The following is a 144,179-nucleotide window of genomic DNA, read 5'->3' as shown; positions in this document are numbered from 1 at the left end:
TTATAAATTTTAAGTATGCCTGTTCAGATGAAATATGGGTGTGAAAGATGAAGCGTTGATGATTGTGTAAAAATGAACTTGAATGCTTAGGATAGACTTGTTGAAGATGAGAGAAAAAGAAAATGTGCTGAATTGATGTATAGGCAGAAAACTACAAAAACTTGGGAGAAAATCAGAAAAACCTGAAGACATGCTACATTACATTGCTTAGCAACTGTCTGAAATTCCAGCTATCTTTGAAGAAGCTCAAGCTGAAATTCACACATTAGATTGTAGTTTATGCAAAGAAGACAGTTCAGAACTTTAAACATTCAAATAAAAGATTTGGGATCTACATGTAAAATAATTGGTGAATAGATGTGCATTTAATACTTTGTATTCAAATAAAATGCTTTAGGGATTTATAGGTTTTTAGAATCCCCCATTTTTTGTGGTGATTTACTCAAATTGACTCAAATGGCTAACTAAATAGCTATACTAATATTTTTGGCTATGAGATATCTACTGTGGTTAAATCAGTTTTACTAGCATCAAATATAAATTACTTCATCATTGTTCATCACATTCTTCACATTCTAACACTATTTTGGCCTTTGTGATTATTATATATAAGGATAGGAACCATTACTTTCCAATAAAATATTTGTGTCCAATTATGAGATAAGATTTTAGTTATGGGTTGCAGTAACTGGATCATTAGAGAAGAAGTGAGGCTTGAGTTGGAATGAGGAGAAATGAGGCAGCGGTGGTGGAGTGTGGGAAGCAGAGACCGACTCTGGTTAAGAGAAGATTAAGGAGTAAGAAAACCAAGAGGCTGTAATGAGCAAAGCGGGTCCAACCTATCGACTGGATCCAAAGAATCTTACTGAGGAGTAATAAAGTGATTCATCTGCAAAATAGAGACAGGTGGTGTCAGCTTTCAATGTCATGCCAAAGTATTTGTGATTTATTTCTTTGTGTGGAGTTATTAAATGTTTCTGAATAGCAGTAATCGCAAAGAGAGATAACATAATTAAAGCCATATTTTATGTGGAATCAATTCATTAGGTAGATAGAAGGGGCAGGAAGATGAAAGATGTGGCAACCATTGAGACTGTTATAAACAAACCTCTGAATTATTTGACCCCAAATCTCTAATAACTCTCCCTAATTACTTAATAATATAAAAGAATACTAAAATTTCTTCCTAATTTTAATAACTATCCTTTTACTGTTGCTATTTTTCAGTGACTCTGAATTTTCCCTTCTTTTAATTGAAATCATTTAAACTCGATTACATCATATATGGGTATAAACATCCTCACACATACAGAATTTATTATTTTTATAAGACAAATACAATGATATATTTTGAAAAGTTTGTTCTAACCTATCCCTGCAATAGTTTCTGGAATATTCTGACAGTTACAGATCAGTTGGATTGACTCACTCAATTCCACAATATGAGTTACTTGACCTTGATATATTTTGTAATGCTATTTCTATCTACTCCTCAATTTCTCTGACTTATATGTCTCCATGTAACCTCAGTTTTATCTCTCCTTAGCTGATTTCATAAATCCTTCTCTTCTAGTCACCTGTCTAATACTATCTCAATATACCATCTAATAGAGGATGCCCATTAATAGCAGTAGTAAACTCTAAACTGCAGTAAATTATATGACTGGGATTTTTATCTAGGCTTTTTTCCTCATAAAATATGTTTTTTTTTCCTATATCCCTCCTGAAAAGACTTTGTCAAAAATGAACAGCATATAAATATTTGATTTATTACATTTCTATCCACAGCACCAAAATTGAAATGCCATACCTAAAATACCATTTGTCATCAGGATGGTAAATGTTCAACCAGTCTGCTTGAATTCTTCTTCATGGGCATCACTAGAACTAGAATTTATATGGCCAAAAGGAAAACAAAAAAACAACAAGCAAACTTACAAACAATTATGAGGGTTAGTATTTTGGCTAAATGAATACATTTCAAGTCTTATTAAAAAAACAAATATCAAAAGGAATAAGAAAAGAAATTACATCTACTTATAAATCTCCAAACATCGGTTTGAGCAATAATGTCAGCTTTCTCACCCAGAAAAATTTAACAGAGCCAACCATAAATATCACCATTTGACAGAATGAATTTGATATATCCTCTCTTTCCTTGTCTCTCCTCTATGAATTTATGTATAATGCCCCCTCTTAACACCTAATTGATCTCTGTGAAGGGCTCCTATCTGTACTCTGTGTGTTTTAATGGTGGAGGAATGTATAGTAGAAGTTATGGATATCATCACTCTGTACTTTAATTGGATGAGAAAGTAGACTGTTCATAAGACATAAAGTAGCCAATGGGTAAAAAGCAATTTACTCATTTAATAATTATTGAGAACTTACGCTGGACTGTTTACCTTACTATGTCCTGAGGTTAAATGTGGCTTCAGGACACCAGCACTTTTGGTTTCCCTTTTACTTTACTGAACAATCCTTTGTAGATTTCTTTGCTGATATCTTCTCATCTCCTGAACTCTTAGTGTTGCTGTATCCAAGTACTCAGGCTTTGGTTTTCTTATCTATGTATACACTCTTGTTTCAAGAAAACAAGACAACTTAAAGACAGCTGCATCTTTTCATTTACTCAGGCCAAAATGCTTAAAATATCCCTTCACTTATTTATCTATCTATCTATCTATCTATCTATCTATTTATTTATTTATGACTCTGCATTCAGTCTGTTAGGAAACTCTGTTGACCTTACTCTCAAAATATATCCAGAATCAGATTCCTTCTCACCACCATTCACATCTGAACCACAAAACCTCCTTCTTTATTTGTGGCAAGAATTATCCTGTTAGAACATAAGTGAGATCATATTATTCAGCTCGAAACACTACACAAGATCTTCATTTTACTCAACGCACAAGCCTTAGTGATACTGATGGCCCATAAGTTTCCACATGATCCAACACACTCTTTTATCCCCCACCTCAATTCTGCTTTTCTCCTGCTCACACTTCAGTCACATTCCCTTTCCTGGTGTACTCCTATCTCAGGACATTTGCACTAGCTCTTCTTTTTGCCTGCAGTGAGCAATCACAAAACATCCAATAGAAAACTTACTCTCTTCTTTTAGTTGTTGATCAGATGTCATCATCTGAGGACAGGGAACTTAATCTGTTTTGTTTTCACTGATATATATTGGGCACCTAAAACAATCTTTTGTACACATCAAATTTAATCTGGTCTGAAATGCACATTTTTAAACGTTTAAAATATCTTTATATATAGGGTGCATTATACTATTGATAGCAGATCATAGATCAATTGAAAAAATTATCTTCCTTTCTTATTTGTATGTAAAATAATACGGTATATCTTACCATCAATGACATGATAGTTTTAATGAAATACAGAGAGAGACAGTCTATGAATATTTGTTGAATGAAAGAGTAAAAGACTGAATAAGAATAAAATGTGGTTTCTTCTTTAAGATATATATAAACTAGTTGAATAGAAAGACTTGTAAAGAGATATTTATAATAGCACACTATGCAAGCTATATAAAAGTAGTATTTGAAAACAAAAAAGGAATTTATTCTTACTTAATTTTATTATTGAATAAGAAGGAAGGTCAAGGGAAATTATTGTCACTGCCATTAGGAAAACAAGAAGTTTTGTTAATACTAGGGTAAAAAAATGATAGCTCAAGGAGATAAGAACATTGTCTAGAAAGCGGCCTGTAGGGCGCCTGGGTGGCTCAGTGGGTTAAGCCGCTGCCTTCGGCTCAGGTCATGATCACAGGGTCCTGGGATCAAGTCCCGCATCGGGCTCTCTGCTGAGCAGGGAGCCTGCTTCCTCCTCTCTCTCTCTGCCTGCATCTCTGCCTACTTGTGATCTGTCTCTGTCAAATAAATAAAAATAAAATCTTAAAAAAAAAAAAAAAAGAAAGTGGCCTGTAGTTATGATTAGGAAGAGTCATGTACAATTTCTAATTATTAAGTTGTAAGAATGTTCTTTATCTTTCTTCTTGAATATTGTTTAAGGTAATTATAGTAAGCCTTTGCCCTGATTGTGCTTATATATTTGAAATTCAAGTTTATGTAGATTTACATCTATGAACTTTTGAGAGTTTTATTCTAATATCTAGGAAATGTGATTTGACATCCTTTTGGGAATAATTAGAAAACAAGTGGTAAAATGTTTGCCTTTGTATTTCCATAGGATGTTTATGATTTCTTGAAACACAGTTAATATGTTTGAGAATTTTTATAATTGAAGAGGTCCTTGATAACATTATGTGTATTTTCCTATGTTTCCTGACTTCATAAACACCCTCTTGTTTACAAAGGAGTTTTTATTTATTTTTTATTTTTTCAAAGGAGATTTTAAAAGGCTAAGGTAGGGATGTTATGGTAAAGCCAGTGCACAGAATTGCAATCTATTATTTATTATGAGAGAAAGGGAGAGATGAGGTTAAAGGGACAGTATAGGTCTTCCTTGGCATAAAGCTGACCACAAATAGTTTACCTTGTTTGGTGTGCTGATGTGAGGTTCTTTTGTGTTTGTTTGGTTGGTTAGTTGATGTTTGTTTGTTTTTTTCTTTTGGTCACTTGGGAGTAAGTTTAAAAAAAAATAAATCTCTGTAGATAAGATTAGCCACATTCATTACAACAGAATATCAATTTTTAAGGCTTTTGGACCATAAGATGGTAACATTGTAGTGATTATCCATAGACATAATATCAGAAATATATTGAAATTTGAGCCAAAGAAACAAACACACATCAAATACACATTAACAGGTTTTGGTTTAGCATATTATCTATAGCAAAGAGAAATTACAGGCATCACAGGAAAATGAATAAGGGAAATTTTGGAAATATTTAAGGTGTAGGGATGAATATTTACATATAGTATCTATAAACTCAAATTCTATTTAGTTCTTATTAATTCATATAATAATGTGAAAAAAGAAATAATATGATTTCCAAAAATCTTTTCCCAAGAGGAGGATGAAGGTTCATCTAAGTTAGCCATAATGAAGTAATATAATTGTGCTGGAAAGTCTAGATACCTAGCAATGTAGCACCTTGACTGACTCATTTGTTCATCTCTCCCATTAAAATTTATGAAGCACTTCCTGCTTCAAAAACTGATACTACATGTCCATATACCCTCTAGTGAGAGCCTCCAGCAGCTTATTGTCTCATAGGAGCCATGTTATTTTTGCTTTTTTTTTTTTTTAATCATTTAAGCCTTATAGTCTAGCACAGTGTTTGAAACAGTTGAAGTAACCACTGAATATACATTTGACAGATGAATATTGAATAATAGTCAGCTATTAATGTAAGTTTTAATGAGGAACGATATATAAATCTTTGGGATCAAAGAATAAGTAGAAGGCATTTATCCTCACTTCTCTCCTTCTTTCACATCCCACCTCCAACCCTTCAGCACATCCTATCACATAAGCTCCACTTCCAACTGCTTCCTGCTACCACCTTATTGTCACTTTTTAAAAAAAGACTTTAAGCCACCCATGCGTCCCAAGATATTGTCATTTTTTTTAAAGATTTTATTTATTTATTTGACAGAGAGATCACAAGTAGGCAGAGAGGCAGGCAGAGAGAGAGGAGGAAGCAGGCTCCCCGCCGAGCAGAGAGCCCCATGCGGGCCTCGATCCCAGGACCCTGAGATCATGACCTGAGCCGAAGGCAGCGGCTTAACCCACTGAGCCACCCAGGCCCCCAAGGTATTGTCATTTTTAATGAAACTATCCTAGTGGACTTTTATGTTTTCCTGATCCCAGTCTGGTACACACCCCCCCAAATGTCTATATGTCTATTCTCCACACAGTAGTTGGTGTGATTATTTTAAATTTAAATCTAATTATATAATTATAATGGGCCAGAGCTAGGTCAGGAATTCAAGACTTTCATTTTTCTGAGAAACCAAGGTACTTTAATTACAATTTGCACTCACATTATATATTAGCCACGACCAAGTAACTTTTATTATTTAAACATATGCGTGCATGAAAGAAAATTATTTACCTTTATATTGTTAAATTTTAATGAAGTACATACTATGGGTACCAGTATGTTGTACTAGCTATTGTAGAAAAAAAATACATGGGCTGAGTTTAACTTCTCATTTTTCAAATATGGTCCATGTACGTCAACAGATCTTCTAAACCACCTAAAAGGACAGCTTATATAAATATCCACTGCTTCAAGATTTTTATTATTCCATCTCTACTTTCTTTGGTTTACATATATTCATTCTTTTCATTTCTCAAGCCATTACTTCGTTTATTAACTTAGAATGGCAACATTGTACATCAAACATCATTGAATCGTTAATCTGGAATTAATTTCTTCCATTTCATCCATCCTCTCACTGACCCCTGTGTAGACTTCAATAACGCTCTTCACAAAAATTACACCCATTGTCACATTCTTCTCCACTCCAAAGTACTTGAAGTGGTGCTTTAAATCAGTATCTGTTTGAAGTGAGTGTGCTTGGAATTTTTAGCACCATGTTGGCAAGTGGTTCTTTGCTTGATAAAGAAACCTGGAAATACAAAGCTTAGATGTGTTTATACCTCTCAAAATACCACAGAGATAATGTTAAAGTATCACTAATACTTAGGAGATTCAATCAGAGAGAATAACTCACTCTGTATTCTTATTTAATAGAAGACAATGGTATTTGTGAAACTATTTTACATTAACTCAACAAATGTTTGCTAATCTCCTATTACATGTACTATTATAAATATATTGAACAAAAACTGCTTTTGCTCATAGAGCTTTAAGTTTAGTTAATAGTAAAAAACAATTAAAAAATAAGTAAAATGTAAGATATTTAGTAGGCAATAAGTGTTTTGGGAAACATCAGAGAAGAAAAGTGTGATGGAGAGTTTTGGGGACAGTGTCTAAGTATAAATCAGGGATGACTCACTGAGAAAGAGATACTAAGCAAAGGCTTAGGGAAGAAAGTGAGTGAGCCATGGAACTCTCTTTGGGAAAGCAGAGGGAAGAGCCAGTGCAAAGAATGAAATAGTATTGGGCATGTTATATTTCATCAGTCATGAATTTGACTCTGCCTAACATCCTGACACAAAGTTTACAATTCTTGTCTCAGAAGTATGTTGTAAACATTTTATATGATAATTAACTATTATGGGGTGAATTTTGCCTTGCAAAATTCATATGTTGAAGTCCTAACTCCCAGTACATCAGAATGTGCCTGTTTGGAGACAGGGTCTTTAATGAGGTAATTAAGGTTAAATGAGGTCATGAGGGTGGACCCTACTCTAATATGAACTGTAGTCCTTACAAGAAGAGGAGAGTACGACACTCTCACACTCAGAGGGAAGACCATGTGAAGACCGAGAAGATGACCATCTGCAAGTCAAGGAGAGAGGTCTCAGAAGAAACAAGCTTGTGGATACTTTGATCTCTGATTTCTAGTCTCCCAAAGTGTTTTAAGTTTCTGTTGTTTAAGCCACCCAGTTTATGGCAACCCTTAAAAACTGGTACATTAATCTTTTAACCAGTCTAAGATATAAAATAAATAATTTTAAAAACCAAACATGCCTATTTTTAGGATACTATTGTAGGGAACCAAATAAGTTTTCCTGAAAATCTGTTGGTGCTACGGTATTGAGATAGGGTATCCAAATGCCACAAGAAAGACAAGGACAAGGACAAGGCCACAAGAAGGACAAGAAGGACAAATCATTGCAGTTATGTTGTATTGTATTTTCTTTTCTAAACATGTTAGTCTAGGTTAATAAGAATGAGAGGTATTTTGAAATCTTATCAAAGCAGACCTCCATTAGACAAAGCAGAGCTGTGGAAACATTAAATACTCTACAATATTAGATTGTATTTTGAAATCAAACTAGTAAAAAAATCAAGGTATTAGGAACATACTTCAGTCAAATCTTGTAAGAGAATCCAAATAGTTTTAAAATCCTTGCTTATAAAGGAACACTTGGCAGGCATCCTATGCAATGACGAATATGCTTACATCTTCAGGAGGACATGACAGCCAGCAGGGGTGTTAGATAACCTGCAGTTTGTGAGCAGGTAATTTTTTTTTTTTTTTTTTTTTACAAACCTTATAACCCATGGAGTAAACCATGCACAGATAATCCGCCTGTTCTCCAGGCTTCTTTTGATTAACTTCATAAGGGAGCAAAGATTTATGAGAGGAAGTAGTTTCTGCACTGACCTCTTGTGGTGCTCCTTTCAAAATATGAAAAATGACATCATTTGATTCCAGAAGGGGGTGACAGTAAAGTGTTCCAATCAAAACCATTGTAGGGGTACATTTCCAGATTCTGCCACTCTCTTCCAGGAGGCTTACACTGAGCAGATAGAGACTTATTCATGATTTCACTTACTCTTGTCATTATCATGTGTAATACTCTTTTCAAAAACTTAATGTATTAGCTACTAAGTCAAAGAACAGCCAAAAAAGTAATCTCATACAAAAAGAAGAGGAAAAATGCAAAAGTTCAGTAATATCACATCTAATTGAATCTCAGGACCACCTAACTAATATATTATGGTATTTTCCATTTAACATGCAGGAAAAGAATTAATGGATAATATTAAAAGAAATGTATTTTAATTTAAAATGTTATCAAAATTATAATTATCTTTTAAAAGACTTATTTATTTATTTTAGAGAGAGAGAGGAAGCATGAGTGAGAGGGGTATAGGGAGAAGGAGAGAGAATCTCAGGCAGACTCCGTGCCAAGCACAGAGCTCAGATGTGGGACTCCATCTCACCACCCTGAGATCACAACCTGAGCCAAAACCAAGAGTCAGATGCTTAATGGACTGTATCACCCAGGGACTCCTAAATTTATAATTATATATTAGCTGTGCTTTAGCTCTACTATTTAAAATCTTTGTCTAAATGTTGATGTCTAGGGACACCTGATCTTAGGGTCCTGAGGTCAAGTCCCACATTGAACTTCTTGCTCAGCAGGGAGCCTGCTTTCTCGTTCACCCTCTGGGCTCTGCCTGCTTGTGCTTGTTCCTCCCCACCCCCATCAAATAAGTAAATGAAATCTTAAAAATAAATAAGTAAATGGTGACATTTAAGGAAAAAAAAAAAAAAGAAACATGGTGTTTGTTTCAAATTATAAACTCTAAATTTAACCAGAGTAAAATTAATTTGTAAGTGCTATAATTTAACCTAATTTAGCCAACATAAAGAGGAGAAGAATAATATGAAAGGGAGGGTCAAATATCCAATGGCTAAAGTCCCTTCTCTAAATTCTCACTTCCTAACCTTGGCAGGGAGGGAAGACTGTCATATCATAGTTAATAGGACTACTCTGTCTTATTGAGAGATTATAAAATGGTTACTTTGATTGCTTTGGTTTGAAAAAGGGAGGAAAGTCATTGGACTGAGTAGAACAGGTCTGGCTCTTCTATTACATGGTTATACAGTCTTTATTAACATATAATGTATTATTTGCCCCTGGAGTACAAGCTATACATGAAGTACATGAAGAGGCTTACATATTTCACAGCACTCACCCTCCCCAATGCCTTTGTTTCCCTTGCCTTTAGAGACAAGTGTAGCAAGAAGTTGCTGTGGCCCAGGTGGAAGAGGTTGCTGCCTGTGTTCTTCTCTAGGATTTTGATGGATCCCTATCTCACTATATCCCTATTTCATCCATTTTGAGTCTATTTTTGTGTGTGGTATAAGGAAATGGCCCATTTCCATTTCTCTGCATGTGGCTGTCCAATTTTCCCAACGCTGTTGTTGAAGAGACCATCTTTTTTTCCACTGGACAGTCTTTCCTGCTTTGTCAAAGGTTAGATGACTATAGAGTTGAGGGTCCATTTCTGGGCTCTCTATTCTGTTCCATTGATCTATGTGTCTGCTTTTGTGCCAGTACTATACTTTCTTGGATGATTACAGCTTTGTAATAGAGCTTGAAGTCTGTAATTGTGATGCCACCAACTTTGGTTTTCCTTTTCAACATTCCTCTGGCTATCTGGGGTCTTTTCTGGTTCCATATAAATTTTAAGACTATATGTTCAATTTCTTTGAAAAAAAATGATGGTATTTTGATAGGGATTGTATTAAATATGTAGATTCCTTTAGGTAGCACAAGCATTTTCACAATATTTGTTCTCCCAATGCATGAGCATGGAAAGTTTTTCCATTTCTTTGTGTCTTCTTTAATTTCCTTGATGAGTACTCTATAGTTTTCTGAGTACAGATTCTTTGCCTCCTTGGTTAGGTTTATTCCTAGATATCTTATGTTTTTGTGTGCAATTCTATATGGTATTGACTCCTTAATTTCTCTTGCTTCTGTATCATTATTGGTGTACAGAAATGCAACTGATTCCTGTTTATTAATTTTATATCTTGACACTTTATTTAATCCCTGCATGAGTTCCAGGAGTTTGGGAGTGGAATCCTTTGGGTTTTCCACATAAAGTGTCATATCATCTGCAAAGAGTGAATGTTTGACTTCTTTGCCGATTCAGATGCCTTTAATTTCTTTTTGGTGTCTGATTGCCGAGGCTAGGGTTCCTAGGACTATGTTGAATAGCAGTGGTGATTGTGGACAGCCCTGCTGTGTTCCTGACCTTAGGAGAAAAGCTCTCAGTTTTTCTCCATTGAGAACGATATTCACTGTGGGTTTTTCATAGATAGCTTTGATGATATTGAGGTATGTACATTTAATCCCTACACTTCGAAGAGTTTTGGTCAAGAAAAGATGCTGTACTTTGTCAAATGCTTTTCCAGTATCTTTTGAGAGTATCATATGGTTCCTGTTCTTTCTTTTATTAATGCATTGTATCACATTGATTAATTTGCAGTTGTTGAACCAACCTTGCAGCCCAGGAATAGATCCCACTTGGTCATGGTGAATAATCCTTTTAATGTATTGGATCATATTGGTTAGTATTTCGGTGAGAATTTTTGCATCTATATTTACCAGGGATATTGGTCTGTAATTGTCCTTTTTGGTGGGGTCTTTGTCTGGTGTTGGGATCAAGGTAATGCTGGCCTCATAAAATGAGTTTGGAAGTTTTCCTCCCATTTCTATTTTTTGGCACAGTTTCAGGAAAATAGGTATTAATTCTTTAATTATTTGGTAGCATTCTCCTGGGAAGCTGTCTGGTCCTGTACTTTTGTTTTTTGGGAGATTTTTGATGACTGCTTCAATCTTCCGACTGGTATGGGTCTGTTTAGGTTTTCTATTTCTTCCTGGCTCAGTTTTGATAGTTTATATATCTCTAGGAATTTATGGTTGTATAGTCTTGAGAAATCATTTCGTCTCTCTGGATCTTATTTTCTTCAACCAGCAGTATCAAGTAATGATTAAGATTACTTGTTCTGGAAATGACTTGCTGAAGCAAAAATTGTAGTCCACTATTTATGTGTTATATTAGGCAAGTTTTCTAATGTTTCTGGAATTATTCCCTCACTTTCACAATGCAGATTATAATACCAGCTCATGGCTTTGTTGTGAAGATTGAGCATGTAAATACATTTAAACTGTTTAGAATAGTGTCTAATCCATTGTAATTTAAAAAAAATATTTAAACTCAATTTAGTTAACATATACTGTATTATTAGTTTCAAGGTAGACTTTAATGATTCATCAGTTGCATACAACACCCAGTACTCATTACATGAAGTGCCCTTCTTTGTGCCCATCATTAGTTATCCCTTCCCCCACCCATCTCCCCTTCTAGCAACCCTCAGTTTGTTTCCTAGAGTTCAGGATCTCTTAATTTAAATTCCTAATAAACATGAATTCATTGAATTTTAAAATTTCAGTTTGATTGAAATATTGTGTTTATTTCAGATCTGAATATAAAATGAGAACAGCAGTTTCTTAGACTCATCCCAGTTGCTTATGTGAAATTTTATATTGATGAGTGCTTTGCCAAAGGGTAAGGAAGAGAATTGGGCACTTACACAATAGCATTTGGCTTAATTCAGATGAAGAGAGTCGGGGTATCAGCACACTCATCCTCCTTTCAGACTTACCTGGCATCTGGTTCCTAGACTGACCCAGTAGCAGAAATTTGGTAAGAAGTTGAAATAAAGAGATTCCTGTGGTACCCAAAGCAAAGAGAATAAGAAGTCATTTATGGTGTTATTGATATGGTATGTTTTCCTCTCAGCTTTAGAGATTATGTCTAAATTATCTAAAAGGATTTCACATAAAAGCTGTTGAAGATGGTCTTTGAGAGATCCTGGACATGCAGATGGTAATGTGTAAACCACAGTTGTGGTGGATAACATTGTTCTCATTACAGAAAGAGATTCTATAAGGATCTAGAAACATAGCAGGGACTTGAAAAAAGTGAATTGTGGTAAAATAATACATAACCTAAAATTAACCATCTTAACTATTTTTAGTTCAGTAGTGTTGTGTACACTTACACTGTTGTGCAAATATGGTTTCAGAGAAAGCAAGAGAGAGAGTAACCTGTATCTACCGTTGCCTTACTTTATGGTAGGTTTTCTATTCCAGTGCAGTCTTCAGCATTACTGAAATCATCCCACTTTTTTTTTTTTTTTTTTTGAGATAACTTGAGTCTCTATTCCATCCTTTTGAAATCAGTCCAAGAAGAGAATTAAGTCATTTAGTTACACCTGATCCCAAACCCACGTTTACGTGCTGATAATGGTTTTGTGCTCTGCTAAACTTTAGTTTGTAAATTGATTAAATACAGTAGAAGGTCAGGCAGAAAAGTTCTACTCACTGTGTTATTATTTACTAGTTATTTATTGTAAGTCACCTACTTATGCTATGCTATAGAAGCTTAATCCCAGAATTAAGTACAGCTGCCATTTATTGGCTGCTTTTTATTCAGTAGGTAAGCTAGGCAATTAAAGATTTGGACTTCAAAATAACTCCATGAAATAGGTAATTATAGCACTACTTTATATATGAAGAAATTCAAGCCCAGAACACTTCAGGATTGTCTCAGAGGTCCCATTCAGGTAAGCAAAACTCCAAAAACAAAGGCTTGAAAGAGAGGATGATACCAGCTTCTGTGTCAAAAAGCCTAACTTGTCAAAGGAAAGTTCTGTCTTCAGTTCTTAAGCACTTCTAGCATGTAGACCTGCTAAAGACTAGCATAACAGTGGAAACTGCTTGGATAAATTTTTAAAGTCAAACCAGGAGTCAAAGATGAGATCTTCTGAATGGTTCTTGCATTCCTGTGACAGAGAAATGCTTGGTTTGCTTCCATGAAAAGCTGTCTCTCTTGAGGGTGATCCGGTGAATGTTACAAATTCTGATTTTGGTTGCTTTCCCTCTATTTGATTACAATTCCACAAAGACAAGATATTTTTACAAAATATTACATTCTGCCATAATGTTTGCTATTTTTACTGTTTTGCTTTTAATATCATTACTAGATTGCTGTCTCTCATCCTTACTCATCTCTTTTTGTTATGAGAGTCTTCACTGAAACTGTTTGGAAACTGCAACCAGGATGATGTTTTTAAAAACATTAACTGAAATAAAGTCATACCTCTGCTTAAATCTCTTCAGTGGCTATTCATTTTATTCAGAGTAACCTGGCAAAATTTCCAACATGGCCCAAAGACTGCAATGTGATCTTTCCTGACTTTTCTTTTTTGCGGGGGGGGGGGGGGCTAGGAATTTTGAAGGTTTTATTTTAATTTCTCAATTACAGAATTTTATTTATTTTTTTATTATGTTACATTAGTTACCATACAGTACATCATTAGTTTTTGATGTAGTGTTCCAAGATTCATTGTTTGCATATAATACCCAGTGCTCTGTGAAATATGCGCCTCCTTAATACCCAACATAGGCTAACCCATCCCGCGAGCCCCTTCCCCTCTAAAACCCTCAGTTTATTTCCTGGAGTCCATAGTCCCTCACGGTTCATCTGCCCCTCTGATCCCCCTTCCTTCTCCAATGTCCTCCATGCTATTCCTTATGTTCCACAAATAAGTGAAACCACATGATAATTGACTTTATATTTCACTTAGCATAATCTCCAGTTCTGTCCATGTTGATGCAAAAGTTGGGTATTCATCCTTTCTGATGGCTGAGTAATAGTCCCTTGTATATATGGACCACATCTTCTTTATCCATTCATCTGTTGGAGGGCATTTGGCTCTTTCCAGAGTTTGGTTATTGTGGACATTGCTGCTATGAACATTGGTGTGTATGTGGCCCTTCTTTTTACTACATCTGTATCTTTGGGTTAAGTACCCAGTATTGCAATTGCCAGGTCATAGGGTGGTTCTATTTTTAACTTTTGAGGAACCTCCACACTGTTTTTGAAAGTGGCTGTACCACCTTTCATTCCCACCAATAGTGTAAGAGGGCTCCCCTTTCTCTACAACCACTCCAACATTTGTTGTTTCTTGCCTTGATTTTTTTTTTTCATTTTAACTGGTGAAAGTGGTATCTCAATGTGGTTTGATTTGAATTTCCCTGATGGCTGATGATAATGAACATTTTTTCATGTGTCTGTTAGCCATTTGTATGTCTTCTATTGAGAAGTGTCTGTTTATATCTTCTGCCCATTTTTTTGACTTGAGTATTTGTTTTTTGGGTGTTGAGTTTGAGAAGTTCTTTATAGATCTTGGCCATCAGCCCTTTGTCTGCGTATCATTTGCAAATATTTTTTCCTGTTCTGTGGGATGCCTCTTTGTTTTGTCAACTGTTTCCTTTGATGTGCAGAAGCTTTTTTGTTGATGAAGTCCCCAAACATTCATTTTCACTTTTGTTTTGCTTGCCTTTGGAGACATATCTTGAAAAAAGTTGCTGTGGCCAATCTTGAAGAGGTTACTGCCTATGTTCTCCTCTAGGACTTGATTTAAATCTGTGTGTCTCCGGCTTTCCTGCTGCCTGGAACACTGGTTTGATTTCTTTTTATTTAAATTCAGTCTTCCTTGTGATTTCCCCTTTTTTCAGTGCTGGAGAAAATTTATCTGAAGTAGACATTCAGTATTTTGTCCCAGGTTAAACATACCTTCCCCACTTATACATACTTTCAAAGAGCAGTCAGCCAAATATTTTGGAGCCAAGATGGGCACTTAATAAATAAAAGTCCTTCCCTGGAACTTTGAAAGTGGAACCAAAATATTTAAGTCTTAGAATTAATTTTTCAGGATAAAATTAAAAGAGATTAAACCCAGAAATTGTGGGCAGCAGTCATTTTCTCTTAGGTGAATTAGAAGGCCCAAAAATTTCATTTGTGGCAGGATACATGTAATACTACTTTAATAGGACCTATACAGGGCCATTCCACTCTTTCCCTAGCAGAAGTGTTCTAGATTTCCTCTTATTGGATCGCATCTCAGGCCTCTGCCTGAGTCCCAGCTGCACCCTGAACCTGTGCTTCATTAGACACCACTGTATTTTAGTTATAAATATACTGGAAGCCTCTTAAGCCATTTCCACTTTACTGATTCACCAGAAGTGTGTGTGTGTGTGTGTGTTTGTGAGTGTGTGTGTGTGTGTGAGTGTGTGTGTTTGTATGTGTGGGTGTGTTTTAAATATTTTATTTATTTATTTGACAGAGAGAGAGAGAGAGAGAGAGAGCTTAAGCAGGAGGAACAGAAGAGGGAGAAGGAGGCTTCCCACTGAGCAGGGACCTTGATGTAGGACTCAATCCTAGGACTCAACCCTGAAATCATTACCTGAGCTGAAGGCAGACACTTAACTGACTGAGCCATCCAGGTGCCCCTCTGATTCACCAGATAACCAGCAGTTTTTTTCTGAAAAGAATCCTGACCTCTCACTACAGTCATGGTTGAGTGAGTGCACATGACAAATAGGTTCCTATCTAGCGTTCCACCCCCTCTGGATTCTGCCCTTTGAGTTCAAGCCTTAACCAGTCAATCTTGTCTGTTCCCCTACTATGTGAGTTCATTGATACGAAGTTGAATTACTCAACTCAATTACCTATTACATAAATCAGTGGAATCTGAGTGCAAAAATAAAAACAATTTCTGGCACCATGAAAATTAAATTGAATACTTTGGAAGGATTCAAGAAAGAAAGAAAAATGGTTTTTTGAAGTCCTGTAGAATTAGATGTGGGTAAGTCAACTCTGAAAGGTTGGGGTATAAATTTTTTTTTTTTAAAGCATTCTACTCATATTCTGATGCATCTGTGCTCTTGATACAATATGAGAAATGATAAACTGATGCTAAATATTGTATGTGGTTTACTTAAGATAGTGTTTGTTATTAGATTCTGTCCCCTGTCCTTTATTATACAACTTCTTATTGACTATTTGGAATTTTGCAGAGTTGGGGGGTCAAGGGGAGGCAGAAAACATTATATTGGAAAGAGTGTTCAGAGTCAGGTGCAGCTGGAACTCAATATTGTGTTAAAGTTAGGTAGGTAAGATTTCTTTGTTTTCCTTGCAAGGAGTGAATTCACTATTATTACTTTAAATAAGGAATATAAACCAGTATTATGGTGTTCCTGTTTATTTTATTTACTTCTCCATTTATATTTCACCTTTTGTTAAAAGAATTTGAAGTGGCTTACAGTAAAAACACAATTGTCTAAGACTGAACCATTAACTGAGAATTGTTCTTATCCAGCATTTATTGCACTACAATTCTATGTTATATTTGAAAATGTCCTTGCATTTTAAAATTAGAGCTTGTAAACAGTTTGAAAAAAAGCCAGCTCTACAAAATTCTGTATGTGTTTTCTTTCCTTTCTTCTCTGCTTATACTTCTCACATTTTAGTAATCTAACCTAATATGTGTTTTCCATCCTTTCCTCTCTGCCTGTCCTCCTCACATTTAGTAATCTAAAAGAAAAGAAGTTCTAAGGGATACATTTTGCAAACTTAAACAGAGTCATATAAAGAAGAATATGTCTATCATAATTTTTTTATCACACAGTATGATTTGATTTTATTTACATGTATGTATATCTTCTACATATATATGTGATTAAGAAGGTCCATTTTTGAAAATGACTGCATAATAGAGATTTTGGGTTTTTATGTGTGGCTAGCATATCTATGAAAATCAAATCCAGGACTTGCCTCTTTATAGATTTTATAATTTCAATCTGAAAACTTCATCAGTATTTTTTTTTGCCAGCCTACACCAGAGCCTCTGCCAGTCTAATAGCCATAAATCTTTTTGTTCCATTTTCTGCAGTAGTTTCCAGGTTATAAAAATTCTACCACATTGCTTATGGGTCTAATTTGCTGACTCTATAAATCTGCCCCATAATTTGATTGACACCAGGGAATTTACTAATTTCTAGCAGACATGTTAGACAGCTCAGGATCCTATTCTTGGATGAGGGCACAGTGTTGCCCCTATTTTTGTTTTGACCTGGGATCCACCAGGGCTAATGTCATCATGCCACTTGGTATTCAGTAGAACCAAAGAAAACTGATATAACATTTGTAGTAGTACACGTGTACCAGTGCTATAGTGGAAGAAAGAAAAATATTGGAATTTTTTAATTATTTGGCTCTGCATTCTATGTCTATTGGGTCCTCAAAAAATATACTTAGATTTGACTATCTCAAAAATCATTTGGATCTGGTTGATCAAAATGAAGAGAGCTTGTTTTGGTTTTTATTTTTTAATATCCAATATTAAAATGCTTTGGGATTTTATAAGAGGTTTAAACACAGAGAAGCAGATATCTATTTTAACTAATAAAATATCCATTAAAAAGTTGAAGAGGTTCATTACAGCTCTGATCTGCTCATTCCATGAAAGAAATTATTAAGGATTGCTTCGGGTTGTGGCCAAAGTAATGAAGTGCTCAGACTAATGTCTTGTAAATGTCATTCTTACAACTAATGGTTCTGAGTAGCCATTTTAAATATGAAACCTTAAACTTATTTTTTTTTAAATATTCATGATTTGGGGAAAGACGCTTTGTTTATTAAGTATGGGTGTCCCTTGCACATGTGTATGAATATGTGTTTGTATGTGTGTATGTATACAGGACACTTCAACTATAATCCAGGGATTCTGTTTGACTCATTCCACCAGAGTGCATCTGAATTTGGGACAAGCAGATGTCACGAAAACGTTCTCAGCTTTACACTTCTAGCAGCCTTCTTTCAGATACTTGAAAGGTCTTAGCAGAAAGACAATCACATCCAAACATAAGATTTATAAATTTCAGGAGCACAGGGACTCATAAATGCTTTGCCACGTTTTGTGCACCCTCAGTTCTAAGAAGGGTGTCTGGGATGTAAGTAAGAGTTAAAAGTGCAGGTGCCAGAGTAAAATGAGCAGGTAGCATTGCCAACTGCTGTGTAATGTTAGGTATTTATTTAACTTGTTCCTGCCTCAGTTTCCTGAAATGTAAAATGGGTCTGTTATCTGCTGCTCTGCTTCAAAGTAGGCTGTTCCTATTCCTGTTGCCTATGATCACTTTAGTTCCAGCAAGATCCTGCGTTCTTGTCTAATTGGATCATAAATTCAGTCTATTTTTAGTTTCCTCCTCCTCCCAATTCATAGCCCACTCGAAAATTTCACTTTGACATTTACCTCAAATCCCTTCTGTTGAATACTTAAATAACTGATCTGCTCATCTTACTTAGTTTGGTCTTTGTGTTACTCATATTCTTACATTGTTTTTTGTCTTTATGATAGTATAAAAACTGTTTGAACTTAAGGTGAAGTGTGTGTGTGTCGGGGGGTGGGTATGTGAGAGGAAAAAGACTAACTATCCTGGTTGTTGTGATGTGAGGATACCTCCCCTCTGCCTTTTCTTTCTTCCCCCTTTTTTTTTTTTTTTAAAGATTATCATGGACTCTTAACTGCTCAGATAATAGAATGTCTCCATGTCTTCAATTTACTTGATATTGCACTTGCTAACTATTATTATTCACATTTTTTTCTTGAAAAAAATTAAAGAAAGAAATCATGCTTTAATAAAGAAAGAACTATATATTGTTTTCCGGCTTAAAAAAGATAAGATTCTTTTTGATTCCCCTTTCAATATTACAACTTTCTCTATGTTCCTATGAGCGGAACATTTCTCAGAGGTGCTGAGTCTAAACTTAGTGTTAAAGGATGAAGAGATTAAACACGTTAAGGGATAAGAGAAAAGAAATAAGGAAATACATGACTATATGGTTTCATAGGGATAACATAAAATCTCCTAAATTGTAGTAAAACCGACTGGTCATGGTTTCATCAGCTGTTGTAGAGGCCTGGGGATGAGGTGGCATTTACCTCCTTAGGAGTAATTCTTATTATTCAAGCAGTGGTCTGTGACGCAATGGCATGAGCCTCTCTTAGGAACTTGTTATAAATGTGAATCTCGGGCAGCTCCTCACAGTCACTGCTTCAGAATCTGGATTTTAACAAGATATCCAGGTGATTGCCCAATATATGCAAGTTTAAGAATCATAGGTGAGACACTGGTTTCTAGAAATCTGGCTATGAAAGAAGGCACAAAAATAAGGCTGTAGGTAGAAGAAGACATTTAATTCATGAACTGAGCACATGAAAAATGACGCACAAGGTTTAAAATACGTGGATTACATATGATATCGAATCAAACATTAACAAAACAGATGTTATTTTCAGTGGATAGATTTGGAAAACAGGTCTCAGAGAGCTTAAGATACTTTGTCAAGGCTAGAAAATAAGATGTGGACATGTTTCAAATGTGATTCTGTCTGCAGAGCTCCTGCCCGTTATTACGGTTAAGGTTGATTCTTAATGAGAAGAAACATACTGAATTAAGTGAAGGATGGAAGCTATGATAATTGTGATTGTTAACTGTGGTATTGTCATTGACAGTACCAAACTGTATAGAAATTGCTTAATCTATTCATGTCCTAACTGTTTTATCTAAAAAATAAATCATTTGGCTAATAAAATAATCCATGGAAATTTTTGGAAAATATTTTGTGAAATGGTAGATTTATGACAGATACAATTGCCACTATATTTGCTACTCTTTTTGGAAGCTAAATATTGTGAAATATTTGAATAAAATATAATTTTACACAAACATACTCCTACTATCTGGGAGTCTTTGTGTAGTACGGTGTTCATTACAGACATTCTTCGTGGTTGAGGCACTCCCTCCTTGAGTTTCATAGCTAACTCGTCTCCGGGAATTGTTCTTAGCTAAAGGGAGATCTTTTGCCTTTTCCTGAGGCAGCTCACATTCAGTGACTGTAGTAATATAAAGATCTAGCTCTCTTGCTGCAATTTGATGTAACCGGAGAGAGTCTGAGCTCTAGACTCGAGGCTCTGCGGAGGCCTCTGTTCCAACCACACTCTAGTTCAATTCAATGGTGTGTTGGAACCAGCTCCAAATGGCTCCTAAGAGCCAGTCGTATGCATCATACCCAATTCTGCATTCAGTGAATTTATAATGGCAGCTTAAAAGGATTAGATACACCATGAAAATCAGCAAAGGCTACAGATCAGTGGGTTTTTTTCCCCTTTTATCAGCACACCATCAATTCGAGTTCTAATTTTGCTCAAGCTTGCATTCCTTACTTCTTCGTGTTTGTCATTCTACAGTGCCTTCCTCAGTAAACCCTCTGTAGGTTTCCCCTTCTTATCATCTGTTTCCAGGGAACCCAACTTATGACAATGGCATTTTTGCAAAACTTAGGTATTTCCAACAGTTTTTAATAGGGTTCAGTGAACAATGGCCAAAAGGCCCATTTTTAATAAATAAATTTTATTGGAACACAATCATACCCACTCATATACTTACCAGTAATGACTGCTTTCATGGTAGAATGGCAGAGGTATCTATGGCCCAAAAAGCCAAAAATACTTACTGTTTGTCCTTTATGGAAAACATTAGCTGACTTGTGGTCTACTGGATAACTTTTATATTTCTCTAAGACATTTCCAGCTTAAGCTGTTCCAAACTAATCTCACTATCCTTCCTCTCCCCCATTTTCTAAACTTCCTGTACTTGTATATTCCTTCTTCGTTTCCAAGGCCATACTCCATTCAGTTTCTTTCCCAACAGACAACTGAATCTGTGTTCTTCTTTGTCTTTATCGCTTTAATATTCAGGATCTTAAATACTCTTTGGGCCACGATTTATCTGCCTTCCTTGCAAGCCATCTCTTCTCGTGTCAGTTTTCTCTCTACAATATTTTGAGAATTTGTCAAAAACACAGATTTTTATCATATAATTTTTCTGTTTCAAACCTCCATTCAGTCACCATTAATCAAATAAACAGCAAACCTATTAATATATGTGTTTTCTCTTCATTTGTCTTGCTTTTTTGGGTTTCCTTCTCAACAGTTTCCTTCAAATATAGCTTCTACTTTATCATCACTGATGATCTTTTATAAACCCACAAAGCTTGTTCTTTATGTCTGTGTATATAGATCCAGCTGACGACGATGTTGTTCCTGATTCATAAAATCCTGTTATCTTCCAAGTTCCAGCTCAAATATTCTTCTAACTTTAGGGCCTCTATTACTCCAGCTAACAGAATTAACCACTCTTTTCTTGGCATTCACAAAGCATCTAGCACTTACCTCTACTTTGTACCACATAATGTTTCAATATTTGATTTTATATCCAGTAGGACCAGTGTTGTTTGCACATCTGTCTCTCTCCATCTAGTTACTGAGTTCTCAGAATCATGGACAATATATACCTTTTCATCTTTCCCAGAATATAGCACAAAGCTTCAGATTTTCTTGGTTCCTAATAAATGCTGCCTGTATAAGTGAATTAAAAAAATGACAAAAATACCCTGAGATTTGTTTTAGAGGGAATTTAAGCTTATCTAATAGAAACAGTATACAACATACTAGAGGCTATTATCAATTTTCAGAATATTGAGAAAAACCACTGCTTTCAGAGTAACATATATTTAATTTGAGCCTTTCAGTTTTAATAACGAAAGGCACTATGCAACTTCTGGGACTCACAAAAAATGTGGTTGGATTTCTTAAGAAAGTATTTCATCATTTTGGTTTATAGTCTTCACTGGGCTAGCGGCAGACAATAAACATTGAAATTTCTATTCTTGACATTTTTGCATGCCCTTGTCGCAGAATGGTTATGGGAGATCAAATAAATTACACAAATGGTCTTTTATCAACTCTTTCCTCTTAAAATCATATCCTGATACAGAGTTCCAAAGTTCATGTTTCCTGACACCTCTATTGCTGTAAGGTTCGACATAGCTCTTTAATTCAAAGGATTAAATTAGCTTTAGCAGAAAGAGTAAGACTTGGTTTTCTCACGGATTGCCATGGGAACGTGAGTGCTGCAAAGCTATTATACCTCTCATCTGAAGCATTTCAAATAATTTGGAATATCTCAAACAATGACATTCAAAACCTCCCAAGCATGATCATCCAGAATATTAAAGTTAGAGGACCAGGATATTTTATAATTTAACATAGTTTTGAGCATCTTGGTGCCACCAATTTAATAAATCGTAACATCATCTGGAATAGCATTTGAATCAGGAGCATTTTCTACAAGTCTAATTAGCACAAAAATATGTATCACTAAGATATAGCAGCCCACATATAAAACAACAAAACTCTGGGAAAAGGAAATAAATCGTTAGACATATAACAGATGAAATTGACCTTATGATCCTATGAACATTAAAAACACCTTTTGAAATAGAAGGGCATTGAAAATAAGATTTTTATAGCAATTTGAAATATGAAATTTTCATCTTTGACATATTATTAACTTGTAGTGCCATCTACATAACCAACAAGAGAACTGAAAAAAGATTGCCCTTTTTTTTCTTTCAGTATGAAACACAGATTTTACATTTTATTTAAGCTTATTGCTATTGCCAGGATGGTACAAAATTATATATGCAAGTTATTTTCTGAATTGAGATATGTTCGTGTTTAATCTTAATTTTGCTTCAGTGTTGCTGACAACACTTTCTTTAAGATAAATAGACAATTAAAAAAATACTTGGCTAATTGTCTTTCTTAATAAAAGGCTGTACCTTTGATTTCTTTCCACATTTAAAAGAAGTCTATCTGAATATAATCCAAACATAATATTCTTTCATGAATCTTGATTTTTCTTATCATTTACCAATTGGTTTTATTCTTTTTCTTTTGTTATTTTGTGAAAGTTCGAATGGTCCATGATGAGCTCTAGTTTAGGTTTTTAAATACACAGGGTACCTGTATTTTCCCATGCAACTATAACAAAAACACATATTTCTCTAGTGATTTTAACATATGCTCTGGTTCATCAGAAAAAAAAAAATGCCAGTTTTTCCTAAGATTATGTGTTAGGTATTTCTTAAATCTTTCACATTTTCTACCTAGCATAGGGAAGATTCATTACACCTTAAGTAAATACATCTTAGTGTTTGGTTATTTGTTCTTATCTCACTGCTCTCAAAGATTGTCTATTATGTTAACATCTTCCTAAGAGACAGTAACTAGAACTGTTTACACTACTGGAGAGAAACTGATGCAGGAAAATCAGCCGGAAGACACATGATGTCATATGTAGCGGTATGGATTTATTTCATTTTGTCCCCAAACAGAGAGTAAATGTGTGAAGGTAATTGCACTTTCAGCAATTAAAAAAGGTTACATAAAAATAATTTTCACTTAATGGGAAATACATCAGAATAGATTTACCATTTGATAGCACAACTTGTTTCTGAGCTTCTTATCACAATCTGATTATGTTAAAGACAAAGTTGAAAGCATTTTTAGTATTTTTCTTCCTGCAATACCTGGAACAAAGAAAAATTTATGACTGTACTTTAATTTTATTGCTACTGAGCCTTTCCTAAAATGAACTGGCAGATGCCATTAGTAAGTTAATTGATTTAATAATGTTCCTATGAATAAGCTAGCATTTCTGACTTGAATTTCTTTCTCAATTGATTGGTACTCTATAATAGAATTCTATAAAATGTATGGAAAGAGCAATAAGGAATTCAACTTTGGATTTTTCACTAATTCATTAGCATTTAGAAGTCTAAGAAATTATTGCACTTTCAATTTGCTAAATGCATAGCATTTGTTACTAATAATTAGGCACAGGCATTCCTTTACAAAGTCTCTTTAAAATGCAATCTTATAAAAATGATAGTAGCGAAAGGTGTGTTAATAGCTTAGTGGTGTGCTTATTTTTCAAGTGTCAGCAAGTAGCACCTTCCAGGGATTTACAAGATGGAAGGATCAGGATAACTTAAGGTAAAGGAGCATTTAAGGTAACCTGCAGGGAAGCTTTAGTTCAGGGATGAGAGTAAGAAAAGGGACTTTCACAGAAAAGCTGCAAGAATACCAGTGGTCCCAGAGGAATAAGAGGGCCACTCCCTTCTTGTTTTCCATGAAAAAAAAAAAAAAAAAAAAAGCCTATGTTTTGTGAAACTATGCCTTCATTTCCATAAGAAATTTCATTTGTGGTCAAATCATCTCACTTCCTTTCTTTAAAAATTTCAACATAACATAATTTAAAAAAAAAGTTTCCCTAAAAAAAAAAAAATTCAACAACTGTTCATTCCAATTAGAAAATACTTCATGTTCTTAGGACTCCTCTAGTCAACAAAAATTTATCCAATATGTTCCATGTATTAACCTTTATATTTGCCATCACAGATAAGGTGATATACAAAACATATGTGAAACTGTCTTTATTGAGCTTATATTCTAGTAGGTTGGATGTCTTTTGACTACTCCCTACCCTCTCACACATGCAAGACTAGGGCAAGGCAGATGATGTACTCACCAAAGGTACAAAATTTAAAGAAGCTCCAAATACCTCAGTAACAAAGACAGGTAATATTTTAATACAGTATTTTAAATAATCAGTATTATTATCAAAATAATCCCTAGTGACTAAAATAAAAAACTAAAGAATGAAGTGTTATGCAGAGACATGTTAGAGCATAAGGAGAATGGAAAAAATGAGTAACAGTGAAATAAATTCTATCTGTTGCTTAGACAGCGGCATGAACATAGAGGGAGAGGAGAAATATGGCAACCAGCTTTGGAGACTGCCTACCAACATCTGTACCCTGACAAAAATATTTCACATTCCTTGATTTTTATCAAAGGTTTTATCCCTTCCACATGCAAAAAGTTATCTCTTTTACTCCAAAGGTTATATCAAATTGCATCAAAGTCTGAAGATAATTTCATCCTCTAAAAAGAGACATTGTCTCCCTCATTCATGTTTAACATACAACTACAAAAATAGTCCGTTGCAGAGGGGAATGATGGAGACAGTATGTGCTAGTTACTATTTTTTTCAGTAAAGATAAGAAATAGAAGATTCGAAAAGGTTTATATTAAATGACTAGAATACTAAATAAAATAGAAAACAAAAATGTCCAAATGGAGCAGTAGTCTAAGATTCAGCTACTAAATGTTTTGATTAGAGCCATGTTGTTTATTGAAAGATGTCCACAGACATGGGGAAAATATTCTCTTTGTTTGTTTTGTTTAATAAATGACCTAATTCCGAAGGTAAAGGGTACTTGAATTAACTCATTATAGTTCTAAAAAGCAGAATACCCATAAGCTCACACAGCTACAGAGGTGTGTGAGTCTTTATGACCAATTACGATGGTCATCTCCAGGTTGGGACGGAGGCTCCCAAAAGCTATTAATTTTTGTCTTTTACCCTTTTACCAGGGTTTTTAAATTTTTTTTCCTGACCCTTCCCAATTTTTCAGGATTCTCTTAAGTGCCTACTCTCAGATCACAGATTAAGGACAGCATAGAGGTTATCATGATTATCACACTCATTTTCTATGAATTTCTTCTTTCTACTAGGCCCAAACTTAAGAGTACCCTGCATTGTAAAATACCTGTTATTTTAATTAAGAAAAATCCTCAGAAAATAAAGCAGTGATTTAATAATCTAATTACAAAAAAGCAATGTTTTGACAATCTAATCTTTCTGCAGGACTTTAAGTGTATCATTCCATTATCTTCTGAATTCTGGTGTTTCAGCTAAGAGAAGTCAAGCAAAATTCCTACTGGTGACTTCCTGTATGTGAAATATGCATTTTCTTCTGGATGCTTCTAAGACTTTCTTTCTTTCTTAAGTTTTTCAGCAGTTTGGCTATTATGTGCTTTGGTGTTTTCTTTGTATTTTCCTTTGTGTTTCACTGAATCTCTTAGGTTTTGGGATTTAAGTCTTTCATTAATTTTAGGAAATTTTTTGGTCATTATCCCTCCTTAAAATTTCTCTGCTCTATATTTCTCTCTTCCTTCTTGAAATCCAATTTCAAGCCAGATAAGCCACAGAATCTTTCATGTTAGGCCATTTAATACTATACCACATATCTCAGATGTGTTGCTTCAACTTCTTATGTATTTGTTTTTCTTTCTTTTCTTTTAAATTAAATTTATTTATCTTTAGCATAACAGTATTCATTATTTTTTCACCACACCCAGTGCTCCATTTGAAGACTTTTGGCTTGTTTCATCTCTGCATCTCTGCTCATTTTTTTTTTTTTTATCAAGTCAGCTTTAAGGTTAACATTATATACACTTTCTATTTTTTAGCATTTTAATTTCTTCCTTTTTTTTCGCTTTCCATTTTCTGCTGAAAAGTCACCCATTCTTTATATATGTAGTTTACTCTTTCTATTAGATTGTTTAACATATCTATTACAAAAAAAATAATGTCTTTGTCCAGTTTTATATATGGCTACTGTGAGCTTGATTTTTTTTTTCTTTTGGTTATGTGTCACATATATCTGCTCTTACAAATTTCTCATAACTTTTGGTTATGTGACCATCATTGTGTGCAAAAATAGAGACTCAAGTAAATAATACTTATCTCAAGAAAAGCACAAGTCTTACCTTCTATAAGGCCATTAGTGTTTTTTGTGAGTGCGGATTGAGTTACTATAGTCTGTGGTTCAGTTGCTATAAGGCCATTAATGTTTTTTATGAGTGCGGATTGAGTTACTATAGTCTGTGGTTCAGTTGTCTTTAGGCTTGGTTACAAATTTAGTTAGTTCACTATTATCTTGAGATATTTTGAGGACACAGTCTAGGCTGCTTCAGCAATGCCTGCACTCAGAGCACTAGAGAGATTCTAGCAATCCCTTTGTATTTACAAAACTACCTCCAGTTTTCCCAAATGTGAGTTGTCTCTCTTTGCTTTACAGCCTGGTTGCCAACCCTTTTTTTATCTGGGGATGTTTTTGTTTCATGGTTGGTTTGATTTTTCCTCTGCCCTGTCACTGGCTTCCCAGGCATTGGAAAATCATCCTCTGTCTTTCCACTCTGTCTGCATCCTTGGAGTGCTGCTCCAGTGTACACAGGGAAGGTCTGGAGTGGCTAAGGGGACTCTTATTAGCTTCCTTAGCTCAGGGGAAGCATTCATGGGCCACTGTTTCACACTCAGAGAGGACCTGATGTGCACCCAGAGAAAATCAATAACAGGGCATCATCAGTGACTACCTCAAAGGCTGCCTGCTACACATTAGTTTAGTTTTCTTAGTACGGTAAGGAAACAAAGAAAGAAGAGCAAACAAGCAAAAAGCACTGTTACCACCTCTACCAAAAACAAACCAAAACAACCTGAAGATTTTGTCCTTTGTCTGGCTTGTTCACATTTCTGGTGGGAGTGATGGTCTCTTAGAAATTTAATTTCTATATCCTAACTAGTAGTAGAAGTTTTTACAATTTATTCTTATTACAAGCCATGCACATTTTAGCAGGAAAAACTTCTTGCTTAGAAATGTAAAATTTACTCATATAGATATGTAAAATTATATATATTAATATATATGCATGTATAGTTTTCTTTTCTTTAATTTCCCATGGACAGGAATTTATTGGGGAGGCAGTGTCAGTGTGGATACAGATTGGAGGTTGGGAAAAGTATAACAGGGGACATGGGCAGCACTGCCGGCCTGAAGCCAGTAAGGTAGGAGGGAGGCCAAGGGCACCACAACTAGTAGAGTACTGGGTCAGCAGGCAAGCAGGCAGGCTGCTCCTCACCTGGCCAGTGTCAGCACCTTCGAGCATGGTGAAGGCTTTGAGAGGATGTCTAGGGTGTAGGTGCCTGGCTCCAGTTGCAGGTGTAGGGAGCAGTAGGATGAGGAAGCTCCTACCCCAGGGGACTTCAGGTAGTGAGAGACAAGTTTGGGAGGGAGGGAGGGAAATGCCATCCAGGGTTTGGGGAAAGGCATTTGGATAAGGCAGGCAAAGGGCAGGTATGGTAACATCAGTGGCTGCACCAAGGAGGTAAGCCACTGATGGACGTTTGAGGGTGGCAAGAGGTCACTGTCTCAAAGGAGCAGGACCCAGGGCCTTTGGACAACCCCTTAGAATCCCACCTTGGGTGGATGTACTACTCCCAGTGGGACAGTTCCTTAGCCAGGACCTCTCACAGCACATAGTACTGGTAGCTTGTGATGGCTGGAAAGTCCATTTATGTCCACAACTTGACCCCTGGCCCAAGAAGTCCCTCATCAGATGACATCAAATTTGGCCCTGGGCCCACAGAACAAATCACATATTCAAGGTCCTTCCGGTCTACTCTATACACACACCTCTATATATTTAGTAGAGGTTCTACTAAAAAATCTTTAGACTTTTGGATTTTGTATTTGCTTTGTAACAAACACTGCAAATAAATAGAGCATTCTCTGGCAGACTCGAACAGAGTATCCTCTGTTCCACATTGTCTTTAGGATTTTAGCTCAATTTCCCCTTATTTAAAGTGCTCTCCTCCCTAGTATATTCTTTCTCTTTTATGTGTTTTAATGGACTATATGTATTTTTATTCACTTATCATGGTTTCTGTTTCTACCACCTTGTATCATATAGATTTATTTGTTTATAAGTTCCTCTAGGACTCCAGTACAAGACATGATACATAATAAATGCTCAAACATGTTTATTAAATTAATTAATCTAGAGACTTATAACAAAGCATATTTTCTTAGTGTTTTAGTATTTGGCATATTAACAAAGATTTTTTGGTATAATAATGCATTTTTTATTTAAATGGCTAATGAAAATTTCAAGTTGCATATAAGACTATGAATTGAGCAATTAATATTTTTGTACCTTTTTGTTTTTACATTTAAAAAGATTAACAAGTGTTGGTAACTTGACCTTGGCTAGTGGTCATTATAATGTAGAGGTTGGTAATAAATAAATAAAAATTCTATTTGAAATCAGCACAATTTATTGAAACCCACAGACTGAAAATAATTTCAATAAGCAAAAATAACAGAATTTAGCTTCCTAAGAAACAGATGCAAGGATTACTTACTGCAAGTAATTTTAAGCCTCCTTTGCTGAACTGATTTGGTTGATGTCCCAGTAAATCTGCCAACAAAGCAGTCACTTCTCTTGCTATTTACTCGTATTTCCTAGGAATTTGGTTATGCTCAGAAAGTTTGGAACCAATTCTTCATGTACAGATGTCAGTCTTTTGGCAACATAAACTATGACAGGGCTTCATAGAATCATGATTTATGGCATTTGATAATTTTTTTTTAATGACTGGATACTTCTTAAATATCCTTCTGTGACTTGACAGCATCAGTGTTTCCAATTATTCCCAGACAGCTAATTCCTTTTTGTTTTTAAGTGTAAGAAAAGAAGTAAGTTTTTCCTTTCTTCTCATTTTGTATTACTTAACAATCTATTCTTGAACATAGAACTATCATGAAAGCAATACTGGTTAAAAAACATTATGAAACATTAAATTGTATAATTTCCTATACAGATAATGGGTTTATTAAATAAATATTCCATATGTATACTAAGAATACACACATGCACATATCTGAATGGCTTAAACAACATGAATTTTCTCACAGTTCTGTAGGATGAAAGTCCAAGATAGAGATACCATCAGGACTGGTTCCTGTTAAGACCTCTTCCCGGCTTACAGATGGGTGCCTTCTGTCTGTGTTCACATGTGGCCATTCTTCTGTGCATGCATGGAAAAGAGACCTCAGGTGTCTCTTCCACCTCTATCAGATTAGATTCTAATCTATTTGATTCCAGTTTTATTGGATTAGGGTCCACTTATTTTAGGACTATTTGAAACTACCCTAAAAGTAATATTCTGATTCAGGTAAACTTATATGAATTAGAATTCATATTGAAGGACAAAAAAATACCTTGCCTTCCAAAGAGAAAAGAAGTATTCTCAAGGAAGTCAAGGAGGAAATCCTAGAAATAATAGTACTACCCTGAGCAAAGGCTTTTTGCTTCCCTGGAAAACTGTTTTTACTTTCCTGGGATCCTTTTCTCAAAATATTTAAGATTTATTTATTTATTTATTTATTTATTTGACAGAGAGAGATCACAAGTAGGCATAGAGGCAGGCAGAGAGAGAGAGAGAGAGAGAGAGAGAGAGAGGAGGAAGCAGGCTCCCTACCGAGCAGAGAGCCCGATGTGGGACTCGATCCCAGGACCCTGAGATCATGACCTGAGCCGAAGGCAGCGGCTTAACCCACTGAGCCACCCAGGCACCCTCAAAATATTTATATAAGGAAAAAAATTCCATTTTATTTATTGAGTATTTATCAAGTACTTACTGAGTTTGGGTCCTATGTTACACATTGAAAATATTGCTAGGATATAATGTACAAAATCCGTCATCATTGAGCATACATTCTCAGAGAGGTAACAAATATTAGAAACAATATTTGTTTAATTTAAAAAGTTCCATTTAGGACAATTTAGGAATGATAATCTATATTATTGTCACAAACTTACTAGTTTAAAACAATACAAATTTATTATCTTTTATTTGTGCAGGTCAGAAGTCCAAAACGGGTCTCAATGGGCTAAAATCAAAATTTCCATGGATGCACTCCTTCTGGGGAAGAATGTTTCTTTGCCTTTTCTGCTTCTAGAGATCACCAGGTCCCCTGGGCTGTGATCTTCTTCCCCCATATTGAAGGGCAGCGACTGCAGTTGTCACACTGCTCTCATGCTGCCATCCCTGTGGTTCTGTCTCTTCTCACTCCTTCCTCTACTTTTACGGTGTCCTGTGATTAATTGAACACATCTGGATAATTCAGGATCATCATTCCATGTCAAGGCCAGCTGATTATAAGTCTTATTTCCATCTGCAATGTTCTCATTTGCCATGTAATCCAATATATTCACAGATTCCAGGGTTAAGCTTTGGGTACTTATGGGAGGCCATTATTCTTCCAATGATTAGTTGCCATTTAAATGAGTAGGACTTAGCCCAGGAAAGGCAGGTAATGAAGGAAAGCGCTCCAAACAACATGAGAGAGAGCTCTTACTGGAACTGAGTGACAATGACTTGTAGTGTCTAACCCTCTAGCAGGAAGTAAGAGCAGGATCAGCCTTAAGATAGAGATGGATTAGAATCTACCGATACTGTTATATAAGAATCAGTCTTGGGACGCCTGGGTGGCTCAGTGGGTTAAGCCTCTGCCTTCGGCTCAGGTCATGATCTCAGGGTCCTGGGATCGAGTCTTGCATTGGGCTCTCTGCTTGGCAGGGAGCCTGCTTCCTCCCCCTCTCTCTCTGCCAGCCTCTGTGCCTACTTGTGATCTCTCTGTTAAATAAATAGATAAAATCTTTAAAAAAAAAAAAAGAATCAGTCTTTTGGCCAAAAAAATATGACCAATCACATTATCTAGGTGCCCCTATTTCCTGAAGTTCCTAATGAAACCAGCATTTCCCTCACCATTAATTCACAACAATTAGTAGTGTGTTTATTTGAAAACAGGACAGAGAACCAATATCAGAATGACTTAGTCTGATGTTATCCTTTCTGTTCTTAACACAAAGTGAGATAAATTTCATCTTTTATTTCAGTAATGGGTAAATTTTTCTTGTGTTCTTTGGCTGGTAGCATCAGAAAGAATGGACTAAGTAGACATAATTTGAAGCTTTATCAGTGTATCTTACAATAATATGGCACTGATAATTTCTCTTTCTTTGTTTTGCTAATTTGCTAACATTTGGCTAAATTTCTGAATTTTTATATGGTTGCTTACCAAATTGAACTATGACTTTTTCACAGTTGACATAGTGTTTCATGGACTATCATGTTTTATATAGTAACAAATTTGTCTTTTTCTTCTTCTGTAACATCACAAGGCTACCTTGCTTATGAAAATATTATTTCCTCTCCATATTTCCTACATTTGTGTACTCTGACTTCCTTCTCCCCAAAATCAAAGCTTCTGATATCAGAATTCCTGTCCTAAAGGTGATTCTTGCAGACTAAATGTTTCTGTCTTCCCAAAATTCACATGCTGAAATCCTAACCCCCATATAAATTGGTATAGCCATATGGTAAACAGTATGGAAGTGCTCAAAAAGTTAAAAATAGAACTATTATATTATGGTCTAGCAATTCCACTTCTGAGTGTTTATCTAAAGAAAATGAAACACTAAATTGAAAAGATATATGCCTCTTCATGTTCATTGCAGCATTATTTATAATAGCCAAGACATGGAAACAACCTAAATGTCCATGAAAAGATTAATGAATAAAGAAAATGTGGTAAATGTATGCAATGGAATATTATTCAGCCATAAAAAAGAATGAAGTCTTTCCATTTGTGACAACATGAATGGATCTTGAGGGCTTTATTCTCAGTGAAATAAGTCATCTAGGAAAAGATAAATATTATATGATCTCACTTATATGTGAAACCTAAAAACAAAACAAAATGAACAAACAAATTAACTTGAGTTTAGATACAGAGAAGAGGTTGTATTTACCTGAGGTGGGAGGTTGGGGGAATAGTTGGAATGAGTAGAGGTGGAGAGAAGGTACAAATTCCAAGTCATAAAACTGGTAAGTTATAGGATGCACTGTAGCATGGTGACAATAGTTAATAATATTGCATATTTGAAGGTAGCTAGGAGAGTGGGTCTTACTAATTCTCTAATGAGAATGTTCACATTCTCATTATAAGAAAGAAAAATTTTGTAACTATGTATGATGATGGTTGTAATGATAATTTTTCAATATTTATAAATATCAGATCATTACATTGCACACCTGAAATTAATATAATGTTATGTCAGTTACACCTTAATAAAAAAAGAACAAGTTCTAATATAAGAAAAAACCCTATGCATTATCTCATTTTCAGTATATAGCTATAATGAGTCAATAAGCATATTTTATTACCAGGGTTTGGAGAAACTTAAAATTATGAACAAATATATTTTTGAACAAATATATTTTATGATATATAAACATATGAACAAATGAACAAATTTGTTCATTTTATGAACAAATTTATTTATGAGCAATATATATTTTTACATGCATGGAATTAACTTTGCTTAAAGTTAACATGACAACTGTCAAGCATTTAAAGAAAACTGAAAGTTTATAATTACACCTTAAGTAAATTATGAGTAAATAGGAAATATTTTCAGTTGAAAAGGAAGGAGGGGTGGAAAATAAGTCACTCTGAAAGCCTAAATATCTGCGAAATTTTCAACAGCTCTAATTTAGTCTTTAACTTGGGATTTTGAATACATACTTGCAGTTAAACAAATTTAGAGTTTAGAAGTTATTAATCCTGGCCAAATATAAATATTTCTTTTATGTTGTAACAAACTCCTGCTTGAATCTCTTTCTGAGACCAGTAAAAACTTCCTATTAATTATATGAAACACAATTTCTACCAACAAAAATGAATTATAAACCTTGAAAAGAATGTCACCTGTTCAATTTATTTGACTGTTTCATTTTTAATCAGAACTTCTACTTAAATGGTTCATTTTTTTCATAGTTACTGAATAAAGGAATTGTTAGAAATTGACCTTGGTAATTAGGTTCTAAAGATGAAAAATTTTAGTGGTGACAGGATGACAGATTTGAATGATTAACAAAGGAAAAACAAAGTTTCTATGAACTTACTCTACTTGAAATTTTCTCATTTATAAGTTGTCACCTTACCACTAAATAAGAATTATCGTTGATGAAAATAGAATGCTCTATGATTTTTCTTCCTGTTAATATGGGCATAGATAACCATATATCCTATAAGTAGGAAGTATTTATACATTCAAAACTGGGCCAAACAAGAGAAAAAAAGATGGAGATGCTAATCTGAAGAAAGACATAGGCAAAGTGTTACCAAAAGGCAAGTAAAAGTGGAGAAGAATCACATATGCATATAAATTTAATTGATTATTACTTATCAACTATCTGTTTATATTTTTAAAAACATAGATAAATCTATTTATGAAGTGTATAATCTGTTAATTACTCAAACTATGTACAACACCTTAAAGATAAAGGATACTCATGATGGCCTTGAAAATTAGCCATTTAAAGTCCCTCAAATTGACGTTTTAACCAACTGTTACTACAGTAATGTCTTACGAGGAGGTCTGAAATCTCATGCATGGAAATATTAAGAGAAATAGGGTAAGCAGGATTGTGACAACAGATTTTCAGAACCAGAGACACTGTGGAGGTCCATCATGCAAAGCTTAGTGACTGTTTCCTATTCTAGTTGCTTCCCAAAGTACACCTTACCTCCGGAAAGTTCAGAGTCACCTTGATAATTCCTTAAGAAGTTCTAATGTTTAGTCAGTAATCATTGCCATTATTTATAAATGAGGCCAGTTCCAAAATTCATTCCTTCCAACTCTGGATCAGCCAGTTCTCTTGTCTTTCCCAAAGGGGCCATTACATGTTTCCCAATATCACTCAAGAAAAATTATTTTCACTCTAGACTGAAGAGTCCCAGGATGGACCAAGATTGTCATGCCGTTGGGTGGGTGAGTAGATGTTCTTTAGGGCAATCCATGTGATAATGCATGTAGTAAGAAGCAAAACAAAATAAAGTTATTAAATAAAAGGTTAGTCACAGAGTTCTAGAAAAGAATTCTCTGGACAAGTACCCTTAATGGATTTGTTTGGTTTTGGAAATAAGGTCTCCTGAATATGGCTTGGAAGTTTAATGACAGATCAAAAGAGAAAACTGCTCTAGAAAAAATGAAAAGGGGATTACAGGACTGCAATCAGGGATTCTAGAGATATAAATGCAGGAGACAGAGGATGCTATAGGAACATGGCAAGTGTCAGAGCTTGTGCAGAAGAAAACAGCAGTGACAATTTCTCTTATTAAAGAAATACACAAGACAGTTTTAAAAGCAAGATTTATAACACAAACATGCAAGCCCTTTTCCCAATCCAAATTCCCGATATACATGGTCTAAAAGCAGAGAAATAATGAGATTGAGTAGTGTGTGGAAATTCAGTGCAACTCTTTCCATCCTTCTCAATGTTAGCTTTTGCTCATGTGTCACCTTTCAGTAGAATGGACAAAATCCAATAAACTAACAATACTAATTACTGGTGAAGAGGTAGAGCAATAGGGACTCTCATTCATTGCTGGTGAGAATGCACAATACTACCGTCACTTTGGAAGACAATTTGGCAGTTTTTTAAGAACTAAACAGAATCCTACCATACAATCCAGCAATTGCATTCCTGTGTATTTACCCAATTTATTGGAAATTATGTTCACACAAAACTGGCATGCAAATGATCATAACATCTTTATTCATAATCACCCCAAATTGGAAGCAACCAATATATCATTCAGTAGATGAATGTATGGACAAACTATGATACATTCACACAATGGAATATTATACAGTGTTCTGTAGTCTATCTTAGCTCAGGTGATCAAGTTTAACTTCACATTAGGGTTGGGGGAAAAAGCTGTTGATCTAGTAACTTTGGAAATGAATGGAATCTATAAGACTAAAAGCAAAAAGAAATAGAACACTGTATATATAACACTGTACTATAGTCAATAAACTTGTTTAATATGGAGGTACAGATAGACAGTACTGAAATCTCTAGTCATGTGTCCTGGAACTAAACAATTAGGTAATTGGATGACAGATGGTAGGCACCAGATTTCTCACTGTTGAAGTGGAAGTTACAGATCAGTAAGAAGAGGAGGTTAGAACAATCCATGCCATAAAGGGCTTACTTAGCTGGAGACAACAGTAGGAGTTCCTGTTTATCTTTGTATAAATCAAATAGTTACATAGAGAAATAATTACAGATATGTGTACATACATGAGTTAACATATGGATATATATATATCCTCTCAGTGAGTTGAGAGCATCTAGAAGCAATTCCAATAAAAGGAATTGGAATCCTTGGAGAAATAGCTGATTTAAATACTGGGGCAAGGAATGTACAAGATAAGTCTAGGCCATCTTATGTAGAGAGACTGAGATTAAAGTAGTGCAAAAATTAATAAAAACACAAATGATGATGGATGTATGTCAGGACAAAAGCACCAAATGAAAGAGCTTTCAGTTGCCAAATACAGAACAATTTCAGCATTAACACAAAAGGAGTATTGGATCACCACCTAAAGTATGAAATAAATATCCACCTGAGTTCATATTGACATGAACAAATGATTAAATGATCAAATGGAGAAGAAAAAACAGGTGCCCTGGGCAGAAAAATTCCAAATAATTTATGTAGAGGATTCACCCTCATGGAGGGGAAGTATATAACTCTTTGCTCCCTGAGGTTGGGCTGCACATAATGACTACTTTTCAAAGACAACAGCATGGAAAAGAAGGTGGGGGGGGGATAGTAACTTTAGAGTGAAGAAATCTGACAAATTCTAACAGCGTAAGTGATCAGTTTAACATACACAGTGATAAGTTACATTGATGATGTGTCCCTTTGAAATGAAGTAATGAGGATGACATTTGACTTTCGTTGTTTTCCTCCTGCAAACAAAATACAAGGTCTAATTATGAGAAAAACATTGGAAAAATCCCAGTTGAGAGCATTCTATAAAATACCTAAATAATACTCTTTTTTTTTTCTGAAAAATACTCCTAAAAACTGTTAAAGTCATAAAAATAAGGCAAGTCTGAGAAAATGTCACAGTTAAGTGGAGCCTAAGGAGATATGACAAAATATTATATGGTATCCTGCATGGGGTTTTGAAATAGAAAGAATATTAGGTACAAATTAGAGAAATATGAGTAATGTATGGACAAGTTAATATTAACCTATCAATATTTGTTAATTAATTGTGATCAGCTAGGTATGGAAAATATGGGAACTTTTGTGGTATCTCTGCAACTTTTCTGGAAATTTGAAACTATTCTAAAATCAAAGTTTATACAAAATTAACAATTTAGACTTGAAATTTGTAAATTACATTTCTTACAGTACATTTCTGGATATAGGGATTTGTAAATAAATATATAGGCTTTCAATAGAAGCTGAATGAAAATAGCTTTACTGACAGAAAGTTGACTATAATAGACCATGTAATTAAAAGATGAATGTGGACAGGTATGCATTTCTGAATATAGTTTAAAAGGTAGGATGAAGTAATCTTGCTAACAGGGCATGCTCTTCAATCCTGGATCCTAGCAGCACTGCAGAAGAAATCTTATTTTCTTGCACCTATTAATCAGCTTGGTAGGGAATATATACCACAAAACATTAGCGTGATAAAGATTTTCTTAAGTATTTTAGAAGTCATCAAGGTAAAATTAGTATTTTGTTGCACTGCTTTGAGGAAATAACATTTATTTAGATTTCATTGTCATTATCATTACTAGCAGGTCTTGTCTGACTCTGTTGACAATTTATTTTGTTAGAGTATTAGTTGTTATTAGTCTCCTAAAGAGAAAGAAAGATCTATCTTTAGGGAGAAACATTTGAGATAGAAGTATATGTGACACAGAGAGGTAATATCTCAGGTGGGAAATATGTTGATTTAAAAATGTCATATAAATTGTGCCATAAATGTCAAACATTTCAGATATCATAATCATTAATTCTTACATGTTCTATCACATTTCCTTTTTATCTCAAGTTCTCAAACTTGTTTCAAAATACATTTAATCGTGTGCCTTATACAATCTGTATAATTGCTACTAGCCTTATTACTACTGGTTAGGACTCTATGTTCTTGATTTGTTAGTATTTTTATGAAAATGTTGAAGATAATTTATTACTCAGTTTAGCAGAGGGAATGGTAGTGCCCCCTTCCCAAACACTCACATGTACCCAACAGGCTGGAAGGCAACATGATTTTATAGTGAGTTGGTTTTGTGAAACTTCTTGCTACATATAGTGAGAGGGACGTTCATGGTATAGTGTGGTCAGAAGCAAGGTGGCTTTATAAGAAAAAAATCTATATTTTAAAATAGCATCACTGGGAGAAAAATCTTCATTTACTGAAATGACTATATTTTATTGTTATTTCCACATCAACATCAATGAATGTGTATATATATGTATGTATACACACACACACACACATACACCCATTGATATATATGTATATACATTTATATATATATAATTTTAATGATCTAAAATGATATGACTTTCCTAGACATTTTGATCATTTCTGTGATTACAACATGGCAGCTCAATATATAAAAACACATCTGTTGTTTTTAATTATACCTGTTCCTGAACATTTCCATCATGCTAATTTCAGTTGCTGAGTGGAAATAATTGAATTTGCCTTTCCTTTCATTTCATATTTGTTTAAGCAAACACCTGGGGATTTCTGCCTGTAGGGAGAAATATAATGAGATGATTCAAAGATACAGCTTACAACAAAAACCTATTTTTTATTTTAATTTTTTGCTATTATTTATATGAAGTTCTAAGTTTCCCATTTTTCTTCCAGAATTAAAAAGGTTTTATTTTTTTTTTTTTCAGCTAGATGCTATTGGTGGAAAAAAATAAAAATAAAAATTGAACACAGCAACTTAGAAGATTTACCCAGAAAATGAATTTAATGATTAAATTTTATAGTAAGTAGAAATTGAAAAAGCAGCATATTTGCAACACACTAGGTTTTCCTATTAGTTCTTGACATTCGAGTAAACTCATTATTTCTATATAGACAACTTGCTTCAGTGAATCATATCATTATCAACCAGTTATAGAGCTTACTGTCTTTATCATTCTAGGCACTATATATGATGTGAATTTTGCTGTCTTTGCATATATAATCTAGTTGAGAAGACATGTCCTAACGTGTAATTGATTTTTTTCTTTCTCCAAATTTTTATTTAAATTCCAGTTAGTTAACATACAGTGTAATATTAGTTTCAGGTGTAGATTTCAGTGATTCATCACTTACATACAACACCTAGTGCTCATTGCAAGTGCCCTCCTTAATGCCCATCACCTATTTGAACAGACAAGACAATACTATTAATAATAATAATAAAAATACATCACATAATCTATATTATTAATTTTCATGAGAGGGTTAAAGATGACTAGAACAGTGTTGTAAAGCTTTAAGAAAGGGGTAAATTCATGTATATGTTTTAAAGAATAAATAATCTTATGATGGTTTCTAAAGGGTAAAGAACGTATTTCAAAAAAAGTGACGGGAAGCAAAGACAGTATGACCTGATGTGACTAAGAATCTAGACCCACCTTCTCCAAATCAGTGAACACTGACAAGGACTCTAAAATCTTTCAGAGATGTGTTCTAGGAGGCCAAATTATTCTGTTAGATGGGTATAAATATGAAAAAAAAAAACAACAACCAATTTAGAATCACATGTATGCCCTGTTAAATATTTTAACTTCACATGAAGCAGGAAATAGGAAGAATTGCTTACCTAATAGATGAGGGACTATCAATCTTCTTGAACCATTTCATTTATTCCCTCTTATTCTCTCTTTAAAAGTGTCTACTCCCTTTTACTTCATGATTAATTGTCAGGGTGACTGAGTAGCTCTTTCCAGAGCAGTATAAATGCCATTCACTTTATTTAGGTATGGGCTTCTCTTGAAACATGTTTGACATCTCTTCTTAGAAGCCAGAAATCTCAGACTCCAATAGTCTCACAGTCAGAAAATAATAAACTATCTTCCAAAAGAGCAACAGGGTCAAACTTGTTGAGAACAGACTTCTAAAATTAAGTTATACGTGACAGTTAGTATTTTGTTGTATAAGTTAGCATATCTGTGAAATTTGCTAGAATATTCCACAATTAGTCTGTTTTAATCTACATAAAATAATCCTTTGATGAAATAAAAAGCAGGAACTTCATTCATTTAAGTATATTGTAATACACAATTCAACTCCAACTGCCTAAGTAATTTACCTAAGAAAATCATACACTATTTGTTACTTAAAATGGAAGTTTGGATGTTATTATGTGGGACCCAGATCTTCCTTCAGGAATAAAGGACTTATTCCTGTAGTTATTGGGAACATTGCTGCAGATGTTTATCCAGATGTCTCCCCACTTTGCAGAATGCATCAGCTAAAGAGCTGCCTGGATATGGCCACACCTTCTTCCAGAACAACCAGTGACTTTACCAATATAGTGGTAAAGGCTTCTCTTTGATCTGTCTTGAAGTAACTCTAAAGGACATTCTCAGTTCTAAAGTTCCCCAAGTCAGCAGACGCTTTCCCTGGGGTTGCATTTAGCTCAACTTCTCTCCCTAATTCTGCTTTTTTTTTTTTTTTTAAACCACTCCTCCTAAAGGTGTTCATGCCAAGTATATTTCCTAAAAATATTCTCTCTCAGAGTCAGCCTCTCATGGAGTCCAATATCCAAATATTTTAAAATATACTTTTATATGTACTCCAAGTTTTTAAACCAAGTATCAAATCCTTATTTCCAGCTTTCCATAGAGTCCTTACTTGAAAGTACTGTATTAGCATCTTAGCATCAAATTCTTCATGACCAAAACATGCTCATTTCTTCAAGATATATAGACTGTTTATTATTACTTTCTTCTAGTCCATTCTTTATGTTAATCTCCCTTCTGAAACATGCATGTAAATGAATTTACTACTAACTGAGTGAGCCATCTGAAAATGTTGCTCATATGATACTGGGCATAAAGTGACTTAGTAGCCAAATATGTAACAACTATCTAACATATGTTAGATAGATGATGTCTTGAGTTTTGGCCTGAACAACTGGGTTCTAGTATTTATTAAGATGAGTGATTCTTGAAAAGGAATAGGTTGAGTGAAAGAAAACCCCAAATTCTATTTTGGACAAGGATGTATATCAAGTACTCAAATAGATCTAGAAGTTTTGAGCCCAGGGAAAGTTTTGGGCTCCAAATAGATATTTCAGAGTCAGGCATAGATGGGAAGTATTTACAGTCATGATACTGGATAAGATTACACAGAAAACAAAGGGCCAAAATCGACGAGACACTTCAACATTCTGAAAGCTGACAAAGGAAAATTGTCAGTGAGGTGGGAAGGAGAAGTGAGGTAGATGTATAAAAGGCTAAAAAAGATATTTCAAGAAGGAGGGCATAGTCAACAGTGACAAATGCTACTGAATGAACAAAACAGGTGAATACTTGAACCCTGCTAGAATTTTGATCATCTCAGTGAGATGCAGAGTATTAGGAACAGATCTATTAGAATTCCAGGGCCTATACAGCCAACAAACTTCTGTTTATGTAGTTAGTCTCTTCTGTTACAATCATCTGAATTAAAGATAGGTAAGAGGATCCTAATGGTAAATTATGTGATGCATCCTCTCTGACCTTTAATTAGGAAGAAAATGTTCATGGTCTTGAGTCACGGCAAATATATATATATTTTAACTGTGTTTTTTAGATTAAAGAAAAAGGATATGTCTATGCTTACAGTACCTTAAACATTCTTTTGTACATTTCATTATTTTGTTTATACTTCCCTTCCTCACCTTTGAAAGAAGACTGCAATGGAGCTGAGAACACTGTACTACAGTTATACAATCAGAATGCCAAACTTTTGAGTTGAATGATCTGTGCCTAACTTCTCCTTGCCTCAGTTTCTTCACTGTTAAATATGGGAAAGAAAAAAAAATAAATAAGGGAAAGAATACTATCTATTCCATGGGTTATTATAGACTATTATTGAGGATCAGTAGAATTTTTTAATATGTGAAAAGCCCTTAGAGTGTTGCCTAGCATATATTTGCTACCATTTTATTATTGCCTAGGAAAAAATCACACTCATTATTTTCTAGATTCCCTTCTAAGAACTCTTTTTTGACAGACTTGGACAGAATTAATCATTCTCACCTCTGTGTGACCATTGTATTTTTACTTACACCCAGCTCTTTTCCTGCTGCATTTCTTACATGGTTATCTCTCCCACTACACAATGAGCTTCCTGAAGGCAAGATTATATTTCACACAGTCTGTATCCCTGCAACAAAATGATGTGCCAAGCACATTCTGAACCAGTGATTATCATTCCTCGTTGCTTGGCAGGATCGTTGGGGGTAGTTCTCAAAATATGTATGCCCTAATATTAAGATTCAATAAGAAATTTAGTGGTTTTTTTTTGGGGGGGGGGGCTTTATCATCTGTTTTTCATGTTCTGGCAAGTTGAGATTCTATCTGGTAGACACATGATAAATAGGTAAATAAATGAATGAGCTAAACTTTATCTTTGCTTACTATGTATAAGGGGAAACATTCTTATTTTTTATTCATTTTGAGTGCCTTGTAGGAAAATTGCATTTATTGATGGAAAAGAACAGCTATACATGATCTGATTTATGTAATACCTTTTTTATATTTGAATACTGTAATAGATCACTTTTCAACTTTCTCTGACACAGTCTAAGTAATCACATATAATGCATTTGAATTTTTTTATAATTTGCATATGATTCATTACCTTATCAGAAGAGAGTTTAATTGTGCAAAGGACAACTTCAAATGTGTAGGAAAATCGTACCCACCTTTGACTACATTCCTACTTTCAGGAGTTCTTTATTTGAATGTGGAGATTCGTGTTTGTCTAATGTATTCACTGCCCCAGTTACTTAAAACACATAATAGGTTCCTCACTTCTTTAGGTTTCCAAAAAGGAGAAGAGTAGAGGTAGATGGTATGAGAAGAAAACTCACTGGGGAAAAAAAAAAAACAAAAAAGCAAAAAAACATTTAAAATGATAGAGAATGAAAATAAAACCAAATCTCTCACTGAGACTGTCAAGTTGTGTGTCATTAGCAATAGCACACACAAGCATGGACTTGACTTAGTGTTGAAGATGGGAACACATTTTGGTAGGAATATTTTGATATTATTAATAGTTTTAATATTAACAGGTTTCTTATTACATCCAGATTTAGATAATTTCTTTTTTGTTTGTTTTATTGGCAGAATTTCAACTTTTCCATTTTGGTTTTTCAAAAGTTTTGGAATGGAAATACTATCCCCCCCAACACACACACACACACACATAGGTTCTTTTTTATTTTATTTTTTTAAGATTTTATGTATTTATTTGACAGACAGAGATTGTAAATAGGTAGAGAGGCAGGCAGAGAGAGAGGGGGAAGCAGGATCCCTGGCAAGCAGAGAGCCTATTGTGGGGCTCTATCTGAGGACCTCGGGATCATGACCTGAGCCGAAGGCAGAGGCTTTAACTCATAGAACCACCCAGGCGCCCCCATGGGTGCTTTTTAAAAAATTTACAAATAGACAAGGGGCGTTAGAGAGGAGTAGGGAATTTGGGTAAATTGGAAGGGGAGGTGAACCATGAGAGACTATGGACTCTGAAAAACAGTCTGAGGGGTTTGAAGTGGTGGTGGGGGTGGGAGGTTGGGGTACCAGGTGGTGGGTATTATAGAGGGCACGGCTTGCATGGAGCACTGGGTGTGGTGAAAAAATAATGAATAATGTTTTTCTGAAAACAAATAAATTGAAAAAAAAAAGAAATTAAAAATAGAAAAAAAAATTTACAAATAGAATATGAACAGATAATTTGCAAGATGTCATTTGTCATTAGGTTAAAACGAATGAATCTGCACCTGCATAGTGGCCTTGGAACTGGAAGATAAAGTGGCCCAATATGCCTTCCTGCAATCCTAGAACAAAGGTACTTTATAACAAAACAAATGGTTGTTTAGCACCATATGAGCTGCATAAAGAATTTAAGTGAAAACTAACGCCTTCTCTGAACTGTACTTAAATCTCTCTGCATTGACTGTTGCTCATTATTTTTGACTGGAATTTCTACTCATCTTTATAATAGAATATTTAAATGATACACATTGTTTCGTGTTTCATATTCGAATCTCTCTAGTTGTTTTCAATAGCAGATATTTTAAACATTTCCTCACTCCAAATGTGCTTTTTGAAGAAAAGATATCTAATAAGATGTTCCCTCACTTGAAAATAACTTGCTGTATCCTATTTAATTAACTAGCTCTTGAATACATAATTATTTTTAGGACTTCTAGACCATTCAGGCTGATACCATGGTTTCCTCAAATATTGTTGTAAAATTTTTTATTATGAAATTTTTAAAGGATCTTTTGTGACAAACTCATGATATAGTTTGGTTTGTTTGGCCTTTAGCATTTTAGAAAGAGACAGTGTGCAAGGTGAACCATCGAGATTAAGGTGGCACAATAATGGCTGCCTTGGAATTTCATTCAAATTTTCTTCCTCCGGTTGGTATTATATACGTTTCTTTCATAAAGCTGGAAGCAAGTATCTTGGAGCTGGTGATTATGAGCAAGTAACTCCTGCTCTAAGTGAGGAACATACCTTCCTGTTTACCTGAGTATACAGTACTCAGAATACAGAGAGTACTTTGTATACATTACTGTTTATTATTGATTAGAGACCTAGATTTTCTTCTCACAGAGTTTCGAATAATTTCTGTCCAGTAGAATATAATTTCAAATGTTTTATTTTTAATTCTTTGCAAGCATTAACCAATTTTTAGTCTAACCTAGTTTTCCAGTTCCCAAAAATACCTAGTTTCTCAAAATGCTATTTCAACCAACTTTGTCATTTATTGGTTTTCTGTAAAAGAAACTGTATATATTTTTTAAATATATCATTCTGTATTTGAAAAACAAAGGTTATGAGTCTATTGCTAATCTTTATACATCTCATATGAGTATGGCCGCACTTCTTTGTTCATTTCACAGAATGGTTTGATATGATTGTAATATATAGGTCATAGAAAATATCAATGGAATATCTCGTAGCCAATGAGACAACTAAAAGTTGAACTGCTTATTCCCAAAGCCAATCTTCACAGTAAATCTTTATGGGTGAGGTTCTCCTCTGAGAATCTTTTCTAGTTGGAAAGTACTATGAGAAGACAGTTTATGCCAACACATTCCCAATGAACTCCGAACATTCCAAATTATGTATGGATAATGGATTCCTTCACTTACCTTTCCAATGGTTAAGATTATTTGTGGTCTAGAGTAACACTGGAAATAATGGACTAGATTATAGTAGCTCAGAGATAAACTTAAATCCCACCCAATTTCAAAGCATATGTAATTGCATCAGTATTTTAAGAGCTTACATTTGAATTTTGTTCCTGATAAGAAGTCAAGTAGCAATAAAAATTTAATTTCTGTTTCTTCTATGTGTTATTGTCACAAATTAGTGAGCTATTTTTGGAAGAAGAATGAAGCTAATGTAATTTTTATTAAATAATTGATTTTCTTAAATCATATGGCTATATGAGGATATATGCTTATTTTTTACATGCGGGCACATAACTTAGATGCCCTTGGGAGAAAGGCAGCTAAATTAGGAACAAAAGTAAAATCTAAGATAAATTTTCAGTCATCCAGAAAAGAGTAGGATAAAATCCTGAATTACTTTAACTCTTACTGTAAGAACTAATCAAGTAGGTTCCAGTGCTTTTTAAAAATGGATTTTAAAGTACAATGTCCTTGTTTTTCCTTTTATACCATTCCTCATGCTTGAGTTAATGCATCATTGGTAGTGTTTTAAACCATCACATCTACAACTGGTCTTTATTGCATGCTTTATTGCATACTTGAATGGCATTTTTCAAAGCTTAGAGGTTTTTCATCTTTTCCTCAGTGAGATTTATGCAATAGAATTTGTAGAGTAAGAAAAAGGGAATCAAGGAAAGGGAGTTGATGACTCTATTTAATGTAACCTTTGATTGCCACAGGCTAACTCAGACTTAAGGAAAAAAATCAAATACCCAACTTAAATCAATGAAGCTTTAAATTCCCTTTTCAAAAAAATTCTCCATTGAAGTTCCAATTCCACCAGCCTTCACAAGTAGTTTCTTGTGATGTCAGAATGCCTTCTGGTCTCTTTTTCTATCTCAATATCAAGGACAACTTATTTAAGGAAGTATGCCTATCATAGAATAGGCATGGAATGCCCAAAAAGTATTTATTAAATGAAGAGGCAATGAAAAAAAAAATCTATGTAGTCCTGAGGTTGTAAGATCCCTTTCAGCAATGGGAAGATGCCCTCCAGTATCCAGGCAATCAATAAACTAGGATTGGTTTCACTGAGTGTTACATATTTTATAGGTATGAAGGTATAATATAAAGCACAAAGGTGTTAAAACCAGACAGGCATAGATTTCTAATCCCATTTCTGTGTGGCTATGGGCAAGTTGCTTGGCCTACAGGTTTTAGTTTCTTCTTATGAAAAAAAGAATATGTGACCTTGGAAGGTTGCTGGTAGATTAGAACTAATGAATATAGAGCACCTGGTACATAATAGGCCTTCTATAATAGCTATTAGTAAAAATTTTCCAGCCCCAGGTAGACTGAACTGTCTTCATTTTTAGTGCTGTTGGAAAGCCTGTCTGATTCATGTTCTTTTGGTCTCACTGGGTAACCTTGCTCTTTCAGGCTTACTTTTTTTTTTTTTTCCTGTGAGAAGTTTGCATCATGTTCTCCCAGGAACTGGGACAGGAGCTGTTTTTCTGTCCAGGCTTGATGCTAAGCTCAGACCTCTCTTCCCTGACCTTCACCATTTTTCCTGAACTGAAGTTTTGTATTTCAAACTAGGCCCAATCAAGGTGGAAGGGGATCGGAATAGAATGCTGAGTAGGATATGATCCCTGAACTTGAGATCTTCTAGTGTGTCATGCCAATAATACTCAGGTCCATTTCGGAGTGCCTCCCGCAGAAAGCCTGGGAACCCTAAACATCAATATATCCCTAAGGGATTGATTTACACAAATTGTGATGACCTTAATTTCATTGCTTGGAAGATTATAAAAATAAAATTTTAGAATAAAATCTCATTATCATACAATGACTGTTGAGACTAGAAAAAATATAGTGCTCTCTCTTTCTCCCAACACTTCCATCCTTAAACTGCTGTTGCAAATGAGTAATAAACCATTTATTACAGAAATATTTACTGGAAAGCTACTGAATGCTAGGGATACAGAATTGACTAAAACAAGCACTTTCTCATGGAACACACACATTTGAGACTTAGCCTTTTATGGAACATGTGTTGTATGTGCAGCTATATATAGATGGTATAATTTTTTTGAAACATTTCTTTCTCTGTTTTGCAATTATTTCCTTTGGAAATCATCAATAATCTGCTAACTGAGCATCACTGCAGGTAATATAACCATTCATCAGAAATTTCAGATCCCTTTCTCAAGACGTAGGTAAGACCTAAAGTCCTATTTAGGCCAGAATGACTACCTTAGTTTAGATTTTTATCTAAGACATTTATTATTTTATTTTTGAGCTAGAAAGCTGGACTGAAACAGGTTTCAACAAAGGGAGAGTGTGGGCTTTTATTTCGATCCTGGGAAAAAGTATCAGTTTCTTTTCTTTTCTGCCTGAAGCAATTTACTTGTTTCACTTAACAATTAACCCCTCCAGAAAAAAAAAAAACAAAACAAAAATAACACAAAAACAGAATAAAAACCTTTTCAAGGTCAAGCTATGAGTTATTTTCTCAGATAGATAGTATTTGGTAAGCTAGAGCTGGATCCGTGGTAGAGTTATAGTTGTAAAGGTTTTAGGTTTTACATAATGGAAGGAGAGAGCTCAAGAGTGACCCATATATGAGTTAAAATCTTGGCTTTGCCACCTCACTGCTATTCAGCCTTGGGTAAGTTTCTTATCTTTAGTAAGCTGAAATTTTCACATCTGAAAGATAAAATAATATTACCTAAATATATAGGGTTTGGAGGCAGATGAATGCCATAAGCAAAACACCAAATACTGTGACTAGAACATAGTAAATATTCAATGAGTACTAATGTTCTCATGTTATTATCTCATAAATATTTTAATAAAAAGAGAAATGATATTTAAAAAAAGAGTCAAATCTTGAGTAGCACCATGGAAATTTAGAAGTAACATTTTTGCTGACCCTAAAAAATGGGATCTAGAAGGGACTTTCAAGATTTTTCTTATTAGAATTTTCCTCTTTCTTAACCTGACAGAGAATGTTGAGATTTTTGCTGAAAACTTGCATGATAGATTTCTCCACTTTTAGATAAAAATAGCTTGCAGATTAAAAATGACATTCAAACTCATAAAATCATCATTTGACTAGAAGTTGTTCATATGGCAAAAATTGGTTGAGAGGAGAAAAATTTAGAATTTAGATATATAAAGTTAAGAAAAACAGTATTCCCAAAGTTTTACTTTCTTATAAATAAACACTGTCACTCACCTGCAAAATGTCATGAATTGTTTTAAATGCTAGATATGCCGACTTAAATAAAAGTTAATTTTTGTCTACTACTCTGTAAGAATAAAGTAGTAAAGAGTAAAATATTACTCTAAAGGGAAAATCATATAGAGTTTTGATGTTAAAAAAACAGAATACCTTGAGACTTACTTGTTCCCATTTTATGGTCTGTAATATCAGCTTCAAAGCCTCCCACCCAGCCTCTGTAATGAGAACAAATGACATTTTAAAATATAATCGACGACATCTGGTTAAAAGCACAGACACATATTTAATGCTCTTTAACACTAATTCTTCTCTGTTGAAGAAGAGGACTCTAATGAGAGTTGCTATGAACAGTGACCAGGAGGTGAAAGACAAGGACTGTACTTACCACCTCTCTCTCTTATTCCTACTTATTAAGCTTTGATATTGGTCAAATAAGACAAGCTTTGCTTGTTTCCTAACATTGTACTTCCTTCATCCTCATCAAGTGTTTCAAATCATTTATAAACTCAGAAGATGAGATGAAGTAGAATGCCTGGAGCTGTTAGAGAAATTTTTTTTTTTTGCTAATATAATCTTGTTATCTTTTCTCATTCAGTAGGAAACTCAGTGTTGTCTTTACCTCTGGGCAACTGGGAACTATATGAAGCCTCTGGAGTTTAAAATATTGTGTTGGGGTTCTATCTGAGAAAATATTAACAGCTGTAAATGCTAGAGCCAGGGGGCTGAAAGTGTTTTATTGAAATTCTTGTGGAAGACAGGGCCTGTGGTCCGAAGAATCTCACTTCTCTTGATTCAAACCCAGCGTAAAGACCTAAGGAATCCAGGTGTGTGAAAGCTGTATATTTATCCAGACCAGCATGCTAACACGAGTGCCAAAGAAACTTTTGCCTTAAAACAGCTTCATGACCCATAGTTCCCTAGTTTTGCTGCTGTGGAATTTGCAGCTTAAATATTTTGGTAAATTAACAAGATCACACAGCTGCTAAGTGGTGACAAAGACTCTCCTTGATCAAACTCTACTCAAGCTCCTCAGAGCCCTCTTCTGTTGTCATGGACCATGGTCCCTGTCCTGGGAAGCCTGAAGAGTCCATCCAGTTTTAGCAAGAATCCTACTAAACCATTTTAGAGAGAATTCCCCAGCCTTGATACCTGATCAAATTCTTCATCCCTTGGCTTTGATGTATCAATCATTTGTCATATCTCAGCACAAATCCTAAATCAGTTTAGCAAAAATTCCCACCATGTTTGATGTCTCCCCTTGTTAATTTTCCATCCACAGAACACCCCCTCCAGCCTGTCCTTGGCTATATTTCCTTTTCTTTGTTATAGTCAGAGGTGAGCTCCATTTCTCTTCTCTATTGCCAAACTGTTGACACCTACCACAACAGTCAAGAATAGTCTTTCTTACTACTTTAACAAGTGTCAGGATAATTTTTTTCTTTACAATGGTAAAACCAAAATGGAATCAAATCTACTCAACTCAAAATCGTTTTTCTCTTCCTTAAAATATGGTATCTCAATATTTGATACTTTTTTCACTAATATCAAAGTTGTTTTGTTAACTAGACATATTTAAAATATTGTTTTTAGAGCAGCAGACAGACAATTCTGTGTTTAATTAACAATGACCAAGAGACAGCTAAATTTTTTCAAAATTACTTTTTTCATGTTGTTGAAGTCTAATATAGTTTATTTCCTTTTATAAAAATCTCTTCAGGCCTTTTGGTCTGTGGGCCCAATGCCTTCTTTAAACTACCTTTATTTACCTTTCTTCAAATATACTAAATATTAAAAGAGAAGAATTAGCAGGTTATTTGTTAATGGATTTAATTTTTATAACTTTTTCTGTCTCTGTCATTATATTAGCTAATATTACATTGCACAGAGTTGGTATGTAATACATTTGTTGATTAAAGCAATGAGCACATGAAAGTAAGCTTCCCATGAACAGGGGTTTTTAATTAATGCCTGCATTCATTCATTATGTAGTAATATTTGTAATTATTGTTATTGCTAATGAGAAAAAATGCAACAAAATTCTTATTAGAAAATTCTTTTTTTTTTCTTTTTTTTTTTTTAGGGAGCTATGATGTTACTGTTTCATTACAAGTCTAAACAACTAGAGGTGATCTACAAAATCTGTGGTCCTCTATTTTGGCTGTTTTTGAAATAAAGTTTGTTACTGCTGGTCACTTCTGTTCCTTTAGTTAGACAAGCAAATGTTTCCTTTCCTTCATGGTTGACCCTCTTCTTCTATTTCATCAGTAACTTTCATTTTCTTGATGTATTGCTACACAATGGCTGTCTGCTGCCCTTAAAGTGATCATATGATTTCCATTCCCTGTCAAAGATCATGCCTAAATTCTGTCAGACAACCAATAGGTTTCTAAAGTTTTCCTTATTAACAGTACTTTATTATTTATCTGATTTAAGAAAAAATTCAGATAAGCAAACATCTTTAATCACAAATGTTTTATTTATACTAATTTCATAAGGTGACATTCATAATTTCTTGTATACAGTAATTACTAGCAACTTAAGCAAGAATTTGTGGTACTATCATTTTCACAACCACTATATGTAATAATTATTGTAATGCCCAAATTTCAATTTGAAGAGTTTAATTTACTTCTCTGAGTTCCCATCAACAGTAGGTAATGAACTTTAGACTGGAAACCTGGTCTTTTAACTGCAAATTCAAACCATTTTATACCTCTTTTCACAAATGTACATAATGAGCAGTAAATATTTATTATTGATGCTTAATTAGAGTTGTTTGTGTGTATGAATCTGTTTCTCTATCCACGCTTGAGGAATGTGCTCACTGTGCCTTGTAGAATATTGAGAGTAAAGCTTGGATGTTTCAGTAGAAAATGCTGAAGATGTCTGGGTTTTACTTAAGGGGACCTATTTTATTATAGTAAAATAACAATTTTAGTGTACAAGTGTATTTAAGATCAGAAGTATTTGGCTCATGTGTTTTTGTTAAAGTATGTAATTCACTTTAATTATGTTTAATATTCACCCTCTTTTGTTTAATAATGTCATATATATAAAACAATACTACAGATTTAAAATCATTCTCAAAAAATATTCCATCTATATTTGTCTTTAGTCTGCTAAAAATTCATTCAGCCCACCCCTGTTTATCAATAGCTCCTCTTAATCCATACCTCCTGCTGTTCCTTGTTCCAATAAGCTGAAACAACACTAGCATCTGTCTGAAGCAAATATGCTCAGAATTCAATAGTACATGATGAAAACCAAACAAGTAGGGAATAGAATGTGGATTTAAAAGTGGTTTGAATTTCTTTTGGGCTAGCTACTTCATTCTTGTTAGGACCCTGCCTGACTCCCATCAAGCTCAACTCAATTTCATTTAAGCCTTTGGCATATAGACTGCATTTGTCATCACAACTGATAAAGGCAGAATTTATATGATTATACCGATTTTTGCAACTTTACTACCGAATTCAATTTGAAGTCAAATCTAATGTGCAGTATACAATATGCAAAGGAATATGGCCTCTAAATACAATTTTATAGCACTTGGTATTATCCATCTTGAGTGAGAATGAACTATCCTCCATCATCGAAGAGCTGAAATTAGTATTAGAAAAATTCACAAGGCATTAACCACAGACTGGACCAGTTTTCTGTTCAGCCTTGAATTTGAGGCTGAAGTCTCCCTTTCAACCTAGAGACAGTTTTACCTGTGTTTCATGATTTTATTATGTTTCAGTACAAACATCCTCAATTTTTAAAGGTTAATCTTCCTGAAAATATTCAAAGCAGATTTCGCCAGAAAATATTTCTTCTTATTCACAGTTGTATAGAGAGCAAATATACCACACAGTGCTTTTCAAACAAATGATGAAGGAGCCTCATTCCAAGAATGTTCCATTCAGATTAGACTGACTGTATAAATGCGATCTAATGAGTGATCAAGCAGCTAGTTTCTCTTTTACTTTTCTGTTTTTTTTAATTAATAGTACAGAGTGACATGACAAGGTGGTAGAAAAATATAGTAGATTCTTCATTATGAGTGAAAGGGTAGAGAAAATAGAAGGAAATATTCAATGTTTAATAAGGAAAGGAAAAGGCATCTTGAAAGAAACAAGAAAATATTTATACTTTTATGAGCCAGCACTTCGGGTATACATCAAAAATTACAACAATTTTCTGATGAGAGTTCTTTCGTATTTAACTATAGTTTTTTTTATCTTTTTGTTTTCTTAAGAAATATTTTAGAGATAGCAGAAATATTACCTCTTTAACAACAGTTTGAACTAATTCTATAATATTGAAGGGTATTAAAATCTAATCGGCTGGTAAACAAAAATTAAAATGTAAAAGTGATAAAACTAATCTTTGGTTTTTATAATGAATGAAGCTTGGTCATATTGCCTAAGACTACCAAACACTGAGAAGTGCTGCTGAAAATACTTTGTGATTCTTCTTTCAGTTTCACTTTGATTTGTATCTCTACTGAAAAATTGTTGGGGCATGATGTAAAGTAGTGAATGCTAGAGATAATGATCTTACAATTTCGTGAATAAACTTAAGTATTTAGTTCCCTGACCTTTCCTTCCTTCCTCCCTACTTCCTCCTCCCCTCCCTTCATTTCTCCTTCCTTCTTTTCTTTTCAGTTTTTGAGAAATAAGAATAAAATTAAGATAGACTCTCAGTATAGAATTATTTCATGTGAATAAATTGCACTGACAAAACTACCTGAATGAAGATTGAATCTGAAATAACATTTATCAAACTTTGTTTCTTCTACACAACAAAATAAGTATTACTTATATATGTAATTTAAAAAATATTTTTGGCTTTACATTTATGTAGTATTTGTAGATAAGTCTTGAGAAAAAGTGCAAAGTAAATAAGGTTTTCTTTTTTGAAACCCTATTTTTCTTTCCATCTCTGCTTCATTTTCAGTTCTCATTTGTTACTGCTTAAGACCTGACCTCTCTAGTCTCACAGAGATTTTTATTGTTATGATCTGTTCTGCACCTTAGGTTGAACTTTAGCTGCAACATATCACATTCCTTTAAGTATCAACTTCTAGGTGACACATACACAACTTGTGCATAGCTAAATTATTAAGGCTGCAAAAGAGATCACTGAAACTTTTGCCAAAGATCAGCTGGAACTTTCCCCATCAGTTTGGCAAGAGACTGTCTTTAGTGTCCAACAGAGATGGCCATGTCATCTCTTCCTGAAGGTGTCCAGATGAAGAACCTCTATTACTTGAAGATTTTCTTCTTGGTGAGCACCTGAATCCTTTCCTGACTTTATTTAAGTCCATTACATCAATTCGTTCCTCTGAAGAGATTCCATGAAACAGGATTTCCCTAAAGACTGAAAAAGAAAGTCTTTATTTTTAAAATTCACGAAATTGCACAAATTCCCACAGAAGAAAGAATTTGGATCAGAGGCACAGAAATGAATACCATCAAATGGAAGAGTCCCAAGTATTGGAAAAAAAAAAAAAAAAGGTAAACTAGGTTTTAGCATACAGATGTCTTCTCTTACACAAAACCAGACAATTGCAAGTTTGAGCAGCTTATTATATAGTCATTGCTGCCTCTTCAATAACTCATTTTGATATTTTGTAATTTGCCAAAATGTGCCTTTGTGATCCCACAGGCTCTTAACTACTTTGTAATGAGTGTGTATGAACAGATGGAAAATGTTTTCAATTTCAGAGAAAACCACTAATGGATGTCACCAGCTATTAGAAAAGCTCAGGTGGCTCCATTTTCCAAGGAAAGGTATTGTCATAAAACTCTTCATTTTTTAATGAAATGTTTGCTCATTTATACCTAGATGGTAATTTAAGACTTCACAAGTCTAAACAGATTAGAACTATAGTTGGAAATTATTCAGTGCTAAATAGCCTGGAAATCCAATCTTAAGAATCTCACCTGAAAACAGGAATGCTAATCCAGGTCATTTTATGAGAACAACATGAATTACTATAAAAACAATTTCCCCAAAAGAAGTGGATAAGGAAATATACCTTCTGTCCTCAGTTAGCATCCCAAGCAAATATATCTTCTCAAAGAAAAACACATGAAGGGAATGACAGTGTGAGAGGTTGTTTCTCAAGCATAGTCTATTTCATGTTCAAATGATATTTATTAGTTCAAAATGCAGAGCTGTTCTTTGTTAACTATCCTCTAAATATTCACATCAGCTTCTTCTCTTACAAGGCTCTGAGTCTAATATTCTGAGGAAGAAATAGGCAGACTTCTGGTCTAATTAGTTTATTTTGGTCCATTGTTACCCTCTTTTTTACTTAGTGAAACTTTGGTCAAAAATAAATGCAGTGCCATCTGTGCAATGATTGATCTGGTGTGTGTTTATTTATTTAGAGCTCCACCAACAAGAATTATTTATATGGAGGTTAGAAAAATATGGAGCTGGCAATTACTTTCTAGAAAAGCAAATTCTTATAATTTTAAGGACATCTTCATGGTTCAATTTCTTCCTTATTTGGATATGAAATATTCAATATATATTTTAGATAAGGTCTTTCCTTTTGTCATGGAAAAAAAGGTAGTCAGACACCATTCAGAGTGCTAAACATTGTATAAATGTAATGACATCAAAATCAAAATTATTGACAATAAGAAAGTATATATGCTTTCAATAAAAGTGCTTCCATACAGAAAAAATAAGTTTAAAAATCTCTGGGTCTAAGGGATATGACAATGTACATTGGAGTTTCTTTATATTTTATTTTACCATGAAGACACATCACCTGACAGTGGCACTTCTGAGGTCACAATGCAGACTAGTAGCAAGATAGAAATGTTGTAGTAATAATGTGCATGAAAGAATCTGCTGCCTTTAAAAATATAGCTACTCTTAGGATATAATTTGTTTTGTTTTCAATGACCTTTATGTACAGATTCATATATTTAGTGGAATTTTCTAAACAAGACAAATTGCATGTACCTCATCAGTTTCCTCCTCGTTATAGATGATAGGAAGTTTCCATTTGTGGTTGCATTCTTTAGCCAGAGTTTACTGATACAATTTTCCTATCTTTACTCTACAAATTTTATAACTTTGTTTTGGTTTTCACTATTCCATTCAGGTAGATCTTAGTCATTTGTATCTACTTTACATATATTTTTAATTTCAAACCAAATCACCTTTCAGTCCTTTGCTTATATAGGTGTGGCTTTAAGTATGAATGAATTGTTTATAATAAGTTGGATCTACTAATCTCAGTATTTTAAATCCACCTTAAAATAGAATGTAGGATTCCATTGTAATATGGCTCAACAACGAAGAGATATAATTAATTCATGAGTTAAATCATTGTTTCTAAATATTGCCTTCTATGTTAGAGTCACCCATGGAATTTTTGGCCTTCGTGAAGCAAATATTAATTTCTGACTTGAAGTCAGTGTTATGGAGTATTAACATTATTAAGATGTGTAATTTTTATGTTTCAGCTTTTTTTACTCAAATGCATGCATACACACACACACATACACACATGCACAAACCTATAACTATATCATACATGAAGTGAATGGAAGATTAGATACTGCAGCAGAAAAGATCAATGAACTTAAGAAGATAGTTTTATAAACTATCCAAAATGAAATGGAGAGAGAAAAATCTGTGGAATACACATGTGTAATTGGGGTTCCTGAAAGGGAGGGGGGCATATTTGAAGTAATAATCACTGAAGTTTTTGTTGTTGTTGTTTTTTTAAGATTTTATTTATTTATTTGACAGACAGATATCACAAGTAGGCAGAGAGGCAAGCAGAGAGAGAGGAGGAAGCAGGGCTCAATCCCAGGACCCTGCAATCATGACCTGAGCCGAAGGCAGAGTTTTTAACCCACTGAACTACCCAGGTGCCCATGACTGAAGTTTTTTGAATTTTATGTAAATAATAAATCCATTATTTAAGAATCTCAACAAATCCCCCCCCCAAAAACATGAAGAAAACTGCTCCAAGTCTTTGCATAAGCATATTGTTCTGAAGCCTTATATGAAGAAGAGGAAAGATTATATGGATTATTAAAAGATTTCTCATCAAAACAATACAAGTAAGAAGACAATAGAGCAGTATTCCTAAGCCTTGTTTTCATTATCACCCTCACCCAGAAGACTTTTTAAAATACTTTTTTTCTAATCACTCCTGGCTGATCAAATCTCAATACCTCAGATATACTGTATATCCATTCAATTTACACAAATATACATACAGGTATCTACTCAAAAACTCATCTATACTGTATGCACTGTGGCTCTTTTGAAGGACACAAGCCATTGTATTATAATTTTTGCCTTCTTCCCTGCAATCAATTTTCACTTTCTTGAGAGTGACATTACCCCATTGAGGACACATGCAGAAAGTAACATCTTGCAATTAATGGGAGAAACTATCAACACTGAATTCTATACCCAGCAGAAATACCTTCCAAAAAACAAAGGGATAAGAAATACTTTTTCAGATACAAAAGCACCAAAAGACTTAATCACCAGTAAAATGGTACTATAAGAACATTCAAGGAAGGGCAGAGGAATAGTCATGCCAAATCAAAATCTTGAACTACACAAAAGACTGAAGCACAGATAAAAGAGTAGTTGCCTCTGAAAGTGTAAAGACTTTTTTCCTTCTTACTTAACAACTCTTGAAAAGATAATTGAATAAAGAAAACTTACAGTGTTTTGTAGGGTTTATAATAGTTGAAATAAATAGAAAATAAACATTAAAATTCTCAAAATAATGGCCATTAATAAGTAGTATGAAGAAAATAAATCGATGTAATGATTTAGTAACTGACCACATAGAGTGGAGCCTGGCATTTATTTAGAATGATAAAGTTTGCTGTGAAGAGCTGAGGGAGTCAACCACAGGAAAATTCTAAGGTCAGAATAATCAAGGCAGAAGAAATAGCTCTTACAAAGACTCTAAAAGAGAAACTATGAAGATAGATCACAGTGTAGTGATTGGTGGTCTAGTGATAAGAGATTGTGTTTAAGATGTAAACAGAATCCTATAACTCCATGCAGCTTAGAAATGGCATTTTTGATTTTATTCCAACTGTAGCAGTCAACCAAAACAAGAGGATTCTAACCACATGAGTTATACAGCCTGATTTATGTTATTAAATGATGACTGAAGACTGCCATACATTAGATCCTGAAACCATAAGAAATATTGAAATATGTCAAAGTTTTTCTAGCACATTGTTTAAGGCTTCTTAAGACTTCTAGTTTAGGAAGAGAGAAAAACATAATTAAATACTCTATTTCTTGGGTGCCTATGTGGATCCATCCATTAAGTGTACAACTCTTGATTTCTGCTCAGGTCATGATCTCAGGGTCTTGCTTTGGATTCTCTCCTCTCCATCTGCTCCTCTTCCCATGTTCTCTCTCTCTAAATAAACAAATAAGATCTTTAAATTCTATATTTCATGATGTCTTAAGACATTACTCTTAAGAGAACAATGCTCACAAGATCAGAACTCTCCCTTGGCAGAACATGAAGACTTTCTAGAAGAGGTAATAATTGATCTAAAGTTAGAATAATGATTAGGTATCAATTCCATAGAAAAAAAGTACAAATTGAGCAGAAACAGAATGACAATATTCAATAAGTCTCTAGGCTTGAAATGACTTTGTCTTAGAAAGGAAAAAAGAGGAATGTGGAAAATCATAGGGATTATACCTTAGGGGAACATTATTTTGACACATGTCATTATTGAGTTTGACATACTCAGAGATACTATAATAAGATGCTTTAAAGCTAAGCCTATCCATTTGATTAACTAAAAAGTAGAGTTTCTTATTTTCCAATTAATTATCAAACATGTTAATCACATGAGAATGTGACTACTAATATTTCATTTCTATGACTCACTTACTAGTATATAGTTTTCATATCAAGCTCCCCATAGGACTTTAGACCAGAGTCTTATGACAGAGCCAAAGCTAACCCTTCTTATCTTTCTAAATAACATGATACCTAAATATAGCTTATTATGTAATACAAAAATGAAATATTATCAATTATATGTTAGGTATAGAACAGATAACCTAATTTACTTACCTGTATTTTTGCCCTGGTTTTAGTAATTGTTTAATTAAAATTGACAATATCATAGCACATACTTTCTTGTTTTCTATGAGTTTGTACTCCCCTACTTTATAATTCTCCCTTCAAAACCAATATCTGAAGTTTATTTTTATAGATTTATAGCCATTCTTTTAAAGATTTATTTATTCATTTGACAGACAGAGTATAACAATTCTTCACAGAATTTTTGTTGTTTAAACCTTATTTGAAAAAACTTTATTAATTCTGTATCATTACCACATAACCATACACAATTTCCCAAACTATTAATCCATAATTTCTCTCTCTCTCTCGTATGATTTGACCCTTTCCTCACTCAGAGAAAGGTTAATATGGCTAAGAGAATCCTGTGGTCTAATACTGCCTTTGTGTTTCAAAAGTTCGGTAATTGGAGGGAAATAGAATTCATTATCTAGAAAATAAGTATAGGGGAGAATATCTACAATATAAAAACCAAGTCATCCTCAGACTAGATGAGAATGAAATATAAAAATTATCAAAATGGAAACAGAGATAATTTAGATGTGGTACAACTACTTTGAAAAAGGTTTTGAGCCTCACATTGGGATGTGGAGTGGAACAGTAGAAAGCCAATGAAAATGATCTAATCAAGAGCAGGAAAAAAAAAAAAAAGACGAGTTCTTTGGACCATTGAAAAGTAGCAAGACTCCATTCTAGGAATGTATGTGTGATGTATCTAGAAATGAACTTACTTGGTTCTCACATGCACTAGTATAGCATGGGTGGAGCTGAAGGATTATATGAACTAAAGAGTGGTGTTGACCAAGAAGTTGTGTGACATCATGATCTAGCATGGTGTGGAGGCAGTTAAGGGCATGCCAATAAGAAATGCTGCTAGAAGTAAAGGGGTATTCATATTTTAACATCAGATGAAGTGGAGACCCTGGAATGATCGAATGAAGATGATCAGATGGGATAATGACTCTTTGAGTGGTGTCAACTAAGACTGAAGGCATAGGAGGGCCAGATATTAACTATGAAATCCTTGCTATTACACAAGATATTAGAAGATGCACACAATTCCAGGGAGTAGAAAAGAAATTTAAAATTGACTTGGTTTAAGTTTTTTCCTCTCTACTCACTCAGTGGAGGGAACTGAGAGGAAAATTATACAGAATTATTAAAAAAACAAACAAACATTTATTGATTATTTATGTGTGTGGAGTAAGATTTGCACCTGCTAGGAGTTTACTCTGTTCTCTCGGAGGTGCATTTCCCATTACTTTTGAACAATGAAGTATAAAGCATGTCTAGGTTTGCTTTTCTTCATATACCTTAAAAAAAAAACAACAACAACAAAACTCAGACATTTTTCTTAACACATTTTTTTCCAGATGATACTTTTTAGTTATCAAATGTGTTACTTAAATTTCAAAAAGAAACCCACAAATATCTCCTTCTTTGTAAAAAAAAAATAAATAAACTGTTCTAAAATTATAATAGTTGAGATCTTTTCTACTTCTTATATTCGGATCATGGAACATTACTATATTAAGGGATCCTAACTTACCTTCTCATGCCATCAGGTAACATGAACCTTCTGTTTACATTTGAATTTGCCACTTATCTCTTAACTGAAATTAGCAGTTCTAGCCAGACATTCTGTTAAAATTTATAGAATAATCATGAAAATAGTACTTAATCAACAATATAAATAAATCTTATGTGGTACTGTACTTTCTAGTTCACTTCTAGGTTTTCATTAGTTTATATCAAGTTACATATATTTATTTATTTAGGTTATTACACTTGATCTATCTCTGAAATCTCAGTATAAAAATATCTCTTTTTGATTATATCCTATTTTCCAATTTACTTATGGAAGTACTTCTACTATAATGATTCTTTGATTTCATCAAGATTTCTAATCTGTGTATTATACCACTTTATCATTATTAATTAATCCTCTCTGGTGTTCATTATTCCTTGTCTAGCCTATAATTCATACTCCATAATTATCATTTTTTTCTTTGTAAAGCCTACCAAATCTCTTTTATTTCACATTGATAGAATTCACCTGAAGACATGAAGGTGATTTAAACACCAATATCCATTAACTTTTTCAAGATTTGTACTTCAGCAAATAACTGCTCATCTGATCTGAATAATTCACATTACCCATTTTAAACACATCCTCAAAACTGCCAGAGTCTAACAATGCTTTGTTTAGGTCTCATATTATGCTGCAAGGTTACCTTCTTTTGTCTCCTAACCTCCTTCACCTTTAATCTGAGCTAAATATTCATCTTTTAACTCACTGACAAAGTAGAAGCCATTAGAAGCCATTTCCCTCCTCATTCCACCACCATATCTACAAATTTATCCCACAACTATCTTCTCTCTTGTCTCCTACTACAATTTAGAGTGTTACTCTTCTCTACAAAAGCATTCCAAAAGTATTTCTCTGGATAAAATCCCTTTCAAAAAGTTATCTCTTTTAGTCATGGCTCTTGCTTCCACCCTAGAGAATCTCTTCCTCTCCAGGTGATAATCTCCACAAACATAAAACATCTTCTGACAGCTTCTGGGGACTGCACTCTCATTTCAGTTATAGAAGCATTTATCTGATCCCATTTATTTATTTATTCTTTCTTGATTTTTTTGTTTTTAAAGCTTTAATTTCAGTATAGTTAACATACAGTGTTATATTAGTTTCAAGTGTACAATATAGTGATTCAGATATTCTATACATTACTCAGTGCTTATAATGATAAGTGTGCTCTTTGTTGTTATTTTTTAAAATTAATTCATTTATTTTTGGAGTGCACAAGCAAGGGGAGGAGTAGAGGGAGAGAAAGAGAGAGAGAGAGATAGAGAGAAAAGCAGACTCTGCACTGAGGGCAGAGCCTGACTTGGGGTTCACTTTCACAACCCTGAGATCATGACCTGAGCCAGAATCAAGAGTCAGATGCTTAACCAACTGAGTCACCCAGGCACCCTATATTGTTGTTATTTTTGATAAGGGTACTCTTTAAAAGAAAAAAAAAAAAGACTTTATTTATTTATTTGACAGAGAGAGAGAGAGAGATCACAAGTAGACAGACAGGCAGACAGAGAGAGAGAGGGGGAAGAAGGCTCCCCGTTGAGCAGAGAACCCAATGCGGTACTAGAGCCCAATGCGGGGCTTGATCCCAGGACCCTGAGATCACAACCTGAGCCGAAGGCAGAGGCTCATTTCACTGAACCACCTAGGTGTCCCGATAAGTGTACTCTTAACTCCCTATCTGGCTCCATTTATTAACAGACTTCATGGATGAGTTGTTTTCACAAAGAGTTTCCATGGCCTGATTTGATTTTATCTCTTCTCCCTGAAGTCTAATTCCATTCCTCAACAATCCACTGACTCTTCTCTTGTCAAAGTTATCAATGGCATTTTTACTACAGGACTCAATGGATGCCTTTGCCTTCTTGAAGTACTCTCCTTTCTTGGCTTCCTCAAAACACTTCTCTTTTGGATTTTCTTCTTCTACTTATTCATTTTATTTTGCAGCTCATCCTCTTAAATAGAATCTGTAATTGTAGAGATCCTTAGGGTTTGGTCTCGGGTCTTTTAAGGATTTCTTTCTCATCACTTCTTCTCAGTAATCTCACTAACTCCAAAGAATTCCAGTGTCATCTCTATACTGATGACTCAAATTTTTTATTTTCTTTGTACAGGCAGCTCCTTGACTCTGTTTCTCTTCAATTCCATATCTCACAGACAGCTACTTTTTATTTATATTTATTTTTATTTTTTAAAAGATTTTATTTATTTATTTGACAGAGATCACAATTAGGCAGAGAGGCAGGCAGAGAGAGAGGAAGGGAAGCAGTCTCCTGCTGAGCAGAGAGCCTGATGTGGGGCTTGATCCCAGGACCCTGAGACCATGGCCTGAGCTGAAGGCAGAGGCTTTAACCCACTGAGCCACCCAGGCGCCTGACAGCTACTTTTTAGATAATATCTGTAGCTCTTGATATCTTTTTTTTAACCTCCCTCTACTTTTTTTCTTGCTCATTTCAACAAATACTATACCACCCACATGAAGCCAGGAATCCAGGGGGGATCCTTTATTATTAATGGTAGTAATTTATATTTATACAACTAATATATAATTTATATATAACTCTATTTGTAATAATCTGTTTATGCTAACAATTGCTTCCCTCACCCCATCCTTTCAACAGCAAGTCCTGTTGATTATATCTGTTGGTTATATTGATTGCATTTTTAAATTATATACTAATGATATTTTGGAAATGTGCCAATTTTTAGATTCCTTTACTGTATGATTTATCTTGGATTGCTATTAACTATTATCTAAATTACTAGAGTTAACTCTTGCTAGTTTGCTTCAACTTCTTCTCTATGTGGCAGTGACAATGATTTTTTTGAAGAGGGGAAAAGAGAGAGAAAGAATGAGAGAGGGGAGGAGCAGAGGGAGAGGGAGAGAAAGAATCTTGAGGAGGATCCATGCTCAGTACAGAGCCTGCTGTGGGGCTTGATCTCACAACCCTAAGATCATGATCTGAGCCAAAATCAAGAGTCGGACACTTCTCAACTGAGCCACCCAGGCACCCCTAAAAAGTGATCTTTTTTAAAGTGTAAGTTGGATCATATTGTTTCAGTACTTACAAGTTTGAGTTCTTTCCCATTCTTTTTTTCCCCCAAAGATTTTATTTATTTATTTATTTGACAGAGAGAGAGAGGGAGAGCAAGCACAAGCAGGCAGAGGGAGAGGGAAAAGAAAACTGCCCAAGGAGCAGAGAGCCTGATGTGGGGCTCAATCCCAGGACCCTGTATTCATGACCTGAACTGAAGGCAGACACTTAACTGACTGAGGCACCCAGGTGCCCCTGAAATTTAACATTCTTGATGGTCTGTACAGTTGGGCATAATCTACCTCTGATAAATCACTAAACTTGCTTCAGAGTTATATCTTTGTCCTTTCTTAATCCCATTCATCTTTCCTCAGTTCCTGGAATATGTAAAATTATTTTAATTTTAGTAAAAATGTACATTGGACCCCTGTCCCCACTCTAAATGTGGCAACAATTTCCTCTTCATCTGATTGTCTCAATTTCGTTTTTGTCTCTTATACAACCTTTGTTCAAAGACAGTCTCCCTTACTCCTTTATCTAAAGTAGACTTCTCCACAGTGATTTCACCTGTGGAGAGATATTTCCTTCCTGGTTTGTTTATTTCTTGGTTCTTATTTGTCTTAAAAATATTTTATTTGTCTTTTATTTATTCTTTTGTCTGTCTACTCAACTAAAGTATACAATCCATGACGTAAAGTAATCTTGCTGTTGTCTTACCATTTTTTTCCTCCAATACCTTTAATAATGTCTGTTATATTATAGATGTTTAGTAAATTTGTTAACTGAGTGGCTTCTCATCAAAAGTAATTTTTATAAATAGCTATATTATATTTGATAGATACAGAGCTTGACTGGACACTGTAAAGTGTTTATCTTATTCTTGTAATAGCCAACCCATACTGGTAGGAGGATGTCTAGATTCCTAAGGATCTTTCAGTCTTCTTATTTGTAGTAAGTTTTGCTAATTTATCTTTGTTTTCCAAATAATGCTACTGAAATTATGGCCTAATCATAAACTTTAGGATGATATTTACAGTTTAGATATACTTTCATTTGGAGGTGGGATGGTATTATTAGGAAACACCCTAGATAAGCACATGATTTTCACTAATACCTGATTCCAATTTTATCATGGCCAGTGTTCTGTTTCTGTTATAACACAAATTTTCACCAAATTTGGTGACTTAAACTCACACCTATTTTGTTATTATTCTTCATATTTTATAGGACCTTAAGCAAGGACACAGAGAAAGACTTGCCCGTGCTCCACCATGTGCAGGTTATCAGTAGGGATAATTCAAACAACTGGGGGCTGGAAACCTGAGTCTCTCTTTTTATGTAGTCTCAGGGCTTCTTTTGGTTTCTCCATGTGGTCTTCTCTTGTGGTGTCCTCAGCATGGTGGCCTCAGGGGAGTTAGGCTTCTAACCTGGCTGCTCAGAATTCTCAGAGCAAGTTTTCTCAGAGAAGACACAAGTCTCATGGCCAGCATTTAGAGGCAGGCACAGTATCACTTCTACTGTATGCTGTTTATCAGAGCAGCCAAGAAGATTGCCAAGATTCAAGAGGACACATAGATAACGTGCCAACAAATTTGTAGCCATCTTTGGGGCGCCTGGGTGGCTCAGTGGGTTAAGCTGCTGCCTTCAGCTCAGGTCATGATCTCAGGGTCCTCGGATCGAGTCCTGCATCGGGCTCTCTGCTCAGCAGGGAGCCTGCTTCCTCCTCCTCTCTCTCTCTCTCTGCCTGCCTCTCTGCCTACTTGTGATCTCTCTCTGTCAAATAAATAAATAAAATCTAAAAAAAAAAAAAATTGTAGCCATCTTTAATCAACCAAAGTAAGTAACTGAGTTTTAATTATAAGTGGAAAGATACTAAAAGATAAACAAGAGAAGGGCTCTCTTGCTAATTATAATATTGAAAAGTCACATAGATATTTCTGCCAATATGTAATTGATTATCTCTTTTCAAACTTAAAGCATATAAAGTATTTGTCTCATATTCTTAACTGAATGCCTGTTAATTTCAGTTTTGGTGTTTCAAACGTTGGCAATTACTTATATACAGCCACACATTTTTGTGTCATCTAATCTTTTTTTTTTTTTTAAAGATTTTATTTATTTGACAGAGAGAGAGAAATCACAAGTAGGCAGAGAGGCAGGCAGAGAGAGAGGGGGGAGGAAGCAGGCTCCCCGCTGAGCAGAGAGCCCAACATTGGGCTCAATCCCAGGGTCCTGGGATCACGACCTGAGCCGAAGGCAGAGGCTTTAACCCACTGAGCCACCCAGGTGCCCCTTGTGTCATCTAATCTTAAATAATAATTTGGCTGATATAATAGAACTACTTTAAGTCTTTTAAATGCTTTGTTTTATGTAATTCATATAACAAACCCTTAATCTCCTTATATAATTTAGGAAAATATTTAATAAGAGTTAATGAAATGGCATATAAGGTCAAAAAATGTGCCCATAGTGAAGTCAGAAGACCAGCTCTTGAATTTTTCCTGACATTTATACTGAAAATGTTGGATTTTGTCCTAATCCTGATTCTGTGGGTACACAGCTGTTAACTTTTGAACAAATATTAAATTAGCAGATCTTTAGGGGAGTTAAGATGTTAGAAGAGTAGGGGACTCTGTTTGTCTGGTCCATCAAAGACAACTAGGTAGTTACCAAATCATTCTAAACACTTGGAAAATCAGTCGGGGATCTGAGAAACGAAAAGCTGCAATTCTACAAGTAGAAAAGCAACCACTTTTGGGAAGGTAGGAGATGTGGAAAGTTAAATTCAAGGGGATATATTATAGGGTATGACAGCATGGAGGGAGCTGCCTTAAGGAGGCTACTGCAAAGTATTATAAGCAGAGGGCAAAATCAGAACTTTCAGAAGTCTGCTACAGTGGGGTACATTCCTGGCTTCAAGGTGCTCAGGTGGCAAAGTGGGGCAGAATTCCAGGTGGAACGCATGATCTCAGGATCCCCAGAGTCACAGGAAGAACAGGGGTGCCTGAGTGCAGTGGAGTTCCCAAGCATAGAAGTGGGGTAATGGGCTGAAAACAGCAAGTATAAATGCTGGCTTTCTGCTTTTTGTTGCTATAAACTGTGAACTACTGCTTGGTCATGTGACTGTTTTCTGGGCAGAAGTCTAGAAACTCACAAAAGCACAGTGAGACCCCCCTTCTTCTCCCAGAAGGAACAGTGTGGGTCTGCCTGCAGGAGTCCATAAAATTTGAAGTTTTGAAACTCAGTTACATGCCTGAGATAAAAATGCTGTCACAGACCAGGTGAACACAGAGTTTGGAAAGAAACTGGGGAGACAACAATGATTCCCTGCTTTTTTTTGTGAGGGCTCACGGAAGAGTCAGGTATGTGTTTGAACTTCCAGCTCAGGGTCTAGGTAGTGGGGCACCACCATTTTCATTCTGCCTATCAGTACTGAAAATCTTCATGGAGCAAAACAGTGCTACGTAGTGGCATCTGGAGCAGCTTACAGTGATCCTAGCCTTCTGGCAAGGGGGGTGCGTTTGTAAGAGGGCAACTGCTCCAGAGAATCAGTGCAACGGGCCCCTCCTCCAGAAGACCAGCATGAGTAACTGGCTTGCACTAAGTTCATGGATCATAGAGGGCTGCAAAGCTTCAGCTTTTGGGGGAAGCAGTATAGAACATTCAATTTTTTCTCATTCTTCATTCAGTCTTTCAATACATTATTTCAGTTATTTTCTTATTTTTTCCACTATTATTTTATTCTTTTAAAATTTTCATTTTTATATAAGTTCTGTATATATTATTTTTATTTCCTTTTATTTTATTTTATTTCACTTTATTTTTGTGTGTGTGTGTATATATATATATATATATATATATATATATATATGTATGTATATATAAATAAATAAATAAAACTTTGGGATGTAGTTTCTCTTAAGAAGACCAAAACACACCTAGGATCTAGTTTTTTGTTTTGTTTTGTTTTTGCTTTTTTCAGTTGTTGTTGTTGTTTTCTTTTTCCTCTTTCTTTCTTTCATTCTTTTCTGGAAAAAATGATGAGATGGGTAAATTCACTGCAAGAGAACAGAAAGTAGTACTCACTGAAGGGCTTTAATCAACATGCATATAAGTATGATGTCTGGACTAGATTTTAAAATGATTTTTAAGATACTAGCTGGTCTTGAAAAAAGAAAAGAAGATACAAGAAAATCCCTTACTGTTGAAATAAAAGAAATAAAATCTAGTCTGGTTGAAATTAAAAATGCTATTACTGAGATGCAGTCCCAAACAGAGGCTATAGAAATAAGAATGAATTAGGCAGAAGAGAGAGTAATATAAAAGATAAAATTATCTAAAATAAGGAAATATGAAAAGGAGAGACAGAAAACTATTGGCTCATTAAGGGAGACTTAGAGAACTCAGTGATTCCATAAAGTGAAATAATATCCAGATAATATGGGTCCCAGAAGATGAGGAGAGGGAAAGAAGGGCAGAAGGTTTATTTGAATAAATTATAACTAAGAACTTTCCTAATCTGGAAAAGGAAATATACATTCAAGTCCAGGAGGCAGAGAACTCCCTCAAAATCAATAAAAATAGGTCAACACCTTGACATATGATAGTGAAGCCTGCAAATTTCAAAGAAAAAGAGAAAATCCCAAAAGCAACTGAGACAAGAGGTCTTTAGTCTACAAGCATACAAATATACAGCTGATAGCAGACCTGTCACAGGTCTGGCAGGCCAGAAAGGACTGGCATGATATAGTCAACATGCTAAATGGGAAAAATATGCAATGAACAATTCTATATCCAGCAAGGCTGTCATTCAGAATGGGATAAAAAGAGTTTCCAGGACCAACAAAAACTAAAGGAATTTGTGAACACTAAAACATCCCTATAGGAAATATTAAAAAGGATTCTTTGAGTTTAGAGAGAGCCCAAAAATAAGAAAGACAGAAAAGAACAGAGGCAATCTTTAGGAACAGTGACTTTACAGGTAATACAATGGAATGAAATTTATATTTTTCAATAATTGTTCTGAATGTAAATGGACTAAATGCTCCAATCGAAAGACATAGGGTATCAGAATGTATGAAAAAAAAAATCATTATGCTGTTTACAAGAGAGTCATTTTAGACCCAAAGTCACCTCCAGATAGAAAGTAAGAGGGTGGAGAACTATTTATAATGCCAATGGACATCAAAAGAAAGTTGGAGTAGCCATCCTCATATCCAATGAATTAGATTTTCTTTCTTTCTTTTCTTTTTTTTTTTTTTTAAGATTTTATTTATTTATTTGACAGAGTGATAGAACACAATTAGGCAGAGTGGAATGCAGAGGGAGAGGGAGAAATAGATTCCTTGCTGAACAGAGAGCCTGATGAGGCAAAGGCAGATGCTTTAAGTGACTTAGCCACCCAAGTACCCCCAACTGATGCATTAGATTTTAAACCAAAGCCTGTAGTAAGAAATGAAGAAGGAGACTATATTATAAAAAAAGGGTCTATTCAATGAAATCTAACAATTATAAATATTTATGCCCCTAAGTTGGGAGCAACCAAATATATAAACCAGTTAATAACAAAATTAAAGGAACTCATTGATAATAATGTAATAATAATAGGGGACTTTAACACCCCACTCACAGCGATGGACAGGTCATCTAAGAAGAAGATCAACAAGGAAACAAAGGTTTTGAATGACATGGTGGAGCAGATGAGCTTCACAGATATATTCAGAGCATTTCATCCTACTGCCAGAGAATACACATTCTTCTTGAGTGCACATGGAACATTCTTTAGGATAGATCACATACTGGGTCACAAATTGGGTCTCAAACAGTATAAAAAGATTGAGATTATACCATGCATATTTTCAGAACCCACAGCTTTAAAACTTGAAGTCAGCCACAAGAAAAAATGTGGAAGCACCACAAATACATGAAGGTTAAAGAGCCTTGTACTAAAGAATGAATGAGTGAATCAGGAAATTAAATAATTTTAAAAATACATGGAAGGAAATGAAAAAAAGAAAACACAACAGTTCAAAGTGTTTGGGATACAGCAAAGGAAGCCTTTCTCAAGAAGAAAGAAAATTTCAAATAAATAACCTAGCCTTACACATAAAGGAGTTGGAGAAAGAACAGCAAGAACAGCAAATAAAGCATAAATGCAGCAGGAGAATATAAATAATAAGATTAGAGTAGGAATCAATGATATAGAAATAATATAATAACAGTAGAACAGATCAGTGAAAGTAGGAGCCATTCTTTGAAAGAATTAATAAGATCGATAAAGCCTTAGCCAGTTTTATCAAAAAGAAAAGAGAAAGGACCCAAATAAATAAAACCATGGATAAAAGAGGAGAGATCACTACTGACATTACAGATACAGAAACAACTGTAAGAGAATATATGAGCAATTACATGCCAGCAAGTTAGGCAATCTGGAAGAAATGGATGCATTCCTAGAAACTTCTATCTACCAAAACTGAAACAGGAACAAATAGAAAATTTGAATAGACCCATAAACAGCCAAGAAATTAAATCAGTAATAATAATAAAAAAAAAACCTCCCAACAAACAAGAATTCAAGGACAGGTGGCTTCCAATTGAAATTCTACCAAATCTTTAAAGAAGAATTAATACCTATTCCTCTAAAGCTGTTTTAAAAATTAGAAATGGAAGGAAAACTTCCAAACTCTTTTTTAAGGCCAGCATTACCTTGATCCCCAAACAAATTACTCCACTAAGAAGGAGAATTATAGACCAATATCCCTGATGAACATGGATGCAAAAATTCTCACCAAGATTCTAGTTAATAGGACCCATCAAATTCATTTAAAAAGATCATTCACCATGACCAAATGGGATTTATTCTTGGGCTGTAGAGTTGGTTCACCATCTTCAAATCAATCAATATGATATACTACATTAAAAGAAGAAAGAACAAGAAACTTATGATCCTCTTAATAGATGCAGACAAAGCATTTGACAAAATATAGCATCCTTTCTTGATAAAAACTCTCTGCCATGTAGGGATAGAGGAAGCATACCTCAATATCATAAGCCATATTAAAAAAGCCCACAGTGAATATCATCCTCAATTGGGAAAAACTGAGATCTTTTCCCCTAAGGTCTGGAACATGACAGGGAGTTCCACTATCACCGCTATTGTTCAAAATAGTACTGGAACTCCTAGCCTCAGGAAACAGAAAACAAAACAAAACAAAAAAAAATGTATCTGAATTGGCAAAGAAGAAGTCAACTTTCAATCTTCGCAGATAACATGATACTCTTTGTAGAATGCCCAAAAGACTCTGCCAAAAGTTGCTAGAACCGATACAGGAATTCAGCAAAATGGCAGGATAGAAAATCAATGCACTGAACGCAGTTGCAGTTCTTTTTTCTTTTTTTTTTTTTTTCTTTTAAGATTTTAAAAATTTATTTGACAGAGAGAGAGATTACAAGTAAGCAGAAAAGCAGAGCAGAGAGAGAGGGGAAGCAGGCTCCCTGTGGAGCAGAGAGCCTGATATGGGGCTCCATCCCAGGACCCTGAGATCATGACCTGAGCCAAAGCCAGAGGCTTAACTCTGAGCCACCCAGGCACACCTCACAGTTACATATCTATACACTAACAGTGAGGCAGAAGAAAGAAATTAAGGAATCAATCCCATTTACAAACCTAACCGAAGAAGAAACGTATCTGTACTCAGAAAACTATGGAATATTTATGAAAGAAATCAAGGAAGACACAAAGAAATGGAAAAACATTACATGGTCAGGGATTGGAAGACCAAATGCTAAAATGTTTATGTTACACAAAGAAATCTACATATTCAATGCAATCCCTGTTAAAATATGGTCAATATTTTTTACACAGCTGGGATAAACAATCCAAAAATTTTTATGAAGCTGGAATAGACCCTGAATACCCAAAGTATGTTGAAAAAGAAAACCAAAGCTGAAGGCATCACAGTTCTGGACTTCAAGCTTATTACAAAGCTGTTATCATCAAGACAATATGGTACAGGCACAAAAACAGACACATAGGTCAATGGAATAGAAAAGAGTATCCAAAAAATTAACCCTGAAGTCTGTGGTCTAATAATCTTAAACAAAGCAGGAAAGAACATCCAATGGAAAAAAAACTATCTCTTCAACAAATGGTGTTAAGAAAATTGGATAGCCACCTGCAGAGGAATGAAACTTTCTTGCACCACACACAAAAATAGGATCAAAATGGATGAAATACCTAAATATGAGACAGAAATCCATCAAAAATCCGGCGTCGGGCTCTCTGCTCAGCGGGGAGCCTGCTTCTCTGCCTGCCTCTCTGCCTACTTGTGATCTATCTGTCAAAAAAATAAAAAAATCTTTAAAAAAAAAAATCCTAGAGAGAATACAGGCAGTAACCTCTTTGACCTTGACCATAGCAACTTCTTGTTAGACATGTCTCCAGAGGCAAGGGAAACAAAAGCAAAAATGAACTATTGGGACTTCATCAAGATCAAAAGCTTTTGCATGGCAAAGGAAACAGTTGACAAAACCGAAAGACAACTGACAGAATGGGAGAAGATATTTGCAAATGACATATCGAATAAAGGGCTAGTATCCAAAATCTAAAAGAACTTACCAAACTCAACACCCAAGAAACAAAAAATCCAGTCAAGATGATATGAACAGACATTTTTCCAAAGAAGACATCCAAATGACCAATAGATACATGACAAATTGCTCGATATCATTGGCATCAGGGAAGTCCAAATTGAAACCATAATGAGATATCACCTCACACCATTCAGAATGTCTTAAATTAACAAGTCAGGAAACAACAGATGTTGGCGAGGATGTGGAGAAAGGGGAACCCTTGTACATTGTTGATGGGAATGCAGACTATTGCAAGCCACTTTGGAAAACAGAATGGAGGTTCCTCAATCAGCTAAAAATAGAGCTACTCTTTGACCGAGCAATTACACTACTAGGTATTTATCCAAATGGTACGAACATAGTGATCTGAAGGGGCACCTGCACCCCAACCACAGTGTCCACAATAGCCAAACTATGGAAACTTTGGCTATTGAAAATTTGGAAAGACACCAGATGTCCATCATAGGTAAATGGATAAAGAAGAGGTGGTGTATATACTTAATGGGATATTATCTATCAAAAAATGCAATCTTGCCATGTACAATGACATGGATGGAACTAGAGGGTATTATGCTAAGTGAAATAAATCAGTCAGAGAAAGACAAATACCATATGATTTCACTCATATGTGGGATTTAAGAAAAACAAACAAACAAACCCAGATGAATGTAGGGGAAGGAAAGGAAAAAGAAAATAACATGAAAATAGGTTAGAAAGCAAACCGTTAAAGATGTCAAACTCTGGGAAACTGAAGTTTGCTGGAGGGAAGATGAGGTGCCAGAATTGGGTAATTGGGTGATGGGCGTTAAGGAGGACATATGATGTAATGAGCACTGGGTGTTATAGGCTCCTGATAAATCACTAAATTCCATTCCTGAAACTAATAATATAGCATAAGTTAGCTATTGAATTTAGTATATGTTAACTAAATTTATACTAATATAGTATATGTTAACTAAAGAATTAATTAAAAAAGATTAGCAGATCTTTAGGTTTCCTATCTGCTATGAAAGTCCATGAGGACTTGCATTCTTGAAAATGATATAATGTCTTTTGAAGGTCAGGAGAAAACATTTTTGGGTTTAGTTAAGTCAATTTATTTAAAAAGATGGCAAATTAGAAAGCAGGACTTACATTGGGAGTTATAATTCATATCTACCTTGCAATAAGGATTCATGTCTTTTGAATCTATTCTTTGTATCTTAATCCACTTTCTTGAGCCATATTTCCTTTTTCATGAAAGTTAGTATGTGTCTGCCATGGGATAATTTCTTCAGTCTACTTCCTGGAAGTAGAATTTTGGATGTCTAAAGGACTATTTCATTTTGTACTTCTGTTTCTTTCAGTTCAAGCTGGCATCTTGCTGAATATGGAAATCTTCAAACTTTGTAGATCTTCAGTGAATCTTATTTGTGCCACACCATTCGACAAAAAAGTGCCTATATATATATATATATATATATATATATATATATATATAATGAATAAGGCCTTTTCTAACTTATATTTCTTGTAAGGAATAATCTCCTTATAATTGTTAGAAGCTCCCCTTTTATTGAGAGAATTTGTAAATATTACTCTCTAAAATCTTTAGGTTTTTTTTTTTTTTGTCTGACTGAACAGTATTTTTAGGCACACTTTGGCTCTTTCTAAGGTCTTAAGAAAGGATTTTTATAGCATACTATCAGTTTCATTTTTAGATCATGCTATTGTATTAATTATGCATTGCTTAATAACAAATAATCTAAAAATTTAGTTACTTAAAACAAGCATTTCTCATCTCATGAAGTTTCTGAAAATCAGAAATTTAGGGGTGGCTTAACCGGTGGGTGTGCTCAGGCTCTCTCATGAGATTATAGTTAAACTGTCAATAGGGTAACATTTATCTGAAAGAGCTGAAGGATCCACATCTATGCTCTCAAGCATGGAAGGTGGCTGAGATCAGTTCCTGGCTTTCTTTGTAGGCCTCTTCACGCAGCTGGCTTCCACGAGAATGAATGACCAAGAGTTTAAGAGAGAGAAAATAGGATACCATACAACCTCTAATGGCCTAGTCTTAGCGTCAGCAACCATTAATTCTGTTCTATTCTATTAGTTAAAAGGGAGTTACTAATCTAGCCAACACTCAACACAAGGGCATGAATATCAGGAGTTGGGGATCACTGGGGCCATCTTGGAGGCAGATTACCACAATGTGTTTCATTAGTTTTGGGTAAATTCTTGGGAAGTACCATCTCAAGTTTTAATTTTGCTTCATTATTACCCTTATCTTTTCCTGCAAATCGAAATACATTTATTATATCTTTCCATTATTTCCCTTTTCTCTGTTATCTTCTTTTTTGGTTTGTCCTTCAATGTCTATTAATTCTACTGATGTGTATTCTAATTAACTTTTTTCTCTCTGTTGTGTCTAACCAGATGTTAAACTCATCCACTGAATTGTAGTTTCAACTATTGCCTTTTTTAGTTTTGAGATTTACCTTTTGTTATGTTTACTTACTCCTTTTTTGGTAAAATTCCTAATTTTTCAATTTTCATTTAATAAACATACTAATCCTTGGGATTTAAACAGCTGAATATTTGTTTTTTTCTACTTGTCCATTTTTCTTGATTTTTGACATTTTAATTTTGTTTCTTCACATGACATATAAGTTATTCTTTACATGCTGGACATTGTATATGAAAAAAATACAGACTCTGCATGAGGGTATCTTCCACCAGAAAAAAATTTTCTTCTAGTAGATAATGCACGGGCCTATCACCTGTCCAGGTATTGCTGGTAAATTTCCAGTTTGCCTTTTTACTAGCATATAACACTTCTAACACTGAACTGAAATGTTGGGATGTTTATTTGGCCTCCTCATACACAAAAGCCCCTAAACTCCAATTTTAATTAAGCTAGAGATAAAGTTGCTAAAATTTTTGTTTTGCCTTTCTCTGCATCTTGACTCATGGAGTTAAAAACTTGTTTGTTAAACCTCACTGCCAACTTTTGTCTCCCCAGCCCAGTGAGATTGCTACAAAGTTCTAGATCGCTGCTGTATGTTTTTGGTCTTTGCCACTGAACAGTAAGTGATCAAATGTCAAGTGGAATGAGTGGAAAATTAACATTCACATCAATATATTCCTTTTCCTTCAGAATCTTTATTTCCCCAATATTGCCTACTGTGCTTAAAACATGATGCTCTAAAAACACTGTTTTTGTATTATAACCAGATTTTACAGTTGTTTAATTAGCTGGAGATTTAACCTGTCAATTATTTCTTCTTTGCCAGAAGCAGAAGTCACCTCAATTTTTTTAATAACAAATATATATATTTAATACACAGATACGTAGTTTTAATTTTTCCCCTAACTTTTGATTAATTCTTGAAAATGTTAGAAGAGTGTAGAAGCCCAGGTATATCTATGATTCTGTAGAATATACTGGGAGAGAGAGGATACATATACTAGTTGGAGAGAACATCATGATACAATCCAGATAAGGGTAGAATTAATTTTTTTCTGGTGGTAGAAATTAGTTCCTCTGATACCTGTCATATCAGTTGACCTCAAGCCCTACCTGCTAAAGCAGTATAATAACGCCACAAAATAGCAGATTAAATTCTGTTTTCTTAAAGAACATTTTGCTTAGAACTACCAAAACCCAGAGGAAAAAAATATATATTTCATTGGGATTAATGCATAATGTCTATTGAATGCAAAAAGTTAAAACTACATTATATCTACAGTTGTGAACACTCTAGCCAAGAAAGGATGTGATTATATTTATAGATTCTTGCTTTGAACTGCATATAACTTTCTCAAATGTCTCTTGGCAATGAAACTTTCTGTGATTTCCTAAAAATAATTTTATTTTTGGGTTTGACTTTTTTAAGTAAAAAAGTTTATACCATTTTATATTTCTTACATAACTAAAACTATTGTGCTAATATAATAGTGCTTTAAGAAGTAAGGGTAGAATGTACAGAAAATGGCAGCTGTCCTTTAAGAAAACATTATAACATTTAAAATTTTATACTCCAGACCTGATTTTCTCTTGCAATAATTATAATGACAACTCAGTTTTTTAAAATTAATGATTAGATTGAGAATTTATTAGCACACTTAACTGAAACTCTAGTCACTTTCCATAAAACTATGAAAAAACTCTAAATATTATAACATGTCTTACAAAGTAATGTATGACCGGAGTTGCCATTAGGCAATTTTATGAATAATCAACTTCTCCAGCTTCATCTTCTACCTCTCCATATTTCTTCTTTTTCCTTAATTTAACCCTGGAATAATACTATCCCTTCAAATTGTCAAATGATTCTCACCTGAAAGTCTTTGTCCTTGCTCTCTTAAGTTGAGTGCTCTTCTTACATGTTGGGTTTTTAAATGATTTTTTATTTTATTTCACTTAAAGTTTTCCTCAGTTTTTATATTTTCAGATTCCCTTCCTTCATCATCCTAACAAAATGGCATTACCATCTCTGTCCCTGTCATTTTTTATCTCCTTCTACAGATTACTTTCTTTGCATAACTTCTAATATTATACATTTGTTATTTTACTTGCTCAGAGTCTGTTTCTTTCACTAAAGTATAAATTTCATGAAAAGCCACATTATCAGTGCAAATATTAGTGCCTAATAAAAGAGTAAGTAGTGGATATTGATTATTGAATAAAGGAATCCTTTCTCCCTCATACACACATACAAGTAGAAAAAGACAAGGTATAACTAGTAAAACAATATTATAGAATTAATCATCTAAGAAAGACTTAATGCTTCTGTTGGTTGTTTGTCCATAACTTCCTTGAGAAACAAACTAATACCTTGATCCCATCTTTAGAGATGTTTATAATTTCTGGATGAAGCATCAAAGTATTTGGATCCCAGTGATGAATCATAGCTAGTAGTTAGTATGTGTTCCCTGGAGGGTGAGAGACATAGGTTCAATTCCCAGATTTAACTTTTATGGCTTCAGTGCCATTGGGTAAATGTTCTCAGTACCTCAGTTTCCCATCTATATCATCAAAATTATGATAGTTATACTCCATTGAATAAGATAAACTGTATGTGGGCTGTAAAAGAATGGATAAACCATGAAATGTAGTTATTAGTTTTACTGTTAGTTCTTGTTTCATGAGATACAGGCTATGAATGACCACTTTAGTCTCAGATGCTCACTTTTTTCATCCTTGAAGAATAGCATTAACAAAATTTACAAATTTTTTCCCTTTGGTGGTAGAGCATAGATAGAAGTTTCTCTCACCATTTAGAGTCTCCCAACATTGAAAAACAATTATTAGGAGTTCTCCTTTCCAAAGTGAGGAAACAGTCTCAAGTCTTTTAACCCCCAGGGATGAATTTTTTTCCTTTTATTCTCAGAGCCTGGGCTCATGAAGAGCAGAAGAGCTGACTCTGCTGTTATTAATCAGTACTGTCAAACACACCGCTCCCAGACTAATATGTCTTTCTTGCGCTTAGGATGCGCCAAGGTGAATAGGAACAGACTAATCTTTAATTGGTCTTATTGAACCATCGTGCATTTGGAGTCGCCAAAGTTAAGATCTCTTCTGAATTTTCACCATACTCTCTGTCCTGAAGTCAGACTACATTTATAATCACATGAGTTAGGTTTTCAAGTACAGTTAAAGAAAAAATATACCTCAAACTGGTTTAAGAAAGGATTTTATTGGCTTACTTATCTTAAAGGTCAGAAGTAAGCAATACTAGATCCCCTAGGACTTCATGTTATTATCTTTTCACTGTGCTTTTTTAAAAATTTTTTAATTTTTTATAAACATATATTTTTATCCCCAGGGGTACAGGTCTGTGAATTGCCAGGTTTACACACTTCACAGCACTCACCAAAGCACATACCCTCCCCAATGTTCACTGTGCTTTTAATGGTGCTAGTTTTCACAGAAGAGTTCCAGATTGTGCTATTAGGAAAGCAACATCACTAGAGCATATTCAGACCATACATTTTTACACTTTCCAATCCAGGATAAAATAGAATGTATCTTCTGCTATCTCTTCATATCTTGGAGATTACTTATTTCCATTGACTTGAATCAATTTTTATTGGCCAGGGAGGTTTGTTTCATGCAATCAATCCCACTCAAGCCCTATAGCCGAGAACAGGAAGATCAAAAAGTGTTGATGGAGGAAAGAATTGGAATCAAAGAGGCAGTCAACAAATGTCTACCATGCTCTTGTAGATACACATTTTTATGTTGAGAAAGCCTATCTGATAAATGCCACCAAGAATACACCTTCAGTAAAACAAAGTTAGGATTACTAAATTTCTCCAACAAGGGAGAACACTCTCAATGAGGAAAAATGGGTCAGATAAATAAAAGGGAATAGGAAGGGACTTTTAATAAGACTTGTTTATACCAAATAACTTTCTGAGGAACAACTTGGAGAAGCATGAAACAGCTCTGAATTGTTTATCACTGTAGTCTTATCCAGGAGGCAGGAGAAACAAAGCAGGCTAAGGAAGTCACTGGTAAGGAAATAATAATTGATTGAATTATGTGATCTTGCCGTATCTACTTGAAAACATTATTTTAGTTACCGTTAGAAATGCTATTTAGTCTGATTACTAGCAGCACTAATAGGAAGACTTTGGGTGCTGTTTCTTCCACAATTACGAAGTTAAGATAAGTGAAGAATACTATGAAAACAAAAAGACAATAAAATGAACCTCCAGAACTACTTTTATGTGAAGAACTGAGGTTGGAAATTGAGGCTACTTCAATATGTCAAAGTGAACCCAATTGTTGAAATCCTTTGAACAAAGGCAGAATGTTCCATTGTAACTGATTTGATTTCTAACAGTAATGTTTCTCACAGCTGAGTGTTTTAATGGACAGGATTTCTCAGCACTATGACTTTAAAGTTAATTAATAAAAGGAATCTTTATATACTCAAAATAAATAACTGCTACACTTCTTCTTAAAAGAAGATTTTTTTAGTGAAGTTTTGGGTATAAAGCAAAATTGAGGGAAGGTGCAGAAATTTCCCATCTACTTTCTGCCCATACATGCACAGCCTCCATCAATATAAAAAATCCCCCAGTAGAGTGATACAATTATTACAATTGATCTATCTACACTGACACATCATAATCATTCTAAGTCTACAGTTTACATTAAAGTTCACTCTTGGTGTTGTAAATTCTATGTGGTTGGACAAATGTATAATAATAATAATATCATACAAAATAGTTTAACTGCCCTAAATACCTCTGTGTTCTACCTCTTCATCCCTACAACTGCCCCCACTGTTTGGCAACTACCGATTTTTTCACTGTCATTATAGTTTTACCTTTTACGTAATGTCATATGGCTGGAATATCAAAGTATGCAGGCCTTTTAGATTGGTTTATTTTGCTTAGTAACATGCATGCAAAATTCCTCCATGATTTTTTATGTCTTGATAACTCATTTATTTTTAACAATGAATAATATTCTGTAGTTTAGATGTACCACAGTTTATGTGTTCATTCATCCACTGAAGCATATCTCAGTTGCTTCTAAGTTTTAGAAATTATGAATAAAGATGATGTAAACATCCATGTGCAGGTTTTTGTATGGACATAAATTTTCAACTCCTTTGGGTCAATACCAGGAGCTCAATTGCTGGATGGTAAGAGTATATCTAACTTTATAAGAAATCACCAAACTATCTTCCCAAGTAGTAGCACCATTTTGTATTCCCACTAACAATGAATGAGTTACAGTTGCTCCATGTCCTTCATGTGCTTCATATTTTGGCCATTTGAATAGATGTGTAGTAGTATTTTGTTGTTTTAGTTTTAATTTCCTTGATGAGAAATGAGGCAGGGTGTCTTTCCATACACTTATTTATCATCTGTATATATTTGGTGAATCATCTGCTAGGGTCTTTGGTCCATTTTCTTTTTTTTTTTTAATTTATTTATTTTCAGCATAACATTATTATTATTTTTTCACCACACCCAGGGCTCCATGCAATCTGTGCCCTCTATAATACCCACCACCTGGAACCCGACCTCCCCGCCCCCTGCCACTTCAAACCCCTCAGATTGTCTTTGGTCCATTTTCTAATTGGATTTTTTGTTTCCTATTGGTGAGTTTCAAGAGTTCTTCATTTTTTTATTTGTTTTTTTTTTCCTCCATTTTATTTCATTTTACTTTTTTTTCAGTGTTCCAAAATCCATTGTTTATGCACCACACCCAGTGCTCCATGAAATACATGCCCTCCATAATAACCACCACCAGGCTCACCCAACCTCCCATCCCCCTCCAGTCCTTTACCTGGTGTGTCTTCTGAAATATTTCTGCCAAGCTGTGGTTTTCTTCTCACTCTCTTGGCAATGTCTTTCACAGAGCAGTTTTTAATTTTAACGAAGTCCAGCTTATCAATGGTTTCTTTCATGGATTGTGCCTTTTTTTGTTGTATCCCAAGAGTCATCACCACACACAAGCTTATCTAGGTTTTCTCTTATATTTTAGAACTTTTTGGTTCTAAAGAGATAATCCTTTTCTCACAAAATGAGTTAAGAATCATTCCCCTGCTTCTATTCTCTGAAAGAAATTACAGAGAATTGATACAGTTTCTTTCTTAAATGTTTGGTAGAATTCACCAGTGACCCTAACTGGTCCTGGTGCTTTCTGTTTAGGAAGTTATTAATTATTGATTCTATTTCTTCAATAGACATAGACCTGTTCAGATTACCTATTCTACGAATTTTGGCAGCTTGTGTCTTTCAAGGGATTGGTCTATTTCATCTAGGATATCAAATTTTTTGTGTAGAGTTGCTCATGTAACTGCTACATTTTTAATCTAGGATTTTATTTTAGTTTTTTAATCAGATAAAGAACTACCAAAATTTCTTATTAAATGAGTATGGTCATTTCTATAATAAGCAAGATTAAAGAGAGTCAGAAAATAACCAATCAAATAAACAAATGACATTCTCTAACTTATTTTTGGGTATAATAACCTGTAAAATACTCATGAATTCTTTTAGATAACTTCATAAACATCTGTGGTTAAAAAAAGTGGTTTTCTATTTTTTGTTTTCTTTTTGTTTGTTTTGCCATAGACATTTACAAGTAAAAATTAACATTAGGGAATTTTTATTCTTTCCCAATAATTTTTCAAAAAAGAGACCAGAAATGCATATTGGTGAGATAACTTGCTCATGTTCACAAACTAATTAGTGCCAGAGCTAGGAATAGAACAGAACTATTGTACCCTTTTCACCATAATATACAGTTATCAGCTAAACGGCAGCAGTTAGGAAAGGTCTATGAAGGAAGGTGCATGGTATATTGCTACGACTAATAAGAACTCACTTGAACAGAAGTTCCTTCCCTTAAATAATCTATCATTTTTTCCCATGAGTCTGTGCCCATGAGTGTGTGCCATTCATCTGGACAGTATAATTTTTGGTAAAATTATTTCAACTGCCATTGGAAAACTCACTGTTCTTATGATTTTAATAGGAAAATATTAGCCATAGTTTTCCATCTAATATTTCTTAAACTTTTCCTTTAGTCTGGACTAGAATGTGGGAACTTGTCTAATTTGGGACCTTGAAAATTCTATAGTATTTGAATTGTAGGGAATAATCTTTGGGAAATGAAGAAAGTAGAGAAGTCAATTTGATTGCAGTAGGTTGAGCTATCTCTATATGGATAATATATATAAATTAAATAGCTATGTACATCATAGGGTTATTTTCATTTCTTTGAAATGTATGTTCATAATATTACTATTGAATTGTAAAGCATTGCATTTTGAGTAAGTCACATTAGTTGTCATAGTGACAATTCAGAACTGAATAAAGATTTGATCCTTAAAATTCTTAACATCTGACAGTCTCCCAAGAAATATTCTTGGTCTTCTGTGTTATAGTTGATTCTTCTGCCTGAGCTTGTCATTTTTTAAAAGTGATTGGTGAACATTTTTCTCTTTCTTTGAAAGGTAACATGAAGTTTTTAGGGCTTCAAAGAAGTTTTATTTTCTAAAATAAAGAAATTGTCTTAGTTCCATAGTTTTGGCTTTGCCTTTTTTATTTATCCTGCTCTTTTTCTAAAAAATATTTTTTATCTTTTCTTCAGAAAGTCTGTGATATGATGAAGATTAATACTTTCTTTAACCATAGATGTGAGACTTTTAATATCATACAGAATATGATATATTAAATTTAGAAAATGAATATGTATTATTTATTTTAGCCTACTTGTATTTATTGATGTTAAATACTATGCTTGGTACCCTTGCCTTTCCTCCCAATCACCCTAAGTGTACCACTGAAATTTTGTAAAGAACTTCAAGAATTCATTCAAGAATATATTATTTGATAATTGTGGACATTCCTTAAAAGACAATCTTTTTGTTCAAAGAACTGAAGCCTGGCCTGACACAGAGCAGAAGTAGAACACAGTTGGGACCACTTTACTCACATGAAAACAGCAGTGTGTCAATCTCCCATAAAAGTGCTTTGCCTTAATTGGCATTTATAATCTGACCCTTAAAACAGACAAATATGGGATAGTATGAGCAGATGACTGGAAAAGATAGAAAAAAATATATCAGCTATCAAGAAAGAAAAGTTAGAGGGCTATCTTCTTACCTAGGATGATTTGGAAAATAGAATCTCATTATGGAAAGAAAGGAAAAGGAAGGTATTTGCCTTGTCAGATGGAACTGACTCTTCACTAAGTCTAGTTCTTTTCAACAGATCTTTCATTTCTTCAACAGACACTTTTGAGCATCAATTTGTGTCAGATGTTATTCTAGACTCTAGATTTATATAATAGCAATAATTAGAGTAAACCAAGTCCTTGACTTTAAGAAGCTTGCTTTCTAGTAAGAGGAGGCAGAAACACACTACTAAATAAATACATAACATTCCAGATAAAATAGGAAATGGGAGTTGGAGACATCGATTCAATATACATTTATTTTACATCTTTTGTGTGCAAATGTAAGCTTACCTCTTAGAAATGCAAAAAGAGGTGTCTGGGTGGCTCAGTTGGTTAAGCCTCTGCCTTCAGCTCAGGTCATGATTCCAGGGTCCTGAGATAGTGTGCCAAGGCAGTCAGGAGTCTGCTTCTCTCTCTTGTCTTTTCTACTACTAATGCTCTCTCTGTCTCTTTTTCTCTCTCTCATAAATGAATAAATAAATAAATAAATAAATAAATATCTTTTTAAAAATTTAGAAGCACAAAAATGCAAATTAGAAGTTTATTATACCCTGCCTGCATGATTTTCCCCACAGTTATGGTGGTTGGGAAGATGGTATTAGAGAAAATTGTTAAAGGCACAGTCGCCAAACTATGGAAAGAACCAAGGCACTTGTAAATAGAAGAACTTTTAGTATTCTCCAGAGATGCATGGTCCAACAGAAATATAACATGAGCCACAAACAAAAGCTACATATTTTATTTAACTAAATATATTCCAAATATCATTTCAACCTTTTTTTTAAGATTTTATTTATTTATTTGACAGATAGCGATCACAGGTAGGCAGAGAGGCAGGCAGAGAGAGTAGAGGAAGCAGGATCCCCGCTGAGCAGAGAGCCCAATGTGGGGCTCAATCCCAGCACTCTGGGATCATGACCTGAGCCGAAGGCAGAGGCTTTAACCTACTGAGCCACCCAGGTGCCCCTCATTTCAACTTTTAATTACTCTAAAGTTGTTAATGAGATTTATACTCTCTGTTTTCCATACTAAGTCTTCAAAATGTATTACATATTTCCATCTCAGTACAACTCATTTTGGACTAATAGTATTACAATTGCTCAATAGCTCCTCGTTACCTTACTACACAGCACATCTAGAGATCATTTCCTTTCGGTTTACACCTCCTGTCCTCTGCAATTTTTATTTGAGAAAATAAGGACATACAGAGATTTCAACAAAGTCAGAGCTCGGACTTTCTACCTTGTTTTTATTAGTGCACTTGGAAATTTGAGGGGTTTTCCTGCTTACTATGTTAAATAGTTGGTTAATATCTCCAATAAGTTACAAAGTAGTAGGCATTTTTATGTGGATAAAAATAAAACTCTATTCGAATAAAACAAATTGAATTTCCCAGAGTATTTTCTCCCTGCTATATTTCTATAAAATTATTTTAAGAGTCAACTAAAGCTTGTTTTTGTTTATTTATTTATTTATTTATTTAGTCCTATAACAATGAGAATATGAAGGTCAAGCTCAATTGTTTCAAGATTTTCTGAAACTGTAAAGCACAATGTAAGAGACAAGAAACTGTATTTCTCTTAGTTCCTCATTGAATTACATAGTGACTAAGAACTGCCAACTTGCTGACTATATATATTTTTAAGTCTGAAAGGCAAAAGGTGAGTATTCACCATTGACCTGCTTGTCAAAAACAGCGAACAATTTTTCTAGATGTTGACAGTTTGTCTGATTTTTTTTTTTTTTTTTTTTTTTTTTGCATGCTTTGTCCTTACAGCCTTCTCTCTCAGGTGTTTTCTCTCTGTGTCTTTTCAGACCATTCCTTCAGGTGATGACTGAATTTACAAACTGACTAAACTATAATAAGATTTAATTTAATTATCCTGTAACTAAGAGAGCCTATAATCTCAAAAGTCAAATGAGAGCCTTAATCTTGAAAGTTAGATGTCATAGTACAGTATCAATAAAATACAACACTTAAAAAACATCTAATTTGATATTCTATTAACGGGTGATTAGGCATTCTGACCCTCAACCTAAATATGAAAAGGCTAATAATGAAATGCCCTCTAAATATAAGGACAGTAGTATGCTAATTAGAAAGTTATTCTATGTACATAATTTGACCAGAAAGTGAAAAAAAAAGTATATTCTTCATTACAGTTATTTATGGTTAGCTTCTATTTTTAACTCTAGCTATCAGTTAATAGTAAAATAAATACATTTTTATGCTATTATACCCCTGCCTTTGTTTCAGGTCATCTGATATTGAAGCATTGATCTTTTCTAGGCTGCAACTTTCTTCTCATGAATAAAATTTGAGGACACTGCTATGTTCACCTAATAAACAAGATGAAAATGCAGCCATCAAATATAAATATCAGAATGCATTATGAAATCTTTAGCTTTTCTTTTTATTAATTTTTGGGGATAGAGTGGCAGATATTCAAAACTTTCAAAGGATATTAACATTCCTGAATATATTTACTTCTATTTGTATCATGGTGTGGTTTACTCAAGATATTAACTTTATCCTTTATTTTTTTAATTTAATTTAATTTTTTCAGTGTCCTAAGATTCATTGTTTATGCACCACACCCAGTGCTCCATACAACTTTAGAAAAAAAAATCTACCAGATTATTCTAAATTTCTTCATTTGTTGGAATAAAATACAAAATTTTAAAGATTTTATTAAATACAATTTTACTTTTTAAGTCATTATTTTAAATTGAAGGGTGGCCAACTGGGTTTACTGACTATGTATTTTAAGAATGATCATCAAGTTGCTTAAACATTTCTGTGAATGCTATTTTATTTTTTTCCTGAGACTCAAGAAGATTTTTAACTTAAATCTTCTTTGGTATTAGAAGCTATAGATATTTACAATGTCAGTATTCCTCTCTGTTTGATTTGTTACAGCATGCTGTAAAAACTATGTGCAGACTTTTAAAATTTCATTAGACATTTGTAGTTATTCCTTACAAAATTTTTACAAAGTAAGGAACGAATTATTTAAACAAGAATTGATAGGATAAAGTATCAACTCTAGAAATCCCAAATGATCTCTTCAAAATGTAGGGACTATTACAATGGACTATACAAATTCATCAGAGATCTAGTTTCCCATTTACCTAGTTATACAGAAAGATTCAAGTGTTTAAAATGGATTTTCTTGGCATCATTTCTGCCTAATCACTAAGTAGCTAGTAGGACACACACAACAATTTTGTCATTGTATGAAAGTAATAAAAATAAGTGGGGCACCTGGGTGGCTCAATTGGTGATCAATAAATAGACCAATTCTTTATTTCAGCTGAAATGATCTCAAGGTCCTGAGATGGAGCCCCACACGTTGCCTTCGCTCCTCGCTCAGCTGGGAATCAGGTTGAGATTCTTTCTCCCTCTGCACCTTCCCACCTCCAAAATAAATACATGAGTATTTAAAAAAGAGAGAAAGAAATGAAAGTAGGACATTTTATTGTTAGCAATCTAAGGAAAAGAGCCAACATAAGTCTTCAGGATATTTATTAGGACAGAGTCATCATAAATAATTTTGACCAAATAAGAAGATTTTAAAGGAAAGATAAACTAAGATATAGAGTGTAAGCCAAATTATATGAGTATTATATAAAGAAACTCAACAATGTCTTTAACATTTTTATTTTGAAATGAATACAGATTCATTGCAAGTTGCAACGAACAAATGAACAAAAAACAAACAGAAAAATACAAGGAGATTATATGCATGCTTAATCTGAGCTTTGCCTGTGGCAACATCTTTAATGACCATTGTACAGTATCACCTGGGAGACTGACATTGGTGTTCATTCCACAGAAGTTATTATATACACTCATTTGTGTATTTGTGTGTGTGGGAGGATATGTAGTGCTATGCATTTTTATCACATGTATAGATGTATGTAACTGTCACCCCTCTCAAGATACAGAACTATTTTAATACCGCAAGGGCCCTCTGGTTAACCCTTTATAGCCAAGCACACAGTCTCTCCCATGTCCATCCCTAATCTCTGGATACCACTAATCCATTGTCTACCTATAATTTTCTATAATTTTGCTATTCAGTAATGTTAAATAAATGGAATATGATATGTAACCTTTGGAATACTTATTTTTTTCCACTTAGTGTAATGCCCTTGATTAACCACCCAAGTTCTTGTATGAACTCCATATTCTTTCTTCTCTTTTTCTAGGACTCCAATTTTTGAATTTTATTTATTTGGCAGAAAGAAAGAGTGGAAGAGGGAGAAGCAGGCTTCCTGTAGAGCGGAGAGCCTGATGCGGGGTTGCCAAGACCCCGAGATCATGAACGAAGACAAAGGCAGATGCCTAACAGACTGAACCACCCAGGCAATCTGGATGCCAACGTTTTGAATATTAAATAGATCATCTTGTACTGGCCTACAGGTCCTTGAGGTTCTTTTTCTTTTCTTTCTTTTTTTTTAAAATTTTTAGCCTACATTTTCTCATTTTTCAAATTGTTCAGATTAGATATATCTCTCAATATGTCTCTTGAGTTCATGAATTCTTTTCTCTGTCATCTCCATTCTGATACTGAGCCAGCTGTTGATATGTTGTTTTTCATACCTTCAGTTACTGTATTTTCACATCTGTGATTTTTTTATTTTGGTTCTTTTTTATATCCTCAAATCCTTTGCCAATATTTTCTCTGTTTTCACTTGTTATAAGCATGTTCATAATTGCTCATTGAAATTTTTATGACTGTTACTTTAAAATCCTTGTCAGGTAACTAGCATCTCGGTAATTTTAATATTAACATTTTTTCTTTATATCTTTTTCATGTTGCAGTGTCCTGGTTATTGATATAAAGAGTGACTTTTTTTTATACTGTTATATTGGGGTATAATGACGTGACACTCTGGATCCTATATAATCTCTTTTAGCAGGCAGTTGCCCTCCTTAGGATACACTGGTATTAGGTGAGAGTGAAAGTTCAGCTCCCCACTGGTTTCTGCTGACACCCAGAGTGGGGCGGGGAGAGAAGAGTGCTGAGTAGCACTGCGTCACACAGCCTCGTTCAGTCTTTTGCTGCTGGGTGGGAGATGGGGCCCAAGTCCTCACTAGATCCTGCTTTCTCCAGGACAGGGTAAGTGAAGGGCTGACTAATGCACCTCTTACCACCTTGCCAAGTCTTAATACTGCCAAGTGTGGTTGACAGTACAGCTCCCCACTGGATTGCCATGAAAGTACCCTGGCAGGTGAATTAGAACACCATCTGTTACTGCTGGGTGGAAGACTGAAGATCAACTCTCTGTTTAGGCATAATGACATTGCCCTGACAGCAGAATTAGAGTTCTAGATAATTCACACACTCACATCCAAATACAGGATGTGGGATCAATATCTGTGGTAGGCAAATTCTAAACTTTTCTTCCAAAAATTTCCTCCTTAATACCCATGATGGTAAGTATGGAGACCTCTTGCCCATGATTATGTATGTTACATAGCAATATGGATTTTGCAGATGTAATTAAGGTTGCTAATCAGTTGATGCTGAGTTACTCAAAAAGGAAATTATTCAGGTGGGTCTAATCTATTTAATTAACCTTTTAAAAGCAGAGGTATTTTTTCTAATTAGTAGCAGAATGGGAAGCCAGATATATGCCAAAAAAAAAAAAAAAGTTTCTGTACATCTTTGCTGGCTTTAAAGATGGAAGACCATGTTCGAAGACCACAGAACAACCTTTAGGAGCTAGAAGCAGCACTTTACTAGCAGCCGACAATACATAAAAGTAGGAGAAATGTGGTCAATTATATGAATAGGAGACTTAGAGATTTTTCTGAGACAAGATGATTAAGTTCTCTGATTCTGTTTCTTGAGTGGCATCCCAAGGCTGCTACCAAGCCATGTTATGTACAATATCCTACAATATGTGAATCTCAGGATGCTGATTTTAATAATTACATAAGCATGGTCTAGGTTATTGAATCATTACTAGAAATTAGATTACAGTAATCCAAAGTTCCTGAGTTATTCTAATGATTAGTGTAAAAATTATAATTTATTTGCTCTAATTAAATATTTTGATAACAATGTGGATGAAAAGAATTATACATAAAATCATCTGTGGACATGGATCTAGTTTTATGCTGGTTATAGAAAACAGGGATTTCAATAATTTGGTTTGTCTAGTCACTGAATCTATATATTTTTATACCAGTTGTCATTTGAAAACTATTTTTGTACAGTATTTTTTAGAAATGAGCATTTATTATTAATATTCAATAATGGAGTGGGAGAGCAAATGCAAAAGAAAGCTTTACGAGATTTTCCTACATTCCTGTGATTGATGGTGAGGGCAGCAAGTGGTAGTATTAAGAGCACATGTATTTGGAAAAGGAGAGGGACCTCCTACTAAAGGATTCTTGAAGAAGTTTCACTGCACAGTTGATTTCATGAAAATACAAGTAATGCCCACAGGAATAGTTAGGATTTCAGGGCTGCTTATCCAAAGTTTTAAAATCTATTATGGTACAAAAATGAAATACAGACTTTAGTGGAAGAAGCAATAATTTCCTGCATATTAAAGGAAAACACTTAATAGCTACATAAAACTTGAAGTCAACTTTGTTTACAAATGCTGCAATACTGTTCTCAAATTCAGTTTTGAAATCAATCAAGACTGAAAAGCTAACGTGTCATTTATGGGCTATTCCCTCATGGTTCCTTTAAACAAATCACATTGGAGCCTCAGTTGTGTTCAGTGACGGAATGTAACATTTGTTGAATGTACTGAGTGACATTTGCAATATGCCCTTATTGAAATCCCAAATCGTATTTATAAAGAAAGGTTCAATCAAAAGACATTTTCAACTCATTTACTGATACAAACTATATAATCTTCATTAGTTTCCCTGTTTCCCATTATATATCTTCTTCCAAACTGACTATCATGAAAGGAAGAAAATAATAGTTTTGACACAGCAAAAACACAAGATTTCAAGGTGATTTTTTACATTGGTGAATATGAATTGTTCTCTGGATTTGCTGTAAACATTCCTGAAATGAATTCAAAGCTGCTTTTGGTATCATATGAAAAAGTATATGTAAAAGATTCTATATTTATGTTACTGATGACGTTTTATTTATTTATTTATTAACTGATGAGGTTTTGTTTTTTATTTCTATCCACTGGTATATTACAAATGAAAAAGTAAACATAACAGTAAGGCTAAGCATCTATAAAATTTGTTACGAGCCTATCATTTCTTTTCAATGTTAGGTATTTATATCTTGTCACCAAAACTATTTATTTGGTTTTCAAAGTGTGGGAAGATAAAGGGGGGGGGGGATGGAAGTACGTATTGAGTATGATGATGTACAACTATATACTTTTCAAAATAAATGCTCAATTTTTAAAATGTGAGATGACTGATATTTCTAAATCATGGAATAGTTATTATTTATTTATAGATTTTATTTCTTTGACAGAGAGAGACACAGCAAGAGAGGGAACATAAGCAGGGGGAGTGGGAGAGAGAGAGAGAAGCAGGCTTCCCACTGAGCAGGGAGCCTGGTGTGGGGCTCGATCCCAAGACCCAGGGATCATGACCTGAGCTGAAGGCAGATGCTTAACCAACTGAGCCATCCAGGTGCCCCAGAATCATGAAATACTTAAGCTATCTTAAAATGAAGACTTTGAATATAAAATATATATATTTACTATATAATATGCCTTTTTAAATTAGCATAAATTAAGTTAATGTCTTTTTCAATACTACTTATTAGATGGCTAGCCATCTGGTAAATTAAATGAAGCTGGATTTCTCAGTTCTTACACCAAAAATAATTTGGGCTGAATCAAAATTTTAAAGAAAAAAAGCAACTACTAAGTAAACTATGGATGAATATTCAGATTATGGAAACAAATATGCATTTTCAAAAGACACAGAGCCTTATATTGAAATAAAATAATCACAAAAATTCTAGAAGATAAATTAAAAATTTAGTCCTGTGAATACAAGAGATAAAATGCAAATTTTTTATTATGAAAGGAATATCTATATGTCCATCTACCTATCTGTATGTCTCTGTATCAGGATATATATTCACATTCCATCAAAAAGATATGAAACAGCCTTTTTTCTTCATGCCAACAAGAATGTTAATTATCTGTGCCTATCTTACGTTGTTGGCAGGGAGAAAAAAACTTCTCTCCTATACTGTTGGTGTAATGTGAACTGAGTTGCTACATCATTTTGGAGGATCTTTAATTAGTTGCAAAGCATTACATGTTCTTTGCCATATTCTCATCCTTAGAAATTAATATCACAAATGTATTCACATCAATGGGACAATGTAGACCTCTATGTAGAAGGGTTCCAATTTATTGCTTCATTGTTTGTGGGTTACTAAATGAAATGTAACCTACCTATATGAATATATCTGTTTGTGGCAACAACAAAAAACCTAAAAAAATGGGTGTTTAGAATTTAGTGTGAAGCAAACAAAAAGTTGTGAAATATTAAGTATATTATTATATTTTAATAAAATATATGGTAAAATATGATTTATTATCACATAAACATACAAAACATATTAAAGTGAATTAGTCATGTTTAGTTATTTATTTCATAACTATTTTGAGAACCTACTCTGTATAATCATAAGGTTCTTTTAAAATTATGTTATTATGCAATCATATGATTTTTAATTACTGTGTAATAGTTGGTATGCAAATAGTCAATACGCATATATCTATATAGTGAGAAAGACAGGAAAATGAATAGGCATCAATCTACAACCTAACTTAGCAAGCATGCTTCTTGTGCTGCTTATGTTCCCTCTCTCACTGTGTCTCTCTCTGTCAAATAAATAAATAAAATCTTTAAAAATGTTTAAAAATTAAAAAAAACATTAAAAACATAAAAAAACACAGTAATACCTAGATAGAGAAATCTTACTAGTACCTAGGAAGTTCCTCATTTCCCCCTTTCAGTGAAAGCTTTCTTTGAAAGGTAATTGCTAGCTTATCCTCTTACACATAGTATTATCCTTGTCTGTATTTGAGCTTTATATAAACAGAAACATTTCTAAAGAATGTTTTGTTTCATTTGCTCAATATTATGTTGCAAGATTTATTGGTGTTGTTCAATAAGGCAATGGTTCATTTATTCTCATTGTTTGATAGTATTCCATAATATAAATACACAGCAATTTATGTACATATTATACTTTAGCCATTACAGATAGTATTAATGTTTATATGTAAATATAAACGTATATACATATACATATATACACACATATTTGCATTTTCTGGTATGTAACTGAAATAGAATTATTGGGCCAAAAATGTAACTTGTTCCAGTTTTTTCAGATAGTATCAAATAGTTATTCATAGAGGCTACCCAATTTATACTTCCAACATCATTGTGAGAGTTCTAGATAATTCACACACTCAACAACTCTTGGCACTGGATTCTAGGCCTGGTTGTGTGAATTGCTGTGGTCAATGAAATATTAGCTTTACAATGTGAGTAATGAAAAACAGTTGCCTGGTTGGGTTGCTCTCTTGTGTTGCAGTAATTCACATGCGAAATATATATCCAAGTTAATCATGTGGGTCCTAGGAGAAGAATGAAAGACTTGAGGAGCAGAGCAGAGCTTATCCAATGGAACCTCTCCTACACTAGCTGACCTCTAGCTGGCCTGAAACTTGGTAAAATAATGTTCACTGTTGTATGATGCTGACATGTGGTTGCTTCTTACATAGTATTATTATGACCATAGTTAACTAACACAGGAAATATTCTTTTGGATGAGAAGTGGTTTCACGTAGTACATGTGTGTTGATGTGTTGTTTGGTTTATGGTGCCTTGATAACTAAAAAGGTTGAATACATTCTCTTATGCTTATTAGTCATTGGATATCACGTTTTATGAAGTGCCCATTCAAGTCTTTTCATCATTTTTCTACTGAGTTATCTACATTTTGTAAGACAATTCTGTATATTTTCCATGTATATACCTTATATATTATGTATATATATTACATATGAGTGCTTTATGTGTATACATATAAGTGTGTGTGTGGCGCAAATGATAGACTTATTCATATTATGAAAATGAATCAATTTTATGTATTTGTATTTCATATATTTTCCCACCCTGTGGATTATCTTTTCACTTACTTAGCTATTTTGATAGATATCTGTTCTTTATAATGTAGCCTAATTTATTACTTTTTCTCATTTATAGTTAGTACCATTTGTAACTTTTTAAAAAATACTTTTATACCCTATGAATTTGAAGATAACGTATATTAAACATTTTATTGTCTAGTGTATTTAAATGTAAATCAATTACCCATGTAGAACATTCATTATGTATGCTGTTGGGTTAGGGTGACAAGTTTGGTTTTTTTCCCCACATGGATTTTCATTGTGAATAGCTCTTGCTTTTTCAGTATTGGGAATCTACACTTTCATCACTACACTTCCATGTCACTCTTAACAAAATTCAGTTTATATAGAGCTACAGATCTAGTACGACTTGCTAAGTTACTTCAGTCTTTTCTGCTGATTACCACTAAATCTCTGAACAAAATACAAAAACTAACTACCTGGGAGATTAAAATTGTGTTTTTTTTATGATGAAAGTAAACAGATAAAAATCAGGTTGTAGAGGAAAGAAAAATTTGGAGTAATTGAGTGCATTAGGAGAATGTGGGTGAAATAAAAATGGATTTTGAGATGAATTAGAAAGTAAGTGCACTTATCAGCAAACTTATTCTACAAGAAATGTTAGAGAAAGTTCTTCAAGCTGAAGGAAAATGATACCAGAGAGAATCTTGGATCTTTAGGAGTAAAGGAAGACCAGAAATGATAAATATCCAGCTAAGTATAGTAGACAATTTTTGTTTTAATTTCTTTAAAATAAAGATATACATTGGCAGCAAAAAAATGCCCCCTGGGGCTTTCAATGTGTATAGATGTAATAGATTGATAACCTATAAATCAAGCTTACTGGGGGTATAAAAAGACATACGGTGCAAACCTCCTACATTTTATTGAACATTATTTTCAATTTATTAGCAACATTAATTCTTAGATTGAATAGTTGAATATGTATATTTTAATTTCCAGAGTAACAGAAATTATACAGAGACACAGCTACAAAGTCATTGGTTACATTAAATATAAGGATTAAATTATCCAAAAGAAGGGACAAATGGTAAAATGGGGCAACCAAAATTAGAAGGGACAAACAGAAAATGGGAATTTTAAAATATGAGACCTGTATTCAACCATTTCAATAATCATAGTAAATGTTAATGGTCTAAGCATTGGTCTAAGCATTCTAATTAAGAACCAAAGGTTGACCAGCATTTATTAAAATGCAAAACCTTAAAAACATTAAATATAAAACGAATCCTTAACTAGTCTAATTAAGAAAAAAAGGAAACACAAATCATATAGATAGGGCTATCATAAAAATGCACCAGAAATTAAAATGTAATGAGAAAACATTATGAAAAACTTTATGTCAACAAATTTGACAACTTAGATGAATGGACATTCTTGTTGAAAAATACATCTTGTCAAAATTCAAACAATCCCCTCTCCCAAACCTGAATACCTCTGTATCTACTGAAGAAATTAAATTTGTTATAAAAACATCTCCAAAAATAAAATTCAAGGTCTAGATGGTTTTGGCAATGGATTTTATTAAACATTTGAGAAGTAACTCAAGTATTTTCAGAAAAAGAAGAACAGGGATGACTACTGACTCTTTTTACAAGGTCGTTATAACACCAATATCAAAAACTGACTAAATAAAAGAAAGGAAGCATGAAAAAAAGAAGGAAAGAAAGAATTAGAAAAATAAACTATTGATAAATAAATCTCAGAACTGCTGGAAAAAGTTTGATTCCATTTATATAGATCCTAAACAAATTGTAAAATTTTTTATGTGCTAATTATTGTGATCCCCTTGGGATCACTACATTTGTATCTTTGGGATAGATAACCAGAAGTGTATTTGCTGGGTTGTAAGGTAGCTCTATTTTCAACTTTTTTTTTCCTTTAAGATTTTACTTATTTATTTGACAGAGAGAGAGATCACAAGTAGGCAGAATGTCAGGCAGAGAGAGAGGGGGAAGCAGGCTCCCTGCTGAGCAGAGAGCCCAATGTGGGGCTGGATCCCAGAACCCAGATTGTGACCTGAGCTGAAGACAGAGGCTTAACCCACCAAGACACCAAGGAACCCTTTTTTCACCATTTTTAGGAACCTCCATACTGTTTTCCAGAGTGGCTACACCAGCTTGCATTTCTACCAATACAGTAGGAGGGTTCCTCTTTATTTGTGTCCTCACCAGCATGTCATTTCCTGACTTGTTAATGTTAGCCATTCTGCTTGGTGTGAAGTGGTATCCATTGTGGATTTGATTTGGACTTCCCTGATGCCGAGTGATGTTGAGCACTTTTTCATGTGTCTGTTGGCCATCTAGATGTCTTCTTTGCAGAAGTGTCTGTTCATGTCTTCTGCCCATTTCTTGACTGCATTTTTTGTTCTTTGGGTGTTGAGTTTGGTAAATTCTTTATAAATTTTGAATACTAACCCTTTATCTGATAGGTCATTTGCAAATATCTTCTCCCATTCTGTCAGTTGTCTTTTGTTTTTTTTTTTGACTGTTTCCTTTGCTGTGCAAAAGCTTTTAAACTTCATGAAGTCCCAATAGTTCATTTTTGCCTTTGTTTCCCTTGCCTTTAGAGACATGTCTAGCAAGAAGTTGCTGTGGCCCAGGTGGAAGAGGTTGCTGTCTGCATTCTTCTCTAGGATTTTGATGGATTCCCTATCTCTCACATTTATACATTTCATGCATTTTCAGTCTATTTTTGTGTATTGGGTAAGAAAATTGTCCATGTTCATTCTTCTGCAAGTGGCTGTCCAATTTTCTTAACACCATTTGTCAAAGAGAGTCTTTTTACATTGGATAGTTTGTTGAAGGTTAGTTGACCATAGAGTTGAGGGTCCATTTCTGGGTTCTCTATTCTGTTCCACTGATATGTATGTGTTGGCTTTTGTGGCAGTACCATACTGTCCTGATGATTACAGGTTTTTAATAGAGTTTGAAGTCTGGAATTGTGATCCCACCAGCTTTGATTTTCTTTTTCAACATTCCTTTGGGTATTTGGAGTCTTTTTTGGTTCTCTACAGATTTTAGGATTATTTGTTCCAATTCTGCAAAAAAAATTGATGATATTTTCATACAGATTGCATCGGATATGTAGATGGATTTGGGTAGCATAGACATTTTCACAATATTTGTTCTTCCAATCCATGAGCATGGAATGTTTTTCCGTTTCTTTGTGTCTTCCTCAACTTCTTTCATTAGTATTCTATAGTTTTCTGAGTACAGATCTTTTTCTTCTTTGGTTAGGCTTATTCCTAGGTATCTTAAGATTTTTTGTCAATCGTAAATGAGATCGTTTCCTTAATTTCTCTTTCTTCTGCTCATTGTTAGTGTATAGACATGCAAGTGATTGATTTTATATACTATACTGTGCATTGATTTTATATACTATCACTTTGCTGAATTCCTGTATGAGTTCTAGCAATTTTGAAGTTTCGTCTTTTGGGTTTTCCACATAGAGGATCATGTCATATGCAAAGAAAGAGTTTTGCTTCTTCTTTGTCCATTTGGATGTCTTTTATTACTTTTTGTTGTCTGATTGCTGAGGCTAGGGCTTCTAGTACTATGTTGTACAGCAATGGGCATCCCTGCTACATTTCTGACCTTAAGGGAAAAGCTCAGTTTTTCCCCATTGAGAATGATATCTGCTGTGGTTTTTTCATATATGGTTTTTATAATATTGAGCTATGTACCCTCTACCCCTACTTTGTGAAGTGTTTTAATCAGGAAAGGATGCTATACTTTGTCAAATGTTTTTCTGCATCTAATGAGAGGTTCATAAGCTTCTTGTCCTTTCATTTATTTATGTAGTGTATCACATTGATTGATTTGCAGATGTTTAACCAACCTTACAGCCCAGAAATAAATCCCGCTTGGTTGTGGTGAATAATCCTTTTAACGTCTGTTGGGCCCTCTTGGCTAATATTTTGGTGAGAATTTTTGTAGCCTTGTTCATTAGGGATATTGGTCTGTAATTATCCTTTTTGGTGGGATCTTTGTCTGGTTTTGGGATCAAGGTAATGCTGGCCTCACAGAAAGAGTTTGGAAGTTTTCCTCCCATTTTAGTTTTTTGAAACAGCTTCAGAAGGATAAATATTAGTTCCTCTTTAAATGTTTGGTATAATTCCCCTGGGAGGACACCTGACCCTTTGTTCTTGTTTATTGGGAAAATTTTTTATTACTGCTTCATTTTCCTTGCTGGTTATGGGTCTGTTCAGGTTTTCTATTTCTTCCTGGTTCAGTTTTGGTAGTTTATACATCTCTAGGAATGCACCCATTTTTCTAAATCATCTAATGTGTTTGTTGTGATCTCTTCTCTTTTATTCATGATTTTATTTATTTGGGTCCTTTCTGTTTTCTTTTTGATAAGTATGTCCAGGGGTTTAATAATCTTATTAATTCTTTCAAAGAACCATCTCCTAAGTTTGTTGATCTTGTCTAGTGTTCTTTTGGTTTCTATTTCATCAATTTCTGCTCTAATCTTCACTAATTGTTTTCTCCTGCTGGGTTTAGGTTTTATTTGCTATTTTTTCTCCAGCTCCTTTAAGTGTAGGGTTAGTTGTGTGTTTGAGATCTTTCCTGTTTCTTGAGAAAGGCTGTGGTGTTTTATACTTTCCTCTTAGGACTGCCTTTGTTGCATCCCAAAGATTTCGAACAGTTGTGTTTTCATTTTCATTTGTTTCCATGTAATTTTAAAATTCTTCCTTAACTTCCTCATTGACCCATTCACTCTTTAGTAGGATGCTCTTCAGCCTCCATGTATTTGAGTTCTTTCTAACTTTCCTCTTGTTATTGAGTTCTAGTTTCAAAGCATTGTGGTTTGAAAATATGCAGGGAATGATCCCTGTCTTTTGGCACTGGTTGAGACCTGATTTGTGACCCAGGATGTGATCTCTTTTGGAGAATGTTTCATGTGTTGAGAGGAATGTGTATTCTGTCATTTTGGCATGGAATGTTCTGAATATACCTGTGAAGACCATCTGGTTCAGTATGTCATTCAACACCCGTATTTCCTTGTTGATCTTCTGCTTAGATGATCTGTTCATTGCAGTGAGGGGGTGTTAAAGTCCGTTACAATTATTGTATTATCATCAATGTGTTTCTTTGATTTTGTTATTAATTGGTTTATATAATTGACTGCTCCCATGTTAGGGGCATAAATACTTTTAATTTTTAGATATTCTTTTGGATAAATCCTTTAATTATGATATAGTGTCCTTCCTCTTTTCTTATTACAGTCTTTGGTTTAAAATCTAACTTATCTGATTCAAGGATTGCTACCCCTGGTTTCTTTTGATGTCCAAGTGTCTAAAATAAAGGTGGAGGTAAGGTTTGTTCCTTTCAGGGGCTGTGAGGGAAAATCCATTCTCTGCCTCTCCCTTGGCTTCTGGTGGTTGTTTATTGTCAGTCTTTGGCATTTTTTAGCCTGTGGCTGTGTCACTCCAATCTCTGCCTTCATCTTCCCATAGCATTCTTCCTGTGTGCATGTGTGTCTTTGTGTCCACTTTTCCACTTGTTATAAGGATACAAGACATATTGGATTAGGGCCCATCCTTCTGACTTTATTTTAACTTGATGATCCTATAAAGACCCTTCCAAATAAAGTCACAAGCAAAGATACCCACAGAAGGACTGCAGCATATCTTTTTTGAAGGTTATAGTTAGACCCATTCTGGGAGAAATATGTTGCAGAGAATAGAAAACTCATTAAAAAAATTAAAGGTTCTTTCTTACATCAAAAGAAAATCTATTTTTCCAAACTCTCTAAGATAGTGCATTTGTAAGACCTTTTGTTCACCAGTTCTAGCTGGTAGTACTTGAAAGCCCATCAAACCTTAGTACTGACTGTCCAGAGTTAATTTAGAATGGTTCTTCTTTATCTGCTCTGGTCTTTCTCTTAAAATAAATAGTTCTTCAATTTCTCATTCCATAAGTATGTCTCCACAGTTAGCATGTGCTTCACTCCTTTGATAAATAACCAGATTCAAACTCACTTTTCTGCTTAACTTCACTGTTGTCATCTAGGAAACCACTCCTGGTGTTTTTTTTTTTTTTTTTTTTTTTTTCCTTTTCCCTAAGTCCTTTCGTGTTCATTTACCAAGTCCAGTTTTAGTACCATGAAAATGACTGGCTTTACACATTCTGTTTAATCTCCCACAGTAAACATTCTCATTGCTATTCCTGAACAAAACAAAGCAATTCTGTGTTCTCTTCCATTCTGTGTTCTTCCATATTTGAAGAACACTCTTTTATGCTTTTCATGTATTACTTTATCTGTTTCAGAGGCCTATGTAGGCCTGGTTTAGCTTAAGTTGTAATATATTTTAGAAAGATAAACTTAAGCATTACTTATGTAAAAATTCCTCAAACTTCAAATTCTGGCTATATTATTCACTATTCTAACAAGTTGTAGTTCTCTGTATGCCTTAGATTTTCTACTGAAATTATTTATTCAATCTTATTCTACCTACAGTGTTATCTGCCTCTTGGTACAGAGATAACGTTTAAATCATCTTTTCAGTTCTAGCACAAGGAATTAAAATTTAAATTGATAGGAAATCAGGAAATTGAATTTGAATGAGTGAATAAGTATAAGAGTCATGAGCTCTATGGCACTACCTTCAAGTTGAATAGTCATCAGTTCTTCAGTAGCTTCTAATATAAGTAAGTCTTTTATCTATCTCATTATACACCTGTAGGCATGCTCATTAGTCCGTGTTTCACTTAAAATGTGGCAAGCATAACTGGACCAAAATGTTTTGATTTTGGAGCATAACTTCCAAATAGGAATGATTGCAAGTTTTTGTTTGAGGAATATGTGGTATTAGTTAGCTTTATCTAGACATCATTAAACTATAGTTCCTGTAATGGTTAATCTTATGTGCCAACTTGACCAGGCTAGGGGATGCCAATGCAACTAGTAAAACATTATTTCTGGGTACATTTGTGAGGATGTTTCTAGAAGAGATTAGCATTTGAAGCTCAGGCTGAGTAAAGAAGATTGTTCTTACCAATTTAGGTGGATGTCATCCAGTCCATTGAGGGCTTGAATAGAAAAGGTAGAGAAGGAAGAAATATGCTCTCCTTGAGTTGCGACATCCATCTTCTCCTCTCCCTAACACTGGCTTGTCTGATTCTCTGCCTTCAGACTCTGACTGAGACTTAGACCACTGTCCCTGCCACCTTGCATTCTTGGGTCTTTAAACTCGAACTTGTACTTAAACACCATTAACTTTCCCGGTTTTCATGCCTCAGACTTGAATGGAAAAACACCACCCACTTCCCTGCTTCTGCTTGTAGACAACAGGTATGGAACTTAGCCTCCATAATTGCATTAACCTATTTTTATAGTAAATCAGTAAATAGGATACATACATCCTGTTGGGTTTGCTTCTCTGGTGACCCTGACTAATAGAGTACCCAAATGTTAACTATTCTAAGATTAGTCTCACTCTTTCTTAGATAATAGTGCAAGCTGGGGCAGATCCACTTTGAATGTTCATTTGGGGCACAGAGTAGTAACTGCTCTGTTATCCTCTATACATGGCATGCAAATTCACCCTGAGATTATTGCCAGAAGGGAAAAAAACATTACAAGTGGCACAAGTATAGTTGCTTTTGTTACCCAGTACTCAAAATCACATGTGCTTTCTGCTCACAGACCATTGGTTAGAACTCACTCACCTGTCCAAAACTAATTGCAAAGCAAGCTAAAAATATTGCTTAGCTGTGTCTCTTGAAAGAAGAGATAAATTTTAGTTGGCAGTCTTGCATATGCTATTGAGACAGTGTTTTATCAGGAATATTGTAGAAAAGTATACTTAAGGGAGTGAGATAATGACATGACTATTGAAGCCAACAGAACTCTAGCTAACTTTCTTTGAGAGAGTACTATGGGAAAGGCATTATTCTAAGTGAAAATATATCAAGTATGTATATTAAAATTTATATCTTAGAAATCTTTTTGGCACTATTACATATGCTGATTTTAATAGATATGCAATTTGTTCACAGTTGTGTCTTTAATCTCTATAGTGTTCATTTTTTATATGATGTAAGTTAGGGATTTTATCTTTTTTGGCACATGAATGGGCAGTTTTTCCAACATCACTTATTGAAAAGTCTGTCATAGCAAATCATTATCTGCAATGCCTGTCTGTTCTATGGTCTATTTTTGTATATAGGTGATACTGTTTATAGGTGTTCTCGGGTCAATAGTGCCTATAGATGTTTGGAAAAGTGAGTCCTCCTACTTTAGCACTTCTTACAAATTTGTTGTTGTTATGGTCCATTATTTTTCATATAATTTTAAAGATCAGTTTTGTCAATTCATTAAAAAGCTTTATTGGAATTTAAATAAAATGGCATAGAATTTATATACTTCTACATTTATTTAAGTCATCTTACAGGTCTTTTGATATGGGTTTTATATTTTCTTTCAAAGTTCTTCTGTCTTCTATTGAAATTCCATGTAGATCTCTTAAAATCTTATCTGCTCTTTTGTTTGCTGGTATGCATGATATATATTAAAAATAACAAATCTTTCTAATTGGGATGTTTGAGACATAACTTTTGGATAGAGATTTGTATGATCTCACATATTACAAATATTCTCTACAAAGTATCTTAAGATTCTTGTGAGGATAATGACTTCCATAAAGAAAAAATTGGTCTTTTGTGTTTTCCTTTCCAGACAAAATTTATTATTGTTTTTTAACCTCATTGTCTACATATCTGTGTTATATTTCTCAATAGGAGAGAAATTACCTATTTTCTAGATTTTAAGTGTATTTCATGACATATCTTTTTATTAAGTTATGAATACTCACTTTAATTAATAAGTTATTAAGATAATTTAATGAAATACTATTATTTGTATTTTGCATTATAATTATATTTTCTTTTTTTTCAAAATATAATTCCAGAATTTTTATTTATTTGTTTGTTTGTTTGTTTGAAGTCATATGGAGATTTTATTCATACAAATCTCCCAGTTTCCCACCGGGTACTCATTAGCATCAGGAAGATATTTTCTCCAGAGTAGGACTTATTAGTATAGCGTCCTCTGATTAAAAGTTTTCCCTATTCCTTGCATTGGATTTAATTTTATTTATTTACTTTTTAATTTAATTTTGGTTTCTCAGTGTTCCAAGATTCATTGACTATGCACCACACCCAGTGCCCCATGCAATCCATCCCCTTCATAATACCCACCACCATGCTTACCCATTGCCCCACCCTCCCTTCTTTCCAAAACCCTCTGTTTGTTTAGTTTCTCACAGTTCATCTCCTCCTCCACTTTCCCTCAGTTCACTTTTCCTTTCCTTCTCTTAATATCCTTTATGTTATTCCTTATACTCCACAAGTAAGTGAAACCATATGATAATTGACTTTCTCTGCTTGACTTTTTTCACTCAGCATAATCTCCTCTAGTCCTGTCTATGTTGATACAAAAGTTGGGTATTCATTCTTGCTGATGGAGGCATAATATTCCATTGTATATATGAACCATATCTTCTTTATCCATTCATCTGTTAAAGGGAGTCTCGGCTCTTTCCACAGTTTGGAGATTGTGGCCATTGCTGCTATGAACTTTGGGCTACATATGGCCCTTCTTTTCACTGCATCTGTATCTTTGGGGTAAATACCCAGGAGTGCAATTGCAGGGTCATAGGGTAGCTCTATTTTTGATTTCTTAAGGAATCTCTACACTGTTTTCAAACGTGGCTGCACCAACTTGCATTCCCACCAACAGTGTAAGAGGGCTCTTCTTTCTCCACATCCTCTTCAACACTTGTTTACTGTTGTGTTAATTTTGGCCATTCTAACTGGTATAAGGGGGTATCTCAATGTGGTTTTGATTTGAATCTCCCTGATGGCTAATGATGATGAACATTTTGTTCATGTGTCTGTTAGCCATTTGTATGTCTTCTTTGGAGAAGTGTCTGTTCACGTCTTTTGCCCATTTTTTGACATGATCATCTGTTTTTGTGTGTGTTGAGTTTGAGGAGTTCTTTATAGATCTTGGATAGCAGCCCTTTGTCTGTAGTGTCATTTGCGAATATCTTCTCCCATTCTGTGGGTTGTCTCTTTGTTTTTTTGACTTGTTTCCTTTGCTGTGCAGAAGCTTTTGATCTTGATAAAGTCCCAAAAGTTCATTTTTGCTTTTGTTTCCTTTGTCTTTGGAGACATGTCTTCAAAGAAGTAGCTGTGGCCAATGTCAAAGAGTTTACTGCCTATGTTCTCCTCTAGAATTTTGATAGCTTCCTGCCTCACATTGAGGTCTTTTATCCATTTCGAGTTTATCTTTGTGTATGGTGTAAGAGAATGGTCGAGTTTCATTCTTCTATACATAGCTGTCCCATTTTCTCAGCACCATTTTTGAAGAGACTGTCTTTTTTCCACTGGATATTTTTTCCTATTTTGTCAAAGATTATTTGACCATAGAATTGTGGTCCATGTTCTGTTCCACTGGTCTATGTGTCTTTTTGTACCAGTACCATACTGTCTTGGTGATCACAGCTTTGTAGTAAAGCTTGAAATCAGGCAAACCAATTTTGTTTTCGTTTCTCAACATTTCCTTAGCAATTAAGGGTCTTTTTTGCTTCCATACAAATTTTAGGATTGTTTGTTCCACCTCTTTGAAAAATGCCAGTGGAGTTTTGATCAGAATGGCATTGAAATTGTAAGTTGCTCTGGGTAGTATAGACATTTCAACAATGTTTATTCTTCCAATCCATGAACATGAAATGCTTTTCCATCTTTTTGCATCTTCTTCAATTTCTTTCATGAATGTTCTGTAGTTCCTTGAGTACAGATCCTTTACATCTTTGATTAGGTTTATTCCAGGGTGTCTTATGGTATTTAGTGTTATAATAAATGGAATTGATTCTCTATTTTCCTTTCTACATTTTCATTGTTAGTGTTTAATAAGTCAACTGATTTTTGTACATTGATTTTGTATCTTGGCACATTATTGAATTGCTGCATGAGTTCTAGTAGTCTGGGGGTGGAATTTTTGATTTTCCATATAAAGTATCATGTCAACTCTGAAGAGAGAGAGTTTGACTTTTATTTGCCAATTTAAATGCATTTTATTTCTGTTTGTTGTCTGATTGTTGGGACAACATGCTGTCTGATTGCTAGGACTTATAATAGTACTACGTTGAACAACAGTGGTGAGAATGTTCCTTGTCATGTTCCTGATCTCAAAGGGAAGACTGTGAGTATTCCCCCATTGAGAATGATATTTGCTGTGGGTTTTTCATAGATACATTTTGTGAAGTTGAGAAATGTCCCCTCTATCCCTATACTTTTAAGAGTTTAAATCAGGAATGGATGCTGTATTTCGTCAAATGTTTTTTCTGCATCTATTGAAAAAAACATGTGTTTCTCTCTTCTCTATTGATTTGTTCTATCACATTGATTGATTTTCAAATGTTGAACCACCCTTGCATCCCAGGGATAAATCCCACCTGGTTACAGTGGATATTTTTAATATACTGTTGGATCCTATTAGCTAGTATCTTGTTGAAAATCTTGGCATCCATATTCATCAGGGATATTGGTCTGAAATTCTCCTTTTTGATGGGGTCTTTGCCTGGTTTGGTGATCAGGGTCATGCTGGCTTTATAGAAAGAGTTTGGATGTTTTCCTTCTGTTTCTATTTTTTGACACAGCTTCAGAAGAATAGGTATTATTTCTTCTTTGAATGTTTGGTAGAATTCCCCAGGGAGTCCATCAGGGCCTGGGGTCTTGTTTTTGGGAAGGTTTTTGATCACTGCTTCAATCTCATTACTATTCAGGTTGTCAACTTTTTCCTGTTTCAGTCTGGGAAGTTTATAGGTTTCCAGGAATGCCCCCATTTCTTCTAGGTTGCTTAACTTATTGGCATGTATTAATATTGGCATGATATTATATTGGTGTGTTGATAATAATTTCTGATGATTATTTCTATTTCCTTCATGTTGATTGTGATCTCTCCCTTTTCATTCATAGTTTTATTAATTTGGGTCCTCTCTCTTTTCTTTTGGATTAGTTTGACCAGTGGTTTATCAGTGTTATTGATCCTTTCAAAGAACCAGCTTCTAATTTCATTGAATGTTCTACTGTATCTCTAGTTTCTAATTCATTGATCTCTGCTCTAATCTTAATTATTTCCCTTCTTGTGCTTGGAGTTGGCTTAATTTGTTGTTGATTTTCCAGTACTTACTGTGTAAGGAGAGTTGGTGTATTCTGGTTTTTTCAGTTTTTTGAGTGAGACTTGGATAGCTATGTATTTCCCCCTTAGGACTGCCTTTCTCATATCCCATAAGTTCTGGACCGATGTGTCTTTATTTTCATTGGTTTCCATGAATTATTTAAGTTCTTCTTTGATTTCCTGGTTGACTCAAACATCCTTAAGCAGGGTGGTCTTTAGCTTCCAAGTGTTTGTATTCCTTCCAAACTTTTTCTTGTGATTGAGTTCCAGTTTGAAAACATTGTGGTCTGAGAATATGCAGGGAATAATCTCAATCTTTTAGTATCGATTGAGCCCTGATTTGCGATCCAGTATTTGGTCTGTTCTGGAGAATGTTCCATGTGTGCTTGAGAAGAATGACTATTCTGTTGTTTTAGGGTGTAATATTCTGTATATATCTCTGAGGTCCGTCTGGTCCAATGTGTCATTCAAAGCTCTTGCTTCTTGATTTTCTGTTTAGATGATCTGTGGATCACTGAGAGTGGCAGTTAAAATCCCCTACAATTAATGTGCTCATATCAGTATGACTGTTTATTTTGTTTAACAGTTGGCTTATGTAGTTGGCTGCTCCCATATTGGGGACATAAATATTTACAAATCTTAGATCTTCCTGGTGGATATACTCTTTAAGAATGATGTAGTATCCTTCTGTATCTCTGACTAGTCTTTAGCTTAAAATCTAATTTATCTGATATGAAAATTGGTACCCCATCTTTCTTTTGAGGTCCATTGGCATGAAAGATGGTTCTCCATCCCTTCACTTTCAATCTGGATGTATCTTTATGTTCCAAAGGTGTCTTTTGTAGAGAGCATACGGACATCATTTTATCCAGTCTATAAACCTGGGCCATTTTATAGGAGCATTTAGACCATTCATGTTGACAGTAATTATTGAAAGATAAGTTTTTATTGACATCATGTTGCCTGAGAAGTCCTTGTTTCTATATATTGTCTCTGTAAATTTCTGTTCTATGTCATTCTTGGATTCTTTCTTCTCTTATAGACCCCCCCGCCCCTTAATATTTCTTATAGTGCCAGCTTGGTGGTCACATAATCTTTTAATCCTTGCCAGTTTTGGAAGCTCTTTATCTCTCCATCCATTTTGAACGTCAGCCTTGCTGGATAAAGTATTCTTGGCTACATGTTTTTCTCATTTAGTGCCTCAAATATCTCTTTCCAGGCTTTTCTGGCTTACCAGGTTTCTGTGGACAGGTCTGACATTATTCTGATGATCCTTCTACTATACCTAAGGAATCTTTCCCCTCTAGTTGCCCTTAAGGCCTCTTGTCTAAAATTATGATTTGGGGACTTTCGCAATTAAGTGTCTGGATGTCTTTCTAGATTCATCGATCTTAGGGTTGTCCTTCCGCCTTTAGGACATGAACACTTGTTCCATTCCCCAGATTAAGGAAATTTTCATCCAGAATTTGTTCAACTATATCTTCTAGTCTCCCTCTTTCTCCACTCCCTCAGGGATCCCAATAACTCTGATGTTGGAGCATTTCATGGCATCAATTATTTCCCTAATTCTGTTCTCACGGCTTCTAAACTGTTTGTTCTAGGCCTCGTCCTGATCCTTCTTTTCTATCAGTTTGTCTTATAGATCACTAATTTGATCTTCTGCCTCAGTTACCCTACTTGTTTGAGTATTTAGATTAGATTCGATCTTATTGGTAGCATTTTTTAGTACTGCCAGATCAGCCCTCACTTCCACACTTGGAGTTTCTGTGTTGCCACTAATGGTCTTCTCCAGTCTAGCCATTGTCTGGATATTTGATACCTTGAATTCCCTTTCTGACCTACTGTTTATGTCCCTATTCAATAGTTCTGTGGCAGAGGACACAGTCTTTGAATTTTTACTCTGTTGGTTGTTCCTCTTCCTAGTCATTTTGGTGAGAGGTGGTTGAGGGGACATATAGTGGACTATATCAACCACAATCTAGTCAAGGCACACCCTGGAAAGTTTCAGAGCAATAAGAAGTCACCACCAAAAATAAAGAAAAAAGAAAAATAAAGAGAGAGAAGAAAAGAATTAAAAAAGAGAAAACTCAGCCAAAATGAAGCCCAAATTAAGATTTATAAGGTACATAAACAAGCAAGAACAAAGAAAAAGACTGACAAAAGTCAAAGAAAAGAAAAAAAAAAAACCCAACCAAAATGAACCTGAAGAATAAGATTTCTATAGTACAAAACCAAAAATGAATACACAGAAACATCAGCAGAAGAATAAGATGAGAAGGTGGTTATAAACCCTTTATGTGAGTGAGGAAGGTTATTTCAGTTCTTCCTGGGTGAATTTTGTTACCTTTGTTAAAAGACTCAACTTTCCAGAGATATAGGGAAAGTAAAACTGGTTTGTATATAGGGATAGTATTGAATAGGGAAAAAGAACTACCTTGAAGCTTATAGCTGTATGTATAAAAAAAAGAAAAGAAAAGAAAAGAAAGGAAAGAAAAACACATGTATGTGTATGAAAAAAGTTCAAGTTAAAAAGTTATTATGGGTGGGCGCCTGGGTGGCTCAGTGGGTTAAAGCCTTTGCCTTCGGCTCAGGTCATGGTCTCAGAGTCCTGGCATGGGGCCCCACCTCGGGCTTTCTGCTCAGTGGGGATCCTGCTTCCTCTTCTCTCTTTCTGCCTGCCTGTAATCTCTGTCAAATAAATAAATAAAATCTTAAAAAAAAAGTTATTATGGAATATGTTGTATTAAACATCTAGTTGTAATCATAAGTGGTTAAAACAATTAAAAGAACAAGAATCATGAGAATGGATTTTTAAAAAGAAGGAAAGAATAGTTTTATCTATGAAATATACAGGTTTGGGGGCAATACTGGGAGTTTAATATATTGTTTTCTCCTGATGGTGGGGTTTTACAGTTTTATGGGGACCCTGTGATGGTTGTCCTCTTGTTCTTTTGGCTTGTCTCCTGTGGGTGGGGCCTGCTATATTGATTTTTTTGTCAGTCTTTCTTGGGCTTTGTCGCCCTCCTCCTATCAAGGGGCTTGGCTCTGTGGAGACTGGTTTTTCAGGGTTTTATTCTCTGGAGGTTTTTGTTCTTTGGTGGCATTTTTGTGGCTTTTTGGAGGTATAGTAAAAAGCAAACTGTCCACACCCAGTCCTCCTCAGAGAGAAGCCTCAGTCTGCTCCCTTTGGAGTGATTCAGAATGCACAGACTCCCCCTCTGCAAACTCTGCTGAACACTGCAAGCTCCTAGAGGCGGTGTGCACCCACAGCCACCATCTTAGTGGTTTCCCTAGGCCCCCACTTGTCTCTGCACCCCCATGCCACTAAAACTGCAAGCAATATTGGTCCAGGCAAGCCTAAACCTGGTTGACTGCTGTTGTCCAGGACTGCTCTCTGGATTCCATGCCCATGCAAGGTGTGTTCCCACTCGGCAGATGTGCATGTCACAGAAGGCTGAAGGCAGGGAGACCCAGACCTGAGTGGGCACCAGTTTCTTTCAGGCAGGGGCTGGGTCTGCTCAGACCCTGTGTCCGCATAGGTTGTGGAAGGCTGCGGGCCCAGAGACCATGGGCCAGTGCCAATGCCGGGCTCTCTCAGGCATGGGCCAAGCTGGAGTGGTGTTGCAAGTGGAGGAAAGCCATGGCCTCAGGAACTACAGACTGGAGGCCCTGCCTGGCTCTCTCTGGCATGGGTGGTCACCAGTGGTAACTGTCCTGGGACTGTGGGCTTAGGCCAGTGCCCATGACTGTCAGATTCCACCAGTTTTCCTTTAAGATCTTTTGCTCTTTCTGAGTGCTTTTAACCAGTCTCCAAGTTAAATGCTGGTTCCCAATCACAGGGCACTTTTATATTATGGTATTACTTTCCAGTTGGTCACTTCTGGTGGATCCCTGCCCTTCTGTTTATCCTTTGATATCTGCCAAGCATTCCAACTCTGCTTGACTTCTCCATTGCTATCTTCTGCCCTCATAGAGATCCAGAAGTATATAATCTTACATCTCAGGCTGATTTCATGGGTGTTCAGAGTGTTCTGGTAGATATTTAGCTCACTTTAGGGGATGGGTTGAAACAGGGTCTCCTACTTCTCCATCATCTTGCCCCTCCTCTATAATAATATTTTCAACCTTAATATGTTAATATCTTTAATAACATTGATATATATTTTAATTTTAAACTATACTTGCATTTCTTAGAGAGATTGAATCTAATCACCATACATAATTATTTCATAAACTTTATTATAATTAGTTTTCTCCTGTTTTATGTACAATATGTTCCCTTTTGATCATTTGTGAAACTAGATGATAATTTCACTTCATCACACAATTCATGCCTGGCTTTGGCATCAAATATGTACTTTCTCTATATAATGAAATGAGGGACATTCTATTTTTTTCCATTATCTCAATGTTTATATGAGATTAGTAATACCTGTTACTTAAAAGTTTGATAGATTTGCTGATAAATATGTCCAGGTCTGGTTCTTCATTTTGAGGGAGAACTTTAAATATTGATTTGATTATTTAATACCTATATAAAGTATGCTTCTAGGTTTTATGTTAGGTTTTATAAGTTATTTTTAATAAAGCTATACATTTTGTTTGTTGTCAAGTTTATATTTTTTGTTTGCTCATAGCTTCTTATAATGATGGTTTTTTAAGTCTCCTAATATTTTTCCATACCCTTTCTGTACTCCCTAATCTATCTCTACAGAAGTGTGTCACTTCTATTAGATTTTTCAAGGAAACATCCTTCTATTCTAAATTTAATATTTCATATACCTTTTATTTTTTCTTGCTTTTTTTCTGGGTTGTCTTGTTTTCTTTTCTTGTTCCTCTAGCTTCTTAACTGAACAGTGAGTTGATTTTTTTCAAAATATCAGTGTTTCAAAAGATGCATTTTATGCTGCAATTTTCTAAGTATTTATTTAATTATATTCTATAGCTTTGAAATGTACTAATATTCATTCCAAATAATACACAACATTGTGATCACTTTTTCTATTATGGTATGCATGAGTTATTATGGTATGTATAAGAATGAGTTATTTAGAAGATATTCTTTAATTTCATGATATAGAAATCTTTAACTGCTCACTAACAAATATTGATGTATTGGTTTGTTATCTTAAAATGTACATGATTCAATCATTTATTTGAAGTTTTGGAAAATTCATAAGAAAATGCAAAATGAAAATTTTCCTGAAATTTCTATCAGAAGTGATTTAGTGCTTTTCTTTTAGCCTCTCTTGTTTCTTATCTTCCTTTTCATATTTTTTCTCCTTTTTACCCTTAACCCTGCTTTGTATATAGTCAGTCAAATCATTCTATTTCTACTAAATCTTTTTCATTACCTGTCATTGAACCTAAACAATGACTGTTTAGTATCAATTTATCCTCAGAATTTCTATTTGGCTCTATTTCTCTTTTATCTTTTTAAGAAATATATTTCACTTTTATCAGTTTTATATGGTTTTGGTTTCTTCCCTTATGTCTTTAATCTCTGTAAGAATATTTATTAATGGAACATATAAACTCCTTGGGTTGTTTTCCTGAGTGCTTTGATTTAGCATATTAATTTCCATGGATCTTTGTTGGTGGAAATCCTGTAGGGCCTTAAAAAGGATACCTGTGGGTTTTTTTTTTTTTTCCTTTTTTTATCTAATTTACCAAGATATCATTGGGCAAATTTGATGGATTAGGATCGTAAGCTAAAGTTCAACAACAAAAATATATTTCAACGAAGGTTAAACTCAGTACAAAATTGATGAGAAATTGGGCATATTTGGCATTACATGATTCCAAGCCAGTATTTTGGTAGCTGTTACAGAGTAGGAGAAAGAACAGAAGAAAAGATGAGGGTGGCAATTGTTAAGTATCTGACTCTTGGTTTCAGTTTAGGTCATGATCTCAGGGTCGTGATCTCACAGTTGTTAGATGAGAGTCTGCTTGAGTTTCTCTCCCTTTCCCTCTCCCCCTCCCACTCATTCATTCTCTCTTGCTCTCAAGTAAATAAATAAATCTTATAAAAGAGGGAAAGATGAAACAGTGAAGTTAGAAGGGAATATGATAGGGCAAAGTAGGGAGAAAAAGAGATACAGTTCTACAAAATCTTGTTAGACATTAAATCACTTCCTACTGTCATTATATTGAAGTGAGTTTTATGTTCTCTCTTTTGGGTAGATGGATGAAGACCTTAGCAGGTATACATTGAAAAATCATATTTCCAGAATATAATGACCTTCAGGTGACAGATTATTTGGGGGGTAATAAATAGGACTATTAATTTTAGTCCATAACTTCAAATTGAATAATGACTTATTTTCCTTCCCTTGTGTCTCTTCCTTTCTCAATATGCCTCTCTTCTGTGTTTTCCTCACCACTTTACCACTCTTTCACTACCTTCTTTCTATTATAAATCTTTCTTTCTGAGTATATTTTTCCATCCTCCTTCTCTTTATCTAGGTCAGTTATTTCCTGCAATGTTTAGGGATTTATGCATCTTGGCTTCAGAAATTTCCCAAGCTTTTTTCTCCCTACTTGGTATCTTTCTCCAAGTCTCATACAAGTGTGTAAGTTCTGGTTGCCACGAAACACAGCCCATTATGAAGGGGACTCTCAGAAGACATCCATTCTAATTAAGGGGTAATCTAAATAATCTCCTAAAATTTTGTTATTTTATTAAAAGTTACCTGCTTTACTATGTTTAGTTATGCAAAGGGAAAGATTAGAGTGGTAAGATGAAATCATTTCCTGCATATATGTATATATTTCTCCTCCTTAGTAGGTTTTTATGTATTATTGTCTTTCTGGGGGAAGGGAACAAATTAAATGCTTAGGATCTAAAATTCTATCTCTATTTTGGATAATAAACTTTTTTTTTTAATCTTACAAAGCCCTATGAAAATTCTATAAATTCTTACTTTCACTTTGTTCTGTGTCTTTTCTCCAATACTGCATACACAGGAAACCATCATACACATTTAGGTTTACTATTAGATGAAGATTATGATGGACACAAAATAATAAATTGGAAGATAGCTGAGCACTACCTCTGTCTCTTTCATGAACCATGGCATATTGGTCAGTATTTCAAATATCTAGTTTCTTAGATTTCATTAGACCTCCTCAAAATGCCTCTTGGCTGTATTTTTACCCAGCTCCCTGGTGAGAAACAAAGTCTGAAACTCTACTCAGCTATAGTCTATATTTGTCTTCTGAAACTATGTGTATTTTGCTGATTCCATACATAAAAGTACTAGGAATAAAATCAATACTGATATTTGTCTGAAAACTATGTGGAATGTCTGACAAGTCATGCAATTCACTTTACAAAGGGAAAAACAGACATTTTGATAGGCGAAATGATTACCTCCCAATCCTCTCTGATATCAAAGCTGTTAGTTGTTAGCCTTCATCTTAAGGATGGAACTATAGCTAGCTGTTCATGAAAACCTTTTTTAATGAGGAATGGCTGAGCTACTGACAAATGATCATTATCTTTCCTTCTTTGCAAAAAAAGAAAAAAAAAAAGAAAAAAAAATCCTTGACATGATGAAGTGCTCTAATCGATTCCAGCATCTCTTTTGTTGTCAAAAAATCTATTAACCTATGGGGAACTGTGGCCTTAAAGGCCAAAGATTCACCATGGCTGATTGAAGAAGATCCATAATTTTCATTTGGCAGTTTTGCCCAAATTAAAGGAATAAGAAAAATGGTTGTATTTATTTTTTTTTCTATTTTACCAGTAGCATGTTTTTTCTTCCATTTCTTCATTTCTTCCATTCTGTCTGATTACTCTGACTTAAAGGGTTTTAGGATAGCTCCAAGTATTCTGTCTGGACCTTTCCTATATTTGAGATATTTCTAGAATTTTATACTAATGGTGAAGCTCAAGGTGACACCCCCATCTCCTTGGCAGTGTCTCAAACACTTATCTGAAGAAAGAAGGTATAAGATTTCCTCCTGACTCCTTGGTGGTATCAGTCTTTGAAAGTCAACCAACCTTTCTTTTCTGAAGGGAAAATCAATGTTTAAATCAGAATTAAGAATAGCATAGATTCTGGGTTCTACTTTAGAATGCCATCAGTATTAGAATACTAAGTGGATTTAATATGACTGACAACTCTTGAGGGAACTTATCTTTTAAAATTCTTATGAAACTATCAAATGATAAAAGACAAAGTCTTATTTATTTATTTATTTATTTAGATTATTTGTTTATTTATTTGACAGAGGGAGATCACAAGTAGGCAGAGAGGCAGGCAGAGAGAGAGAGGAGGAAGCAGGCTCCCTGCTGAGCAGAGAGCCCGATGCGGGACTCGATCCCAGGACCCTGAGATCACGAACTGAGCCGAAGGCAGCGGCCCAACCCATTGAGCCACCCAGGCGCCCCAAAGTCCTATTTAATTAATTACAATATGTATGTTTGTAAGTGCAGACTATATACATATTAATTTTATATTTGATTAAAAATTAGTATCTTAGATTGTAATTTGAAAATGGTAACAGTCTTTGGCATGGGAAAGGGATAAAAATAGCCTAGTGCAGAGAGACAAACCCTAATAATCTAAATAAGGTCATGGATAAAGACCTTCCTTGCCTTGGGATTCCAACTTCTGTGGAACAACAGAAGTTATCCTTTAGTGAATAGTTTAAGTTACATGTGTTCTTTCATATGCTTCTCTAATGTCAGGATAGGAAAAGCAGGCTAGAAAATGCAGAAATGACAAAACAAATCAGGGAACATTCTCTATCAGTTCATACTAACTCAGGCCTCTGTTTTCCATAATTCTTTAATCTACCTCCTGGGCCTATGATTATTCTTCTTCTAAATTAAAAATATTCCGTGTACTCATGCCATCTTTATTTTTTATTAGAACTTACTCTCAGAAAATATGTGTTTATAACCAGGTAAGATCTTCAAAATATTAACTATATATATAGAATAGTAAGCATCCAATCAGAACTGATAGCTTCCATGGTACTAGAACACGGCAGTGGGTATTCTCTACTGTGTCAGGCATTAACCCTGGGAAAATATATTTTGCAAGATAGGATGACTTCCCAGCACGTTTGAAATCACATCAGAGGTAGGATTTTTTTTCCCCACCTAAGGTCAACTATAAAATAATGTATAATTAAATGGATTTCATTGGCTGACTTGTCTGAACACTTTTGGGATGTTTTATTATTGAGATTTAGGGAATTTAGGTTTCTGTGGCTTCATGTATACTGATCCTGGGGTATATGCTAAGGAACCACCAAGGACAGAGTCCATGAATTTCAAACTTCTTTATCTCAGTAATTGCTGTAATGCTTTTGGTTATCAGAGTCTTAGTAAAACTAAAAAGCCAAACTAATTTATTGTAGTAAATTAATTCAAGATATATTTATGTAGTATAGCAAGAAGTTGCTTAAATATATTTTATTTACCTTATAAATATGATTTATATCACTTGTGAAAATAGATGCAAAAATTCTGAATACAAGATATTAGCACTATAGTTCAGGCATATATCAAGAATATGAAAGCAAAATAGATTTAGTTTTAGGAACAAAAGGATGGTTTTAATATGAGTATATGTGTGTACATAATTGATTACACCAAAACATAAGGGGGAAAATCATAAAGATAAACATATAAAATGCAGAACAGAGATTTGATAACATTTAGCTATCATCTAGATAAAATACTAAACATACATAATAGAGGGGAACTGTATAAATATTACAAGCTACTTATAATTACTTGATAAAAATGTTATGCCAACATGGAAATATTAAGCACTTTAATTAAAAAAGGAAATAGCCAGGGATGCCAGTTATCACCTGTATTTGTTTAATACTTTCTTAGGGATTTTAACAGATGTGGTGGACAAGAAAAGTAAGTAAGAAGAATAAAGATTGGAAAAGAAGAGGCAAATTTAACTCCTTTACTATGGCTGAATATCTTTGATTGAATTCCTAGAGATCCTGAAAGATTCCATTAATAAAGTTGACAGGAAAAAAAAAATGAAGTTGATAATTTGTTTGCATATAATATTAACATGTAAATTCAATAATTATTTATGCCAGCAGTATGCTGCCAGTAATAAGGTTGGAAAAAGATACAATTTACAACACCTAAACTCTAAAACTTAGAAATATGTTTTAAGAAGAAATACATAACAATATAATTATTTTTAAAATAGAAATTATAGTAAAAATTTTAATAAATATATATAAGAGGTATAAACATATGGCAAAACGTATATGTCCTTGGGAGTCAATCCAGTATCTTATACATATGGATTCTCCAATTACTTTTGGGTTTTCAAAATAATTTCCTTACTCCTGGATAAACTAACTTCAACATTCATATGGCAAACTAATACCTGAAAATATCTAAAAAGAAATTTTAAGAAGGAGAAAGGGAGTACTAAATTGTCAATATCATATTATCTATTAATATAACCATAATAACATCACTGTGGCACTAGCATTTGGAATAGATGAATAGCACAGGGTCACACAACACGATGTACAGAGATAGTTCTCAGTACATAAGAATGTATTATGTAAAATGTGGTATTTCAGTATTGTAGTAAACAAATGCATTATTTTAAATATTCTGACTGCCCAAAAATGAGATTTTACCATACAGAAGAAAGGCTTTTCAAATGATAAAAGCAGACATGTAAAAAAACAAATAAATACGTATATTATATAACATTATATTTTATACACACACACACACACACATTAACAATGAGAAAATATAAATCAATACCTATACAGTCTGGAGGCATGGAAAATATTATTCATCAAATATAAATCATCTTCCTTCAGTTCAGGTCATGATCCCAGGGTCTTGGGATTGAGTCCCCTAGTCACTGGGGAGTCCTCTGCTCAGTGGAAATCTGCTTCCTCTCCTTTTGCCCCTCTGCCTCTACCCTTCGCCCTTCATGTGCTCTCCCTCTTTCTCTCTCTCTCAAATAAATAATATGTTAAAAAATTAAAAAGTAGAATCCTACAAGCCATAAAAAGCAATATAAGATATGTGTTTGGAGAAATTATATATCTATATATTCTTCAATACAGAAAATACTCAAATGGTAAGTCTAGATTATTAGTCTACACAAAGAGCTCTTAGCTCTTACAAATTGACAAGCAAAAGGCAAGCAACTCAATACATAAATGGCCAAAATTTTGAATAAGAAATTCTGAGATCATATTCAAATGGCTAACAAACACATGAAAAAATACTTTCAATCACTGATAATAAGATAAATACAAACTTTGATAACATGAGATAGTTTTATATGCACTGGACTGGAAAACAATAAAAAGAGGCAAATTTTTTTGCCATCTGGCAGGGTGGAAAAATCGTATTCTCATTTGTTGAGTTCTGTAAAATGTGAAATTGCAAATACTTTGAAAAGCCAACTTGAAAATATATTAAAATTTTAAATTACCTATCATCCTAATAAACCTAAGTATAGAATCTATCTGTTCAAGAACTAGAACTTAAAAGTAAACATATAAAAAAGTTTTCTGAAGGATTTTTGTAGAACTGCTATGGAAGCCTATTATTCTTTGTGATGGATTATCAAATTATGCCATATCCAACTATGAGGTAATATGCAGCCATTAAAGAGACTTAGTTTAAGCTCTAACAGTTTACTTTCAAGGTATCATAAGATATGTTGAGAAAGAAATGTGAGATGCAGAAAACTGCGTCAAACTTGAATATTTTTGCAGTATGTTAATGAACATTCTCATATATATATGTAGATTTAAATAGAAGTTCAGAAAAACATGGAAATGTATATATTCCATTATTAATTTGGCTTATACAGAGGGGAAGAGGGAGGTGAGAGAGATGAGAGTAAGACAGTATTCTAAAGACAATTTTATTAAATTAGTATTCTATTAAATTCTATTAAATTAATTCTATTAAATTCCATTAACTTACTGTATAGCTGTATACAGTTATACAGTATATAGCTGTATAAAACTTAGCATGTGTGCATGAGTGATTTTAAATTTATAAATAATTGAAAGAATTTTTTAAATGAAGAAAAAGTTCAAAGAAGCTACCCCTGACTGGGTAGTGAACCATTTAAAAAAATAAAGCCTGTTACTTTTACTTTAAAATACTAAGCAAGCTTATTTAAATGTGGTAAAGAGATTTCATTCCATGATGTTAAAACAATTTAACAAAATTGCTTTATTCTTTAACTTTGTATATAACACATGCTTCATGTGAATTTCTTCAAAGATTTTCAGTAAAAGAACAAGTAGTAAAATGGTTAACTGTTATTTGTAGTTTGCATAGATGATGACACATACATTTATGCTTCAGTAACTATTATCTTTCTGTCTACTTCAGAAGTCTCATTTCACATGTGACAGACTGACAAATTGAGGATGTATTTCTATTTTCTTTATGAATATTCATTCTTTTAGGGTGGTTTAAATGTATTATCAAGAACCTTAAAAGAATACTATGTAATACTTTTATTAGTATTTGTTTCATGTGTGATAATAAATGTTTCACCTTAGGACAAAGCTAGAAAGAACACTTGATTTTTTTCTTATTAAAACTTTATTTTTTAGAGCAGTTTTGGTTCATAGCAAGAGAAGAGGGATGGTGCAGATATTTTCTCATACACCCTTTACCACACACATGCATAGTATCTCCCATTGTCAACATTCCCAGTCAGAGTGGAACAGTGGTTACAACTGATGAATCGTGCACTTGCATATTACAATCACCCAAAGTCCATAGTTTACATTCTGGCCCACTCGGTGTTGTACATTCTGTGGGTTTGGACAAATGTATAATGACATGTATTTATATTATGGCATCATACAGAATATTTTCACTACCCTAACATCCACAGTTCTCCACCTACTTATACATCCCATAACCCGAACTCCTGGCAACTCCTGATCCTTTTACTGTCTCCATAGTTTGCCTTTCTCAGAATATTATATAGCAAGAATCATACAATATGTAGTCTTTCTAGATTGCTTTTTTCCCACTGAGTAATACTCATTTAAGATTCCTTAAATGTTGGGGCACCTGGGTGGCTCAGAGGGTTAAAGCCTCTGCCTTTGGCTCAGGTCATGATCCCAGGGTCCTGGGATTGAGCCCCACATCGGGCTCTCTGCTCAGCAGGGAGCCTGCTTCCACCTCACTCTCTGCCTGCCTCTCTGCCTACTTGTGATTTCTGTCTGTCAAATAAATAAATAAAAACTTAAAAAAAAAAAAGAAAAAAGATTCCTTCATGTCTTTTTACAGTTTGATAGCTCTTTTTGATTTTTCTTTTTCTTTTTTTTTTCTTTTTTTAGTACTGAATAATATACTTAGTCTGGATTTACTAGCTTTTCATCCATCTACTTACTTAATCTTGGTTCCTTCCAAATTTTGGCAATTATGAATACAGCTGCTATAAATATCTATGTGCAGGTTTTATGTGGACACAAGATTTATTTTTTTAATATTTCATTTTTTATTTATTTGACAGAGAGAGATCACGAGTAGGGACACAAGTTTTTAACTCATTTGGGTAAATACCAATATGTGTGATTATGGACAGTAGAGTAAGAACATGTCTAGTTTTGTAAGAAACCACCACATTGTTTTCCAAAGTAATTGTACCATTTTGCATATCTCCCAACAATGAACAAGGCTTCCTATTGCTCTATTTCATCACCAGCACTTAATATTGTCAGTGTTCCAGATTTTGGCCACTCCAACAGATGTGTTTTGATTTGCAGTGTTGTTTTAATTTTCATGTCTCGATATATGATGTGGAACGTTTTTTCATATGCTTATTTGCGTTTGTATCTTTTTTACTGAGATATCTGTTCGGTCTTTGGCCCATTTTTAAATTGGCTTGATCTTGCTGTTTCTTCTTGTTTCTAGGGTTCTTTGTATATTTGTAATAATAGTCCTTTATAAAGCAAACACTTTTTAATGTAATTTTTTTTCTTGCAACTTACTTCTTCATCAAGGACTCAACTGGGGTGCCTGAGTGGCTGAGTTGGTTAAGCTTCTGCCTTCCCCTGGGGCTGTGATCACAGGGTCTTGGGATGGAGTTCCACATCGGCTCCTCCTTGCTCAGCAGGGAGTCTGTTTCTCTCTCTGGCCTTCTTCCTGCTCATGATCTCTCACTCACTCAATCTCTCTCTCTCTGAAATAAATTGGGAAAAAAAAAAAAAGGAACTCAATTGATACCGAGATATAATAGGAATCACTATAACTAAACTAAAGTGAACTAAGGAATATCTGCCAGAAAGAATAGTAAAAGTACTAGCAGGTTATAGGAGTAATGAAGATTATAAAATTGAGATTATCTTCTCAAATCGTCAGCCTTTGTTGTCTTGTAATTTAGGTCCTGTTGAAATAACATTTAATTATGTTAATGTGAAGCAGAAGTATGGCACAGTAGAAACAAAATTGAGGTTATATTGAATTTTTAGTATAGCCTTTGTATTATTAGGATAGTACAGTTGCTAGGAGAAATTCTGAGAAGTATCTTTTCTAACTTCTAGAAATTTACATTTTAAAAGTCCAACTCAGAAACATACAGCAATTAAAAGTATAAGTAAGATAAAAATAATCCCAAATCAAGGTCTTCAGTGTGGAATTTATAAGGAAACTACTCCATTATTTTTGCAAATGGTCATTAGTCATTCCAACTATATAATACTATATGAGAAATTCTACATTTACAATGAAGACAAACAGGGATCTTGTATAGAGTATGAAGTAGTGAAAAGACCACTAGAACCAGAAAATCTGTTTCATCTTGTTTTTTATTCAAATAAGCCATCTGCCTTTGGGAAAATTACTTAGGATCTTTATCTTCTGCCTCTATGTCCATGACCTTCTAACCCAGTTTACTTTGGAAAGTCTTAGTTTATACTCCTGTACTGGTAAAATATTAATCATGTACCATTCACTATCAAAAATATGCTGCTTTCGATAATATATTATAATTATAACCTTACTTATATGCAGACACACACACACTTTTGCATGGTATCTCAGCCTCTCTGAAGCCTATCCACAGAGCCCACAGAATCCAGAAGGAAGAGGTTTCTAATTTCAGTGTGCATACAGATCTCTTGATTACTTGTTATATACCACATATAGAATACAGGACTGTCTTCCAAATTGTCCTGTCAGAAGCTCTGTTATGAGTAACAAAGGTCTGTTTACTAAGGTGGCAATTTTGAGAGCTGTTCACTACTCTGCAGCTCTGATTTCAAGCCATGATAGGCTTTTGTTTTTCCCCTTTGTTTTTAGGTGAAACGTATGACTAGTTCTAGTCATTGAGTTGCAGAAGAAATGGTATTTGTCATCTATGGGCTGAAATTTTATGTATGTATGTATGTATGTATGCATTTATTTTGGCAGAGTGACAGGGAATATTTAACATGGTAGCTGATCTGCCAACCTCATTCCTTAAATGACCTCTATTAGCAGATATTCCTTCCTTGCCAATCCTGTTGAAGATCATGAAGTATGAATGAGTAATAATAAAACTTTGCCATTTTAAGCTATTGATTTTTTAAAAATTTTATTTATTTATTTGGCAGAGAGAGAGAGTGATCACAAGTAGGAAGAGAGTCAGGCAGAAGGAGAGAGGGAAGCAGGTCTCCAGCTGAGCAGAGAGCCCAATGCAGGGCTTGATCCTAGGACCCTGAGATCATGACCTGAGCTGAAGGCAAAGGCTTAACACACTCAACCACCCAGGTGCCCCTAAGCTATTGATGTTTTTAAGCTTTCAGGCAGATCTGGCCTATCTTGATGGATAGATGGATGCTTCAGTCCACACTTTGAGAATATTTGATAAAAAGCATATTGATTCAAAGTTAATACCTCTATACTGGAAGAATCCCAGTGAATTATGAATCCCAATAGTTAAAGATTATATAAGAGAAACAATGACAAAAGGGTTTCAAAAGCTATTTCCAGAATGGTAGATGGACTTGGAGGGGAGAGAAATTAAGAAGAGTGTTATAAGAATATCAAGTGATAACAGATGTCAAATGCTGTAAAGTTGAGTAAAATAAGGATTGAAGGTAGGTGTGGCATATGTACCATTTTTGTGTTCAACAAGAAAAGGTCTTGTGAAGAGTTGGTAAGTCAATGATGAAAAAAGACATTTAGATAACCAGTGTAAATTATTCATTGAGACCCTTCACTTTGAAGGCAAGAAAAATAATATGGTGGTATCTCGAAGAGATGGGTGGCACTGAGTAGAAACCTAATTATATGAGAGATTAGAACAATGTTTCTCAACCCTGTACATTAATTAAAATCATCACCTGGGGGGGAAAAAGATGTCAAGACCTACTACTGGCCAATTGATCAGAACCTCTGGGTGTAGAACCAAAGCATTGACATCTGTAAGAGTACCCTGCATGATTTTGAGTCACACTATGAAAATCACTGACAAAAATCATATTTGAACCCTACTGGAAGAACCTAGTGGAAAATATCTCTGCTAGAAAAGATAATCTATAACGAAATAATCAAGAATTTCAAAGAATATGCAACCAAAGCTGAGGTAGAAAGACTAAACTTAAAGAGAAGACATTTTCCCCACATTATAGTATCAGAACTAGAGGACAATGTGTATAGTGCATATAGTCTTGTTTATTGGAGAGAAAGTTGATAGAGTTTGCATCTGATAGAAACTCTATTTTTATCACTACAGCAAAGGGAAAGTAATATTCTGAGTACAAAGTGATATAAGAAGGTCAGAGGTTTAAGGAGAGGTAACTTACTGAAGGAACATTGTGCTATCTCTGGGAAATATTGAAGTGAATTATAAACTTGTCAGATATGTGATTTTTTTTTTCTCCAGTAATGTCCAGCTCCCCAGTAGTAGTCATGGACAGAGCTTCTGATTGGGTTCACCGTGGTTGTGGATTTTGCCCTGAGGTTGTAATGGGAAAGCAGAGGTTCAGTGATGTAGGTATTTTCAAAATAGTGATTAAAATGAGGGTCTTTTTGCTTGGAATTAAAGCTGGATACAGAAGAAATAAAAGGAAGATGGCATTTTTTTTTTTTTTTTTTTTTTGCATCATATCCTGGTGGTATGCATGAAACCTAAGTACAGGAAAATGAAGAGAGCAGCCAAGATTGTGGCCAGAAAGTGGCATGTTTAAGTTAACAGTTTTGGAGATGAATTAGATTTGCCTGGTATTTGGAAAAATTATTTTTATGAACACTGATATGTTAAAATAATGATAAGGCTTAGGTTGGAAAGAATAAATTTAAAAGTCTTTATGATTAATGACTAATTATTTAGTGACAATGTTAGGGAAATTTGGAGACCACTAAAATGAGAAGAGGTTGTATAGTCAGATACGATTTACTCACAGGAGCAAGATCTATACAGCTGGGAAGGCAACTGTTTAGAAAGGACTTTGGAGAGCTGTGAGGACACCATCTCCACCATCTGACCTGAGGTACACAGAATATGAGAGAAACAGCTGTAGTAGAGCATCATAGATTTTCCTGTTTCAGCTATGATATGGGTGAGGAAACAGTGAGGTATCATGTGTTAGTGAAAGCTACCGGGAGCTAATAGGAGTTGGGTTGATAGTGGGAGGAGAAAAATCGGAAGAAAACTTCATTCTGAAGATCTTTAACTTAGGGATTTCTACTAGTTTGTTAGAGGTGATTTGAATGACTTCTGCTTTGAGGGAAGTAAGGTGGGTTTTATCAGACAAGATCCAAGCATCTTTTCCAAGTGTTTGAGGCTTGGAGTGCTTTTCATTTCATATGAGAACATCATTGCTTTAAAGTCGCCTCAGGTAATTCTGTAATAGAGTGATATGGGAATATGGGAATATGAGAACAATAATATGGGAAGTAATATAACTAAATGATATGGGAAGTAATATATGGGAAGTAATATAACTAAACCCCAAATAGAAAAGATTTCGGAGTGCCTAATAGGATATAGAGAACCTTCCTAAGAGATAGAGTTCTACTGACATGGCAACAGTATCCCATTAACTATTTTAAGCTGTTTCAGTTACTGTTCTTTAATTTGTCAGAGGTAAATATAGTAGTAATGGAAATGGATATTGTTGAGAGACTTCTTCATAGTCACATAAATCTTCTCAAAGCTTCTAATACTTAGGAAACACACATATACAAGATATTCTATATTGAGTCAAGTAACGAGTACAATAGTTGACTGGATAGACTTACCTTTCATAACCAACTGTTGCCTTTCCCTTTCTGCAATGTTCTTTTAACCTAAAAGACAAATATTAAAACAAAGGAATCCCACCTACTTAAATTGGTACTTTGAAAACCCCATTTTGATATCTAGTAATATTTTCTTATAGGTAAGATTCACCACTGGTACAATTGAAACTTTAAAGTGTAACTTTTTAAATACCACTATGCATTTTCATCAGTCATGAAGTAAAAGCACATCACCAATTTGAACAGGGACAATTTAATGTAAATCATTACTAACTTGTAGAAAGGGTCACTAACTAAAAGGGTTGCAGGCTAGGACTCTAGAAATACAGAAAAAGCAAATGCAAGAAGCACCAAGTACCTCTAGGGCTGAAAAAAAAGTGACAAGGAAGAGTCTAAGAGCTTAGGGAAATATGCTTAGGCCCTACCTCCACCCATCCCAAAGCTGAGATTCTGAACTTGTAGAAGAATGTGTGTCTGTCACAGAAACATATAGTCCACCAGAGGCAGAGAAATTTGTTAGAGGAATAGGTGATGACCATAGGGGTGAATCATTAGGAGGCAGAGAAATTCACAAGACATTGTGGCCAGGTCAGAGCTGGTTTGTAATAATAGTCCAGAGGATGGCCAACAAACATCCTGAAGGGCACAGGTGAACAAGGACTGGTCTGCAAGGACCATGAAAATAAGCACCATTGGGCCTCCCACAGGCCTACTGCTAGCAGGCATTCGTACAAAGCAACAACACATCATAGCCAGGGAGAGAGGCATTTTCTTTTGTGATAGACTCGCAATAATCCTCATCTATCCTCTATGAAACGGCATAATAGCACTCTAGTTATCAAAGCAGAAATGTTTGCAGAATTCAACTCCAGAATCATCAGCATTTCAAAAAAGCATTAATTTAGTACTGAGAGGAAATATACTGTCACAGCTTTTATTTTGAAAAATCAGAAAATATTTCTAAACTCTGACGTCTCAAGAGCAGCAGAGCAAAAGTAACTACCATGTAATATAATTATCTATCTGATTTTAGGTTTCAACATATTCAACCCCAAAGATGATTTTTGGAGAAATGAAGTGAAAGGATTAATGTTTTGTATTAAAATGCAAGTTCAAATGTAGACATGGCTGAAGAATCTATGTTAAACGCTAATACATTAAGATTGCTTTTATATGGGGCGCCTGGGTGGCTCAGTGGGTTAAGCCGCTGCCTTCGGCTCAGGTCATGATCTCAGGGTCCTGGGATCGAGTCCCGCATCGGGCTCTCTGCTCAGCAGGGAGCCCGCTTCCCTCTCTCTCTCTCTGCCTGCCTCTCCATCTACTTGTGATTTCTCTCTGTCAAATAAATAAATAAAATCTTTAAAAAAAAAGATTGCTTTTATATACTACACAAAGATAACTTTTATAAGTGAGGAATTTTATTTTGTAAACTATTTGAAATATCATATGCCAGTTTTGCAGGTTGATGTAAATGGAGATATGAGCTGGAACAACCCCTATGTCCAGATATGCGTTCGATCTATGGGCCACATCACATTCACTTACAGTGTTTTGGCTAACATTTTTGGCTAATTGTCTTCTTCCCTAACTTCTTCTTTGGAAATGTAAATATTTCTAAGACCTTGTTTAACTGTTGCCAGCCACCTTTAGAGTCAAATACATAACCAGTTTTTTAAACAGTTATTAGTCTTCATAGAAACAAATAGCATGCTCCCCAGGTTTTCAGGGAAAATTTGAACTTCATTCTTATCAAAATCCAAATGCTGCACTTAAATGTTAGTCTAAAACCATAAGTATTTTTTTTTAAGATTTTATTTATTTATTTGACAGAGACCACAAGAAGGCAGAGAGGCAGGCAGAAAGAGAGGAGGAAGCAGGCTCCCTGCTGAGCAGAGAGCCCTATGCGGGGCTCGATCCCAGGACCCTGAGATCATGACCTGAGCCGAAGGCAGAGGTTTTAACCACTGAGCCACCCAGGTGCCCCTAAAACCTTAAGTATTAATTATTCTAAATGTTCTCCGCTTTTGCTATCTTAAAGTGGATTTGAAGTTATCTTCCTCAATTGCCCATGTTTTCCATTTAAGAGAAGGGCAAGCATGTGTAACTTATGATCACTAGCTTACTTCAGGGACATAAGACTCAAGTCATCAGACTACACAATTTAACTCAACATCCTTTTATTTCTGGTGAGGTGAAATAAAGACCACGAACAAAAGAAGTGGAAGAACTTAAAAAGGTGCAGGGAGAAACATGAAAACTAAAGTGGGATCATTGTGATGGGCATTGCAGCATTTTAACTACACATGCCCCCATTTCAACTCTATAATTGTCTCTACATCAACTCATTGTTGAAAAATGAAATTCAGTCAACCAATCAGCTGATTTTTGTGGCTGTTGTTGCTTTTAGTGGTTTCTCCACATAATGGCATACAACTGACCTGACTGCTTTTATATTTCTTACTGAATTGACTTTCTTGGCAAACCAAATCACTGGGTCTTTTGTTATGCTTCAAGTGTAACTGGAATCCTGTCTGTGAAAGATGAATAGGATTGTTAATCAACATCTATAAACCATGTTTAACAAATGGCAATAAGAGAACTACCAACAAGAAAATTTAGTTTCGTTTTTCAATTTTCTTTTATTCAGTATAACTCATGAAGAATGGCAAAAGATTTTCAAGCAGTAATTGGACTGTGGGGAAAATAGGGGTCACTTGGGTAGCTAGGTCAAAGGGCATATTATGAAGAGGAATCTTACATAGGAAATTATTTGGCTCCTACACAAAGCTGTGGAAAGTAGCTAGTATAGACCAACCTACTGGGTATTCAGACTCATGAAAAATGCTAGATGATATGGATATATTTGGTGGCATTTTGCCATTTCACAATGACCTCTTATTTTTTGAGAATTGCCTCCCTAACCCCCAGGGATTAAGTGCTATTGTTGTACTATGTGCAGTGTCATTTTGTCCACAACTCATCACAGGAGATAAGCTGCTGCCTCGTGCTGGGCCAATCATATTCTGTCCCCTGAGAAGTCTGGATTGGGATTCACGGACACCGTTGAGTCTCTCTCTTTCTCTATGAGCCAGAATTATAAATTGCAAACTTAGAAACTGTGGGGTGCCCATCCTCAAAAATGAGAGTGGAGAATGATGCAGTCTCTAATGTTAAAAACTGAGGCAGAGATTAGAGAAAGCAGAGCTGATTATTAGAGAAGAAATTCATTTTGACTTTTTAGTTCCTGGTTCCAGTCCCTTGGAAATAACAATCGTTTTTTCTATTGTCTCACAAATTCCTCCTTTTTTTTTTTTTTTTTTTTTTTTTTGCTCAAGCTAGCTCTGGTTATTAACTTGAGGATATATATATATATATTTTAAATCACAGGATTTTATTATTTCAATGTGTACTATAATTCTTCTTGTCATACAGTCAAAATGTATATAGCCCATGTGCCTTACAGAGAGTGAATGCTCAAGTTAAACCATCCAGGAAGAGCGATGGGATTAATAACAACACTTTGTGCCTTATGTTAAAATGTCAACAAGACATTGTGTCTAGCCTTTTAAAACTTGTTTTTAATTCAAATAAGCTGTTCATAACACAGGGAAATTTTTTCCTTTAATAATGCCATTTTCTACATATGCAAACCAAGGCTTCAGAAAAGCATTCTGGGGGCGCCTGGGTGGCTCAGTGGGCTAAGCCGCTGCCTTCGGCTCAGGTCATGATCTCAGGGTCTTGGGATCGAGTCCCGCATCGGGCTCTCTGCTCAGCAGGGAGCCTGCTTCCTCCTCTCTCTCTCTCTGCCTGCCTCTCTGCCTACTTGTGATCTCTCTCTGTCAAATAAATAAAAAATCTTAAAAAAAAAAAAAAAGAAAAGCATTCTGTCAAATACTTTCTCAAAATTTTTTTTAAAGATTTTATTTGTTTATTTGAGAGAAAGGGTGGGGAGGGATGGAGGGAGAGGGAAAAGCAGACTGCCTGCTGAGCAGGGATCCTTACATGGGGCTCGATCCCAAAACTCTGGTATCATAACCTGAGCTGAAGGCAGGTGTTTAACAGACTTGAACCATCCAGGCACACCCTCTCCATGTGTTTTATTTAATTTTTAAATCAAAGAAAATAATTAACTATTTTCCCTAAATTTTAGCTATTTGATAGGATTTCTTGGGAGATATTGTGATATAGGGTTTTATAACAAATTTAAAGAAAAACAAGGATGTATAGTTAAACATCTGTCTTGTGTTTAAGTACTTATGGATAAAGCATCAAACAAATAGAAGGTTGTGTTAGTAGGGTATGTAAAAGCTGAGTACAAACCAAAATAAAAAAAAAGGCAACATAAATTGTATTCATTGATATTAATGTTGGTAATAGGAGTAATAGTTGAAGCGGCTTTTAAAGTACTGGTAGTAGTATAGCTGATATTTAATGAGCCCCTAATTTTGTGCCTGGAACTCTGCCATACCGTTTTTGGTTTTCTTACTGATCTTCATAGCAACTATGACAATTGTTATTATCATTTTACAGATGAGAAAATTAAAACTTAGTGACATTAATAATTATTTTAGGGACACCTGGGTCAATCAGTCCATTGAGCGCCTGACTTTTGTTTTCAGCTTATGTCCTAATCTCAGGGTTGTGGGATCGAATCCCGCATCAGGCTTCATACTCAGGGCAGAGTCCATTTGGGATTCTCTCCTTCCTGCTCCCTATGCCCCTCCCTCCAATTGTGCTCACTCTTTCTCTCTCTAAAATAAATAAATAAAATCTTGGGGGCACCTGGGAGGCTCAGTGGGTTAAAGCCTCTGCCTTCGGTTCAGGTCATGATCTCAGGGTCCTGGGATCGAGCTCCTCATCAGGCTCTCTGCTCAGCGGGGAGCCTGCCTCCCTCTCTCTCTCTGCCTGTCTCTCTGCCTACTTGTGATCTCACTCTGTCAAATAAATAAATAAAATCTTAAAAGAAAAAAAAAATAAAATCTTTCTGAAAAAGAAAAAAAATTTTGTTAAGATCTGTGAGATTCAATTCAGTATTCTAAGTTTATGTTTTGAGAAGATGAATTTTGGTATGTGAGACCCATACTTTAAATATGAAACATACCAATTACAGTTTTTCTTTTGAGGCTTTTTTTCCCAGCCACTTTCATCTACCTTGCAGCAGGCCTTTTCCTTATTAATAAAGAGCATGAAAAGTCATTATAGTATCTTCCAACCAAAATATTAAACCGAAAATATTTTGCTGGAATGCCAGCCAGCTAAACTTTATTGTCAGGGGAACACAAGTATCTATACCTTTTACTGTTCTTACTCCAATTTTCTATAAAATTTTCATTCTTTCTGATATTAATTTTCTCTTCAGGGTATGACATCCTCTGATATTTGAAAATGAATGACAGGTTTTTCCAAGTTTAGAGTGACTAGGTTGTTAAGATTATAAATGTGTACTCTCAGACACTTGAACATTGTTCACAAATTGGATTTTTGAAGTGTTAGCAATGTTCTTTTTGAGGGATTAATCTCTCCTTCAATAGAGATGGGAAGGAGGAGGAGCAACCTAAATGCCACATTCCACTGACTTTATCACACTCAGTTTTAATTCTCAAGACCCCAACTTCTCTCTTGCACTATTTTTCATCTCTTTATCTTATATTTCTGCTTTGCCAGCCAGATTACATGTTTTTAGTTCATCTTGAGAATTTTGTCTATGGATCCTAATAGTGTTTTTATCCTCATTTTCATGTCAGTCTGTATTATTTCAAGGCAAGTGAGTCAGTGAAAACATTTTATTTTACTTATTTTTACCTTGTAAAATTCAGAGGAATAAATGGAACAGAGGGATGAAAGTTTGCAGGCATCTTCAGCAAAGATAGGTCTGCCCCTTCCTCTTCAAGGAAAAGTTCACCTTTGCCATGGGAACAACACTACTCTGGAGATTCTCATCTTAGGAAGGAAGTCTAAAAGTACGCTTTTGTTCTTTCTTTACTGCTAGATAGTGACTAGAATGTGTAGGAAAGTTTTTTTGAAAATCCAGTCAATATAACCCTTTCTCTCATCTGAGGGCATTAACCATGGAGTGTACAAACTTGTCAGTGATACTGAATCTTGCAATAATTGACACAGTACTTAACAATCCACTGACATCCGAGAGTCCTTTTCAAGCAGACCATCCCACTACAACTACTTTTTTCTTTGTTCTTAAGGACATTCGCAAACTACTTAGTCAATTGTGTTGCTCTCTATAAAAGACTAACTCAAATTTTCAGAAACATGGAGCATGAGTATTACATACTCCAGGAACATAGAAATTATGAAGGGCCCAAGTTTTATAAGACTACCTTTTCAATTATGATAAATATTGAGTTATTATTTAGTTAAATAAGTATACAATTTCTAAGGTACTTTTTAATAGGACAGGAGAAATGAGAGATATGTACTAAGAATATGGATGCACATGTATGAGAGAAATAGAATTGTCACTAATTACTTTGAGGAATTCTTTTCCTCCTTATAAAACAAAATTTTATTACATAACAGGTTCTTAACAGAAAGAAATCAAAGTTTAGTATTATTTGGTCATGTTTTAAGAGTATATATGTGTGTGTGTGTGTGTGTGTATGTATTCTCAAAATTCTAGAATATTTTCCAATCTGAACAATTTTTAAACAGGTTTATAATTCATTTAAAAATCAAAATTTAGGCGCACGTGGGTGATTTTGTCCATTAATCGGACTGAGCCTTTGGCTCAGATCACGATTCAGGGTCAAAGGATCCAGCCCTGCATTGGGCTCCCTGCTCAGATGGAAGCCTGCATCTCCTTCTCCCTCTCCCCCGTGCTGTGTTCCCTCTCGCTCTCTGTCTCTCTCTCTCGGTCAAATAAATAAATACAATGTTTAAAAATAAATAAATAAATAGAAAGAAAAATCAATGTTTAGGGGCACCTAGGTTGTTGAGCTAGTTAAGTGCTTGACTCTTGATTTTAGCTCAGGTCATGATCCCGGGATCCTGAGATCAAGGCCCAGCCTGGGCTCTGTACTCAGTGCAGAGTCTGCTTGAGATTCTCTCTCATCCCCTCTGTCTGCTTTTTCCCCTGGTTGTGCTCTCTCTCTCTTTCTCTCTCTCTCTAAAATAAATTTAAAAAATCTTAAAAAAATCAGATTTTAGATAATTATGGTGAACTTTGTGGTTAAGATTTTGACATGCAGATTTTTCTTCTTAATATAATCCAACATGTACATTCTTTGGAGTTTATATATGTTTGGTGTTAGAATGTTTATTTGTCATTAAAGAGGTTATATCCCTTTATCAGAAAAATGGTAACTAGGAAAAAAAATCTTGTGTAATCACCATGAGAATATTTTGTTTTATTCACTTTCACTCATATATATATACTTCTGCTTACGAACACGTATGAAACTGTCTAGTAAAAATTGCAAATATAATTTTATATTCTTATTTCTTATATACCTCATTTCACTTAACATTATATTTGTATGCATTTTTTCAAGTCGCTTAAAAGTGTTTTAAAACATAATCTTGAGTTACTTTTATTTTATGGATGCCAAAGAATTATTTAACTATTACTTAACAATTGCTCATTTATTGTTTTATTATTTTACATTTGTAAATACCCTGCAGTAAACCTTCTCATACATATATATCTTATTGGTGATTACTGCTTTAAAGTAAGTTTCTTGACGGAGAATTGAGAGCATAAGATGTATTCATATTTTAGACTTTAATTGCACATTTTAACATATTTTCCAGGGAGTTTGCAGTAATCTAAACTCTTACCAGAAGTGTACCTTTCAGTATTATTTTTTAAATCACCAAATGTTTGGTTTCTTTTAGGGATAATATTGTATTATGCTTATGTTTTCTACAAAGCTCAGCAAATCTTTTGTGAATCCAGGCATGGTATAAATGATATTAGAAGTTATATACCTTTAATTCAGTCTGTTTTTTTCTTACTCCTTGAATTTGAATTTCCTTGTGTTCTTACTCATTCTTTTTTTATTGTAACATTTTCATTATTATCACCCTCAGATTACTGTTTGTTGTTCATTAAGTGTTTTTAGAATCATTTTCCCAATAATCACACATGAAACACACTCAGATACCTACACATGCATATACATATGCTCTTATTTTTTAATATCTTTGACTTAGTAACAATTTTTATTTCTATTACATTAGGCTTCAGTTGTTTCCCTAAGAAACCTGTTATTTATCAACTGTTTGTCTAACACCGGTTTTTTGTTTGCTTTTATCTCATTTATGTCCTCTCTTATATATATACCACATCATGAAAACTCAACTATGTTGTTACTTCATGAAAGTCTTCTTTTTATCATACGATGTACTTTTCTAAGAAAAAAATATTAGATGCTCCTAGAGGGTATGGAAGCTGAGTTGACACTTGTAGATTCAGTTGTTTCTTCTCACAATTATAAAACATATCCTCTAGAAATATTTTACAGCAAAGCTATTAAGTAAGAGTCAATTCAAAACATGATGAGCCTGAGAAAGATGACAATTTGAATAAAGGAAATTTAATTTATTAATTTATTTAATTTATTTTAGTACTTACTAATGTAATACTTTAATATTCATTTATTTTGATACTTATCTTTGGCGGTTTAGCTATTGCTAGTAACCCCATTTTATGAAAAAGAAACTGACTTACAGAGAGGTTAAGTAACTTGCTCAAATAGGTAGTTGGTTCCAGAGTCCCAGAGTCGGCCTTTAGCAATTGCAAGATGCTCCCTTTCAAGAATAAAGGAAACCCCTATGAATACAGCTTCTATACACATTCTTCTACATATTTTTGGTGAAGCTAAGGAGGCATTGTATTACTCTAAGAGTAAAATTGTGGGTTATGTGGACTATTCATATGTTCAGCTTTAAGAGACATTGCTACACAGTTTCACAACATAGTAATGTTATTTTTCACTCCCACCAACAATGCTTGGGTCTGATTTCCCAGGTCTCCCTGATATTTGCTATTTTTTTTTTAATTTTTAAAAATTTATTTGTCAGAGAGAGAGAGAGAGAGAGAGAGAGAGCAGAGAAACAGGGGGAGCAGCAGGCAGAAGGAGAAGCTGCAGGCTTCCATCCTGGGACCCTGGAATCATGACTTGAGCCAAAGGCAGACACTTAACTGAGCCACGCAGCGTGTGTGCGTGTGTGCGTGGGTGTGTGTGTGCGTGTGTGTGTGTGTGCGTGTGTGTGTGTGTTAGAGACAGCCAGCCAGCCGGCCAGCCAGCCAGAGATAGAGAATGAGAGAGAAACGCAGAGACAAAAAGAGACAGATCAATATACAATGTTATCCCCGAAAAGTTTAAAATGCTTAATTCTAGGTTATTTTGGGATAGGCATAAAATATGTGGACCTGCATGTGTATACTTTGCCTATTTTTTCTTTTTTTTAAATAAGAGATGAGAAAATTACGTTTACTAATTTGAGGAATGTTGGCATGGAGGAAGGATTAATACAAAATTCTGGATTGGAGAAAAACAGAAAGAAGATATAAACAGTCAATCTTCAGAAAGTGTGTCTCTATTTCAGAATTATCCTCATTTAGAAGTTTCTAAAAACATAACTTGTTTATGCATTATTCATGCACTTGTCTGCACACACACACACACACACACACACTTCCAATATATTGAAAGAGAAGTAGGGAGGGACTTAACCCTTGTTTAACAAAGCACAAACTCCTATTCTACAAGGTTAATCTCACTTCTGACAGATCATGCTTCTGAATGCTTGATGTTTAGTCTCTAAAGTTGGCTCAAATCCTGCTGTTAAATTAAGATATGAATTCCAATTGTAACAGCACTGTCCTTTCTTTAGAAGCAGGATTTGTTAAGATCCCCAAATCTTATTCTCCTAAAAAAGAATAGTTTAAGTTCTATTTTTGATCTCAAGAACCTAGGGAATCTAATTGTTTATTGGTCAGGTTGGAAAAAGTTGGAAAAATGATATAATTATGTTGATAAGGCTGGTTACTATTGTAGGAAATAAAATGGTGGGGAGGGGGGTTCATCTTTCTTTAAAAAGTTTTAACTACAAAGATTTCATACATGTGACATAAAATAATTGTACTTATTATGATTGGTAATAATGATACATTTTGACATTTATAGTTTATAATGCTTTGTAGGATATGGTATTCTTTTTTAAAGGTCTTATGAGAAAGGCATGGAGGATTTTTTTTTCACCTTTTAAAAAGATGATAAAATGAAATATAGAGTTCAGTGGTTTGTACAAGGACATGTAGTTGTAAATATGATAAATGAAGCCCAATTCCAAGTCACCTGTGTGGTATAGGGCAGTATTCTCTAAAATTGTTGTATACATTAGAACCACCTAGAGAGCTGGTTAAAACCAATTTCTGAGTGTCATGCCTACAGACTGTGATTCAGTACAGCGAAGATGAGGCCAAGGTGGCTATTTCCAACAAGCTTCCAGGTGGTACAGAAGCTGCTGCTCTGTGGACAACACTGAGCAGTGGGTTATCTCACTTTCAATCTTGGCTTACCAAATTATAACTGTCTTTTATTTTAAGTCATTTAAGCTTTTTTTTTTTTTTTTTTTAAGATTTTGTTTATTTACAGGACACAGAGAGAGACTCAGTGTAAGAGGGAACACAGCAGGGGGTGGGAGAGGGAGAAGCAGGCTTCCCACTGAGCAGGGAGCCCAATGTCTTCCTGGATCCCAGGACCCTGGGGTCATGACCTGAGTGGAACAGGGACACTTAAGGACTGAGCCACCCAGGCGCCCCCCCATTTAAGCTTCTTAAGCCACATTCTTCTCAGCTTTACATTAAGAAAAATCATATCTAGCTTTGTTGTGAGAACTAAATGGAAAAATATGTTGAAAATATCTTGTCTGTCACAAGTGCTCATACTACTAATTCCATTTCACCCTCTCTGGAACCATCCTGGGGAGCTTTATTGATTCCTCTAGTTGCTTTCTCCTCAAGATTGCCACTCTATTCCTATTCTGATGGAGTCAAGCAACCCTTAATGCTTCATTCTGACATCTTCCCGAGAAGGTATTGAACTGAAAATTCAGCAGTTGAGAGAATTATTTATTATTAGAAGTGTTAAGTTCTTTTTATGACACCAGCTCCTTCCTAAGTTTGTGATACATTCATCATTTTAATGTTTCCTTCAAAGTTTTATCATAAAAACGACTCATTAATTCAGGCCATTTTAAAAAACTGAATTTGAGAATTTGAGAAAAAGCAAGGCTGAAATTGAACTTCTCATTATCTGTGAAACCATTTTCTTTAGTGAATACACTGACATATGAGTACAAAATTATTTCAAGGATTTTATGTAATTTAATAGACATAGTGAACCAATCTAAAGAGCTTTAATATAGTTGTTTTAATTCAACAAATTTTATATGTGCTGTTTTATCATATTACAGCTAAGAACATAGATTTTCAAATAATTGCAAAAAGTTTTAGTAAGATACATGCCATCTGTTCAATTACCAAAAAAAATCATGAAAATACTTTCATATAACTATGCTTTTAAGTATAGTATTTTAGATTTTATTTTTACAGCATATTTTAAATCAATTTAATTGTGATGTATATGAAGAAAATGTGTGGTAATACAGGACCATATTTGTAAATTAATACATATCAAGTACTTCTTCAAAAAGGTGAGGTTGGAGATCTTACATATCATTTTTTTTAATTTGGCAAAAAGAGAAAGTTATCTTTGAAAATACTTCTTTAAATGACAATTGCTACAATTTTCATAGCTAAGAATTAAAAAATAAATGGATAGCATAATGAAGACATTTTGGATTCCATGTGCTGCAGGCCCAAATAATATTTTCCAAATTGTTCCAACACATAGAACATGTAAACAGAACACTTCAACTAGTATTTAATATAATTTGAAATTATAAATTTAATTTAATAATAACACTTCAACTAGCATTTTAGTGACACTTTGATCTCTGTTAATAAATGTACTGGAGTATTAGAATGTGGGACATAATTGGATAGTTTTTTTAAAATCCTATCACTGAAGGAATAACTTCCTGAAATAATCCTTCTCATTTAGCATTGTCCTTACATAGTCAAAGGTTTGTGACCTTGGTTTACTCATGTCTTGAACTTACAATTCATACTTTATTTCCTATCTCAGACAGTCTCAAATATGTCCTAGATGATACTAAAACTACCCAGTTGTTTTAATTTCTGTACTCAGAGTCAAGAGGTTCCCTGAAATTTGTGTTAGCTTCCTTGAGTGCCTCCCAGTGTATTCAGGACAAGAAATATCTTTTTGATAGTGTGTTGACTGTCCTGAATTTAAGACTGTGAACATTTCTTGATGATAGTGGAACACATAGAAATTCTGCAGACACATAGAAATGGCATCGAAACCTTCTTCATTAAATATTTCTTTTTGAAATGAAAACAGCACATAGAAATCACCTCAGATAAAGACAACGTTATAATAAGGAGACTGTTGTGTTAAGGAAATTAAATACAAACAGAAACAAAAAAGAAAGATCCCGATTTTTCAAATGATTTCATGCAGTCTTTGTTTGGACCTGGGAGATCTTCATAGCACCATTGTAAAATGCTGATCTCAGAGCCTGGGATTCTGTGAAGTTCATTTCCTGATTTTTGTTGTTGTTCATTGCCTGGTTTCTTAATGTATTTACACCCTTGGCTGTTTCCTGAAATTCTTTATTCACGTGACTGTCTTTCTAGTATTGCAGCCCCTTGGATGCAAAATTCACCCCCATGCTGTGCTACCAAAAATATTTCAATCAAATAAGCACTTATGAGTTTTGCAATATTCATTGAAAATTTAGGGCTCACTGAGAGAAGTCACATTGTAAATAGCTTAACAAATTAGGCAGAATGAGATTTCTATGCTTGTGACTAAAATAACCATAGATTCATTTTTTAAAGCTAGATATTAGACTCAATTCCAAATGTATGCACTTCTATGAAGAAACACTATGAAATTAAAAAGTCTTCCATGTTAAGTTCTAGATACATAGGATGCATATTGTTGCATTCTTAGGCAGAAACAGTTAAAAATGCAGAAATCACAAATGATTTTCCCTAGAAATAAGGAGGAAAATGTGTTTAATGATGTTATGGTGTTTTTGAATTAAAAAATCTGTCAATGTGGTTAGGCTGAACTCATCTCCCAGAATTCTCTTTCTGCTTATGGTGAGATATAAGAGCTTCCTGTGTGACTTTATAAGGCAAAAGGAAAGCTCCAGATATGTATCTTCTCTGAGTAAACCTTGAACCAGGAATTTGGAATGAAGAATGGTTGCTGAATGACATACTTCCTTGTTTGCTGGGAGTGAGGGGATTTCTGGGATATGAGGTATTCACTGCCATCCTTAGGACAGTTCTTTGCAAACTGGGATGATCAATCTACCTTAAAGAAATAAGATTTTAAGGATGAATTTTTGTAATTGTTTTGGGTTTTCTGAAACTGATTCTCTGATCTTATTAGATTTAAAGTCATTAATGTTTTTTTTTTTTTTTTTTTCCCTGTGGTGAAGGAGGCCCTGAATATTCCATGCCATGCATGGCAAGTGGTTACTCAAATGATCACCTATAGACAACTATAATCAATTGCCTATAAAAAATAAGGCAACAAAGTGTTCATTATCATAAACATATATGGATAAAGAAAGACAGAATAATGGGATTGATTAGTTGCTTCTAACTGCACTGGAGAATTTAGGAAAATAACATGGTAAGCTGAAGATTAAATGCTCAGCTCAAGGAGCCTGAACGGGTTTATGAGTGCCGTGAAAGAAACCTTTATCTTTCATATCTGCAGGGCCAAGATTTCTGAAAACCATGCTCAATGTCTAATCATGTAGCTGGCTAAATCATAGTGCAAAATGAATTCTTACTGTCTTAGGGTTTCTTTAAGTAAAGCTGGTATAATGGTTGGGAAGGAACGTAATCACAAAATTGGGGATAGGAAAATACAGAGTCTAGTGAGCCTTGAAACCCATGTCTTCTACAGAGAGAACTTTGCCTAAAAGACTAGTCTGCCCTTTGCTGAAGAAACTGTAATTTGTTTCTGTGCAGCATTTGCCTTGGAAAACACTGCTGATTCCTCTTCAGGGCCTTTCTCTACCACCCTATCTTTGTGCCTAGATCCATAACTGTATTCAAGTCTCATCAGGCCCCAAAGAATCTGAGGTACAAACTGTGATCCATGAAGGAGTGTGATGCACACCAAAATAATCCCACAGATTTGCCAATATGTATTAACTGGAGCCTTTGGAATGTGTGTGGGAATGGAGGATCTTGGTTGAAGGAATGCGAAATGGGACTCCAGCTTCAGGGCTTTACTTTAAGGGGCAAATAATGGCTCTGATAGTTTGCCCGATTGTTTGACTGAAATGAGCATCCAAAGACATCCTACTCTGGTGAAGTCAAGATGCCAGAGCTTCTTTGGTATTCTACAGCTCAAGGTACCCAAAAAGGAGTTCAGAATGCTAGAGAGCTGGAGATTTGTCAATCCAGCCCCATGAAAATCCAGAGGACATACCTTTTGCCAGAACTGTAAGAACAAATTCATGAGAGAAGCCTCAGCATCCTTGAAGAGCTCTGTGGCCACTCATCTCTATGTATCAGAAATTATAGTGAGAAATGCTACCATAGAACTAGGATCCCTAAATGCAATAGGGATAATAGGATTCCAGGTTACAGGGCCTAAGTGACATAGACACTTAATAGCCAAAGGCAAGATACTCATATTTGTACTACACAGTGGGAGTAAAAACAGTAATCAGAATATTCTGACTTGCAGAGAGATTTGCATTGGCTAGTCGATCTATGATGCCCCTAGAGTGAAAAATATGAATAGAAAACCAAAGTGCTGGGGCACCTGAGTGGCTCAGTTGGTTAAATATCTGAGTATGGCTCAGATCCTGGGATCAAGCTCACTGGGGAATCTGCTTGTTCCTCTCCCTTCTCTTCTGCCCCTCCCCTGTTGGTGCTCTCTCTGTCTCTCTCAAACAAATAAGTAAAATCTTTTAAAAAAAGAAGACTAAAGTTTGACTTGATCTGTATAAATAGGGAAGCTCTAGGTCTAATGAAGAAAAGTCTGACTTGAAAAAAACAAAAGAATCATTCCCTCTTACTCATTCACTTCTCATACTTGAACCATTTCACAGAACTAGAGAATCTTTTTTTTTTTTTTTTGAGCCTCTTGAATAAATGGAATGCCAAGACATCTTGAGGAAATCCTCTTATAATGCCAATATTTTATACTATTAATTTTTCTCCCAGCCTTCCCTAAAGACAACTGCAGCCATTTTCCAGGATAGCTGAATTAAGGAAGGAAGCACACTGTCATTTTGGGGATTAGGAAAAGAAATGAAACTAAATCCTTGAGTACCAAATACCAGTGTAGTCTTCTGGTCAGCGAAGAGGCTAATAGTCAGGTTCTCCAGGGAGTTTAGCTCTAGTCAATCCTACAATGTACCCAGTAGGTCTGTGAGCCCATTCTGTGGTTATTTGTCCAGTTCCAGACACATAATTGAAAGAGATACAGTTAATACCTGGTAGAATCTCTTCATGGCTTCCCTAGCCTGTGAAGTGAAAGAAAGAAAATGACACATAGAAGCCACTAAAACAGCCTCTACATTTGAATGTAATATGAATATAATAAACCAAAAAAAAAATAAAACCTCTACATATGAATGTAATAAACCAAAATGAAAACTAAGCCTCACTTCTGGAGGGATTGCAAACATTGGTGATACCATGAAGGACTTGGAAATGGCAGGGGTGTGATTACTACTATTAAAGAGAAATAAAGCTGGGGAGTGGTTAAAGGTGATGAAGCCAGGTTTTATTTGGTGGTAACTACTACAGTAGGGAAGAGAACACAGTATAGACGAACCTCAACTTCACAGAAACACAAGGCAGGAAAATTTTAAATGCTGGGATGCGCTAAAGGAAAGACCCTGAACGACATAAAGGGAGGATTTGATCCGCAGGAGTAGGTCATCTGCATAGGCTGATTGGCACTTATCCAGAGGTGAAATACCCTCTTGTATTCTTGACAGGCAGAGGGTAGTTGTGCAAGTTGGAACAAGTTGGCCATAGAATTTAGGTCCTTCCCCTCCCATAGGAACTAGCAGGCAAGAGTGGAAGTTATGTCCCTGAATATTTGCATTTCAAAGAGAGAACTCTTGATTCCTTGAGGTGAGAGTTCTGGGTGGTTAAAGAGTAACATCTTAAAGGGCAGAGAAAGGATTTATAATTGCAAGTCCTCCAAAGCAACTCTTCTAAGAGGCTATCATCATTCTCCTGGCAGCATTCAGCTTTCTTAGGCAGGAATTTTAAAACCCCATCCTAGGGACACAGCCTAAAGCTGTAGAAGTACTCTAGACTCTGGTCAAGTCTCGGTGGAGGGGTTTGGACAGAGTCATTGTGTGTTGAGAGTTTTTACAGTTAATACTACTGCATTCCCCTTCAACTTACCAATTTGGACTTTGCAGAAGATAAATGAATCTTGAAAAATGGTAGCAGATTTTATGAACTTAATCAGGTAGTAACTCCCTTTGTAGCTGTTGTACCAGATTAGATTTTGATGCAGGAGCAAATAAATACATTCCCTGGCACCTAATATGTAGTTATTGATTTGGCAAGTTCTTTTTTTCTCTACATATTGTATCAGGTTTCTATTGCTGCTGTAACAAATTACCATTAATTTAGTAGCTTAAGCCAACACACATTTATTCTTTCATACTTCTGGAGTTCAGATGTCTTAAAATCAATTTCCATGGACTAAAGCCAAAGTGTTGGCAGGGTTTGTTCCTTCTGGAAATTCTAAGGGATGAATCTCTTTCCATAACTTTTCAGCTTCTAATGGTTGCCTGTATTGCCTTCACTGTGGCCCCTTCCTTCACTCAAAGTGGGCCACTCCAATTTCTGCTCCCATCATCATACTCGCTTCTCCTCTAACCCTGACACCCACTCCAGACCCTTTTGATTATTTGGACCTACAGAAATAATCCAAGGTAATGCCACCATCTCAAGATCCTTAATTTAGTTACATTTGCAAAGTTCCTTTTGCCACATGAATTAACATTCACAACTTCTGAGGGTAGACCATGAACATAGTTGCTTCCATTGTCACATCCCATTCTCTAACTTTGACCTTTTTGATTCCCTCTAAGAAGGACTCCTGTGATTACATCAGTTTCACCTGAATAATCTCCCCCTCTCAAGATCTTTACCTTAATCACATTCGTAATCTCTCTCTCTCTTTCTTTTCATGTAAAGTAACATATTCACAAGTTTCTGAGATCAGGATATGGACATTTTGGGAAGGTCATTATTCTGCCTACCAAAGCCTTATGTCATAATTTGATCCACAATGACCTTGATTGCCTTTCAATCCACAGGACATCACATTGCTGTATTATATTGACCATATTAATTATGCTCATTGAACCCAGTGAGCAGGAAGCAGCAATTCCTTTACAACTTTTTTGCTGCTGGAAACATATGACTCAGCATATCCATTAGGGTTTGAATTGTCAGTGGTAGGTAGAGTTGGTCTTTGGAGGCTTTAGTTGTCCTCTACAGATGGATCAGTAGAGTCCCTTATAGTTTCGGAGCAAATTATTCTTGGACCTTCAGACATAATCAAGACACTTACATATTTCCAATTAAACTTCAGAATTCCTAATTTCAGATTCAGTTGTACTTTTTTTTTTTTGTCCTTTTTGAACAGAAATGTACACAGGGATTATTATGTGCCTTTTCTACCATTGTATGTTGAGTGTGTGGGGATGGACATCTTTTCCCTTTAGTTTCACAGGTCTATAGAATGAGAGTATCTATAGAGGAACCATAATTAAGGAATTAAATCCAGTGTCTCTTCCGTGCCTGAATGTGATTTAGTTAAGACTCTAGATTTTGAGTAAATTCTGTAATGAGACTTTTGGGAGCCTTTTGAAAGGAATGTATGTATTTTGCATATCAAAGGGCATGAATAAATAGAACTAGAGGTTGGACTATGGAAGGCAGCCTTTAAGATTGTCCCCAATGGTCCCTGCCCCCTTCACATTAACATCATCTAACATTCTCTGCTGGAGCATAGATTTGATTTAATGATGTTCTTCTGATGAGTAGAATATGGCAGAATTGATAACATCATTACTGAGATTATATTATAAAACAGGTTAAAAAAAACATGAATGTTCTTCCTATACTCACTGTCACAGATCACTTACTCTGGGAACACCAGATACTATGTCTTGACAGCACTCAGGTAGCAAATGGAGAGGCCCATATGGTGAGGTATTGAAGTCTCTGGGTGACAGCCAGTGAAGAACTGAGGTCTACTTATAGTAGTGCCATTGAGCATACCGAATAAATTTTTGTTTTAAACTGTTAAATTTGGGACAAATTTAATGCACCAATAGATAACTTATAGTTTCTCAACAAATCAACAACTCCTTTACCATGTTTAGATAGATACCATGAAGCAATGGAGTATAACCAATCTCAACTCTAGCAAACAAGTAAAAAAGTAATAAAAGGGAACTATAAATTCTAACATTCTGCATCATTTTGAAAAGTTAAAAACTCAGTTAATCAGTTGTTCCTTTTCATAACATTAAGACAGAAATAAATTTTTTTCTGAATAAATATATTGTTCAAATAAAACTTCATATCTTCTCTGTCCATAATTTATTTGAAATGGAAAAAAATAATTTGGTGTTGGAAAAACCAAATGTTAAAATAATAATTAAATATGAAATTTTGTGTCATTCCCCTAATGTGAATAATTTTAAAAGGTGTTTTATTTTAATATTATTTTTGTTTACATTTCTATATTTCTAATTCTAGATGCATTTTCCAATTCTCTATTTTATTCAGTACTTGTTTCTTTATATATAGACACTATAATTTAATTTTAATTAAACATAACTTATTACTGAATCATTAAGATGAGTTTTAAATACTTTTGTTTCCGTAAACAACTATATGCATTAGTCATTGGATAATTTAACTCAAGTTAGTGACACAGAAAAATACTTTAAAATGTTTGAACTAAGCAACATATAAACACACACACACACACACAATTTCATAGGATATCTGGAAAAACAGTTCTTGTGTCAATCTAAAGAAATAAACTTTGTTAGAGAAATAAACTTTGTCACCCATTGCCAAGTGTCCATTACACATTAGATACGTTAGATGTTGCTGTACAAATGAAAAAAGCAATGATTCATTCCTTCATAGAATTTAAATCATAACAATGAAAGGCAAATAGAAAATAATTTTACATAATTCTGTATTAGATTAGAAGAGAGTAAAAACTATGGGAAAGATGGACCTAGAAAGGTGGAGTTGACTGGAGTTGCAAGCTGTGACTTTAAAAAGGGTCATTGAGTAAGTGGAAACTGAACAGACTTGAAGTGATTGCCGGAGGTAACCATCTAGAAAGAGAATTGCAGGCAGGAGGAGTGACCAGTGCAAATGCTCTCTACACCTATAGCAGGCCTAGTATGCTCCTAGAGCTGCATGAGGCCAATATGTGGAGTGAAGTGAGTGAGTAATAAGGTAAATGTGGGCCAAATTCTGTAGATCTTTGAAGGCCATGTTCAGGACTTTTTTTTTTTTTTAAGACTATTGCAAGAGTTTAAACTGAGTATTTGTATTATCTGATTTATAATGTCAAAGGATTATGCTTCCTGCTGTTTTGAGAATAAACTTAGAGGAGAAGCATAAACTTGAGGCAGAGAGAATTTTTAGGGGGCTCCCACATTAATTCGGGTAAAATGATATTATCTGTAAGTGGAAGCAGAAATGAAGGCATTAAGAAATGGGTAGATTGTATTTGAAGACAAGTCCACGGTTTCCTAGCATAGAGGCTGGTGCAAGAGAAAGGGGAAAGAAAACACAGTGTAGCTTCAAGTTTCAAAAGACTGAGCAACTGTAGAATGAGTTCTTATCAACCGAGAAAGGTTTGAGCAAAGTAGTTTTAGGAGGGAAATGAGGGGTCAATACTGGTCATGTTGCATTTGAAATGTTTTTTTAGAAATCCAAATGAAGTGGTCCCTGGGTGGCTCAGTTGGTTAAGCATCTGCCTTTGGCTCAGGTAGTGATCTTAGGGTCCTGGGATCAAACCCATATCTTGTTCCCTGCTCAGCAGGGAGTCTGCTTCTTCCTCTCTCTCTGCCTCTCACTCCTCCAGCCTGCTCATGTTCTTTCTCTTTCTCTCTCTCTCAAATAAATAAAGAAAATCTTAAAGAAAAAAATGAATCCAAATGGAGTTGCCAGTTGTCATGTCAAATTGGATATACGAGTGAGGAGTCCAGCACACAATCTAGGATAGACTTATAAATTCAGGATTAATGGCCATTTGAATATATTTCTAAATTAAAATTCAGTTAATTAACATATAATGCATTATTCGTCTTGGGTACAGGTCTGTGATTCATGAGTCTTATATAATACCTAGTGTTCATTACAACACATATCCTCCCTGTCCATCACCCTGTTTCTGCATCCCTCCAGTCCCCTCTCCTCCACTAATCCTCAGTTTGTTTCCTATGATGAAGAGTCTTTTATGGTTAATCTCCCCTCTCTGGTTTGATCTTGTTTCATTTTTTCCTCTCTTCTCCTGTAATTCTCTGCCTTGTTAAATTCTACATACCAGTGAGAACATGTGATAATCGTCTTTCTCTGACTGACTTATTTCACTTATCATAATACCTTCTAGTTCCAGCCATATCATTATAAATAGAAATATTTCCTTTTAAATGGCTGCATAATATTCCATTGTACATACACACCGCATCTTCTTTATCCATTCATCCATTGATGGACATCTGGGCTCTTTCAGTAGTTTAGCTATTGTGGACGTTGTTGCTTTATCCACTGGGGTGCAGGTGCCCCTTTGGGCCACTACATTTGTATCTTTGAGGTATCTTTGAGGTAAATACCTAGTAGTACAATTGCTGGGTGGTAATGTTGCTCTATTTTCAACTTTTTGAGGAAACTCCATACTGTTTTCCAGAGTGTTACATCAGCTTGCATTCCCACCAATAGTGTAGGAGGATTCCTTTTTCCCTGAATCCCTGTCA

This window comes from Neovison vison, chromosome 11 (genome assembly GCF_020171115.1).
Source record: "Neovison vison isolate M4711 chromosome 11, ASM_NN_V1, whole genome shotgun sequence".
In the NCBI taxonomy this organism is placed as follows: Eukaryota; Metazoa; Chordata; class Mammalia; order Carnivora; family Mustelidae; genus Neogale; species Neogale vison.
The sequence above is the reverse complement of the archived record's forward strand: the minus strand, read 5'-3'. Positions refer to the sequence as shown.